The following is a 144,179-nucleotide window of genomic DNA, read 5'->3' as shown; positions in this document are numbered from 1 at the left end:
TGTAGTATTTTGTCACTTATGATGAATCTGTCATACGATTCTGCTCTTCTATTTATTTTAATTTTCATTCCTCCTCCTTGTATCATAAAATCCTTTGGTGGCATCTGTTGGGTGTAGCTGGAAAACTAGTTGAATAATTATTATGCTGTGCTTTATCTAATTTTTTATAATGTATTTTCTCCATAAACTTGTGGTTCTTTTTTATCATGAATTAAAAGCTATTTGATATGGTATCACAACGCTTAGAAATAATGTCTTGTTCTTCATTTGTTGAAGCTGTTTGTGACTGAGAACACTTTCTTAATGGAGCTCAAAATATACTTTGCGTGCCACTTCTTGCTTGAACGCAGATGAGCACTAACTTCTGAAGTTATATCCATATCACTGTTCCATTTCTTGCGTTGCGGTTACAGTGATATATGTCTTGTCTTTTAGGTGTTAATTACTGAAATGGGCACATTTGATGGAATGGTGGGGCAACAGTTTTAGGCAGTCGTGGACTTACTTGAAAGAAGAAGTTTAATATTTACTTCTTGGTTAGATGCCAATAAATGGCTTCATCTTATATCTTTTGCAGTAGGAATCTCAGTTCTTGCGCAAAGAGTGGTTATAATGAATTGTTGAGGGGCCAATAACAAGCTTTAATACCTCAATGCATGCCCTTTGAGGCTGGTGAGACCATGAGTAATGGACTGTAGTGTCATGATCTCTATGCTATGATATGTTAATATCTAATTTTATTTAGAATATCCTATCATTAAGGTTATAGAACCCTTCACTAACAAATGTATATTGATGGTTTGAGGCATCCACAACTACGATAGATGGACCAGTATTTTGCTGGAATCAAGGCAAAAGGCAGAAGCTACTCTATAATATTTCCTGTACACCTGAGTAACAGCTGTTGAATTCCATGAGTTCTTAATTTCTAAGCCAGCCATAACAAATGGCAAACAAAAACTAAGGGCATGTTTGATTTTGCTTCCAGTTTTAATGTGTTTGGCTTCATTTGTTTTGTGTTTGTTTTTGTTTTCTCTTAAAAAATAGAAATTAAACCTAGTGTTTGACTCTGTTGTCCTTATCCTTTTGCTGTCTACATGAATAAGCATTTCAAGTTCTCCAGGGAGAGAACAAACAACTTAACCATTTGTGCCACTGATCTCTTTTGTGGCGTCTTTTTCGTGAGGCGTTAATAAATTTGTCTGAAAGATACAACAAAATGGAACAAGAATACACAAAATTCACTACCGGGGTGATTTACTGTCAAAATCAATAGTGGAGTTTATTCTTTAGGAAAAGAGACTCTGCGTGTGTATATATGTCTTCAGTGGCATATAGTCTTAAACATTGGAAGATATTGGCTATTTTAAGAATAGGCTACTGAAACCACACGTCTCCCCTTTATTTTGTAGGTTCTGCTTGGATGGCTCTTTCTCGGCCTTTTATTGACTTTTGCATTTGGGGGTGGGACAACTTACCTCGAAGAATTCTCATGTACTATACAAATTTTCTCTCCTCCCCTGAAGGTTATTTCCACACTGTCATCTGTAATGCTCAAGATTTCCGCAATACCATTGTGAATAGTGATCTGCATTTCATATCTTGGGACAATCCTCCCAAGCAGCACCCTCACTACCTCACGCTCGATGACATGTCAATGATGGTCAGCAGTAATGCCCCATTTGCTAGAAAGTTCCACCGGGACGATCCAGTGCTTGACAAGATTGATTCCGAACTCTTATTTCGCGGTCAAGACATGGCAGTTCCTGGTGGCTGGTGTGTTGGAAGCACGGAAAATGGGAAAGATCCATGCTCTGTTGTGGGAAATACCACAGTCCTCCGTCCCACTGCTGGTGCAAAAAGGCTGGAAAATCTGATCAAGTCCCTGTTATCAAGTAACAGTTTCCGACCAAGGCAGTGCACGTAGGTGGAGTTTTCACTTCAGGAAGGCTCTTCTGACGCCAATAGACTGGAAAGAGGGAAGAAGGAAGATGGCACCACAAAAAGTATGTTCCGAACTTGTGCCGATAGTAAAAATAGGACAGTGCCAGGAGCATATATGCGATCACTTGTGGGCTCGAGGCACTGAAGTAACTTGGTGGGTAGAAATCAACTGGAGAACTGACTACTAAGGCAATATTTTGATGCAATAACACCTGTATAGCTGATATTTACATGCCCTCGTCCTTTTCTGTCCATTGGCCGGATCCTGGCATTCCCTTGGAGGAGCTGGTGAAGGAGTCAAGGGAACTTGCTCGAGAAAGGATGAAAAATGTTTTAGGAAGGAGACACTGCCATGAAACTGAACTGACTTTTTGATAGTTACGTTGGTGTAACATAGACCAACTCACAGTCCGTCAATTATAATTTTTAGTTCGGATTAAATTATAATTATTTATAATAATATATATAAAAAATCAAGAGAACAGAAAAGTCAACTGGGGTCAAGCGCTAGGTGGCCATAACATGGCTCCGCCACCGCCGACTCACGCGAAAGGAACGAAATGTTAAAGTCACTCTGCAGTTGATTATGATGTCATCTGTTCATATCAATGGATGGTTGGTTTGCCAAAATGACTGATTTATCACAACAATAAACAATTAGATTCAATAAGCAGGAGGATGGGATAATGACTTTGGCCAAGTGGGCGCAATCTCCTGTGATTGGGAACAGGAGAGTAACCGTACGCCCCTTTCTCTGTTTCTTGGACCGCAGCTGGCTGGCTGGCTGGCTGGCTTGCTTCTTTCACCGTAACATGTGCACGTCATCTTTTACTGCAGAAACCATAAAAGATTACGTTCATAAATCTTTAGGTCTAATTAAAAACGACTTTTGCTGGAAACATAAGAAACAATATTTTACATACAAATGTAAAATTAGTATTTATATGTATTTTAGAGCAAACTATGTGTGTATATATATATCCACATAATTAAAATGGTGTATTTTTTTCCTTCAACAACAATTTAAGGCTCAATTTAAAGAATAAATAACAATTAATTAGCAAGAAGCAAATAAAAAGAACAAATTACAATTATAAAAATATCACGACACTCTTCAATTTTCACAGAGAGAGAGAGAGAGAGGTTTCTCGTCACATATGAAGATGAAGGGCATGCAACTAATGAAAAAAGTTGAAGAGGTCTCCCGTCACAAGAGAGATGGCGTTTGCTGCACCTTACACCGTCGCAGCCAACGAATGGCAGGCGCCATGCGCCATCTCTCCTGCGACGATAGGCCCCCAACTCCTATATATATATATATAAATTCTCAGTGATGCTGGCCCTCTTCAGTCTGTGCGGCTTTCATGCCAATCTTCATGCACCCTACTCCCTAGCTACTACATCTCTCTCTCTCTCTCTCTCTCTCTCTCTCTCTCTATATATATATATATATATTCTCATCACTTTTTCTTGCTCTCCAAACAGTAACTAGTTCTAAAAAGAAAAGAGGTAGTGAAAACAAATAAGAAGCTGAGAGAGCTTTAGCCGCAGGAGGATGGCGCTTTGACGCCACTTACAATGGCTGCCACCGCCAGGTAGCGCCATCTCTCCTGCGACTAGAGACCTCTAACTTCTTCTTCTATCCGTGCCTCTTCATTGCTCACCTCCGATGAGTTTATATATATAGACGTGGTGATGAGGCCATGCACATTTCTTTCTTCTAATTTGACAGTGAGTGTGAAAATATTTACGGTCTTAATTGGAATCTTCATCCACGTGTTCAACGAAAGCAACTTGAGAACTATGAATTCCACAGACGTTAGATTTTTTGCGGGCCAACAGGCCGAGTAGTTGGTCATTGGTCTTCGTCAAGATATAATAAACATGGAAAAACACAGCCACAATGCAAACAGTTCATTGACTCCATTTCTAGGAGATCATTTATAAAAAAAAAAAAAATCAAAAGAAATATATAATATATATATATATGGAGGCATTATTAACTTTTGAAGAGCTTACTAAGACATATATTAATAATGCATGGATGATCATCACCCTTATCTTGGACCAAGTACTTGCGAAAAGAATCGGGGATTTGCTCTTCGTGATCACTCCGATGCTCAAGTTAGTTTTCAAAATTATCAAAACAAGAGTATTTAGAAGTAGTAGAAGAAAATTAATCATTCTTACCTGTGTGGATTCACTCATATTTATGCAGAGCGGGGTCATTCTCTGAATATAGAAATTTCTTTCTTTTCCATTAGAGAAAATTTTCCTGATATTATGAAGGGATTTGTTGCTGAGTTTATTTCCACCAGTGGAGGAGAAGTTATTTTTTAAGTCTTTTGGGATAATGATCTTCTTAATTTAGAAACCATGATCTTGGGAGAAACGAATATGCCCATCATCTTCAAGGATCGCGATACAATAACTGTCTTTAGAGGTTTCGAAAAAACTATTAGGATCGAAGATATCGAGATACACTCGTCGGGTTTGGATTTGAACTTCTGGGTATCTTCTAGTCTGGATACGTGTTCTCCCTAATTTAAATCAGGTGATAACTCTTAATTGTTCCTTAGCAAACACATGTCTTTTGCTCGTTGGTTGATTCGTGATGATATCAAAGTTAATACGATCTTTCAAACTTTTTCCTCACAATATATATATATATATATAGTTAATAATTTCGAGGGGAACCATCGAAGTTGGATTGTTGTTGCGGTGCTAAAGCTAAAATCAAATTCCGAGGGGTAGCAGCTATTAAGGTTTTGATCCGTCACATGTACGGCAGAGATCAAGAAGAGTAGGAAATAGACTTCTCCCGCCGGCTGATTTAATTTGCTTCCTCGAAATTCCCAAACAGAATTCTCTGCTGCACATACATAATTAACATTAGGTCTGGCCCAGCTCATTACTTTTAACATAAAATGACTGACTGATTTAGAAAATGAGACGATGAGGAAACTTACTAATAATTAATTAATTAGGGAACTGTCTTTAATATATATAAATATAAAACACACAGTAAGTCAGGGACTGGGTGGGTCGGGCTGGCTCCCAATATTGCAGAGAGATCGAGCTGAATTATGATCATAAAATCCACTTGTTCTAGGAGTACGATGGTGACTTTGATTTCTTGTTTGATTTTTTCAAAGGCTAAGAGGGACTTTTCCTTTCTCCAGAGTAGAAGGGCATCTTAGCTGGGCACTTAATCAACCTCGTCGGTTCTGTTCAGCATATAGCCAGCCGCAATAGGCTTGGCTGGACTGTGACATTTCCAACCAATCAGTTAAATAAATGCAAATATATATATATATATATAGAATTGTGAAGCAGCTAGCGTCATCTTCTATTCTATATATATGCAAATAGAATCGTGGCATACAATTTCATTCATCCCAGTTGGTCTGTTGAACCTGTTTGCTTGGTCACAACACACACAACTATACAGTATCAAAAGAAAAAATAATGGGTCCTATTCATGACAGAGTGTTCAACCCCTATTCAATTCACTAAATCAAAAGAACATGAGATTTACAGTAATCAATTATAGAGAATACACTACAGAAAAATTACAAAAATTTATAGTATCAATACTGATAATTAAATTAGAGTACATGCTCAATAGCCACAACGATCCTACTCTCAACAAACATTTGAATCTCTCCCATATAGTTTAAAACAAAATCGAAAAAGAACGATATAAGGTTTAGGGTTTTTTAATATCTCTCTAAGGCTTCTTCCCAACGAAAGAGGTAAAAAAACAAATTGCCCCTTACCCTTCTTCTTTGCTTTATATATAGGAAGATTACACGACAAAATAGATCAACGGACACAAATAAAAGAGAATGCCCAATCTATTCTCTACGTAAGTTAGTGATAAAAAAAATAAAGCAAAAATATATATAAAGATACTTTAATAAATCAACTAATTCAATCACAATATAACATGGTCAGAATGACTACCATGCATGATGTGACCATGGGGTCTTGGTCTTCTTATGGTCTCCGTTCACAGTCGATGATCGTTCAATCAAGAACCAACCAGCCATGCCATCTCTTTCCCTGGTTTTTTCTTTGGGTCTTGTGGGTCTGGGATATTGATGTTTCTTAATATTATTTTGGTGTACATTTAGGAATTGATCAAAAAATTATTTTGGTTCATATTTAAATATTGTTTGTTAAAAAATTAGTCAATATTTTACAAAGATCGTGATTAAACTGATGAGATTAAATATTTTTTAATATTTAATCTTGAATTTTATTTTACTTTTACCATAAATTTGTATTAGCATAGTTGTATAAATTTTTCCAATTGTAGGATAATTAATGTCATTTAATAAATTTTTAAATTTATTAAGCATCGTGTGATAAATTTAATATTTTTCCCTAATTTTTGTATTATAAAATTTTAATTAATATATACTTATTTTATTTTATAAAAATACATTCTAATTCAATTACAGTCTAACCAATGAATCATAAATCTCTCCCCTTCTAATTTTCAAAACCTTGATATAAATAGATATTCTAATAAAATGTTTACAATAAAATAACAAGATATTATTCTTTTATTGTTAGATAAAAAACACTGGGCAACTCTAAAATTCCATATATCTATCTTTATATATCCACAACCTGTCGAGTAGATTTAGATTATTTTTATATAAATTCCTAAATGCCCATGGGCTTCCAGGAAAGCCCATGGACAGCTTCTTCTATCGGCATTTGTTTAAGGCCCGTTTGGCTTGCTGCCGTTTTTATACTTTAAAATGCATAAAAGGTAATATTTCGTGCATAATTTACATTTTTTTAAAAATAAATGGATTTTTTGTAAAACAAATGGGTGCTTTTATATTTGAAAGAGTAAATTCCTTTTGCTGAGGTTGAGGCGTTCGACTTAGGTTAAGTTTGATGGGGATGAACAAATAAGAATAGAATTTCGATTAAAAACTATTTAATTATTTCATACCAAACATAGCCACCCAACGAAATAGTCATTCCCATTCAATTCTCATTCTTTTTTTACTTTTTATTTAAATTCATTTAATCAATCAAACATAACTTTAGCCTATAAAGAGTGTAGACACCAAAGTGTTGGCAAAGATATGGTGGCTCTTTATTTTTAGTGGATAGATGGGAAGCAAAAATTTGTCAGTACTTCAAAGACGTCAATATTTTGTATTACACAAATTAGGTTGATTTAAGAATACTAGTGGATCACCCATGCGATGTATGGATATCGTAAAAAAAAAAAAAAAATCATTAAAAGTGAAAGTTGTATAATTTAGTAGTTACAATAAATAAAAATCATAATAAAGAAGTAAAAAATAAACAAAATAATCATGTTACAATCATGAGAATACAACAAAAGGATTACAAATTTTGAAAGATTTCCTTATATACATTCAAGGGTAGACGAACAATAAAAAACACATAATTCTATCCCAAAATCATGTAAAAAATAAACCTAAATTAACATGTAATACAATAAGCAATGCTTAAAAAAAATACAAAAATTACACAATAATAGGAAAAAAAAAAAAGAATAAACGATAACCAACCTCTTTATTCTAAAATATGTATTCAAGGGTAGACATTTTTTTTTTTAATTTTCACGTGTATTTGTCTCATATGTGCATACCACAGGAACCCTCAAGGTCTAATTTTTCCTAGTTGCATTCATATTACTCACTTGACATAATAGTGGTGCTATGTTACACCAGAAGACTAAAATGGATAAAAAAATACGTTAAAATTTACTAAATAAAAGTAAAAAATAAGAGAAAATTTAAGAAGAAGAATTGAGAAAAGAGAAGAGAGGAAATGAAAGTGTTGAACGGGAATGAAGAGGAAGAAGAGAGAGAGATATTTGTTTTCTTTTATTAATTTTTCTTCCCTTAAATTCTTCAATTTCTCTCAATTTATTAAATCACATGTCACCATTAAGTTTCCCCTTTTTTCCCCACGCTTTGCCACACAATCCGAATCTTACTTAACATAATTTTCAAAACACAAATTTAATTTGTATTTAATTTCCCCAAGTCCAACATATAACACATTTTCGGAGTAGACCAATGGGAAAAAGGAGAATTAAATAAATGACAATAATCAATTAAGTTGAAAATAAAATTATGACATTTAAAATTATAAAAAATAAATTTAAATTAATTAAATTGTATGTAAAATAAAGATAATTTAAATAATTAATTAATTATATAAATAATAATAATCAAATTTTCAAAATTGATTATCCATACATGACTTTATATATTTCTCCTAATAATTAATTACCACATTTAAGATAGGTCAAATTTTTAATGAAGTAAAAAAAAAAGTTAAAAAATAAAATTATAACATTTAAGTTATATTTAAAATTATAAGAAAATAAATTTAAATTAATTAAACTATATATAAAATAAAGATAATTTAAATAATCAATTAATTATATAAATGATAATAATCAAATTTTCAAAATTGATTATCCATGACTTTACATGTTTTTCCTACGATCAATTACCACATTTAAGACAGGTCAAATTTTAAAAAAGTAATAAAAAAAATAAAGTTAAAAAGTAAAATTATAATATTTAAATTATATATAAAATTATAATATTTAAAAATATAAAAAAAATTAAATTAATTAAACTATATATAAAATAAGAATAATTTAAATAATCAATTAATTATATAAATAATAATAATCAAAATTTCAAAATTGATTATCCATATATGACTTTACATATTTCTCCTCACAATCAATTACCACATTTAAGATACATCAAATTTTTAAGAAAGCAACAAAAAAAATTAAAGTTAAAAAATAAAATTATAATATTTAAGTTATATATAAAGTTATAACATTTAAAATTATAAAAAATAAATTTAAATTAATTAAACTATATAAAATAAAGATAATTTAAATAATTAATTAATTATATAAATGATAATAATCAAATTTTCAAAATTAATTATACATACATGACTTTACATATTTCTCCTAGCAATCAATTACCGCATTTAAGACATGTCACATTTTTAAGAAAACAACAAATAAAAATAAAGTTAAAAAATAAAATTATAACATTTAAGTTATATATAAAATTATAACATTTAAAAATATAAAAAAAATAAATTTAAAATGATTAAACTATATATAAAATAAGAATAATTTAAATAATCAATTAATTATATAAATGATAATAATCAAATTTTTAAAATTGATTATCCATATATGATTTTACATATTTCTCCTCACAATCAATTACCACATTTAATGTAAGCACCCCCGCCCGGATATCCCAGCCGCCCGGACTACCCGAACGGGAGCGCCTTCGGGAGGAGAAAAGAATGAGACACCAGACAAAGACCTCCCCGGCATGCATACACAAAAAATTAAGAACAGAGGAAGCAAAGCTCAAGACATGCATGCACTATGGGTACCCCGCTAACACAGCGGTCACAAGATAAATAAATAAACACAAACTCCTGTGCCGACATACACAAGACTCGAGAAAACACCTGGCACAGTACGAAATAATAGAGTAAATTCTACTTAGACATCAGAGTAGATAGGGATTGACGAGACTGCCTGTACACCACACCGACTCTGCCGTTAAAGCTGACTCCATTGCTATGGCCCACGCCGCCACTACCTGGAATGATGGAAAGCAAGGTGAGTCGAGAGACTCAGCAAGCATAAGGAAAGAAAGGCTGAAGGCTGAACATAATCAGAAAACTCTCCCCAAAATAAACCCCCAGGTACACACAAGCCATGAGACACTACAACACAACAGCTCAATAGCATAACAAAATAAAAGCACATACCGGTCCTTGGGGCCCACATAAGACACTTGGCACCCAAGTCCCATACTAACCTGTCGTTGCCCTGAAAGGCAACAAATATCTGCAACAAACCTGCGCGCGCTGTCCCAGGCCGGTACTCCCGTCACCTGTATCCGTCGGTACTCCCGACAACCGAGCCAAAGGCTCCCTCGGAACGGTACTCCCGTCCGAGAACTAAATACTACCAGTATCCATGCAATGCACATAAGAATGCAATGGCGTAATGAGCATCAACGTGATACAAGGCGCCCATACATCCAGGCATCAGGCCATGCTCCGCCCACATAGTAAACCACACGCCATGCATATGCCGCGCTGGATGCAACCTAACCAAGCTAGAATGCCCGTGTTCAAGCATACTCAATAAATGAATAACCCAACATGCATCCCGTACCCATGTGCATATCAAATCATGAACAGTAATACAAGGTATCTAATCATGCAGTAATTCACATACCGGCAGAGTTAGTCAGCAGTGCCCGGCACCGGTCAACGGCCAGTGACTAGGGGTGTCCACCCGACGGTCCACATCAGGGCCGTATCATAGTCTACCCCAACGTCACCAACAACCGACCCCTGCCCCACTGCTCAATAGCTCTAACCGAACCATAAACAAATCCGAGAAAAATTGTAAATAAGCCCGATAAAATCATAAATAAACTCGCCCGTCTAGGAACCTAGTTCCCAAGCTGGGTCCGGCATCATTCCCAAAAGGAGTGGGGGCGGTACAAACCCCCATAGGCTCACAACAAATAAAATGCTAGAAGTCTCGGATTTAATTTAATTAAAACAAATGAATAATAATTCAATAGATAAGGCTAAGTGCCAAAACAAAGTAAGGGAGAAAACTAAATACGAGAAACTACGGGGTCTTTCACGGGAATTGAAAAGCACGAGGAGAGGGTTAGGAGCTTGCCTTTACACGGTCGTTCCTTGCTTTTTTTACGCACCCGCTGCGAAGTAAAACGTTCACTGGTAATAAATAAAATCGTAGCTTTAATTAAATAAATCTACCGTGTAATATAATTAATTTAGCAATCTAAAATCCCACGTAAGCGCACCACAATTAATATCTCAACGAGTCTCATATTTATTTTAAATTAAATCACACTAATAAAATCCTCAAAGCCAGCTTAATAAACTAAATTTAACTCAAATGTCCATAATTAATAAACGAATTGAAACAGACGAAGGGAGGGTATAAAATATGAGAAATCACAGGGTTTCTCCCGGGAATTAAAGAATACGAGGAAAGGATTAGGATCTTGCCTGAAATCGGCTGATTCTGACCTCACTCGAGCTCCCGATACAAATTAAATCATTTCCTAACAAATAATACAACCGAGACCCAAATTAATTAATTTTAATCGCGAAAAATTTATAATTTAAACATAACATGCTTCTACTAATTTTTACCCACGTACTTGATCACTTTCCACGCCAAAATAATTCCAAAATTCATTTATTTTTCATTTATTTTTCTTTTCTTCCCTTTCTTCTTTTTCTTCTCCTTTTCTTCTTCTTCTTCTTCTCCTCCTCCGCGCCCACTGCTCCAGCACGCCTTTTCCTTCTTCTTCTTCTCTTCTTCTTTCCTTTCTTCTTCTTCTTCTTCCTCTTCTTCTTCTTCTCTTCTTTTTCCTTTCTCCTTCTTTTCTTCCAGTGGCCACTGCTGTTCATCATCTTCCCCACGCGCACACTGCAATCGGCCATGGCCGCCGCTGGTCGCTGCTGCTTCGCTCGGCCAGCTTCTCTCCCTCTCGAGCTCTCTCTCTCATGCTGCTCTCCTTCTCTCTCAAGCTCGATCTCTTCCTCTCGTGGCTTTTTCTTCACTCGGCCGCACCCCCTCCCCAATCTCCCAGCTCTCTCTCTCTCCTCTGTTTAATTTTTCAGAGAGTGGTACTGTGCAAAGCTTGGCCTCCAAGCTTACACGCACAGCCACTCGTTTAATCAAATTAATTGATTTAATTAATTAATTTAATTTAATTTAATTTAATCTTTTATTGATATTATTGTTATCATTATTATTATTTTTTTTTTTCAAAATTTTGGAATATTACATTTAATACACATCAAATTTTCAAGAAAGCAACAAAAAAAATAAAGTTAAAAAATAAAATTATAATATTTAAGTTATATATAAAATTATAACATTTAAAATTATAAGAAAATAAATTTAAATTAATTAAACTACATAAAATAAAGATAATTTAAATAATTAATTAATTATATAAATGATAATAATCAAATTTTCAAAATTAATTATACATACATAACTTTGCATATTTCTCCTAATTATGAATTACCACATTTAAGACATGTCACATTTTTAAGAAAACAACATATAAAAATAAAGTTAAAAAATAAAATTATAACATTTAAGTTATATATAAAATTATAACATTTAAAATTATAAAAAAAATAAATTTAAAATAATTAAACTATATATAAAATAAAGATAATTTAAATAATCAATTAATTATATAAATAATAATAATCAAAATTTTAAAATTGATTATCCATACATGACTTTACATATTTCCTCTAGCAATCAATTATCACATTTAAGACATGTCACATTTTTAAGAAAGTAATAAAAAAAAATAAAGTTAAAAAATAAAATTATAACATTTAAGTTATATATAAAATTATAACATTCAAAATTATAAAAAAATAAATTTAAATTAATTAAATTATATATAAAATTAAAATAAAATAAAAAATTTACTTGGCAGTCGGTATTCGACGGTATTACCTGATATCTCAAGATTTCTCTCGATTTAAAAAAGTCTCATTTTTCAGTAATTTATTTCAATTAAATTTTATGTTAATATTTAAAAATTAATAATATGGATTAGATCTTGTCTCTTCATATACCAACATGTTTACATATTCTTCAAATACTATTCAACTATAAAAAAAACAATTTACGTGTTCCAAGAACTACACGTTTTTCACAAATTTAGACTTAATTAATGACCTATAAAATTTCATTTCGAGTAAGCAAAAAAAATTAAAAATATAATAAAATATCAAAATAGTAATTGGAAATGGGCGGGAAAAATTTTGACGGCTGTTTTATTATAATATATATATAGATTTATAGACAGTCACTTTGGTGACTCTTTAATAATATAAATAAATATTAAACTTATTTAATTTTTATTTTGCTTACTTTTTGAGATATAAAATCAATAATTAAATTTTTGTATTCAAATTCAAAAAGTATTTTTTTTAATAAACAATATAGATAAGAGAAAAATACTTGAAAATGTAAGAGTTAAATAAGTAAAAAATGTAGAAAGTCTATAGTCATGTCTTGTAAATTAAAACGTCGCTGATTTATTTATTTTTATTTCTTTAATGCAAAGTCAATGCGGATTCTTTAGACAAAATTTCGACCATCCAAATAATTACTTTATCAAATTATTCTCCTAAAATAACGTTACTTGTTGCTTTTTTTTTTTTTTCTATTACATTACTAATTTATATCTCACTATTTATTATCTAACATCGATAAATGATTCGTAGACTTAGAGAATTGGATAGTTTCCTCGTTTAAATGAAATTTTACTATTCATTACTCAATATTAAAAAAAACCCATAAACTTGGGGAGTGGGGGTCTCCTCGTTCAAATAAAATAACAAAATAAATAGATTATAAATTTAAATAAAAATTAATATAAAATATAATTAATTTTACATATAAAAAAAATAATAAAAATATATTTTAATTAATAAGTATTTCAGGGCCTCCTATTTGGGGGCCTAAACATAGCATAGGTCTTAATGGCATATGCCTAAGGCAAGGTTAATGCAAATGATGTGATATGCAATATGGATAATGTACAACACATAAGATATAAATATAAAAAAAAAAATCATACTAATTATATAATAAGATTTTCTCATATCTATATATATATATATATAATATACGATGATGTGTGTTATCTAGATTGCACAAAAATGAAATCGAAAATAAAAAATAGATATAATATGAAACGAAAATAGGGAAACTATATTTTTAAAAAAGTAAAAAATAAAAATATAAGAAAATATGTAAATAAAAAAAATCAGCGGCATTTTGTAAATATACTTTTTAATATAGAAAATTATAAAAAATAATTATTCAATTAAAAATAAATATAAATTTCATAATGCATTCAAACAAACATAAATACAAGTTCTATTACCCATGAATCATGAAATACTAACTAAAAATAACTAATAACTTTTTAAAAAAAATCCATCCCTAACCTTTTCATTCACGAAAACATATTTTTTATTTAAAAATATTTTTTTATTTTTTTCTAATATTACAAAATAGTCCTAAAATATTTCTAAAATTACATAAATGATCTAGAAATGTTTTTTTGATGTTACATAATTTTGGTAAAAAAAACATTTTAAAAAGGCTAAAATGACATTGTCAAAACGTTTATGTGCATCATAATGTATTGTGGATAAGCTCATAACGTCGCAGGATCCTTTTGAAAACATTTGGGAAGGTCACTTGCTAGACAATTCATTAATGAATGAAAGGAACAACCCTAGTTTCCAATTCTTTTTGTTATTTTTCAAATTCGTGCACCTTTAATGTAGACGATGGGCACACTTTGGGTTTATTGGCAACATGTTGTGAAAAAATATACACTTCATCAACTGACTCAAGTATTCACGAAAATGAAAAAAAGCAATAGTTTATAACTGATATATTTTTGTTAATGTAACACAAAATATAATTTATTAATATACAAACAACAATGTTCTCTTCTTTTCAATGAAATCTTAATATCATGTTATTTGTGTATATAATCATACCTCAAAAAGTGTATATAATTAAGAACCAAAGTCCTATATTTATAGGTAAAAATTAGGACTCTAGAGATATAATAGTCATTCACTAATAATTAATAATTTACAACACTCCTCCTTGAATGACTATTCTATACAACAACTATCTTATTAAAAATATTGCTTAGGAAAACCTCAAAAGAAAAAAAAACTATCAAACTAAGAAAAAGAATACAGATAAGTTGTAAAATAACTTCGAGGTCAATGTGCTACCTCATTAAAACCTTGCTAAAAAAATCCAGTGGAACAAAACCTGAGCGAAAGAAAAAGAGTGCAACTACTCCCCCTCATGTTGATGACTGAAGATCTTTGAGTCGACACATTCTAATTTCATGTACCAATTTCTTGAATGTAGATGATAAATCAACCACATTGTCACTTTAGCGAATCTGTTAAACATCGATATCGCCATTCTTTTGAAACTTGTGTGTATAGAAGAACTTTGGAGATATGTGCTTTGTCCTGTACCCTTTGATATATATAGCCTTCTTTGAGCTGTGTAATACAAGCTTCATTATCTTCATACAATATTGTTGGGCTATTTTTTGTTATTGTTAATCTGTAGGACACTTGGATATGATGGGTCATGTTCCTCAACTATACACATTCTCAACTTGCTTAATGGATTGCAATAATTTCAGAATGATTTGAAGATGTTGTCAAGGTTTGTTTCACATATTTACAAGATATGGTTATTCCTCTATGCATAAACACATATTTTGTTTGTGATTTAGCTTTATATGGATCTAAAAGATAACCTGCATCTGCATATTCCACTAAAGAAGATCTAGATTTTTCTAAATAAAATAATCCCATATCATTGGTACCTTTCAAATATTGAAGAATGTGTTTAACACCATTCCAATGTCTTTTAATTGGTGTAGAGCTATCTTTTGCAAGGACATTTATAGAAAAAACTATGTCTGTTCAAGTGCAATTTACTAGATAAGTCAAAACTTCAATTGCAGTAAGATATGGTACTTCAAGACCAATAAAATCTTCCCTATCTTCAAATGGCCGAAATGGATCTTTTTTCACATCGACTAATAGAATGACCATAGGTGATGCCAATGGATGTGCTTTATCCATATAAAAGCGTTTTAAAACTTTTTCTATATATGAAGATTAATGTTTAATTTGTAAACCAAGAAAGAATTTAGTTTTCTCCAAATCTTTCATCTTAAATTCATTTTTCAAATAATCTGCAGTTTTGTTGAGCTTTCCAAGAATTCCAATTAACTTTAAATCATCAACATAAGTTGCTACAATTGCAAATCCAATATTTATTTTCTTTATGAAAACAAAACAGCAGACATTGTCATTTTTATAGCCTTCTTTCAACATATATTCATTAAGGCAATTATACGACATACATCTAAATTGTTTTAATTCGTGTAGTGACATTTGCAATTTAATTGAAAACATATTCTTGGGATATGTATTATTTGATTTTGGTACTTTAAATCCTTAAGAGATTTTCATGTATATGTCACTATCAAGTGAATCATATAGATAAGCAGTTACTAGCTACATCCATAAGGCACATGTCAAGCCTTTGTGACATAGCCAAACATATTAAAAATCTAAACATGATAGTGTCCATTATAAGAGAATATGTTTCCTCATAATCTATCACATGTCTTTGTGAGAAGTCTTAGACTATGAGTCGTGTTTTGTATCTTATAATTTCATTATTTTTATTATTTTTTTTAAAAAGACCTATTTCTATCCTACAGAGATAACATTTTCAGGTGTTCGGATTACAAGTCCAGACACTTTATGTTTTTTTAAGGAAACCAATTCTACTTGTATGACTTCTTTCCATTTTGATCAATCATTTCTATTTTAACATTCAGTTCAGGATCCTCATTTTGCATGACATCAAGAGCCACATTAAAGGCGAAAATATTGTCTATGACAATATTATTTTATTTCCATAATTTGTGAGATAACAAATAATTTATTAAAATTTCATTATTTTCGGACACTTGTAGTTTTTCAAGAACTATAATATTTTTATTTAATCGATCAATCTTGTTTATCATTTTGTTCTGACATTTTTAGTTGATTTTTCTCCTGTACCTTTCTCTTTCGAGGCACAAAGTCTTTTGCATCAAGTGGTCGACTACGCTTCTATCATACTTTAGATTCATTTGCTACAACATATTGTTCTATAGGAACATCAATCTTTGGTGGAATATTTTATGATGTTATGTATGACTTTGTCACTTTCTTGGTATCAACAATGCATTAGGGAGTTGATTTGCAACACTTTAGAGGTGAATTGTAAGCACCCCCGCCCGGATATCCCCAACCACCCGGACTACCCGAACGGGAGCACCTACGGGAGGAGAAAAGTAATAAACACGAGACAGAGACCACCCCGGCATGCATACACAAAAAAATAAGAATAGCGGAAGCAAAGCTCAAGACATGCATGCACTACGGGTACCCCGCTAACACAGCGGTCACAAGATAAATAAATAAACTCAAACTCCTGTGCCGGCATACACGAGACTCGAGGAAAGACCTGGCACAGTACGAAATGACAGAGTAAACCTTACTCAGACATCAGAGTTAACAGGGATTGACAGGACTGCCTGTACACCACACCGACTCTGCCGCTAAAGCTGACTCCCTTGCCATGGCCCATGCCGCCACTACCTGGAATGATGGAAAGCAAGGTGAGTCGAGAGACTCAGCAAGCGTAAGGAAAGAAAGGCTGCAGGCTACACAAAACCAGAAATCTCTCCCCCGCATAAACCCCCCAGGTACACACAAGCCATGAGACGCTACAACACAACAGCTCAAAAGCATAACAAAATAAAAGCACATACCGGTCCTTGGGGCCCACATAAGACACTTGGCACCCAAGTCCCATACCAACATGTCGCTGCCTTGGACGGTAACAAATACCTCCAGCATCCTGTGTGCGCCATCCCGGGTTGGTACTCCCACCACCCGTATCCCTGTTGGTACTCCCGACAGCCGAGCCATAAGCTCCCTCTGAACGGTACTCCCGTCCGAGAACTAAATACTACCAGTAGCCATGCAATGCACATAAAATGCAATGGCGTAGTGAGCATCAACGTGATACAAGACGCCCATACATCCAGGCATCAGGCCATGCTCCGCCCACATAGTAAACCACACGCGATGCATATGCCTTGCTGGATGCAACCTAACCAAGCTAGAATGTCTGTGTCCAAGCATACTCAATAAATGAATATCCCAACATGCAACCCGTACCCATGTGCATATCAAATCATGAACAGTAATATAATGAATCTAAACGTGCAGTAAATCACATACTGACAGAGCTAGTCAGCAGTGTCTGGCACCGGTCAACGGCCAGTGACTAGGAGTGTCCACCCGACGGTCCACATCAGGGCTGTACAATAGTCTACCTCAACGTCACCAACAACCGACCCCTGCCCTACTGCTCGATAGCTCTAATCTAACTGTAAATAAACACGATAAAATCGTAAATAAACCCACACGTCTAGGACCCTAGTCCCAAGATGGTCCGGCATCATTCCCAAAAGGAGTGGGGGCGGTACAAACCCCCATAGGCTCACAACGGATAAAATTCTAAAAGTCTCGGATTTAATTTAAATTAAATCAGATGAATAATAATTCAACAAATAAGGCTAAGTACCAAATTAAAGTAAGGGATGTGATAAAATACAGGAAATCACAGGATCTTCCACGGGAATTAAAGATCAGGAAAATAGGGTTAAGAGCTTGCCTTTACACGGCCGTTCCTTGCTTTTCTTACACACCCGCTACGAAGTAAAACGTTCGCTAGCAATAAATAAAATCGCAGCTTTAATTACATAACTCTACCGTGTAATATAATTAATTTAGCCGTCTAAAATCCCACGTAAGCACACCGTAAACAAAATCCCAACAAATCTTATATTTAATTTAAATTATATCACTTCAATAATATCCTCAAATCATATAATTAATATATATCACTATTAACTTAATGCATCCTACTATACAAACATCATGCACGTCTCCACCAATATGCATACACGGCTAGGCATCCCTTTTCTTTTCTTTTATCCTAATTTTATTGCAGTCACACACTGAAACATTCACACTCACACATTGTGTTCACACACACACACACACACATATATATATTATATATATATAAATTGACACACGACACACTCACTGCAACACAAACCCTCACAATCGAAATAATATACACACGGTAAGCTCACCCCCTTGCACACAATGCACTCGTGTAGATATATATATATATACTTACGCAACAAATTATTATACTTAACATCGCATAATCATCCACAATTACTAGAATCAAACTTTTAAATAAATTCTAACCGAACAAAATTATTAATATATAATTATTTACTCACTCGAGTAATTAATCCGCAATTAAACTTGACTTAATCCTCAAATTCTCCCAATTTTTCTCAAGATTTCCAGCCTCTATGCGCCATTTTCTTCTTATCTCGAGCTCTCTGCTTCGCTCCCAATTTAATCTAAATTTTTTTGTTCAATTGAAGCCTTAATAACAGTAGAAATCGGCTAAAAATGCATGGCCAATTTGGCATTGAAATTAGCAAAATCAGAGGCACGTGGGAGCTGCAGCGGGGCGCACCAGCGCGCGCCACGTGGCCGCGCAAGTAGGCTGCCCACTGCCTTGCTGAAACGACGCCGTTTTGGGCGCCCCTTTGCTGGAAAAATCAACAAAATCCTCCCTCGCGCGCGGCTGACTCGAACCCCAGAACTCCCTCTCCTGTGCGCGCGCGTGAGCTGGCTGCATCTTCAGTGTAAATGTACACATTAATAAACTTAAAGGAATCATTTGCCACTTCCACAAATCTCATTTAAACCCCCTACAGCTTTCATGAATTGCACGCTCGCCCGAACTTTAAGTCCTCTTATTACACTTATACCCCGAATTTTCAGAAAATTCACTAAATTAATTTATTTTCTTATTTCCATAAATATTTTCAATTAAATAATTATTTTCTCTAAACAACATAAATAAATATTATATTATCTTAAAACACCAAATACCCAAATATATTAATATTTCCTTTTAAACCCACAAATATTCAATAATCACCACAAACACATTAATTAATAATTATCAATCCAATAATTTAATTAATTAACTTTAATTCCTTATTTTTCTCAAACCTCATAAATAAATACCTCATCTTAAACCCAAAAATATTTAACAATTATTAATTACTCCCGACCAAATTAATAATCATTTATTTATTTTTCAATTTTTGGGATATTACATGAATAATTTTTTCAACCTCTTGCTCACATTGATTGCTACGGGAATCAAAGTGAGATAGAGTTATCTCATTCCAAAAAATTTCATGTTGTTTTTCAGGATGTAGTCCCTGCTAAAGTTGGGAAAGTCATCTCATCAAAATGACAATATGCAAAACGTGCAGTAAATAAGTCACTTATTAAAGGTTTGAGGTATCGAATAATAGACGGTGAATAAAACCCAACATAAATTTCAAGTCTTCATTGACGACTCATTTTAGTACGTCATACGGGTGAAATTGATACTTGAATAGCATAACCAAAAACTCGTAAATAAGAAATATTATGTTATTGACCAAATGCTAATTGTAAATGTGAGTATTGATGATAAACAGTTGGTTTTATACAAACTAATGTCACAACATATAATATGGCATCACCCCAAACAAAAGTTGGGAGTTTTGATTTCATAAGTAATGGTCTAGAAATTAATTAATAACGTTTAATAAACGACTCTACTAAACCATTTTGTGTATGGATATGAGCAATTAAATGTTCAACTTCAATTCCAATTGATGTATAATACTCGTTGAATGTTTGAGATCTAAATTCAACAGCATTATCAAGACGAATTGTCTTGATTGAGTAATATGGGAATTGAGTTTGTAATTTTATTATTTGAACAAATAGTCTAGCAAATGTTGCATTTCTCGTTGAAAGCATGCAAACATGGGACCATCTACTAGAAGCATCAATCAAAACCATAAAATAACAAAATGGTCAACATGGTGGGTGTATCGGCCCACATATATCTTCATGAATTCTTTCAAAGAAAGTTAGAGATTCAATATTAACCTTTATAGTAAAAGGTTTAATGACTAACTTGCATTGTGAACAAGCAACACATGGAACATCATTAGTTAAAAGAATCTTCTGGTCCTTTAAAGGATGTCCATGTGAATTATTAATTATTCAACGCATCATTATTGCGCCTAGATATCCAAGTCGAACATGCCAAAGTATAAAGTTTTTTGAGTCAACGAACTTCGAGTCCGTGATATTATTTGACTCAATTGTTTTTATGAATGTATAATACATTTCAGATAAAAGTGCTGGGAGTTTTTCTTGTATCAACTTTTGGCCAGATACAAAGGAATTAATGCAAAGATAATCAATATTATTTTCTTGCATCATTTCAATGTGATATCCATTGCAGCCACTACAAAAAATCCATTAATTAGTGACGGATTTAGTGACGGAATTTTTCCGTCACTATTTAGAGACGGATTTGCGACGAAAATTCCGTCGCTAAATTTTAGTGACGGATTTGTGACGAAAATTTCGTGACCAAATTTTTATTTTTTTTTAATTCTTAGCGACAGAATTAGCGACGCAAAATTCCGTCACTAAATATTTTTAATATTTTTCATTAAAATGTTTAAATTAGCGACGGGACAAATTGTTGCTAAATAATTAACTAAAATAAAAATAAAATAAAATTTATTTAGCGACGGGTAAAACCGTCACTAAATAATTTATAAAATAAAAAATAAAATAACATTTATTTAGCGATAATTAAAAAAATTAAAAAAATAGAATGAAATTTATTTAGTGACGGAAAATCCGTCACTAAATAATTTAAAAAATAAAAAATAAAATAACATTTATTTAGCGATAATTAAAAAAATTAAAAAAATAGAATGAAATTTATTTAGTGACGGAAAATCCGTCACTAAATAATTTAAAAAATAAAAAATAAAATAAAATTATTTAGCGACAGGAGTGCGCGTCGCTAAATAATTAAATTAAATAAAAAATAAAATAAAATTTATTTAGCAATAATTAAAAAAATTCAAAAATAAAATGAAATTTATTTAGTGATGGAAGAACTCGTCACTAAATAATTTAAAAAATAAAAAGTAAAATGAAATTTATGTAGTGATGGAAAAACTCGTCACTAAATAATTTAAAAATAAAAAGTAAAATAAAATTATTTAGCGACGGAAAACCCATCACTAAATAATTAAACAAAATAAAAAATAAAATAAATCAAAATTTAATGATAATTAAAAAAATTAAAAAATAAAATAAAATTTATTTAGTGTCGGGAGAACCCGTCACTAAATAATTTAAAAAAAAAAAGTAAAATGAAATTTATGTAGTGACAGGAAAACCCGTCACGAAATGAATTTAAAATAAAAAATAAAATGAAATTATTTAGTAACGAAAATACCCGTTGTTAAATAATTAAAAAAATAAAAATAAAATAAAATTTATTTAGTGACGGAACAACCCGTCACTAAATAATTTAAAAAATAAAAAAAATTATTTAGTGACGGGAGTGCTCGTTGCTAAATAATTAAATTAAATAAAAAATAAAATAAAATTTATTTAGCGATAATTAAAAAAATTCAAAAATAAAATGAAATTTATTTAGTGATGGAAGAACCCGTCCCTAAATAATTTAAAAAATAAAAATTAAAATAAAATTTATGTAGTGACAGAAAAACTCGTCACTAAATAATTTAAAATAAAAAATAAAATAAAATTATTTAGCGACGGGAAAATTCGTCACTAAATAATTAAACAAAATAAAAAATAAAATAAATGAAAATTTAATGATAATTAAAAAAATTAAAAAATAAAATAAAATTTATTTAGTGATGTGAGAACCCGTCACTAAATAATTTAAAAAATAAAAAGTAAAATGAAATTTATGTAGTGACTGGAAAACACGTCACTAAATAATTTAAAAATAAAAAATAAAATAAAATTATTTAGCGACGAGACACCCCGTCGCTCAATAATTAAACAAAATAAAAAATAAAATAAAGTTTATTTAGCGATAATTAAAAAAATTTAAAAATAAAATGAAATTTATTTAGTGACGGGCGAACCCGTCACTAAATAATTTAAAAAATAAAAAATAAAATAAAATTATTTAGTGACGGGAATATTCATCGCTAAATAATTAAAAAAATTAAAAATAAAATGAAATTTATTTAGTGACGGAACAGCCCATCACTAAATAATTTAAAAAATAAAAAATAAAATAAAATTCTTTAATGACGGGAGCGCACGTCCCTAAATAATTAAATTAAATAAAAAATAAAATAAAATTTATTTAGTAATTGAAGAACCCGTCACTAAATAATTTAAAAAATAAAAACTAAAATGAAATTTATGTAATGACGGTTTTCCATCACTAAATAATTTAAAAATAAAAAATAAAAAAACTTTATTTAGCAATAATTAAAAAAATTAAAAAATAAAAATAAATTTATTTAGTGACGGGAAAACCGTCACTAAATAATTTAAAAAATAAAAAGTAAAATAAAATTTATGTAGTGACGGAAAAACCTGTCACTAAATAACTTAAAATAAAAAATAAAATAAAATTATTTAGCGATGGGACACTCCGTCGCTAAATAATTAAACAAAATAAAATATAAAATAAAGTTTATTTAGCGATAATTAAAAAAATTAAAAAATAAAATAAAATTTATTTAGTGACGGGAGAACTCGTCACTAAATAATTTAAAAAATAAAAAGTATAATGAAATTTTTGTTGTGACTGGTTTTCCGCCACTAAATAATTTAAAATTAAAAAATAAAATAAAATTATTTAGTGACGGGACACCCGTCGCTAAATAATTAAACTAAATAAAAAATAAAATAAACTTTATTTAGGGATAATTAAAAAAATTAAAAAATAAAATGAAATTTATTTAGTGATGGGACAACCCGTCACTAAATAATTGAAAAAAATAAAAATAAATTAAAATTATTTAGTGACGGGAATGCCTGTCGTTAAATTATTGAACAAAATAAGAAATAAAATTATTTAGCGACTGGACAACCAGTCGCTAAATAATTAAATAAAATAAAAAATAAAATAAATTTTATTTATCAATAATTAAAAAAATTAATTAAAAAGTAAAATAAAATTATTTAACGACGGTGTAACCCATCGCCAAATAATTAAACAAAATAAAAGATAAAATAAAATTATCGCTAAATATTTAAAATATTAGAAATAAAATAAAACTTATTTAGCGACTGAGCAAACCTGTCACTAAATAATCTAAAAAAAATAAAATAAAATTATTTAGCAATAGTATTTTTCGTATCTAAATAATTAAAAAAATAAAAAATAAAATAAAATTTATTTAGCGATCAGTAGAGCCATTGCTAAATTATTTAAAAAATTAAAATTAAAATTAAATTTATTTAGAGACGGGTTAATCCATTGCTAAGTAATTTAAAAAATAAAATTAAAATAATATTAATTTAGTGACGGATATTTCACCACTAAATAATTAAATAATAAAAATTAATTAAAATTATTTAGCAATGAAATATTTCTCTGCTAAATAATTATAGAAAATTAAATTATTTAAGAAATTTAAGAAATGTTATAAGGCTACAACTTTACTCTCCACACTTTTTTTTTTTTTTATATGTTACAAGGCTACAAATTCTTTAGCGAGAAAATATTTTCGTATCTAAAAAATAAAAAATTAAATAAAATTACAAATTTTATTAAATTTTTTACTAAATATATATAAATCTTTCCACTATGTTAAGTTGAATATATATAAATCCTGAATATATATAAATCAAAGCCACTTAGCAAATTGGTATAAAATAATGCATTAGAAAATAAAAACTAATTTGTCAATTCAATGAGTTATATGATTCAAAATCTTATCCACTCTAGATAAAACAAGTGTAGAATGAGATATAAACAACTCACAACGTGAAGAAAAATTTCACTATATTATTTATGTGGATTGGGTTCACCATCTAATCAAAATATTATTACGTAATAAAAAGATTATATATAATTGAATACAAGTTTTCATATAACAATTTTTTATTGAATGGTTTTATGGTCCAAATGAAACCATGCATCTTATAGAAAATTTTCACTCATCTGTTGATGTATCATTAATTTTTTTGATAATAAATTAATATTTGATAATACCAATTTTCTCACTCATCTGGTGATTAATAGCTTATGACACTTTTTTAATTTGATATGAGCATGCATGCTACACACTATATATCTTATGTAAGTTCTTTTTCTTATTGATTTTATTGCCATCTATTTTGTTGGTTCAGGTAAATTCAATCATAGATCCAACAAGCATTACAAGTAAATATTTTTTTTGAAATAAGAATAAATTCTCTTTCACCTAAACAATAAACATTACAATAATTTTATAGATAGAGATTTAATACAAAAAATTTATCATAAAACATTTGGATCATATCATTATCTGAAAATATTTCTTTTATTATTTTGAAATTTAAATGAGATTGGAGAGATCAATGGGATCATTCACATCCTAGAGGAAAAATATATACACAAACATGAAAAAAAATTAAATTAATATATTGGTCAATGATCATATATAGACAAATGCATCCAAAATGACATAATATTATTTAAGTAATTCTGATATATGCTCTCCATACAAATCAAGAAGCACTTCTCAAAAAATATATAAAAATTCTTAGAAGAAATTTATTTTATCATTAGAATTGATGTACCTATTTTTTGAGTAATGCCCATATTAAGATTATTTTTATTTGTAATATTCTATAATTCTATATGTATGAATCAATCGATCAAAATTTGTGAAGAACCCTAATATCAGCACAACCAGAGATTGTACAATTGATAATACTTGACATGTCGTATCAAGTAAAAATAAAATAAAAAATTTAACAATTAATATTAAGTGCATTCAACATTTGTAGTGCAAATTCAAAAACATAAATAAAGAGGTACTATATATCTTAATCAATGAGAGTATGATTTTTAATTTTTTATTTGATTTATTTGTGTATTTATATTTTATTATTTTTTAAAATTAATTTATATTTTATGATTTTTTATATTTATATTTTATGAATAAAATATCTATTTTTATTAGTATTTATATTATTTTATGTTTGAATTTTTAAAAATAAAATAGTATATTTTAATATTTTAAAATTAAATATTAAAATAAATACTCCACCCCCTCCCCACGTGTCCCCCTTCCCCATCCCTCCCCCTCTTGGCCTGCCCCCACCCCCCCACGTGTCCCCCTTCCTCCTCCCTCCCCCTCCTGGCCCGCCCCACGTGTCCCCTTTCCCCCTCCCTCCCCCTCTTGGCCCGCCCCCACAACACCCCCCCCCCACGTGTCCCCCTTCCCCCTCCCTCCCCCACCTTGGCCCCCCACGTGTCCCCCCGCGCTAAATTAAAATTCCCCTTCCGTCGCGCTAAATTCAAATTCCCCTCCTCTCTTTAAATTCCCACCTCTCTATCCCCTCCCCGTTCTTTGCACTCGCTATGTAGTGGCCCACTACCGGATAGTCCCGCTAGCATAGGATATCCGAAAGGAGGTCATCACAAGTGTGATATAGAACAATAACATACAACACCATAATACTATCCTTAGATAAACTCAGCGGAAGCTAACATAAAGGTTTACAACATCTTAGACCATAGTCTAAACAAAATGAAATACAAGGGCACTAACAAATTTTACAACATAAAATTTCCTCACACTTGCCCTCATCACAAATGCTAACATAGACCATCTAATTTGGAAGGTCTCTGTACACTTCTAACCCTGGGCTTTAGCCCCACTGGGCTCGCCCTCAACCACTGCTCTACTTGTACCTGGAATGACATGAGAGTAAACAAGGTGAGCCACAAGGCTCAGCAAGTGTATTTATAAAGCATGGAGATATAGAATCAAAGGCAGGGATAATCAAGATAGAATAAACAACTCTATGAGGAGATATTAGTATAACGCGACTCATAAGTTCTCGGTTTACATTAATTTCCCATGCCGTGATTATTACATATATTATGCACTCGTTCCCATGCTCATGCATATGCACCAATAGTAGGGAATTTTTTCTGCATAATTCTTAAGGCTCTCACGGCCTATATATATATATATCCATTCATGAATATATATGCATCATGAAAATACATCAACAAATGATAACAATTTGAGCCACGCCTTCTGGGTTGATGGCCACCTCACCCGCGTCAAGCGCTCATAGGATATCCTTTCTCATCCACGGACTTAGCCGTCGCGCAAAATAATAGGTGCGCAAATCAGTATAATCATGCATCACATATGCATATCCCCATTTCATGTCAATCCTCAATGATTAAGAAAAATCTCAAATCATGCTTAACATGCACAATTACATAAATTAAAGTGTGCACTATCTTATGATCACAGGGTAAATTTTAATACATTTATTGACTCATACTTATAGAAATGTCCAAACCAATATTTACGGTATATTTTTACCCCAATAATAATCGCAAGGAATCAAAATTTATACATGCAAGAAACACTAAATCTTGCATGACACTAGACCCTAATGAATAAATGTCATTCCTTAAGAAATGTAGGGTGACACAAAACCCTATTTAGATTTTTGCAATGTTCAACAAGAAAACGAATTAATATTGCAAGATTTATCGAAATAAGGAAAATAAAACCCTTTTATCCAACAATGAGGGTTATCAAGAATAATTCAAAAAAAACAATGGAAGAACTATACAAAAATCATAATTTTAAACGTAGGAAGGATAGACTACATAGGAAGAGTTGAATAACAACATATTTCAGAAATTTCCAGATTTCAAGCATATTTTCAAAAATCCAATCTGGGCTCAATATTTGGTAAAATACCACAAACGATATACCAAATCAAAGCCTAATGAGTCTAGTTTCTGGAACATCAACTGGATTTGAAATCGGAAATAACCACAAGGAGATATTCCACAAAAACCGAAACAAGGCAGAATTTGTAACAGTAATTTACAGAATTCTACATAGAATTCAACAAGGTTGTTATGGGTACAAATCATAACCAAAAATTTCAAATCTTATACCGAATCAAAGCCCATGAAGTCTATTTTATAGAAAAATAAATGGATCACAATTTGGATATAACCACAGAGCATTATACCCCAAAAACCGAAGCAAGAACAGATTATTCAAAAACAGAGCAGAAAATTTCCAGATTCTGGGCAAGAATTTACAAGGATACTGTAGGCTCAAAACACAGCCAAAAATTCTAAAAAATTTACCAAATGAAGATTATCAAGTCTAGTTTATACAGAAACAAACGGATCTTGAATCGGATATAACCACAGAGAGTTATACCCTAAAGAGTACAACAAGGTCAGTTTACTCGAAAGCAGTAAAATTTCCAGATCTTAGCAGGGATTTACAAGGCTATAACATGATCAAATCTTAGTCAAAAAATTCGATTCTTGTGTCTAAAATGAAGCTTAAGATGTCTAGTTTACAACCCAATAAACAGATCTCAATTTGGATATAAACACAAGGAGTTATAGACCAAAGAACATAACATGGTCAGTGAATCCGAGAATAAGAATTTAAGAGCAACAACTTAAAAATGAAGGAAACAAGCCTTCTAAGATGGAAACAAGGTTGAAGAACTTGCATTAAAATATAATCAAGAGAAGAAGAACTTACACAATCATAAGGAGAAGAAGAAGAAGAAGAAGATCTTGAATTTGAAACAAGAAGGAAGGGAACTTGCCTTAGATGGTTGCAATCCAAAGAGATGAAGACACCCCTTGAAATTGAAAATTCCATAGTCTCCACTTAAAGCTTCAATGAAGAAGAACAATGGAGGAAGAAGAGACAATCGGGAGAGGGAGAAGAAGAAGGGAACAAGAAAGTAAGAAGAAAGAAAAGGAGGAAAAAAAATGTGGGAGACTTGTCTCCCAACTCCTTTCAATCCATCTCCCTTTTAATTTTCTCTAATTTACCCTTCATACTAACACACACAATTCACATATCTCTTACCCATTTTGGTCATTTTACCATTTTCTTAATCTTTTTTTCTTTTTAATTAAGATACCATTCTCTATGCCCATAGCCCAAGCCCAAGTCAAAATATATAGCCCAAGCCCAAGTCAAAATATATGGCCCAATCCAATTAAGGCCCAATGGACTTTTCTTGAGATTTGGGTTCAACCCAATTCATTTACACTTAAGATTTAATTATTTATCAATGGTCTAATTCAAATAAGGCCCAAACCCATTTAGCCCACAACTTTGAGACTTTTTCACACCAAATATTATTTTCATTAATTTACCCCCATTACCAACTCATATAATATTTTTAACAATTAATTAATAAATGCAACAACTCTAATGTGCAAACTAAAATACCCATAACACCTAGACCCACTAACGGGTCGTTACACGCTAGCTTTCTACATCCCTCCCTCCCTCTCTCGCTCTCATGATAAAGCAGAATAGTTTAGCTCTTCCAGTAAGGTATTTTTTCTTTTTCTTTTTTTTTATTTTTATGTTTTATTTATATCATTTTAATTATTAAGTGTATTTGGAATATTTCTAGGATAAAAAATATTTATGTTAGTTATAGATTGTTTCCTTTTAACTAATATGTCAATTTCATTATCTTAATTATAGATTGTTTCCTTTTAATTGATATGTCAATTTTATTTTAATGTCTTTGTTATTTATATTTATTGCATGTATGTTATTATTTATTTTATATTTATATAATTGTATATTTTGTATATATTATTGTGTATATATTATTGATAATTTATATAAAAAAATATTAAAAAACGTGTAAAAAAATTATTATGTCAATTTGTAAATGAAATATTAAGTAATTATAAAAAATAAAATAAATATACAATTTTTTTAAAACATGTTGTACGTAGTTATTTATTAAATATATTATAATAATTTTAAATAAAAATATTAATATTTAAATTTTAATTAGTTTTTATATATATTTTAATATTAAAAATACAAATATGATGTTATAAATATTGTTAGTTAGTTAGGTATTTATTAAATACAAACTTTAAAATTGGAAATAAAAATATAATGTTATGTTTAAAAAATTTAAATAATATTTTTTGTCAAATAAATATTAATTATATATAAAATTTTAATAAATATATAATTTTTTTTGTAAAAACAGTGTTTTAAGTTGTTATTTATTGAATATATTATAATGATTTTAAATAAAAACCTCAATATTTGTAATTTAATTAGTTTTTATTTGTATTATAAAATTAAAAATACAAATATAATGTTACAAATATTGTTAGTCATGTATTTATTAAATACAACTTTTAAAATTGAAAATACAAATATAATGTTATAAAATTTAATTCAAATGTAAAATATATTTTTTTTGTAAAAAAATTATTAATTATATATAAAAATATATATTTTTTGTAAAAACGGTGTTTTAAGTAGTTATTTATTAAATATATTATAATAATTTTAAATAAAAACCATAATATTTGTATTTTAATTAGTTCTTATTTGTATTTTAAAATTAAAAATAAAAATATAATGTTATAAATATTGTTGGTTAGTTAGGTATTTATTAAATATAAATTTTAAAATTGAAAATACAAATATAATGTTATAAAATTTAATAAAAATTTAAAATATATATTTTTAAAAAATTTATTAATTATATATACAAAATTTAATAAATATACAATTTATTTGTAAAAACAGTGTTTTAAATAGTTATTTATTAAATATATTAGAATAATTTTAAAGAAAAAGTTAAATTTTTTTATTAAAATTTAGTTCTTATTTGTATTTAAATTTAAAAATACAAAAATAATGTTATAAATATCATTGGTTAGTTAGGTATTTATTAAATTTAAGTTTTAAAATTAGAAATATAAATATAATGTTATAAAAATTTAATAAAAAATTTAAAATAAACATTTTTTTGTAAAAGAAGTATTAAATATATTTAAAAATTGTAATAAATATACAATTTTTGTTGGTAAAAGCAGTGTTTTAATTAGTAGTTATTTATTAAATATATTATAATAATTTTAAATAAAAAAGCTTAATATTTGTATTTTAATTAGTTCTTATTTGTATTTTAAAATTAAATTTACAAAATAATGTTATAAATATTGTTGATTAGTTAGGTATTTATTAAATACAAGCTTTAAAACTAGAAATAAAAATATAATATTATAAAATATAATAAAAATTTAAAATTACTTTGTAAATGAAATATGAAATATAAAATATTGATTATATAAATTTTTTTTAGTAAATATATGAATTTAAAAATGTTAAAATAATAATTAAATTAATGTTATTAAAATAATCATATTTAATGTTTTAAAAATGTAATGTTTTAGAAATATTTAGATTTAATGTAATAAAAATCTAAATTTATTAAAATATTTCTATAACATTAAATAGAATTGGTGTTATAAAAACATTTAGATTTAATGTTTATAATTAAGAACATTAATTTTTTTTAAAGTAATATTACAATAATTATATTTAATGTTATGAAAATAATTAGATGGATCTAATATTGTTAAAAAATTTGAATTAATGTTATAACAATTTCATTTAATGTCATAATTATTTAGTGTTATAGATTTAATATTAGTGGCTAATGATCTAGATAGTAACGATGTAATAAATGATTGTGGTCTACAATACTCAAAAGATCCAAATTGATTAACGATCAAATATTAATGACTTTGTAGGTTTTGAGGATACTTTTATATTGGTCATATTATTATTAAATTTAAAATCGAAATTCCGCCGCATCATAATTAGATTGATAATAAGTGTAATCCAAGAAGGGGTGGGATTACTCGAGAATTTTATAATGGTGTTGATGAGTTTATTTAATTTGCATCTACCCAAGAAAGTTTTATAAGATTAGAAGAAAAGTTAAGGTGTCCGTGTATGAAATGCGAGTGTTTGAGGTTTAAATCAGTCAATGAGATCAAAAGGGATCTTTGTAAACATAGGTTCATGAAGAATTATTATTACTGGACTCATCATGGTGAAAATGTGCCTGTAGTACCTCCACCAGTTGTTGAAAATGAATATTATAGAGAGGATAATTTTAGAGATCGATTCAATCCATATGAACAAATGGTAATGGATGCGGCATGGCCATCGAGTGGGCCATATATAATGCAAGATATTGGAAGTGGAAGTGGGAGTGGTTATCAAACTTACACTGTAGATGAAGCACCGAATGAAAGTGCACAAGCATTTTATGACATGTTAACTGCTGCACAAGCTCCATTGTATCCGAATTGTGAAGTAGAAAGAGAACTTTCTGCTGCAGTTAGAATGCTAAGTATTAAATCTGATTATAACATGCCTGAAGGTTGTTATAATGAAGTCATGCAGTTTATGCATGAAACAATGCCAACTGATAATCGTGTGCCAACTGACCTTTATCATACCAAGAAATTGGTTTCCCAACTGGGGCTTGGTTGTAAGAAGATTGATTGCTGTCCAAATAGGTGTACATTATATTATAAGGATGATGAATCCGAGATAAGTTGTAAGTTTTACGGTTATCCTTGTTTTAAACCTCCAAGAAGTGGGAAGGGTAAATTTAAACAAATTTCTTATAAGAAAATGTGGTATTTGCCTCTAATTCCAAGATTACAAAGAATATATGCTTCCACAATTATAGCTGCAAGCATGAGATGGCATCATGAAAGTCGAAGGGAGCCCGGCGTATTGTCCCACCCGTCCGACGGGGAAGTATGGAAATATTTTGATCAGAAATATCCTAATTTCTCCGTTGATTCTAGAAATGTGAGGCTTGGTCTTTGTGCAGATGGGTTCACTCCATATAGTCAATCGGGTCGCCCGTATTCTTGTTGGCCAATCATTTTGACCCCATATAACTTACCTCCTGGAATGTGTTTGAAAAGAGAGTTTCTTTTTTTAACTGCTATTATTCCAGGTCCATCAAATCCAAAAAATAAGATAGATGTGTTTTTACAACCTCTAATTGATGAACTTAAATTATTGTGGTATGAAGGAGTTTTGACTTATGATATATCAACAAAAACCAATTTCATGATGAAGGCTACTCTATTGTGGACTATCAATGATTTTCCTGCATATGGAATATTATCTGGTTGGATGACATCTAGTAGATTAGCGTGTCCAATTTGTATGGAAAAAACTAAAGCTTTTACTCTCAAGTATGGTGGAAAGACGTCATATTTTGATTGTCACAGGCAATTTTTACCAATAGATCATGTATTTCGACGAAATACAAGTGCATTTTGAAAAAATAGAGTTGATAATTCTCCTCCACCACCTCGATTAACTGGAGATAGTATTTTTCAAAGAGTATGTAATTTTCCATCTATTTTGGAAATGCAAGACTGTGCTTTGCCTGGATATGGTGTGGAACATAATTGGACCAAACGAAGTATTTTTTGGGAATTACCGTATTGGAAAGATAATATGATTCGACATAACTTAGACGTGATGCACATTGAAAAAAATAATTTTGACAATTTTTTCAATGCAATAATGGATTTCAAGGGTAAAAGTAAAGATAATGCAAAAGCTAGAATGGATTTGAAAGAATATTGTCGGCGGAAGGAGTTTGAGTTAATAGACCGTGGTGGAGGTAAGTATTGGAAACCAAATGCCCAATACACGTTCACAAGGGAGTAGAAATTAAGTGTTTTGAAATGGATAAAAGAACTGAAACTCCCTGATGGATATGCTTCCAGATTAGGTAGATGTGTTGATATGAGAAACGCGAGGGTATTTGGGTTGAAAAGTCATGACTGTCATGTTCTCATAGAGCGATTACTTCCAATAGCATTTGTAGCATTATCGGATCGAATTTGGAATCCAGTTACTGAGTTATGTCAGTTTTTTGAAGATATTTGCTCAACAGTGTTGAGGATTGAACACTTAGATGTCGGAAATCATATCTCATAGAATTATAAATTTCAAATTTTTGTTCATGTATAATCATACAAGTGCATACATCATAAGTATAAGTCCCATAGGCTCATAAGCCACGATGCAAAATATACGTTAATCATCATATCAGTAAATCAACACATAATGTATTGAGCACAACCTGCCGGGCTATGGTCACCTCGTCCCGCGTCAGGCGCTCCTAGAGTACCCTTTATTTCCGCGCAAAATAATAAGTGCGCTAAGAACATATATATATATATGAGCATCATGTACATGTATGCATCATGTATGCATTTACCAGCAATGTAAAATTTAAATTCTCGTTCTCAATATACATTTAATACCATTGAAGAATGTTATGGCAAAAATTGTTATTTTTCCACCATACAATCGCTCTAATACATTAAGTAAATGTTTAATTAATATTAATAAAAATTTTCGGATGGGTACTGTAGCGGGGTACTATACGGATACGGTATGGTACTGTAGCAAGATACTGTATGTATACTGTACGAATACGGTATTATACTATAGCGAGGTACTATATGGTATTGTATCGAGATACTGTATAGGTACTGTATGGTACTGTATCGAGATACTATATGGTACTGTATCGAGATACTATATAGGTACTGTATTGAGATATTGTATAGGTACTGTATGGTACTGTATTGAGATACTGTATAGGTACTGTATCAAGATACTGTATGTATACTGTACGAATACGGTATTATACTATAGCGAGATACTATATGGTATTGTATCGAGATACTGTATAGGTACTGTATGGTACTGTATCGAGATACTGTATTGAGATACTGTATAGGTACTGTATCGAGATACTGTATAGGTACTGTATGGTACTATAACATCCGAATTTTTCACACATTAACTTGATATTTTTCCACAATTTCATGGGACATTCGGGTATAGACATTAATTATCCAGACATCATTCACATATAAGATATACCAATAAATATACTACAATGAGCAATGAAGGTGAACAAACTCCCATCATAATGGAGGCGAAAAATGCCATTCACAGAATAATATTGGGGTGAATCAAACCCCTTTTGAGACATCAAATAGACTCACAATATTTAGGAATTTTTTATACTATGTAGATAATAAAAAAAAAATTAATAGAAATGCTATACATGGAAGGGGAGAAAAATAAAAGAAGAAGAAGAAGGGATACTTGCCTGAGGATGAATAAATCAAGATGAAGCACCCGCACAGAAGCTCCAATTGCCACAGAAAATTTAACAGAATAGAAGCAGTAGAGGAGAAAAAGAATGCGTATCAGATGAGGAAGAAGAAGAGGAAGGAGAAGAAGAAGAAGAATAGAATAAGAAGAAGAAGAAGAAGAAGTCGGGAGGGAGAAGAAGAAAAGGAAATAAAGATGAAGAAAAAGAAGGTGTAAAAGAAGAAGTGAAAGAAGAAAGTAGGAGTAAAGGAAAAAGAAGAAGTAAAAGGAGGAGTGAAAGAAGAAAGGAGAAGTAAAAGAGGGAGTGAAAAAAAATAAAGAAGAAGTGAAAGAAAAGGTGAAAGAAGAAAAAGAAAGGGGGGTTGGGAAATAATGATGCGTAGATGGTTTTGTTTTTTCTTTTTTTTTTTTTTTTTTTTTTTTTTGTATTGGGCTTAAGCCCAATAAATGGCCCATCTTCTATTTCCTTAAAGGCCCAAGCCCAACTCTTAGCCCACTTGCCTTAAATAAATTGAAGCCCAACTCATTATCCCATCCATTTAATTTAAACTCATACATACAAGCCCATAGATCTATTTCAACATTAAGAATCAAATTTGCTCAACTTATATAAAATAACTAAAATAAGTTAATATATCATTCTAAAATTCTAAACCCAATAATGGGTCGTTACAGTTTCTCCCCCCCTTCAAAGAAATTGGTCCCCAAATTCCTGTCTGGTCACTCGAATAGCTGGGGGAAAAGACACCTCATCTCCTCCTCGCGCTCCCAGGTAGCCTCATCTAAAGAGTGACGCTGCCACTGAATTTTAACAAATGGAATCGATCGATTTCGTAGCACTTTCTCTTTCCGCTCCAAAATACTAACAGGTTTCTCCTCGTATGTGACATCCTCCTTGACTTCTATAGTCTGATAGTCGATGATATGCTGGGGATCCGGCACGTACTTCCTTAACATGGACACATAGAAGACATTATGAACGCCAGCTAACTGTGGTGGCAAGGCCAACCTATAGGCCAAAGGGCCAACTCGTTCCAAGATTTCAAACGGTCCAATATAGCGAGGACTAAGTTTCCCCGACACCCCAAATCTGCGTACGCCCTTTATGGGCATCACTCTCAGCCATACGTGGTCCCCAGCTGAGAACTCCAAGTCTCGACGTCTTTTATCCGCATAGCTCTTTTGTCGGTCCTGTGCGACCTTCATTCTAGCCCTGATAATGCGAATCTTTTCTGATGTCTGCTCAACAATCTCTGGCCCCAATAATGCTCTGTCTCCAATCTCCTCCCAACAAATGGGTGATCTACACGGTCTGCCGTAAAGTGCCTCATAAGGCGGCATACCAATACTAGAGTGGTGACTGTTGTTGTAAGCGAATTCTACTAGTGGCAGATGATCATCCCAACTACCATGGAAATCCAACACACATGCCCTCAACATGTCCTCTAATGTCTGGATGGTCCTCTCTGACTGTCCATCTGTCTGAGGGTGGAACGCGGTACTAAACTTTAGCTTCGTCCCCAAAGCATCTTGCAACGCTCCCCAAAAGTGTGAAGTAAATCGAGGGTCCCGATCCGACACGATACTAGAGGGAACTCCATGTAATCTCACCACTTCCTCCACATATAACTTCGCAAGGTGGTTCAAACGGTAAGTCTTCTTAATCGGTAGGAAATGGGCTGATTTCGTCAAACGGTCTACTATCACCCAAATAGCATCGCACCCCTTCGCTGTTCTTGGTAGCCCTGACACGAAGTCCATGGATATGTTATCCCACTTCCACTCTGGAATGGGCAACGACCGTAGGAGACCTGCTGGTTTTTGATGTTCTGCCTTAACCTGCTGGCACACTGCACACTGGGATACATATCTTGCCACATCTCTCTTCAAACCATCCCACCAAAACTGCCTCCGTAGATTCTGATACATCTTCGTCGTGCCGGGGTGAATCGTATAGCGGGACTTATGAGCCTCTGCCAAAATCTCGTTCCTGATCTCCGCATCATCTGGTACACAAATCCGATCTTGGAATAGTAGCATCCCATCGCCCCTTTGGCTGAAACCCACTGGGGAAAACTTCCCCACATCTGCCAAGATCTGGGCCAACTTCACATCGTGTGATTGTTGCACCCTAATCTGTTCCATCACATCAGGTTGTACCCTTAGGTACGAACAATACCCCGTAGGTCTCTCTTCGGGTCCAGAGATAGATAACTCCCCCATCTGACTCAAAAGCATCCATTCCTGGGTCTTCATAGCCGCCATATAAGCCCCTCGGCGACTCAATGCGTCGGCCACCACGTTGGCCTTCCCCGGATGGTACAAGATCTCACAATCATAGTCCTTCAAAGGCTCCATCCACCTACGTTGCCTCATGTTCAACTCCTTCTGGGAGAAAAGGTACTTTAAACTTTTATGGTCAGTATAAATCTCCACCTTCTCTCCATAAAGGTAATGCCTCCAAATCTTGAGAGCAAACACTACTGCCGCTAACTCCAAGTCATGGGTAGGGTAGTTCACCTCATGTTTCTTCAATTGTCTCGAGGCATAGGCATTCACTCGTCTATCCTGCATCAATACACATCCGAGACCTGAGTGTGACGCATCACTGAAGATGGAAAATGTCTCTCCACTCCTAGGAATAGCCAATACTGGTGCTGAGGTTAGCCTCTTCTTCAACTCCTCAAAGCTACGCTCACAAGCCTCGTTCCATTCGTACTTGACTCCCTTCCGAGTCAACTTTGTCATGGGAGAGGAAAGCCTAGAGAAACCCTCAATGAATCTTCTGTAGTAACCTGCTAGCCCCAAAAAGCTCCTGATGCCGGTCACTATAGTCGGTTGTGGCCACTCAATCACTGCCTTCACTTTTTCAGGGTCTACTGAAATACCCTCACCAGATACTACGTGTCCCAAGAAGTCAACCTGTCGCTGCCAAAAATCACACTTACTGAACTTGGCATACAACTGCCTCTTCCTCAGCCTCTGCAATGCCAGCCTAAGGTGGGTCTTATGGTCCTCCAAACTCGGCGAGTAGATGAGTATGTCATCAATGAACACTATAACAAAGCTATCCAAATACTCTCTAAACACCCTGTTCATCAAATCCATGAAGACTGCCGGGGCATTAGTCAACCCAAATGGCATGACCACAAACTCGTAATGGCCGTACCTAGTGCGAAAAGCAGTCTTCTTTACATCTTCTTCTCTGACCCTCACCTGATGGTATCCAGACCTCAAGTCAATCTTCGAAAAGACGGATGCTCCACGTAACTGGTCCAACAAGTCATCAACACGGGGGAGGGGATACTTGTTCTTCAACGTCACCTGATTCAACTGCCGGTAGTCAATGCATAATCTCATGGATCCATCCTTCTTCCTCACGAATAAAACTGGAGCACCCCAAGATGAGGCACTCGGGCGGATGAATCCCTTCTCAATCAATTCCTCCAACTGCACCTTTAGCTCTTTCAATTCATTTGGAGCCATCCTGTAAGGAGCCCTAGAAACTGGCTGCGTACCTGGTACTAAGTCAATAGAGAATTCAACCTCCCTCGATGGCGGCAATCCTGGCAACTCTTCAGGAAATACATCGGGAAATTCACAGACCACCGGAATATCTGGCAATTCCATCTTGTCCTCATTACCAGTCGTCACTAAAGCCAAATATGCTTCGCAACCATGTCGCATTAATTTCTCCGCCTTCATCACCGAAATCAAGGGTGTGGAGCTCATTGGTTTAATGCCTCTATACACAACAATTGGCTGATGAGGCAACTCAAAATGAATTACCTTGTGCCGACAATCAACCTTAGCATAGTGTTGGGATAGCCAGTCCATGCCCAAAATAAGATCAAAATCTTTTATGTCTAGCACCACCAAATTCCCCGGAAACTCCTTATCGTGCACCATGATTTTACAATCCCTATACACCTCACTACCCACCATTTTCGTATCTCCCGGAGTAGTCACAATCAAATAATATGGTAACAATGTACTGGAAATTGGAATATGACATACCACCCGAGGTGCAACAAAAGAGTGTGTGGATCCCGTATCAAATAAAACACAAACATCAATATCATATAAGGATAAGATACCTTGCACTGTGTCTTTCCCTTGCTCTGCTTCAGCTGTAGTCAAGGCGAACACTCGCCCCTGGATGTGGGGTCTATCAGCATCTGCGGTGCTCTGTCCTGATGGTAGTGCCAATGATGGTGCCATCCCCTGAAGTCTAGGCACTGACTGCCTCTGCCCAGATCTATCACTCTGATACCCCGGCCTTTGGCCTCCTCGCTGAGGTGGCACTGAACAAACGTTGGCCTTATGGCCCTTGCGCCCGCATTTAAAACATGTCACCTCCTGGCTACCTGCTCTACCTGACCCTCGAGGGCAGTCCCTCTGTATGTGCCCCGCCTGACCACAAGTGTAACATGTCACCCCTCTGTCGTAGCGGCATGGGTCACGATGCCTCTTTCCACATGTCTTGCATGGGGGGATGTCTGGCGTGCCTCTCGAAGGCCCTGGTGCACCCTTCCTCTTCCTGTCATTGCCCTGGCCCTCGGCTGAGCCTGACCCCCTAGAAGCTGTCAGGGCTGCTCTCAGCTCGCTCCTCTCCCTCTCAATGATGTATGCCCGATGTACCAGTGTAGAATAGTCAGTGAACTGCGCACCTGCCAGCTGAAATCGAATCTCTACTCGTAACCCTCTCAAGAACTTGGTCGCTTTCTTCTCATCAGTGTCTACTAACTCGGGGGCAAAGCGTGCTAGGGAGGTGAACTCCTCCTCATACTGAGCCACTGACATGTTGCCCTGGGTCAACTCGATGAACTCGTATGTCTTCTGGCTACGAACCCAGGCGGGAAAATAATTGGCGTTGAAGAGCTCCCTAAATTCAGCCCAAGATGGCTCCCTGTTCCTGAATCGCAATCTGGCCGTCTCCCACCACCTCTCAGCTGCTCCCCGAAATAGGTATGTGGCCAGCTGTACCTTCTGTGCATCAGTGCATCCTATGGTCCGCAGATGTTTCTCTATTGCCATCAGCCACTCTTCTGCAACCAGAACGTCGTTTCCCCCTCTGAATTCTGATGGCCTGAGTGCTATGAAGTTCCTCACCAACTGACTGCCAGCATTACCGTCCATACCCTGAGGCTCGACCTCCTGCTGCACTGGGTTCGACGTCTGACCACTAACATTTTCTTGTAAGACTGGCTCATTCCCTGCTACCGGCGGTGCCTGTCCTGTCCTGCCCTGATGGGCCATGAATTCCTCGAAATGCCTCAACATGGAAGCCATCGTGCCCCTCAACTCAATAACCTCTTGGCGCAACTCTGCCACTGAATCTGTAGGAGTAGGCGATGCAGGGGGTGGTGTAGGGTTAGGTACAGGTGCAGGCTCCGGAATGGGATCATGACCTGGAGCAAGAATTGCCCGGTTGCCTCGGGCTCGTGTCGGCGGCCTTCCTCGACGTCCACTCATTTCCTGTACAACCAAAAGACCTTTTAGTACTCCATCTTAACTTAGTCTCACTAGACTACTAAACACACATCTACTCTACCCACCAATCCTAAGTGTACAGAGACTCTCCTCACTCCTATACCTAATCGCTCTGATACCAAAACTGTAAGGGCCCACTCCCGAATGTGCCTGCTAGCATAGGACATTCGAAAGGAGGTCATCACAAGGATGATATAGAACAATACCTCATAATAAACACACACATTTATCTATTTTCACGCAGCGGAATATCAATAACTTTCGTTACAAACCAATGTTGATACATCTAGGCTCTTAGGCCATACAAACCGAATATGAGGCTCTAATGTAAAACAACAATTTAAAATCTCATCAATCTTCCTCACCAAAACGCAACTAGGATCTCCGAGTTGAGTGCCTCTGTACACCACTACCCTTGGGTTGTAGTCCCACTGGACTCGCCCTTAATGACTGCTTTACCTTTACCTGGAATGGCATAAGAAGATCAAGTGAGCCACAAGGCTCAGCAAGTTCTAGTACAAAGGAGCAGTATGAAGAAAGAGAAATCATGATGATACCGAGAGGAGTGTACAACGACTTCATATCAATATTCAATTATAGAAGTCGGAAATCATATCTCATAGAATTATAAATTTCAAATTTTTGTTCATGTATAATCATACAAGTGCATACATCATAAGTATAAGTCCCATAGGCTCATAAGCCACGATGCAAAATATGCGTTAATCATCATATCAGTAAATCAACACATAATGTATTGAGCACAACCTGCCGGGCTATGGCCACCTCGTCCCGCGTCAGGCGCTCCTAGGGTACCCTTTATTTCCGCGCAAAATAATAAGTGCACTAAGAACATATATATATATGAGCATCATGTACATGTATGCATCATGTATGCATTTACCAGCAATGTAAAATTTAAATTCTCGTTCTCAATATACATTTAATACCATTGAAGAATGTTATGGCAAAAATTGTTATTTTTCCACCATACAATCGCTCTAATACATTAAGTAAATGTTTAATTAATATTAATAAAAATTTTCGGATGGGTACTGTAGCGGGGTACTATACGGATACGGTATGGTACTGTAGCAAGATACTGTATGTATACTGTACGAATACGGTATTATACTATAGCGAGGTACTATATGGTATTGTATCGAGATACTGTATAGGTACTGTATGGTACTGTATCGAGATACTATATGGTACTGTATCGAGATACTATATAGGTACTGTATTGAGATATTGTATAGGTACTGTATGGTACTGTATTGAGATACTGTATAGGTACTGTATCAAGATACTGTATGTATACTGTACGAATACGGTATTATACTATAGCGAGATACTATATGGTATTGTATCGAGATACTGTATAGGTACTGTATGGTACTGTATCGAGATACTGTATTGAGATACTGTATAGGTACTGTATCGAGATACTGTATAGGTACTGTATGGTACTATAACATCCGAATTTTTCACACATTAACTTGATATTTTTCCACAATTTCATGGGACATTCGGGTATAGACATTAATTATCCAGACATCATTCACATATAAGATATACCAATAAATATACTACAATGAGCAATGAAGGTGAACAAACTCCCATCATAATGGAGGCGAAAAATGCCATTCACAGAATAATATTGGGGTGAATCAAACCCCTTTTGAGACATCAAATAGACTCACAATATTTAGGAATTTTTTATACTATGTAGATAATAAAAAAAAAATTAATAGAAATGCTATACATGGAAGGGGAGAAAAATAAAAGAAGAAGAAGAAGGGATACTTGCCTGAGGATGAATAAATCAAGATGAAGCACCCGCACAGAAGCTCCAATTGCCACAGAAAATTTAACAGAATAGAAGCAGTAGAGGAGAAAAAGAATGCGTATCAGATGAGGAAGAAGAAGAGGAAGGAGAAGAAGAAGAAGAATAGAATAAGAAGAAGAAGAAGAAGAAGTCGGGAGGGAGAAGAAGAAAAGGAAATAAAGATGAAGAAAAAGAAGGTGTAAAAGAAGAAGTGAAAGAAGAAAGTAGGAGTAAAGGAAAAAGAAGAAGTAAAAGGAGGAGTGAAAGAAGAAAGGAGAAGTAAAAGAGGGAGTGAAAAAAAATAAAGAAGAAGTGAAAGAAAAGGTGAAAGAAGAAAAAGAAAGGGGGGTTGGGAAATAATGATGCGTAGATGGTTTTGTTTTTTTTTTTTTCTTTTTTTTTTTTTTTTTGTATTGGGCTTAAGCCCAATAAATGGCCCATCTTCTATTTCCTTAAAGGCCCAAGCCCAACTCTTAGCCCACTTGCCTTAAATAAATTGAAGCCCAACTCATTATCCCATCCATTTAATTTAAACTCATACATACAAGCCTATAGATCTATTTCAACATTAAGAATCAAATTTGCTCAACTTATATAAAATAACTAAAATAAGTTAATATATCATTCTAAAATTCTAAACCCAATAATGGGTCGTTACACTTCATATCCATAAATTTCCATCTTCAATTTTCCAGGCCGTGCTGCTGGTTCAATGAAAACTAGGTGGATGGATGTGAAAGAGTTTGAAGCTGCCAAATTATATGTCTTGCTGAATACTCCAGAGGTTGAACCTTATATCAAGTAAGAATTAGACAAATAAATGCTTTTATTTATAAGGTTATATGTGGTTCGTATTATTTGGTTGATATATAACTTGAATTTTTCAGCATGTATACCAACATTCTGCGTCAGCTATCTTCAAATATCACTGACGAAGAAATCGACAAAGAAATCGAGAAACATTTTCCTACGTGGTTCCATCATTATGTATGTTATTTCATATTAAATTATTTTAAATTGAATTTTAGTATATATATTATATAATTCAAATATTTTCTCAGGTGAATTCGAGTACTCAAGTTGTTAGAAATCCATTAATTCAGAATATAGGATGGGGACCAACTCCAAACGTGCGATACTAGCCAATGTATTTAGTAAATGGATATAAATTTCATAGTGTTGAGTGGAGTAATAGTAGGTCCACCGAAAATTTTGGTATTTGCGTGTCTGGTACAGGAGTTGGATCATCAGAGATCTACTATTATGGAAAAATTATAGATATTATTGAATTGGAATATGCAGGCCTACCAATTAAGAGAGTAGTTCTATTCAAATATGAATGGTACGATCCAAGTCCTCGGGGAATCAAAATTCATGAAAAGTATGGTATTGTGGAGGTTCGATCGTCAAGAAGGTATAAAAAATATGATCCATTCATATTTGCCCAACAAGTTGAACAATTGTATTACGCGTCATATCCCGACACATGTCGTGATAAATATGATTGGCTAGTTGTTATTAAAACAAAGGCACGAGGTACAATAACTGCTCTTGAGGCTGAGATGGAAGAACCTTTCCAAGAGTACTAGATACCAGAATTGCCTCAAGTAGATCTAACTGATGACCTAACAGGTACATTACAAGATTTCGATGGAATAGTTGAAGAAATAGATGTCTCCAATGTCGCTCAACAGGAAAAAGATGATACTGAGGAAGAATTCATATCAGAAGACGACAAACAAGAGTTATTGTCTGATGACATAGATAGTGATAATGAGGGCAATCAGGGTGAAGATGAAGAAAATGAGAATGATGAAAATGATGATGATGATGATTGTTAATTCTATTGTGGACCATTTATGATTGTAGTAATGGAATTTATGGATTTGAATTTTGTGTCCATATTTGTTATCTCACATTTTTTTTCTATTCAATTAAATAATTAAATTTTTAATTAACAAATTTTGTATAAAAATTAAAATTTTAATTTATATTTTTAATTAAAATATTTGTTAATATAATTATATAAATTATAAAAATATATAAATTAAAAAATCGAACTTTGAACATTCGTAAATAGTAATATGAAAATATTTATTTTTATATATAAATTTATTTATATTTTAGTTGTATTTAATTTAATTATGCAAATTATTTTTTTAATTTTTACATTCTTCCATGATTTAAAATAATTTAATTTTAATTTTATTATTATTATTATTATTATTTTAATTTAATTTTAATATATAATTTTTATTTTGTAATTATTATTTTTTCAATTTTTAAATTCTTAAACCATTTAAAATAATTTAATTTTATTTAAATTTAATATATATTTTTATTTTTTTAATTTAAAAAATAATTTAGCAACGAGTAGCGCCCGTCATAGATTTTTGGAAAAATAATTTAATTTTAATTAAATTTTAATATATTTTTTTAATTTTTTTAATTTAATTAATAATTTTGTGACTGAACCGTCGCTGATTATTTAATAAAATAATTTTATTTTATTTAAATTTTGATATATATATTTTTTAAAATAATTTTGTGATGGGTATTGCCCGTCACAGTTTTTGAAAAAAATGATTTAATTTTAATTTAATTTTATTTAAATTTTAATATATATTTTAATTTTTTTAAAATAATTTAGTGACAGGCTTACCCGTCACAGATTTTTTTAAAATAATTTAATTTTTATTTAATTTTATTTAAATTTTAATATATTTTTTTATTTTAAAAAATTATTTAGTGGCGGGAATTCCCGTCGCTAATCAGCGACGGATAATGCCCGTCACAGTTTTTGAAAAATAATTTAATTTTTATTTAAATTTTAATATATATTTTAATATATCTATTTTTTATTTTTTATTTTAAAAATAATTTAGTGACGGGAATACTCGTCGCTGATCAGCAACGGGTAGCGCCCGTCACAAATTTTGGAAAAAATAATTTAATTTTAATTTAATTTTATTTGAATTTTAATATATATTTTGATTTTTTAAAATAATTTAGTGACCGGCATACCGTCATAGATTTTTTAAAAATAATTTAATTTTTATTTAATTTTATTTAAATTTTAATATATATTTTTATTTTTTAATTTTAAAAAATTATTTAGTGACGGGAATCCCGTCGCTGATCAGCGACGGATAATGCCCGTCACAGATTTTTGAAAAAATATTTTAATTTTTATTTAAATTTTAATATATATTTTAATATCTATATTTTTTTATTTTTTATTCTAAAAATAATTCAATGACGGGAATACCCGTCGCTGATCAGCGACGGGTAGCGCCCGTCACAGTGAAAAAATAATTTAATTTAATTTTTATTTTATTAAAATTTTAATATATATATTTTTATTTTTATTTTAAAAATAATTTAGTGACGGGAGCCCTGTCGCTGATTTTCCGTCGCTAATCTGTGACTGGATTGCCCGTCACAAATTAGCGACGGAAAACCCGTCACAGATCAGTGACACGGCTTTTCGTCATTAATTCCGTCACTAAAACTTCAACGACGCCAGTTTAAATCTGTCACTAAATTTTTTAGTGACGGATTTTCTTATTTTAGTGACGAATTCTCCCGTCACTAAATTTGATTTTTCTTGTAGTGAGCTAATATCCTTTTGTGAATTTGCTAGAGTAAAATACATCATTTATATGTAATTTTGTATTATTTGACAAAATAATACAAACTCTTCTGGAGCCTTCAATAATGTTTGATGCACCTGGTATTGTATTAATATTATTTTTTACTAATTTTAATTCAAAAAATATATTTTTTGTTTCAAAAAATGGTATGTGTAGTTGTACTATCAACTAGATAGATATTACGACAATTCATCATGAATCTCAATATCAAGGGTCTATGACAAATAGTTCTTACAGAATATGTCAAGTGCAATAAACTCAAGTTTGGTGATATTTCCCATTTGTATAATTCTACAATGAACAAATAAGATCCAATTAATATTTGGAAAATACAATTAAATATTGTATGATCAATTAAATAAAATAATTAATGTTAACAAGATATAAGTTATATGCTTTCCATCAGGGATAATTATATATTAGATCATACATCACATATAAAAAACAAATATTCTTCGAGATCTGTGTTATTTCAAGAGTATAATATGATTTGGAAATAATGACATTTTGAACTATTACTATTTCAGAAGCAATAGTTTAATATTTTTCAAGAATATTGAAATTGTAATGTCATATAATATTAGATCTGATAAAAGTTTGCTTTTTAGGAATATGTAATATTCTTCTAGAATGTTAGAATAAGTTGTGCTACTTCAAGAGCAAAAACATATTCAATTTAATAAATTATGTTTTTTAGGAACAAACAACATATTAAAATGTAAAAAAAAAAAGTATGCTTCTTCGGGAGCAACACCAAGATATTCTTCTAAAATATTTAAAATAAGATGAAATTGTGATTATTCAAGAATCACAATGGTATAATAATCTTTTGGATTATTAATAACATCATGAAATTGTGTTTCTTTCAAGAAACACAATTAAAGATAGATGGCTAATTAATTATTCAATAATAATGTCATTTCAAGTATATCATACGTATTAACATCATAAATTAAGCAATACTTATAAACTCTGTTCATAAAAAAAAATATTTAAAAGACGAGAAGAAAATAATATACATACGAAAGAAGGGTATATACACGTGTCAAACTTAAATAATTTGAACCAATCAATTTTTGAATTTGAAACATCCCATCCGTGCATTATTACACCCAATTTCACGTTTCTCGAAATACAAAAAAGATGGTGTCTTTTATGTTTGTTGCTTATTTGTTAAAAAGAGAGTGTTAGTTATTTTATGGATAAATTGTAAATATCACAAAGATAAAATACATGGTTAATAGCGAAAAAATCGAATCTCCAAAATTTGTCGTGCCACGAGCCTCCTCAGACTTTCAGATCAAGTGCACACTCATAATACGAAAAGTGCACTCTAGTTATAGATAAAAAAAAAAATTATCTGATAAGGTTTAGAAGATGGAGAATAACCAAAATTCTAATTTCGAAATTATCTCACTTAGAGATATTATATTTTAGGATGATGACTTATCTCATCTAATCAGATTGATTCATCTTGAACGCATTTAAATATTAATTAATAATTATCAATTATCTACAGAAAGATTAGGCATAATCAGAAAGAAAAGTCCAATTGTTGATGTTGGTCCCTTAGGGTATGACCACTCAAGAGGGGGGTGAATTGAGTGATTAATTTATTTTAAATTTTAATAAATATTATTGATTAAAGATTTTATTGAAAAATATATTTGATAAATATAATAAATTATGTTTAAGATTAATAATAAATGTAAGCCATAAGATATAAGAAAAATAAATAATATGAAGGACAACCCAATTTATAATGGTTCGGTATTTTCATACACACCTAATCCACTCTCCTAATGTCTAACCACCCTTGGGGTTCCACTAAATCTAAATGACCAAGGTTTCCACGCTAACTCACATTGAAAACTAGATACACACCTAGATTACAATGAGTTTTAGGCAACCACTATACAAAGGTTTTCTCTCTAACTTACATTGGAAACTAGATTCACCTAAATTTTAACGGATCTAGGAAACCTATACAATCCTCAATAATAATTTAAATGTTTACAAATAATTTGTCTACACTTGGACACAAATAAATAATTAAGAACAAATTATACAAGGAAAAATATTTAAATAAATAAATAAATTTGTAATCTCAAATGGAGAAGTCTAGATTTGTCGTAGAAAACTTGAAAAACTTTTTCCCTTTTGTCTTGTGGCTCTTTGGTGGATATGCAATAATGCTTCGAGAGCCTCAGATTGCTTGGATGTTTTGCTTGAGAGCGTTAAAGAGCTTTCAGATGCTTTGGATATGCAATGAAAGTACTTGGATACTTAAAAAAATGAGTTTGGGGGTATTTATAAGTATTTTAGCCACTAAAAAATGGTTAATATGAAGTTTGAAATTGAAAAAATGTTTAGACTTTCTCAAACAATAAGAAAACATGTCTCACATTTAATTCAAAATAAATTTACTTTTTGTATGAAAAATCAAGATTTGAAAATTCAAATATAAGTTTTTGAGACATAAATGATTAAAACAAGAAAACATGTCTAAAATCAATCTCCTTTAATTCAAAATAAATTTAATTTTTTATGAATAAGAGAAAACATGTTTAAAAATAATTCTCCCTTAATTCAAAATTTAAAAATTCAAATATAAGCTTTTGAGGCATAAATGATTAAAATAAGAAAACATATCTAAAAGAAATTCTCTTTTAATTCAAAATAAATTTACTTTTTGCATGAGTAAAAGAAAATATTTATATCATAAAAATATTTTTGTTAATCATCAAAACTTAATTAATATGAGCAAGTTGGCTCAACAGTTGCCTCTCACCATACATAATTATGAAACAGTTGAGAATAAAACCCATGATAAGAGAAAGAGATCAGTAGATGGACAAAGTTGAAGAAAATAAATTTGAGATCGTGGTTTCAAAAATTTGAGATAGTACTGATAAAGTGTTGTGACATAGAGAAAAAAGAGAAGAGATGAATATAATTATATCTCAAAAAGTGTATATCATTAAGAACCAAAGCCCTATATTTATAAGTAAAAATTTGGGCTGCAGGCGTACAATAGTCATTCACCAATAATTAATAATTTACAATACTATTGTTATTATTTGATTTCTAATAAGTGTCTTTTATACACTTATTTATGTATATAAATTTAGCATTTATTCATTTAATAGGCATGATTGCTACCTAATTTGGTTTAATATTTGATTATATAGGTACAAATCTCATGTTAAATGAACTTGGAGCAAAGATAATGATTTTAGTGCATGATTGGAGTTGAACCGAGTGTTAAAAGCATGGGTGGATACCTTCGAGGGCCAATGTTAGTGATTTCATAAAGCGCCGAGAGTAAAATGTAGAAGTTAAAAAATTGGGAGTCAAGGAAAAATGGATTGCGGCTTACCACGGCGTGCAAACCGCGGTAGGACCACTGTGAGAGAAGTTTATTAGAGCTCACGGTCTTACCGTAGTATGCATTCCACGGTAGGACCGCAGTTAAAGTTTCTCATTGAAGCTCATGGTCTTACTGCATATCGCGATTGAAAATATTTGCTGGAGCTCACAGTCCTATCGCGAGAATGTATTCGGCGATAGGACCACAGTAGGGCACAGAGCTTTGTCTGAAAGTGAATTTTGGGCCTGTTTTCTTTCAAATTGATGGGTGATAGATGTCTTTCTGGTGCATGATTGCATTCTGCGGTAGGGCATGGAGCTTTGTTTGGAAGTGAGTTTCGGGCCTGTTTTCTTCCAAATTGATTAGTGATGAATGTCTTTATAGTGCACTACTTTAAAACCCTAAAAAATACTATATAAAGACCCATTCTTCACAACTCAAGGAAGAACGGAGGGAATGAGACAGAATCAATTTGAAGAAAGAAAAAGATGTTTTTGAAGAAAACTCAAGAGTTGTGTTATATTTCTTTGTTCTTTCTCATATCCCAGATCATGATTTCCATCTTTGTTATTCTTTTATCTGTTAGAATCATGTTTGGTTAAGTGTTTTGCAACTAGGGTGAATGATGAAACCTCGTTTTTTATTGGTTTAGTTTGATGTTGTTCGTTTTTGCTCTAATCTTGTTTTTTAGGTGAATTGTTTATTATACTTTAATTTTGTTTTGATGTTTGATCACCATTAAAATGTGTTTGTGATTTATATTATTTTCAAGAGATTCAATATAAATTTAACACATGGTAATAAATAACATAAGGTCTTATAATAGATAGAGATACTATTATGCATTGTGAAATTATATTAGGATGATCATTGAGAGTGAATGCATGTTTATATATTCGTAGATTGATTAGAGATAATTACTTTCATATATATGCATAGAATTGAATGAGCATTGAGAGGCGTTTTCGATTGATATAAAATCATTGATTTTCAACTGAGGACAAAAAGTAGCAAATTTAAATAATGAAGGATTAAGTTATATTAAGAACAATGGATATGTTTAGTTCATTAAGAATGCCAGTGCAAATACAGGCCACAACTGGTGCCGGTGGGTGCCGAGGAAGGCTAATTGATTAATCTGTGGAAGAAGTCTTCGAACCCTCCACGTCTGGCAGATGACGTCATAAATAGTATCATAATTCCTAAGTTTAAACTCCAATACCTATTTGCAAAAAGATTAAACACGAGATTAATTACAAAACGACCGTTAATCATCTTGAGTGGAGATCCTCGTGGAGGGGAACGGCACAAATTCATCAAAATTTTTAAAATAAAATTTCACTAATTTTGTTTAATAAATAAAATCTCTTTAAATTGTAAGAATTTGTGAGAAAGCTAAATATATAAATAACCATCTAAACAAATTAAAACCAATCACACATGAGACATAAAATTTTTATTTAAAAAATTTCTTTAAATTGAAGAGTAAAAATTAAGAGACTAAAGGTTTATCAAAGAAGTTTCACTATAATCAATCAATTATCTATAAATATTCCTCTTAGACTTTTATAACACCAATAGCTTCACTTCACTGAAAAAGGGATCCAATAGTAACAATTAACAAAATAATAAAATGAATGGAAGAAGAAATTATCAAAAGCATAGTTTATATTCCGACAATGTATATTATTATTTCAAGTCAAGTCTCCAAATTCAAATTCCACCGTCGAGATTGAAGAACGCCGAGTTTGAAAGTTTTTGTTCAAAAATCAAATAACTCGAACTATTAATCACTTCAAATCATCAAAATAATCACAATAATGTGAAATTGGAAACACCTACAAAATAGCTTCTTCCTAAAAATAAAGTACTATTCCAAGTAAAAATATTATAATTATAGAATTCAAAAACAATCTCTTTATTATAAGAATTCCTGTCAATCCTCTTGCCACTCGGGACTTTGTAGAAATATCACAAATTTAAATTCGAAAGATAAAATTTTAGACCGGTCACTGTACATATGTCACACCCAACAATGTTATCTCATTTTCTATGAAATTTAGTATCATGCTAATGTTATTATTTGATTTCAATAGTCCTTTTCTTTACATAAACGTACATATTTAGATGTATATTGAAAAGCATTAATTTTGAGCTTAACTTAGGAAATTCTAAATAAATAAGTTTAGGATATATTATACTCGGCTCGGCTTCTTTGGACCGCTAGTTTTTTAATTTCTCCCATTTTTTTATTTCTGAATAGGCCTAGCGGCCAGCCTGCAGCCAGGACTTGGCCCGCTAAGGCTCATCCGACCTCATTCTATGTTTCAGGCTGAAGTATAATATATCCAACCCAATGGAATTTAAAGCTGGCCCGTAACTTTGGACCAGAGTTTAAGAGTTGGGCTTGGGCCTCAGCAACCTGATTGACAATGGTTGTCACCTGGAAGCTGACTTGTCAATTTTTACCAAACATTCTCATCTACGAAACAGACTAATCAAATACATACTACATTCTCATCTACCAAACAGACTATCAAGCACTGGCTTGAATCCCCTGTCGTCCCCATCTCCATGAATTTACTTTCCGGGAAAGCAGTGCGGCAAGGGAAAATTTATTCAACGTACAAGTAACACGAAGCACGAAGCACTAGGACAAACTGATTAAACCGAAAATTACAACTAAATATGCAAAGACCTGCGGACTCAAGAGTGAGTCAGTGATATCTGTTCTCTCGCACCGACTTTATTATTTGGGGCGGGTCATTATTGTCCTCCTGATCTCTTTCTCTTCAGTCGCCTCCGCCTGCAACTGCGTCTCTAAAACTTTGATCAAGTTTTTTAAGCATGAATCGGCGGAATCCACGTCAACAGCACCGCCGGCTGTCGGACTGCCGTCTAGGGCCCCACCAACCCTTGAGCCGGTCCTGGCTGTAGAACGACAAGTCCATATGCTTATCCATTCGGCCCTGCCGAAAAAGCGCGCAATCAAGATTCTCGCCGTGGTTCGTCGTGGACACCATCAACCGGCCACCCTCGTTCGCCGAGGAGAGCCCGTCGAGGCAATTCAAGAGTCCAGAGAGCGTCACTCTCTCTATTATCTTTTCCTTTTCGTCGCCTTTCAGCTTCTCGATCTCCCTCTGAACTGTAATTTTGCTCGAGCAATCTACGTCTTCGATCACGACGATAGAATTGCCGGGCGTTCTGTTCAACAGCCTCTTTAAATCGGCATCGCTTGAAATTGCTGTTAATTCGAGATCATACACATCGTAATTCAACAAATTCGCCATGGCTGCAATCATCGTGGAATTGCCTGTTCCGGGATCGCCGTTCAGGAGATATTCCCTCTTTCATGGCTTTCCAATCCTCCGATAGAACTCTCTTGAATTCGAAAAAGTGATCAGGTCGTCTTTGATGTCTTGCTTCTTGTCCATTCCTATCGCAATCGTGTCGAATGTGGCTTGGTGTTCGAAATCCCTTATGTAGTTCCAGCGAGCTCCACGGTCGCTCGAACTGTTCGAGTAGAGTTTCAGCTGCCGGTCTTTGGCCACCTCCGTCTTTCCCTCATCCATCACGTGCTTCAAGTACTCTTCGACCATGGTTTTTCTGTGCTTTTTGCGAAAAGTAATACCTCTTAACGGAGTGTCCGTACCGATTAGAGCCTTGGTCTTTCTCTTTACTGAGATGCCACGAAACTCTAATCCCGTGTTGTTTGTGATATCAAACATCTCAAGGTCATGATGATCAGGTGGGCCACACTATCATAGGCTAAGGCTTAGGACCTAGGATTGATAGTGTGTGGATACAACCCAAATGTGCAGTCATCAAATGGAGAAGAAAACCCAAAGGGCCTTTGAGGAGGTAGGGCCAATTTTGGCCCAGCAGTTCAGGCCCAATTTTAGAGCCCAGCTCGGCTAAACCAGCCCTTGCTCATCCCAGGTATATAATGCTTCTTTCCCCATGTTTTGACATAGTTCTACCCTGGTCGTTTGTGACTTCGTCCAAAAACCTAGCTTATCCTCTCCTCCTATCTCGCCATCCCTATCTCTTCCGAAAGCTTGGTTCCTTTATCCTTCTTGACGGATTTTTTGTTGGCTTTCGATTTTACCTCTTGATGGCTATAAAACCTTTGTGGGTTTGATGGGACGAAAGCGTGAAAAAGAAGAGAAACCGAGTGGAAATTGTTGGGTCTCTGAGTGAACCATTTCTGTGTGATCTCCTATGCTGTGTGCTGGTACCGAGCTGGGCCATTGGGGTTTCGGATTGGGAGAGCTTCTCGACGGTTCACTGTAGGTGATGATTTTCTGATCTGAGCATTGAATAGTTGAAACCTTCATTGGTGTTCACAGGGAAGTTCTATTTTTCTGTTCTTGTGTTTGTTGCTATTACTTTGTGATTTGGTTTTCAGACTAACAGAAAATTGTTTGGCTTTGTGTGAGAGTTTTTTTCCCAACAAACTGGTATCAGAGCTGAGTTTGGAGACTAAGAGATCATCGATCTCTTGGTTGCGTTCGAGTCTGGGGAAGGTTCGTGAAACCCTAACCTGATTCGAAAATCCTACTCGATCTCTCCACTCCAGTTGTTCTAAGGAGCGTGAGACCCTCCGTCGGCTTCCCGACGTTGAGGTGAGTCTCGACGACCGGCTTGTGTAGCTTGGGCCAACCGACAGCCGACGGCGCGTGGCAGCACCAACGGCCGTGTGAGGCTTTTCGACTATCAGTCCAACCTCAGTGGTTTGTCTCTCTTAATTTACTGACTGTTAATCCGGTCAGTTTGGTAAGACCCTTCTAACCCTAATTTCGTTTCAGCAAGTAACAGGCCATCGTGTGGGGGTGGTCATTACGTTTGGGGGTTACCCTATGGTGGTAACCATTACGTGCTGCTAGATATACTAGGATTATCTACTTTGCTGATTTTTTTTTTGTGAACTTGCTGATTTTGAAATTGTGTAATTTCTATTTCCTGACTGTTTAGTTGCTGATTGCATTCTGAAAAATCTATCTGTTGCACTTTTTTTTTTGCTTTGTGCATCTAATGGCAACACAACATTTTGAACTAGGTGTTTTTAATGGTAAAGGTGATTTTTCAATATGGCAACAAAAAATGAGAGGAATTTTAGTACAATAGAAAGTTTCAAAAGCTATAATCGGTTTTGCTAAACCTAGTACATCTAAAGAAGGAAAAGAAACTGAAATTTCTGATATAACTGAAGAACAAAAAGAAATGGATGAATTAGCATACACTTCCATAATTTTACATCTCTCGGATTCTGTTTTGAGAAAGGTAGGGAAATTAAACACAACTAAAGAATTGTGAGAAAATCTTGAGTCTCTATACCTTGTGAAGTCTACTCCTAACAAACTCTACTTACTTGAACGATTTTTTAGTTTCAAAATTGAATCCTCTAAGGACTTAGATGAAAATCTAGATGGTTTCAATAAATTGGTTCAAGATATAACAAATTGTGATGAAACAGTGTCTGAAGAGTACAAAGCCATTATTTTATTGAATTCCATACCTGAAACTTATAGAGAAGTTAAAAGTGCAATAAAATATGGTAGAGATACATTGTCACCTGAAATTGTTATTGATTCTCTTAGAAGTAGAGAAATGGAACTAAAAAATGAGAAAAGAAATGGTGAAGTTCATATGGTAAAAGGTAGGGGTAGATCACAATTTAAGAATTTCGAGAAGAATGGTAAGCATAAGAGTAGAAGTAGGTCTAAGTCCTAAGGAAAAGTAAAAGGGAGAAAATGTTATGGCTGTGGAAAGCCTGGGCACTATATAAAAGATTGTTATATAGAAAAGAATAAACAAAAGGAGAAGGAAAATAATGAGGCTAATGTAGTGTCTTCAAAATGTGAATCTGGTGAGGTTTTTATGTTGGTAAACTCTGATTCACCTTAAATTAATTTGTCTGTGAACACCCATTTGCATGAATGGATTTTAGACTCTGGTGCTTCATTTCATGTTACATCTCGAAAACACTGCTTTGCACATTTACATGATTCTGATAATGGGCATGTTGTTACTTGTGATAATGTGGCATACAAAGTAGCTGGTGTAGGAGATATAACTGTTAAATTTGAAAATGGCTATGTGCTAGTATTGACTGGAGTAAGATATATCCCTCAAATGAGTAGGAATTTAATTTCTGTTGGGGAACTAGAAAAATCGGGGTTCACAGGTGAGATTAAAAATGGGATGATCCAAATATTTAAGGGTGCACTTAGGGCTTTTAAAGCTGTAAGAAAAAATGGAATTTTTTTAACCAATGTACGAGTGTTAAGTAATATAATTTCCACTGTTGCCTCTCTTAACACGGATCACACACAAAAATGGCACAATAGGTTAGCACACATTAGCTTAAAGGGTCTCAAATATCTAAGTGATAAGGGTGTTTTTGGCAAGGATCAAGTGTCAGACCTGTCATTTTGTGACTTTTGTGTCCTAGGTAAACACCATAGACTCTCCTTCTCCTCTAGCAATCATAAAATGTCTAGAATCCTAGAGTATGTTCATGCAGATTTGTGAGGACCAGGGTCTAATCCTACTTTTGGAGGAAATAGATATTTCCTATCTATAATTGATGACTACTCTAGGCGTGTATGGGTATATCTTTTAAAAGAAAAATCAGATACATTTTCAAAATTTAAAAAATAGAAAATACAATTTGAAAATCAAACAGGGAGAAAACTGAAATATTTAAGAACCGATAATGGCCTAGAATTCTGTAATTCTGATTTTGAAAACTTTTGTGCCTGAAAGTGGCATAACCAGACATAGGACTGTCCCCTACACTCCACAACAAAATGGAGTGGCCGAAAGAATGAATAGGACTTTGTTAGATAAAGTTAGGTGCATGATGCTAGGGTTAGGTGTGCCAAAATCATTTTGGGGAGAAGCTATAGTGACTGCTTATTATTTAACTAATTTGACACCTTCAGTGGCTTTAAGTGGTGATACCCCCTATGAGAAATGGTATGAAAAATGTGCAGATTATTTTGTTTTAAAAACTTTTGGTTGTGCTTCCTTTATACATCAAAATGAGGGCAAATTAGAACCTAGAGCTAGAAAGTGTGTCTTTCTAGGGTATCCCGAAAGAGTAAAGAGATATAAGTTATGGGATAGAAGCCAAAAGGGTGTAAAGATCATAATCAGTAGGGATGTCACCTTTAATGAATTAGAAATGCCATGCCTTAAGGAAGACTCAAACTTAGAGAATGAAAACAAGCTAGAAAACACTAGGAGTAAGGTGGAGAAAGTTAGTACTTTTATCCATAATACCCCAAATGAGGTGGAGAGTAATGCACAAAATCAAGTTAATGAAAATGAGAGTAATCTAGAAGAAGAAACAGAAAATTCAGATTCCCTAAATGACTATCAACTAGCAAGAGATAGGGAAAGAATTAAGGCCACAAAGACTCCCTAAAAGATTGAAAACTGATTTTAGCATTGGGTATGCTAGCTACCAAGACCTAGTAGATAAAGAGCCAAATATTTATGAAGAAGCTATTAAAAGTGAAAATGCTAAAGAATGGATTGGTGTAATGAAAGAAGAAATGAATTCACTTCATAAAAATCAAACGTGGGAATTAGTCCCTAGGCCTAAAGACAAATCCTTAGTGGGTTGCAAATGGGTCTTCAAAGTAAAAGAAGGGGCAAATGGGGCTGAACCGGTAAAGTTTAAGGCTAGGTTAGTAGCCAAGGGTTTCACACAGAAAGAAGGAGTAGATTACCATGAAATTTTTTCCCCGGTTGTTAAGTATACCACAATAAGGGTTATGTTAGCATTGGTTGTTTACTTTAATTGGGAACTTGAACAATTGGATGTCAAAACAGCTTTTTTGCATGGTGATCTAGAAGAAAACATATACATGACTCAACCTAAGGGGTTTGAAGATAAAAATAATCCTAATTATGTGTGTTACCTGAAAAAATCTTTATATGGATTGAAACAGTTTCCCAGGCAATGGTATAAACGTTTCGATAATTTTGCACATTCCATTGGTTTTAAAAGAAGTGCTTTTGATTACTGTCTTTATCTTCAACATCATGACAATTGTTGTGTGTTCTTGCTGCTATATGTTGATGATATGCTTTTAATAGGTCTAGATTTAAAAATGATTGATGAGATCAAAACAACTTTAAACACAGAATTTGAAATGAAAGACCTAGGACATGCTAAGAAAATTTTAGGCATGGAAATCAAAAGAAACAGGTCTATTTCCATTTTGTTTCTGCATCAATCATTTTATATCCAAAAAATTTTAAAGAAATTTGGCATGCATGAGTGTAAACCAGTCTCCTTACCCTTAGCGAGCTACTTTATTTTGTCTAGAGATCAATCACCTGCTAATGAAGAGGAAAAAGAGTATATGAGTAAAGTGCCATACTCTAATGTCATAGGGTCAATTATGTACTTAATGGTGTGTACTAGACTTAACCTAGCTCATGTAGTTAGCACACTTAGCAAGTTTATGTCAAACTCAGGTCCTAAGCATTGGGAAGCATTAAAGTGGTTATTAAGATATCTGAAGGGATCTTATGATATAGGTTTAGTGTATAAAAGCACAAATGAAGAAGTTAAATTAAAAGAATTCACAGATTCTGATTATGCTGGTGATAGAGATAATAGGAAATCAACTTCCTCTTATGTGTTTACCTTAAGTAAATCCTATGTTAGTTGGAAATCCCAAATTCAGCATATTGTTGCATTATCCACCACTAAATCAGAATATATAGGTGCAACTGAAGCAATTAAAGAATCCTTATGGCTTAAAGGTTTACTCACAGAACTGGGTGTTTTAAAGAATAATGTAGTAGTTTATTCAGATAGCCAGTCAACTATTCATTTGTGCAAAAATTCCATGTTTCATGAACGCACTAAACACATAGATATCAGACTCCATTTTATACGTGACATAGTGTCTCAAAATACTATTAATTTGGAGAAAATTATGACTGATTATAACCCCTCAGATATGGGTACTAAGGTTCTCACATTAGCAAAATTTAGGAGCTGCCTATCACTCTTAAATATTGGTAAAATTACATAATCAGTTCTGTGTGAACTACTATTTTTTCTAAGTGCTGATATGCTATGTGTTGTTGCTGTGTGCTATTTTTTATGCTGAGTGCTATTATATTGCTGTGTGCTATTTATTTATTTATTTTTGCTTAGTGCATTATGCGTGTTTTTGTGCATTCTCTATGGGTCCCGATTTGCTGGATGGTTTTGGTATCAAAGTGGAGATTTGTTGTTTGTGATACCAAACATCCCAAGGCCATGATGATCAGGTGGGCCACACTATCATAGGCTAAGGCCCAGGATTGATAGTGTGTGGATACAACCCAAATGTGCAGTCACCAAATGTAGAAGAAAGCCCAAAGGGCCTTTGAGGAGGTAGGGCCAATTTTGCCCAGCAGCTCAGGCCCAATTTTAGAGCCCAGCTCGGCCAAACCAACCCTTGCTCATCCCAGGTATATAATGCTTCTTTCCCCCATGTTTTGACCTAGTTCTACCCTGGCCGTTTGTGACTCCGTCCAAAAACCTAGCTTATCCTCTCCTCCTATCTCGCCATCCCTATCTCTTCCGAAAGCTTGGTTCTTTTATCCTTCTTGACGGATTTTTTGCTGGCTTTCGGTTTTACCTCTTGATGGCTATAAAACCTTTGTGGGTTCGATGGGACGAAAGCGTGAAAAAGAAGAGAAATCGAGTGGAAATCGTTGGGTTTCTGAGTGAACCATTTCTGTGTGATCTCCTATGCTGTGTGCTGGTACCGAGCTGGGCCATTGGGGTTTCGGATTAGGAGAGCTTCTCGACGGTTCACTGTAGGTGATGATGAGCTTTGAATAGTTGAAACCTTCATTGGTGTTCACAGGGAAGTTCTATTTTTATGTTCTTGTGTTTGTTGCTATTACTTTGTGATTTGATTTTTAGACTAACAGAAAATTGTTTGGCTTTGTGCGAGAGTTTTTTTCCCAACATCCCGTTGAACTCGTCGAAGACATTGCCGTCGTCGACAGAGAGGACCGGAGGCGGGAGTCTTGGAGGGAGCATTTAGCGCTGAGGTAGTGAAACCCTGAAACCTTATCCGCGCCGTGACAAAGGAACTCTAAATTCACATTCATTGAACCGCCCATTCTACGGCATTGCAGGCGGAAAGTTGAAAGAACTCGGCCCGAGCATAAAAAACCAAACAGTATTTGAAAGCGGCCCAAAACTTTGGACCAGAAAACCCAGAGGGCCAGTTGGATTGGGCCTCATCAGCCCAATATACGACTGGAAGCCGCTCCTCTATTCATCAGCGTTGGGTTTATTATTTTTATAGGTTATCGACATATTTTCTATTTGATTTACTTTCTTATTTTCCTAATTCTAGTGGGAAGCATTTATGGTTGATTTTGTACCTGGAAATGTGTAGGTCTCGGCGACCAACACCAGCGATCATTGATCCCGGGTTGTACATGTCCGAGAAAGGTGATGTTTTCTGGATTACACAGCGAAGAAGTGTGCCAACAGCCTTCAAGCTCGTTACAGGTGCAATTTACCATATCTTTTATAACTTCATAAACTTGTGGTTCTTTTTTTATTATAAATTAAAAGCTATTGGATATGGTATCACAACGCTTAGAAATAATGTCTTGTTCTACATTTGTTGAAGCTGTTTGTGACTGAGAACACTTTCTTAATGGAGCTCGAAATACACTTTGCGTTCACTTCTTGCTTGAACGCAGATGATGATCACGAACTTCTGAAGTTATGTCCATATCACTGTTCCATTTCTTGCGCTGCGGTTACAGTGATATATATGTCTTGTCTTTTAGGTGTTAAATCACTGAAATGGGCATGTTTGATGGAATGGTGGGGCAACAGTTTTAGGCAGTCATGGACTTGCTTGAAAGAAGAAGTTTAATATTTACTTCTTGGTTAGATGCCAATAAATGGCTTCATCTTATATCTTTTGCAGTAGGAATCTCAGTTCTTGCTCAAAGAGTGGTTATAATGAATTGTTGAGGGGCCAATAACAAGCTTTAGTACCTCAGTGCATGCCCTTCGAGCCTGGTGAGACCATGAGTAATGGACTGTAGTGTCATGATCTCTATGCTATGATATGTTAATATCTAATTTTATTTAGAATATCCTATCATTAAGGTTATAGAACCCTTCACTAACAAATGCATTGATGGTTTGAGGCATCCACAACTACGATAGATGGACCAGTATTTTGCTGGGATCAAGGCAAAAGGCAGAAGCTACTCAAAACCAACATTTATAATATTTCCTGTACACCTGAGTAACAGCTGTTGAATTCCATGATATGGATTTGTGTGATTCAAAATTGCTTAAATGATTTCTCATTTATATTTTAGTTTATCAAATTTGATTGCATAATTTTTATATGAAATTGTTGAGCTGCATTTGTTATTCACTTGATTTGAATTTAAATACTGTTTAAATATATTCTGTTGATATATAAATCATGTGGGTCATTATTGGTTTTGTGTGGGCTGATATTAGATTTGGGCCAAGCCCAGTCCATATTCATTTTTGTGTTGCATTTGCTATTGGTCCAGCCCATTCATCGATCCATTTTGGCGCTACTATAAAAGGGCAATCCAATGCCCTAATCTCCAGAATGTTCTCATTATCTCTCTTGCTATCTCTTTGAAACCCTAATCGATGTCTCTTGAAACGACACACATCCTGTGAATTCTTCTTTCTCGTTCGATCGATACGTTGTTTCTATGGTAAGATTTTTGGGTAAGTAAAGCGTTGCTTGTAATCTCTATGTTATTTTAAGCGCCTGAGGCGTGAGAGATTGGTATACTGAAAAGAACAGATCCTACACCTTGATATCGGCCTGCACAAATCTATGCTTGTTCTTGTTTTAGATTCTATTTTTAGTTGTTATTTTTGCAATATTGTTTTATTTTCTTTTGAGATCTTGTAATCGGTTGTAACTTTGAGAAATTAATAGATTGACTATTAGAGGCGGAACCTCTGACGTGAGTAAGATCTATTGATCCGAACACGTATCTCGCTGTATCGCTGATTTGTATGTGTGAGTTGTGGTTGTATTTTTTATTTCTGTATTTTGTTTATTGCGCTTGATCTGTGTTAGGCCGAGAAATAGGTTGGTTCTAAAACCTACACATGAGTTTTTAATTTCTAAACCAGCCATAACAAATGGCAAACAAAAAACTAAGGGCATGTTTGATTTTTCTTCGAGTTTTCATGTGTTTGGCTTCATTTGTTTTGTGTTTGTTTTTGTTCTCTTAAAAAATAGAAATTAAACTTTGTGTTTGACTCTTTCCTTATCCTTTTGTTGTCTACATGAATAAGCATTTCAAGTTCTCCAGGAGAGAACAAACAACTTAACCATTTGTGCCACTGATCTCTTTTGTGACGTTTTTCTCGTGAGGCGTTAATAAATTTGTCTGAAAGATACAACAAAAGGGAACAAGAATACACAAAATTCACTACCGGGGTGATTTGCTGTCAAAATCAATATTGGAGTTGATTCTTTAGGAAAAGAGTGTGTGTGTGTGTGTGTGTGTGTATAATGTCTTCAGTGGCATATAGTCTTAAACATTGGAAGATATTGGCTATTTTAAGAATAGGCTACTTTGCCACACGTCTGCCCTTTATTTTGTAGTTTGTGCTTGGATGGCTCTTTCTCGGCCTTTTATTGATTTTTGCATTTGGGGATGGGACAACTTAGCTCGAACGGTTCTCATGTACTATACAAATTTTCTCTCCTCCCCTCAAGGTTATTTCCACACTGTCATCTTTAATGCTCAAGATTTCCGCAATACCATTGTGAATAGTGATCTGCATTTCATATCGTGGGACAATCCTCCCAAGCAGCACCCACACTACCTCACGCTCCATGACATCAATGATGGTCAGTAGTAATCCCCCATTTGCTAGGAAGTTCCACCGGGACGATCCAGTGCTTGACAAGATTGATTACGGACTCTTATTTCGCGGTCAAGACATGGCAGTTCCTGGTGGCTGGTGTGTTGGAAGCGCGGAAAATAGGAAAGATCCATGCTCTGTTGTGGGAAATACCACAGTCATCCGTCCCACTGCTGGTGCAAAAAGGCTGGAAAATCTGATCAAGTCCCTGTTATCAAGTAACAGTTTCCGACCAAGGCAGTAGTGCACGTAGGTGGAGTTTTCACTTCAGGAAGGCTCTTCTGATGCCAATATATAGACTGGAAAGAGGGAAAGAAGGAAGATGGCACCACAAAAAGTATGTTCCGAACTTGTGCCGATAGTAAAAATAGGACAGTGCCAGGAGCATATATGCGATCGCTCGTGGGCTAGAGGCACTGAAGTGACTTGGTGGATAGAAATCAACTGGAGAACTGACTACTAAGGCAATATTTTGATGTAATAACACCTATATAGCTGATATTTACATGCCCTCGTCCTTTTCTGTCCATTCGCCGGATCTTGGCATTCCCTTGGAGGAGCTGGTGAGGGAGTCAGGGAACTTGGTCGAGAAAAAGGATGGAAAATGTTTGTTAGGAAGGAGACACTACCATGAAACTGAGCTGGCTTTTTGATAGTTATGTTGGTGTAACATAGACCAACTCACACGAAAGGAAGGAAATGTTAAGCACTCTTCACTTGATTCTGATGTCATCTGTTCATATCAATGGATGGTTGGTTTGCCAAAATGACTGATTTATCACAACAATAAACAATTAGATTCAATAAGGAGGAGGATGGGATAACGATTTTGGCCAAGTGGGCGCAATCTCCTGTGGTTGGGAACAGGACAGTAACCGTACGCCCCTTTCTCTGTTTCTTGGATCCCTGCTGGCTGACTGACTTGTTTCTTTCACCGTAACATGTGCATGTCACCTTTTATTACAGAAACCAGAAAAGATTACGTTCATAAATCTTTAGGTCTAATTAAAGACGACTTTTGCTAGTAACACAAGAAACAATATTTTACATACAAATGCAAAATTAGTATTTATATGCATTTTAGAGCAAACTACTCGTGTGTGTGTGCATATATATATCCACATAATTAAAATGGTATATTTTTTTAATTCAACGGCAATTTAAGGCTCAATTTAAAGAATAAATAACAATTAACTAGTAAGAAGCCAACAAGAAGAACAAATTACAATTATAGAAATATCACGACACTCTTTAATCTTCACAGAGAGAGAGAGAGAGAGAGAGAGAGAGGTTTCTCGTCACATATGAAGATGAAGGGCACGCAGCTAATTAAAGAAGTTGAAGGGTCTCTCGTCACAAGAGAGATGGCGTTTGTTGCACCTTACACCGCCGCAGCCAGCGGACGGCAGGTTCCATGTGCCAAGCGCCATCTCTCCTGCGACGATAGGCCCCCAACTCCTATATATATAAATTCTCAGTGATGCCGGCCGTCTCCAGTCTCCGTGGCTTTCATGCCAATTTTCATGCGCCCTAGCTAGCTCATACGTCTCTCTCTCTCTCTCTCTCTCTATATATATATATATATATATTCTCATCACTTTTTCTTATTTTGTTTCACAAATAAGAAGCTGAGAGAGCTTTAGCCGCATGAGGATGGCGCTTTGACGCCACTTACAATGGCTGCCACTGCCAGGTAACGCCATCTCTCCTGCGACTAGAGACCTCTTAACTTCTTGTTCTATCCATGCCTCTTCATGGCTCACCTCCTATGAGTTTATATAGACGTGGTGATGAGGCCATGCACATTTCTTTCTTCTAATTTGACAGTGAGTGTGAAAATATTTATGGTCTTAATTGGAATCTCCATCCACGTTTTCCATGAAAGCAACTATAGAACTATGAATTCCACGGACGTTAGAATTTTTGCGGGCCAACAGGCCGAGTAGTTGGTGCAAGTATAGGAGACATGATTGGTCTAGGCAGTCTAGCTAGTTCTGAGCATATTTGAACGGTCTTCGTCAAAATATAATAAATATGGAAAAACACAGCCACAATACAAACAGTTCATGACTCCATTTCTAGAAGATCATTTATAAAAAAAAAAAAAAAATTCAAAACAAATATAATATATATATATATGGAGGCATTATTAACTTTTGAAGAGTTTATAATTAGTTAATATATATATATATATATATCCTATTCCGATCGAGGGGTAGAAGCTATTAAGGTTTTGATGCGTCACATGCACGGCAGAGATGAAGAAGACTGGGATATATAGACTTCGACAACCGGCCGGTTTAATTTGCTTCCTCGAAATTTCCAAACAGAATTCTCCTCTGAACATTAACATTAGGAAATGACTGACTGATTTAGAAAATGAGACGACGGGGAAACTTACTAATTAATTAGGGAACTGTCTTTAATATAAATATATAAATATAAAACACACAGTAAGTCAGGGACTGGGTGGGTCGGGCTGGCTCCCAATATTGCAGAGAGATCGAGCTGAATTATGATCATAAAATCCACTTGTTCTAAGGGTACCGTATGATGGAGACTTGATTTCTTGTTTGATTTTTTCAAAGGCTAAGTAAGAGGGACTTTTCCTTTTCTCCAAAGTAGATTTACATTTAAGGGAAATTCTATTCGCAACTACTATTTTTGCTCGTCCATCCAACACACACTTCAGAAGCTTTTCTATCGGCATTTGTTTAAGGCCCGTTTGGCTTGCTGCCGTTTTTATATGTATAATGTTGATATGCATGTGTGTATATATATATATGTATGTATGTATGTTAAATAATATAATTTTTTTAGTTTTATTTATTTATTATGAAAAATCAGGTTGTCGAACTCTGAGTCTGTAATTTTATTTTATTATTTTAATTTTTAAATTATGTTTATTTTTGGCATTTGTATTGAAAAATTTGTAATTATATCTCACTTAATATTGACCTGTTTGATGCAATATTATCCTATGCAATTATTACTATGTAATTAATTTTATGTTTTTCTTTAATTTTTATTTTTATGCTTTTTGTTTCAAGTTAATTTATTTATTTATTCATATTTTATTCTTATAATAGGAAAAAATATTACAAAATTAATTAACTTTAAAATGTATAATTTTTTAATAATATATTAATATTAAATATTTTTAATTTATTGAATAATTAAATTCATTAAATTAAATGTCATTAAAAAATTATTCTCAAAATTTCAAATAAAATACTTTTTTAATTTTTTAAAAACAAACTATTAAAATAAAAAATTCAAAATAAATTAAAAATTAAAAATTAAAAATTAAAAAAAAAACTCAGTTTTAGATTTATATATTGAAACGATACCTCTACCAAATTTTTGAGCATGATAATATATATTGTGAATAAGCTGATAAGGTCGCAAAATCCTCTTGAAAACATTTGGGAGGGAGGGTTAGTCTTAGTAGACGACGATTCATTCATTATTGAAAGAAAAGGACGGCTCCAGTTTCCAATTCCTTTGATTCCATTAGCGAAATGAATGAAAGGGACGACACCAGTTTCCACATCCTTTTGATATTTTTCAAATTTGTGCACCTTCGATGGAGACATGTTGGGTTATTGATTGGCAGCATGCTGTGGAAAAAAAGTATACAATTCATCAACTGAGTCAATTATTCCACGAAAATGAAAGAAGGTAATAGTTTATAACTTATATATTTTTATCAATTAATTAATGTAACACAAAATGTAATATAGTAATATACAAATATTAAAATTGGCCCTACAGACTGACTGACTGACTGATACATCATTGATTAGTCTATATATGTTTAGTTTAGTCCATTAAGAATGCCAACGCAAATACAGGCTACAACTGGTGCCGGTGGGCGCCGAGCCGACGAAGGCTAATTAATTAATCCGAGGAAGAAGTCTTACGTCTACCAGATGACGTCATAAATAGTATCATAATACCTAATTTTAAACACCATTACCTATTTGCAAAAAAGATTAAACATGAGATTAATTATAAGACGACCATTAATCACCTTGATACCACGATCAAATTACGAGGAGAAAGCAAATCAAATCAATTATCGGCTAGAACGGAGATCTTTGTGTGAGGGGGAACCGAATAAATTCATCAAAATTTTTAAAATAAAATTTTATTAATTTTATTTAATATATAAAATCTCTTTAATTTGTAAGAATTCGTGTGGAAGCTAAATGTACAAATAATCGTCCAAACAGATTAAAATCAATCACACACGTGGCATAAAATTTTTATTTAAAAAATTTCTTTAAATTGAAGAGTAAAAATTATAAGACCAAAGATCCATCAAAGATGTCACTATAATCAATCAGTTGTCTACAACTAATCGTCTTAGACTTTTACAAATCGGCACCAATAGCTTCAATGAAAAAGGGATCCAATAGCAACAACCAACAAAATAATAGAATAAATGAGAGAAAAAAATATAGTTTATATTCGGACAAAGTATACTATATTTTCAACTCTCCAAATTTAAATCGCACGGTCGAGATTGAAGAACGACGACTTTGAAAGCTCTTGTCCAAAAATCAAATCAATCGGACTATGGATCACTTTAAATCGTCAAAATAATCACAATAAGGTGAAGTTGAAAACACTTACAAAATAATTTTCTACTATAAATAAAATACTATTCTAAGTAAAAATAATATAATTATAGCATTCAAAAACAAGCTCTTTATTATAAGAATCCCTGTCAATCCCCTTGTCACTCAGGATTTAATGCATTTGTAGAAATACCACGAATTTAAATTCAAACTCAAAAGGTGAAGTTTTGAATTGTCACTTATGAGTATGTACATATGTCACACCCAACAATGTTCTCTCATTTTCTATGAAATCTTAATATTATGCTAATGTTATTATTTTATTTCAATGATCATTTTTTTTACATAAACACGTCTATTTAGATGTGATATGCCCTGCAAACTTAGAGAGAGAAAAAGTTACAAAAGAGTCACGAGACTTAAAAAGACGACGAGAGTCATAAGATTTAAAAAAGTCGCAAGACATGGACATGGAGCCCAAAGGGCAAATGGGTTGCAAGAGATCAATGAAACAAGCTGAAAGATTATGAGGTTGAGCCGAGCCCAAGTGAGGAACACTTACTCGGTCATAAAACTTGAGTGGGTCACACTCACTCGGTCATAAAATCGAATGGGTGTGGCTTCGGTGCTATTTTGGTGTTTCTCTCTCATTCGAGCTTCGATTGAGGTGATTCAAAATTCTATGAAAAGCCAATAAAGAGATCTACAACTTTCATATTTTGAGTTTTGAGATATACTGGCCATATCAAGAGTGAAAATCAACCAAGACAAAGTGGGGAGGGCTCACTTGGTCACATAACTGAGTGAGTGTGGCACTATTTTGGTTTTTTTGTGTATAATTTTCTTGTTCGAGCTCCAATTGAGGTGATTCAAAATTTTATGAAAATCTAAGAAAATTATCTACAATTTTCATGTTTTTAGTTTTAAGATATACTATCTTTATCATGGCTAAAATCAAGATTAAAGTTGAAGTGCTTACGCTGCTAACATTCAAGACAACACCAAGACCAAATAGCATGAGAGTTACTCAAGACCAAGCAAGGGAAGACCCAAGATTTAATACATTTGTAGAAATACCACGAATTAAAATTCAAACTCAAAAATGGTGAAGTTCTGAATATTTATCACTTATCAGCATGTACATATATCACACCCAACAATGTTGTCTCATTTTCTATGAAATCTTAATATCATGCTAATGTTATTATTTGATTTCAATGATCCTTTTCTTTACATAAACGTGTCTATTTAGATGTGTATTGAAAAACATTAATTTTGAGCTTAACTTAGGAAATTATAAATAAATAAGTTTGGGATATATTATACTCGGCTCGGCTTGTTTGGACAGCTAGTTTTTTAATTTCTCTCATTTTTCATTTCTGAACAGGCCTAGCGGCCAGCCTGCCACGACTTGGCCCGCTAAGGCTCATCCCATCTCATTCTATGTTTCATGCTGAAGTATAATATATCCTTCCCAATGGAATTTGAAGCTGGCCCATAAATTTGGACCAGAATTTAAGAGTTGGGCTTGGGCCTCGGCAGCCCGATTAACAATCTGGAAAATGATATTCAGCCTTTTGAATTGAGATTCATTTTTTACCAAACATTCTCATCTACCAAACAGACTAATCAAATACTACATTCTCATCTACCAAACAGATTTACTTTCCGAGAAAGCAGAGCGCGGCAAGGGAAAATTTATTCAACGTACAAGTAACTCAAAGCAGAAGTAGAAGAGGGGCATCAAACAGAACTACCACTCCGTTCGGTAAACTAAACTAATTAGGCACTAGAACAAACTTATTAAACTGAAAATTACAACTAAATATGCAAAGACCAAGACACTGCCGACTCAGAGGGTGTTCGGCTTACCCCTTTTAAGATGGCTTTTAAGCTTTTTTTTATTTAAAGTTGTGTAAAGCTTTTTTTTTTTTTTTTTTTATATTTAAGTTGATAAAATTTAGATTTAATTTATAAAAATGTTAAAAATATTAATATAATAGATGTTAAAATTTATACGTTAAGCCAATTAATGTGTTATATAGATATATATATACTATGAAGCGACCAGAAGAAGAGATAAGCAACAACGATGGACTAGAGGAGGCTGCCAATCTAAAAGCAAAAGGAGACGAAAGACATGACGGATGAGGAGATCGAGGTGATGGCGACGACACTAGACTGGAGGTGGTGGCCAATCTATCGAATGTGGCGATAATGAAAGTTGGCAATGGAAAGTGCGACTAGAGAAAGAGATAAGAGAGTGTAATATTTTAAAGAATAAAAAGTTGTAAATATTTGAATTGTGTAAGAGTAAATTTGTAATTGAATTAGTCAATAAAATAAACTATTTGGAAAAGCTAGGAATAGTTTATTCAAAAAACTATTAAAATAACTTATAAGTTTAACACTATTTAATTTTTTAATTTTTAATAAATATATAACAAAATAAATTATACAACGTTTAATTTCCAACAAAGGCTTGCTTGATTGGTCATATTTAGTTCTAGTTTTTAAGGTGTTTGATTGACAATATTTTTCAAAAAATACAAGTTTTAATTTTTGATCACGTGATGAGTTTTTTTATTTTGTTGGAAAATGAATTCTCAGGGAGGGGAGAGAATTCATTTTCTAGGCAATTCACTGACTCCCTCATCACTCTTGAGGCTCCTTCAACCTCGACTTTCTCTTGAAATCGACACCAAATCTTCCCCTTGTTCGTCGCCATCTTCATCAGAGACTATTGCTCCTGAATCTCAGTGAGCAAGATGGTTACATGAGGCGGCGAAGAACCATATGTTTTTCTTCAAGAAGTTATGCTTCAGCTCCGACAACTTCAACTTGCGCACGACCTCGTCGATCGCCTGAATGGAATCGGCGTTGTAAGGGAACTGGCCCATCTATAACTCGGCATGGGCCGCTTTGGCAGCAGAGATGGCGACGAAGAGCTTGGCCACAAACGCTTCCAAGGCGTCGGCCTTGTTCCTCGATGGCTTGTGTTTATGAGAAATGAAGAGACAGAGCTCGGAGTTGGAGAGGGTTTTGGTGGCTATGGCCGCTACAACCGATGATGGCAGCGATTGGGAGAGGTAGGGAAAAGAAGTGGGTTTGAGAGAAAAAGAGAGAGATGGACAGTGAAGATGGCAGCGGCGGCGATGGTTGCTACAACCAACACTAGGGGGAGGAAGGGAAGAGCAGTGAGTTTAGGAGGAACGAATGAGAGAGAGATAGGGGGAGATAGGGAGGAGACGGATGGATTTGGAGAGAAAATTCTTTAAAAAATAAAATCATAATCAAACACTCTTAATTAATAATTTTTATGTAAATAATTCGCTACATAATATCTAAGCAATTGAATTGCCTAAATTTACTTTCTTCTCAATTACCTAAAATTTACTTTCTTTTCAGGTAAGTTTTATCCTTGCAATCAAACGCAACTTGAGAGTTTATAAAAAGAGTGACAAACCCTGACTCTGCCTCTAGAGTTGGTGATATCCGTTCTCTAGCACCGACTTTGTCTGGGGCGGGTCATTGTGCTCCCAATCTTCTTTCTATTTAGCCGCCTCCGCCAGCAGCTGCGCCTCTAAAACTTTGATCAAGTTATCTAAGCATAAATCGCCGGTGTCCGTGTCATCATCGGCACTCTTTCTGATCAAATACTCCGCCACATCCGCCGGAGTAATGTTGACTTTTTCCAGAAGTCCTTGAATTCTGGGGAACAGATCATGGTTTTGGAAAATTCCCAAATAGTTCTCTGCGAAGACTTTGAAAGCTTCGAAGCTGCAGAACGACATCTCGATATGCCTATCCATTCGGCCCCGCCGAATAAGCGCGCTATCGAGATTCTCGATGTGGTTCGTCGTGAACACCATCAACCGGCCACCCTCGTTCGCCGAGAAGAGCCCGTCGAGGCAATTCAAGAGTCCAGAGAGCGTCACTCTCTCTATTACCTTTTCCTTTTCGTCGCCATCCTGCTTCTTGATCTCCCTCTGAACTGTAATTTTGCTCGAGCAATCTACGTCTTCGATCACGAGGATAGAATTGCCGGGCGTTCTGTTCAGCAGCCTCTTTAAATCGGCATTGCTCGAAACTGCCGTTAATTCGAGATCATACACATCGTAATTCAACAAATTCGCCATGGCTGCGATCATCGTGGATTTGCCTGTTCCGGGAGGTCCGTACAGGAGATAGCCCCTCTTCCATGGCTTTCCAATCCTCCGATAGTAATCTCTTGATTTCGAAAAAGTGATCAGATCGTCTATGATGTCTTGCTTCTTGTCCATTCCCATCGCAATCGTGTCGAATCTGGCTCGGTGATCGAAATCCATTATGTAGTTCCAGCGAGCTCGACGGTCGCTCGAACTATTCGAGAAGAGTTTCAGCTGCCGGCTTTTGGCCATCGCCGCCTCTCCCTCATCCATCACGTGCTTCAAGTATTCTTCGACCACCGTTTTCCTATGCTTTTTGCGAAAAGTAAGAACGAAGTACCTCTTAACGGAGACGATGTACCTCTTAACGGAGTTTCCGTAGCGATTGGAGCCTTGCTCTTCCTCTTTACTGAGATGCCATGAAACTCTGATCCCGTTGAAATCGTCGGAGACCACGCCGTCGTCGACGCAGAGGACCGGAGTTCGAATGTCTTTGACTGCGTTGGCCTTGAGGCGCGAGGCTTGGACGGAGCATTTAACGCTGAGGTAGGTCTCGATGGCGGAGTAAGCTTCGTGGTTTTTGGGGCCGCCTTTGGCGAAATCGTTGGGGAACTTGACTTGGACGTAAGGGTCCATGGAACTAACCAGCTTGCGCATCAACCTTTGCAGGTAGCCGCCGAAGTGGCTGATCAGAAATTGTTGGAACATGGTGATAACCACCATGGAGGCGGCGATGGCCATGGCGAAGACCACCTGGCTCGTTTCCCGTTGAGCCAATTGGGGCCCCAAGAATGCCATGGCGTCCGCCATTTTCGATCGAATTTCTAAGTTCAAAGGGAGCGGTAGGGCTTGATTTCTACTAATTTGTTCAGCGAAGCGGAGCCTCACTCTTGAATATTTGGGTAAATAATAATAATAATAAAATATTAGCTCATATACTATTAATAGTCACTCACGCTCTATTTAATTAATTCTTCAAAGTCACCCCCACCCAGGACAGGAGGACGTGGTTGGAATACTTATGAGGAAGAGGCAAGCGTCAGCAGGGACGTCGGTAGACATCTTGTCCCATGGACTAAGCAGACAACGCCTTCGCGTGGCTAAGCGTTTTTCACTCTCAATTACTGTTTGGGATAAGCTCCGACAGACAGACAGACAGACAGACACACAGAGTATCTATCACACCAACTATAGAAAGAGACTATTTTAATTTAAGGTATGATGAGGGTCATAACTACCAACAGTGGAACTTATCACGGAGATTAGAAGATTTGAGATTTTTTCTTCTTTTTTTTTTTGTGATTTGTCTAAATTAACAAATATTTTTATGAATGTTTATTGAGACTTGATCTGGATATTATGGTTTAAGACCTAAGTGGTGTTTCCAACTACTTATTGTGTGTGTTATCGATGGTTAGATGAGTACTTTGATTGGGTTTATTTTATCACTTTTTATTTAAGATTTCATTTGATAGTTGGCGAACAAAATTTATAAATTCAATGAAGTTTTTGTTTATTTTTTCATTTGAATTCTTGTTATCACAGTTTTCAATTATTTTTGTTTTATGAAATTTGGTCTTTTTTGAGTATTTTTAGATCTTTTTTTTTTTGAATTTTTATAATTTTTAATGAAATATAGGTCTTTTTAAGAATATTTTTAAGTTTTTTTTAAATTTATTAGTTTTTTTTCTTGAAATTTATGTCTTTTTAGAATATTTTAGGTCTTTTTAATGACATTTTTAGTTTTTTTTTTATGAATTTTAGGTCTTTTATAATATTTTAAATTCTTTTTTATGAAATTTAGTTAATATTTTTGGTCTTTTTTTAATATTAGATTTTTTTAATTGGTAGCTTTTTTTTGTAAAATTTGGGTTTTTTTAATCAAATTTGATTTTTTTTTTTATATCTCAGAAAATTACAATCTTTTTTAATTATTCATGAACTAAATGTCATATTTATATATTAACCTAATTTAATGCGTCTTGCTAATTTAATAATTTTTATGATGTGTCATTCGAAATTTAGGTAACATAGATAACGGATCATTTGACTCTCAATTATAATAAGAATTTAAAATAAAAAAAATTAATAATTAAGATATCAAATTTTGATATTTTACACGTTAGAGACCAAATGTTATATTTTTTAATTGTTAAGAGATTGTTGTTCGCATGAAGCCAATAATATAACATATGTTTAAAATGATTATATTATTAATATAAAATAATATATAATTATTAATGATCAGTAATGAAATCTATTTTCAAGTTTTCAGTTAAAAAGAGGAAAATTGGGCACAAAAATCTCAAAATAGACAATGAAACAAAATCAAAGGGGCTGCCCTGCCCTGCCCTCTCTGTTCATTTACTCTCCCCGCTTACCGATCCAAAAGGCAAGGTTTAGAAGAAAACGAATACCACAGTGTTTCCATTTCGTCCATTTCCTCTCCCAAATTCTTGGTATTTGGATCGGGTCGGGCGCCATGACTGTTTGACCCAGTCCAGATCCATTTTATTTAAAATAAAAAATATATATATAACATATTCAACAAAATGCAAGTGATGAAAAGGGTTACAACCCTGAAACCTTGCGGCGAGTACCTTCTCCTTGTGCGCGCCAAGAGAAGGGAACTCTAAATTCACATTCATATTCATTGAACCGCCCATTCTACAGCATTGCAGGCGGAAAGTTGAAAGAACTCGGCCCGAGCATGAATAACCAAACAGTATTTGAAAGCGGCCCAAAACATTGGACCAGAAAACCCAGAGGGATTGGGCCTCATCAGCCCAATATACGACTGGAAGCCGCTCCTCAATTCATCGGCGTTGGGTTTATTATTTTTATAGGTTATCGACATATTTTCTATTTAATTTACTTTCTTATTTTCCTAATTCTAGTGGGAAGAATTTAAGGTTGATTTTGTACCTGGAAATGTGTAGGTCTCAAGCGAGCAAAACCAGCGATCATTGATCCCGGGTTGTACATGTCCAAGAAAGGTGGTGTTTTCTGGATTACGCAGCGAAGAAGTGTGCCAATAGCCTTCAAGCTCTTTACAGGTGCAATTTACCATATCTTTTATCATTTTATTATTGATTTCAGCTTCTAATCTTAATTTGCTCTTGATTGTGTCTGGTAGTATTTGCTTTCTCTATTAAGTTCTGTAGTATAATTTTGTCACCTATATATGATGAATCTGTCATATGCTTCTGCTTTTCAATTTATTTTAAGTTTCCTTAATTTCTCCTCCTTGTATCATAAAATCCTTTGGTGGCATCTGTTGGGTGGAGCTGGAAAACTAATTGAATAATTATTATGTTGTGCTTTATCCAGTTTTTTATAATGTATTTTCTCTATAAAATTACTTGTGATTCTTTTTTATCATGAATTAAAAGCAAATTATATGAAACCCCCTACATTTAAGGTCATATACAACTTATCTTTTGTATTTTCGATTACATCAAAAAATCTCCTTACACTTTCAAAATGTTCAATCAGTCACAATTTATTATTATTTTATATAATTTTATGTAATTTATTAATTAATTAATATAAAATTAAAAAAAATTGCTGTTAGTACAGAATAAATTGTACAGAAACTTTACAGAATGAGGCGAAATGACCAATTTGGCCCTCTAATTAATGACCCAATGAACACTGTTGGCCTCTGTCTCTCTTTCACTCCCTCTCGCTGACGAGTGTCGGCTCCATCCGCCCCCATCCACCCGCCCAATGAAACATTGTATACAACTCTCTCTGTCTCTCTTTCACTCTCCCTCTCGCAGACAGTGTCGGACCCAACCACCGCCATCTCTCTTTCTGTGTCGTGCTCACGACCGTCGGCCCACCCACCGGAGACGACTGGTGACACAATCGACTCTCTCTCTCTCTTCCTCTCACAGACATCATCGCTCTTCTCTCACAACCATCGGCCCCACCATCTACTGAAAAATATAACTTGGCCTCTTACCAGTAAGAAGAGAGATAATAGTGCTCTTCAGCACAATTTCCAGCACCTAAAGACAGTCAGCATCCAGAACAAAAATAACTGTAAATCCAATTGCCTACAGAGAACTAAAGAACTCAACAGAACTAAAAATTGTAAATGATTCCCTGGTATACAGCATGAGCCTCAGGTCTACCTTCTTATCAAGACAAGCAACATAAAAAATTAGATGGTTCATGAGGTGATGTAAACGGTAATAACAGCCAAATGAAGAGATCGTCTTCTGGAGCTTTGTCACTTATCAAAGCACCAGACCTTTTCCCTAATATGATTTTAGCATTGTAGGAAGCTCGATACCAACAATATACCAGAAGACACAAAATAAATCCAAGCTCCAGTCAATCACTTTCTGTGTCGCCAATGGAGAATGGTGGCTTTGCTGGTGGTCGGTTGATTTGGGTGGTTTGGGAAAAAGGGTTTCACTAGTGTTCCTTCTCTCTTCTCTCTCTTTTAATTTAATTCAATTTATCAGTAATTTATCGCGATAAATTGTTTCAATTTATATCTTACGTACTGTCAAAATATCACGATATATTAGTTCTGTACAGCTCCCTATAAAACTCTTCCGTACGAATAGCGGGACTCAACAAAACATTATAGGTAAATTACATGAAACTCCCTGCACTATGATTATGTGCAACTTATTTTTTGTATTTTTGATAATATTAAAAAACTCTTTTATATTTTTAAAATGTTGTAATCAGTCATAATTTGTTTTTATTTTACATAATTTTATATAATAATTTACATATAAAATATATAATTCTACATATATAATTTTAATATATCAAAAAAATATAAAATTTTAGAGTTCCGCCACTTACAATGGCTGCCACCGCCAGGTAGCGCCATCTCTCCCGCGACTAGAGACCTCTAACTTCTTGTTCTATCCATGCCTCTTCATTGCTCACCTCCGATGAGTTTCTATATATAGACGTGGTGATGAGGCCATGCACATTTCTTTCTTCTAATTTGACAGTGAGTGTGAAAATATTTACGGTCTTAATTGGAATCTTCATCCACGTGTTCAACGAAAGCAACTTGAGAACTATGAATTCCACAGACGTAAGATTTTTTGCGGGCCAACAGGCCGAGTAGTTGGTCATTGGTCTTCGTCAAGATATAATAAACATGGAAAAACACAGCCACAATGCAAACAGTTCATTGACTCCATTTCTAGGAGATCATTTATAAAAAAAAAAAAAAAAAATCAAAAGAAATATATAATATATATATATATGGAGGCATTATTAACTTTTGAAGAGCTTACTAGAAAATATATTAATGATGCAGGGACGATCACCACCCTTATCTTGGACCAAGTGCTTGCGAAAAAAATCGAAGACTTACTTTTCCGTGATCTCTGATACTCAAGTTAGTTTTTAAAATTATCAAAACTAATCATTCTTATTTATGTGGTGATGCTCAAGTTAGTTTTTAAAACTATCAAAACTAATTATTCTTATCCATGTGGATTAACTCATATTTATGAGGAACATGGATCGTTCCTTGAATATAGGAATTTCTTCCTTTTCTATTGAAGAAAATTTTCTCAATATTACGAAGGGATTTGTTGTTGCTAAGTTTATTTCCACTAGTGGAAGGGAAGTTATTCTCTAAGCATTTTGGGCTAATAATCCTCTTAATTTGGAAACCATGATCTTGGGAAAAACGAATATGCCCGTCGTCTTCAAGGATCTCGGCACAACAATTGTCTTTGGAGGTTTCAGGGGAACCACTAGGATCGAAGATATTGGAATACACTCGTCGGGCTTGGATTTGGACTGTCAAGTATCCTTTAGCCCAGACATGTGTTCTCCCCAGCTTAAATTAAGTGGTAACTCTCAATTATTCCTTATCAAATACGTGTTCTTTGCCCATTAATTGATTCGCGATGATATCAAAGTCATTATGTTATTCAAAACTTTTCCCTCACCATATATATATATATATATGTGGTTAATAATTTCGAGGGGAACCATCGAAGTTGGATTGTTGTTACTGTGCTAAAGCTAAAATCAAATTCCGAGGGGTAGCAGCCATTAAGGTTTTGATCCGTCACATGTACGGCAGAGATCAAGAAGAGTAGGAAATAGACTTCTCCCGCCGGCTGGTTTAATTTTCTTCCTCGAAATTTCCAAACAGAATTCTCCGCTGCACATACATAATTAACATTTAGGTCTGGCCCAGCTCATTACTTTTCACATAAAATGACTGACTGACTGACTGACTGATTTAGAAAATGAGACGATGAGGAAACTTACTAATAATTAATTAGGGAACTGTCCGATCGCTTTAATATAAAATATAAATATAAAACACAATTAGTCAGGGACTGGGTAGGTCGGGCTCCCATATATAGCACACACACAGCTGAATTATGATCATAAAATCCACTTGTTCTAGGAGTACGATGGTGACTTTGATTTCTTGTTTGATTTTTTCAAAGGCTAAGTAAGAGGGACTTTTCCTTTTCTCCAGAGTAGAAGGGCATCTTAGCTGGGCACTTAATCAACCTCGTCGGTTCTGTTCAGCATATAGCCAGCCGCAATAGGCTTGGCTGGACTGTGACATTTCCAAGCAATCAGTTAAATAAATGCAAATATATATATATAGAATTGTGAAGCAGCTAGCGTCATCTTCTATTCTATATATATGCAAATAGAATCGTGGCATACAATTTCATTCATCCCAGTTGGTCTGTTGAACCCTGTTTGCTTGGTCACAACACACACAACTATACAGTATCAAAAGAAAAAATAATGGGTCCTATTCATGACAGAGTGTTCAACCCCTATTCAATTCACTAAATCAAAAGAACATGAGATTTACAGTAATCAATTATAGAGAATACACTACAGAAAAATTACAAAAATTTATAGTATCAATACTGATAATTAAATTAGAGTACATGCTCAATAGCCACAACGATCCTACTCTCAACAAACATTTGAATCTCTCCCATATAGTTTAAAACAAAATCCAAAAAGAATGATAAGGTTTAGGGTTTCTCAATATCTCTAGGACTTCTTCCCAACGAAAGTGGCAAAAAATCAAATTGCCCCTTACCCTTCTTCTTTGCTTTATATATGAAAGATTACATGGTAAAATAGATCAACAGACACAAAAATAAAGAGAATGCCCAACCAATCTCATTCTACACGTGTCCATCATCAAGTTAGTGATAAAAAAAAATAAAGCAAAAATATATATAAAGATACTTTAATAAATCAACTAATTCAATCACAATGTAACATGGTCAAAATGACTACCATGCATGATGTGACCATGGTGTCTTGGTCTTCTTTTGATCTCTGTTCACAGTCGTCGATCGTTCAACCAAGAACCAACCAGCCCTGCCATCTCTTTCCCTGGTTTTTTCTTTGGGTCTGGGATATTGATGTTTCCAGGAAAGCCCATGGGCAAGTGAACTCCGTTCTCATCCATCCAACTAACACTTCGGAAGCTTCTTCTATCGGCCTTTGTTTAAGGCCCGTTTGTCTTGCTGCCGTTTTCATACTTTAAAAAAGCAAAAAGTATATTTCCTGCATAATTTACATTTTATAAAAATGAATGGATTTTTTTTTTCAAAAAAAAACAAATGGGTGCTTTTATATTTGAAAGAATAAATTTCTTTTACTTAGATCGAGGTGCTCGACTTAGGTTAAATTTGATGGGACAGAATATAAGCCGAATAAATAAGAATGAAATTTTGATTAAAGGTTATTTAGTTGTTACAAAATTAGAATAACTCATTCTCTAATAGATACTTATCTTCTCAAAATAATAAGAAGATTTTTTATCACAAAATAAGTGAGAAGTCTTTTTAAAATGCACATTTAATTTGAAAATGTATTTTTGATATTTTTAATATTAAAAAACAGTCCTAAAATGTTTTTAAAATTGTAGAAAAGGTCTAGAATTTTTTTTTTCTTTTATCTATATTTCAGTACAAAAAACGTTTCAGAAAAAAAACAACACCTCTAAGAAGTTTTGGTGCATTATAATAAATTATGGATAAGCTGATAAGGTCGCAAAATCCTCTTGAAAACATTTGGGAGGGTTACTCTTATTAGACTATTCATGAATGAAAGAAAAGGACGACTCCAGTTCCAATTCCTTTTATTCATTAATGAATAAAAGGGTTGAGGCCAGTTTCCACTTTCTTTTGAAAATTTTCAAATTTGTGTACCTTTAATTAGTGGGATAAAGATTGAATATGTTGTTGTTGTTATTGTTGTTGTGTACCTTTAATATAGATGATGGAGACATGTTGGGTTATTGATTGGTAGCATGCTGTGGAAAAATATACAATTCATCAACTGAATCAAATATTCCATGAAAATGAAAGAAGGCAACAGTTTATAAATAACTGATATATTTTTATTAATTAATTAATGTAACACGAAATGTAATATATTAATATACAAATATTAAAATTGGCCCTAGAGACTGACTGACTGATACATCATTGATTAGTCTATATATGTTTAGTTTAGTCCATTAAGAATGCCAATGCAAATACAGGCTACAACTGGTGCCGGTGGGCGCCGAGCCGACGAAGGCTAATTAAACTTCTGGACTGATGGCTTCTGTTCTGTTCTGACTTTTTATTTGTTTTAATGGGTTTAGGTAATTAATCCATGGAAAGCCTCTCATAAGTCTATATATAATACAAAATATAAATACAGAGTGTTATATATATAATTTAAAAAGAAAAGATTAAAAGGGGCCTTTCTCTTGTTTTTGTTCGAACAATCCATTTCTTTTCTAATCTGTGTGTTTCATGGAATCCAAACCGTCACACTATCAGTTAGCATTTTTCTTTCAGCAGAACATGGAATCAAACGTGTCCATTCCAATTAGCAATTTAGCATTATATGGCTTTCAAGGTTTGTGCCCTTTGTTTAAACTCGTAAAGAATTTATGCGTTTCCTAACTTTCTTGCTTATCCCTGTCTTTGCTGTTGTTCTTCCATTTGACTGCCTTTGTTCTACCATTTGATTGTAAGGATTGCGTTTCCCCTGATTTATATATCATGGTTGTTTGTTCTATCTATGCTTGGGTGCATTTCTGAATCAATGTTTCAAAAGTAGCGGACTGTGTTAATAGCGCAATGAAAGGTTAAATTGAATGCCTTAAAGTAGGGTCTTTGGCAATGAACATAAAGAGCCCAAACTTTTTATCTTCCCTTTCCTCGTCTGCTCAAAAGAATAGGTGGTAGATCAGATGGAAGGAATCCTCCTCTAACAGAGTTTAACATTTAGAAATGTAACCCTAGCTCGCAAGTTCCCTAGCATAAATCTACTGTTTTTTTTTTTGGCTAAGATAATTAGGTGCGTGTACAGAGGTAAGGCTATATTTTGGATAAATGATAAGATTATGTACTTTGTTGCCCTCATGATTGGAATACAAGAGGGTTCATTTGGTTCAGCATGCAATAGAAGGCTTTCAAGTTGTATACGAATATTATTTTGTCTGTTTTCATTTTTCGGTTATTTTGGTAAGAAAAAAGGATGGAGAGCTAGAATAATTCATGTGGCGACCCGGCATAGTGGTATGAAGATTTTATATATTGTTGTTGTTGGTTTGGTAAGAAAAAAGCAAACTTCAGTCATCCGTTTTGAGTATAAATATCTTTAGCCTTTGTGTGTTAAATTAGCTGAGGCATAGAGTAGTTCGAGTAGATTTGTTGATGAAATTTTTGGAATTGCTTATGATAAATTTCTTATATTCCAAACTCATAGTCAAATGCCAAGCAAGACCTGCTATAACAGTGTTCTGCATCTAACTGTGCGAAGTTTGCACAGGAGATAAGGTAAACTCTGTTTTGAACGGGTACCTAACAAAACAGCCTCAGGAAATGGCAGAGGCAGAGGCGTTCAAAACCAATTTAGGGTGATGGTAGGCATCATTCTCTTCAGAAAACGTTCAAGAGTAAGAAATACTTGGTCACAACATCAGTGTCGAACTGCTCAAAGATTGGATTGCATACATTATTTCATGGTACAAGGAGAGAAAAGCTTAACCATTATTTTTGTCTATCATGAATCTTGTAATCTTGATTGGTAGGGCATTCAAATTCTCACCTATCATAGTCTCATATGCTTTCACATGTATAGACTTATTTCCTGCCAAATATTCCTTGGATGATCACATGTCCTCAGTTGCTTCATTAGTTACTGGTTTGCTTGTTCCAGTTTCCTTTGTAGTTGAACTTTCCTTTTCTTTCTCTTCCTCTCCTTTGCCTAATGATTCTTTCTCTTTTGCTTCTTCCTCTGCCTTCATCCTGTTTGCCCTTTTTGCTTCCCCGAGAGCTTCAATCAGACTGAGCAAGTAAGTTTCAGCATTCACATGAACACTTTTAGGCATTAAATTTTCTGCAACATCTGCAGGAGTCATATTAATTTCCTCCAACAACCCATGAATTTTTTCAAACAAATGATGTGAATCAATCTTAAGATAGTTTCTGGCAAGAACCTTGAATGCCTCAAAGCTACAGTATGGCATTTCAACATGCTTGTCCATCCTTCCTTTCCGAATGAGGGCAGGATCCAGTTTCTCCACATGATTGGTGGTGAAGACGATGAGTTTTTCTCCGCCACAGGCAGACCAGAGCCCATCAACAAAATTTAGAAGCCCAGAGAGGGTGACCTTACTGTTATTGGAATCTGTTTCTTCTTTTGCTAGTTTCTGCATTGGATCCTTCTCCTCGTTGTCTTCTTTCTTCTTTGTATTCCTTCGCTGTGCTGTGAGGTCTACTGAGCAATCTATGTCTTCAATAACAATAATTGACTTGCCTGTCGTCTCAATCAAAAGTTTCCTCAGCTCTGTGTTGTCTTTGACAGCTGTTAATTCTAGATCATAAAGATCGTAACCTAGAAGATTTGCCATGGCTGCGATCATCGTGGACTTACCCGTGCCTGGAGGACCATAGAGGAGATAGCCACGCTTCCACGCCCTTCCAACTTCTGCATAAAAATTTTCTGCTTTGCTAAAAGCAACTAGATCATCAATAATTTCCTTTTTCTTTTCTGGATCCATAGCGAGTGTCTGAAAAGTTGCAGGGTGCTCGAATAATACATTCCTCCAGTGGGATCCACTGTTAGTATAAAGCTTACGCTGGCGATTCGTTAGTTTGATTGCTTTTCCCTCTCTAATAACATGCTTCAGATATTGCCCGAGGATGAGGTCCCTGTGCCTTTTATGGAAGGTGAGCGTGTAGAATCTCTTCTCATCAGTGACCGGAAAGAAAGAAAGGGACTGCATCTTTGAAATATTTTTTCCAGAAGCCCACCACAGCTTCACCCCCTCAAATTCATCGGCAACCTCCTCATGATCGTCCATGCTAAGAGCTAGTGATTGGCTGTTCCTGACTATATCTGCTTTCAGGCGCTTCGCTTGCATTGAAGTATTGGAGCTAAGGTAATCCTCAATGTGTGAATATGCTTCACTACGCATGAGACGCTCTCCTGTAAATTCATTGAACTTGATCTGCATGTAAGGATAAACCAGGCTGAGTAATCTTTGAGAGTATTTCTCTATAGATCTCCGAAGCTCGTACGGAAAATACTGCTGAAATATTGCCCATACGAACATAACACTGGCAATTACGGATCCTAGTTGAGTAAAAGCGTCTTTCATCATATTTGATGGTTTGCTTCACCTCCCCTTTCTTCTTCCGCTTCCTTAGATGCTTCTTGTGATCTTACTGTGGTGGCTATAACTTTGGTAATTCTTATCTTACATATTGATGAGATTGTAGAATTGTTCTTCTCTGACTACTTGTTGGTTATCTTGTGTCCATCTATTCAAGTCAAGTCAAATAAATGGCTCTTCGCTTTCTTTGTCATTGGTGAGTTTTCTAGCTGCCCTTCGCCCACTTGTTTATTACGAACGGGACTGGTAGGTTTGACTTAATTTGATGGCCTCCAGGTGAAGATTAGCTAGCCTTACGTTTTTGGTTCCTTATTCTCTGGGCTGGGCTGGGCTGGGCTGGGCTAGGACCATATAGCAAATAATACGGCAATCGGGTTAGTTGTAGCTTTCCTTTTTCTTTTTCTTTTTTCTTTCTTTGAGGTTCACTGTACACTTGAGACTAATTTCCCACACACATAGACTGGGGTGACGGATAAAGATGATTAATTAGTTAGAATTCATATAGATAAATCCACCTAGTGGATTAAGACCGTGTGTGTTTTACACTATTGTCTGGGCCTTTCCAATTGGGTTAGGTAAAGGGCATATTATTCTGTCATCTCCTAAAAAGAAAATAACGAGAATGATCGTGCAGCTGTAATGACATGTAAAGTGAGAGTTATGCTGGAAAACCCTTCTAGATTTGAATTACCATGTTTCATAAGATTGATCTTGTGGATCTGCGCTTTTTGTCTTTTACATTCGTTTGTAGTACTGTAGGAATAATCTATCATGGATTCCAATTTTGGGTACCTCATCTTAAAGAAATGCCTCAGTGGATTGTGATGCTCAGCCAGTCATTTTATATGCCTACTAGGTCCTATAAAATTATTTTCTCAGAAGGCTTGTCTCAACCCATATATGTCTTGATGAACCAATGGTCCTGAACTCCTATACTATAATAATTCCACTAAGTGACAATGGTTATATAGTCTGATTGACAATGGTTGTCACCTGGAAGCCGACGTTCAGCCTTTTGTATTGAGATTGTAGGGACGTGGTTGGTGATTCTTCTAACACGACTTGTCAATTTTTACCACACATTCTCATCTACCAATTACAGACTAATCAAATACTACATTCTCATCTACCAAACAGACTATCAAGCGCTGGCTTGAATCCCCTGTCGTCCCCATCTCCATGAATTTACTTTCCGGGAAAGCAGAGCGGCAAGGGAAACAAGTAACACAAAGCAAAGACCAAGACACTGCGGACCCAAGAGTCGGTGATATCCGTTCTCTCGCACCGACTTTCTTATTTGGGGCGGGTCAGTGTCCTCCTGATCTTCTTTCTCTTCAAGCTGCCTCCGCCTGCAGCTTCGTCTCTAGAACTTTGATCAAGTTATTTAAGCATGAACAGCTGGAGTCCACGTCAACGACACTCTTTCTGATCAATAGTATATGAAAAAAAATGTTAAAATTGAGACTTGTGTAATACAAAGTTTTCCTAAAACAGATTTCTCCTCTCATCAAAAATGTTAAAGGTTAAAGCTAATTAATGTCTATTTTCTAAGATACAACGATTTATAAATTAAGAAATTAGCATAAACTTTAGAGCTTAATAACAAATCAAAACACTAATTGAACATTATTAAAATTGAAAGAGTGAGAATTTTATACAATAATTCTATTGAGAATTCTATCTTTTTTTTTTTTTCCAAAAGAAAAACCCTCCATTCATTGGGGGAGAAAGAAGAAAATAAACAAAGAAAATGAGAAGAAAAAAGAAGAAGGGGGAGGGGTGGCTCCTTCTCTTTCAAAATATAATAGAAAATTATATCTTTATATATAATATAATATTTTATATTATATTAATCAAATAGTAATTGCATAATGTCTCATAATTGAAATCAGATACACATAGTACATGTATAGTGTATTCTCATAATTCACATAGTGCACTTGTTATATTTTTTCTTTTTTTTTTACTTATAATATAATATAAATTATATACATATATTTCAAATAAATTTTTAATTAATTTTTTATTCACTTATTTATCAATTTAGAGATGTGAATATACTAAATATATCAAATTTTCCAACAATAATATGTCTTGATGAACCAATGGTCCTAAGGGCATCTTCAACTCTTCACCCTAAATTTGGGGTAAGACCTAATTCCTCTTCAACCCTTAACTCTAAATTTGGGGTAAAGGAATAGTTTTTTTTTTCTTTATTTTTATGATTCTAAATATTTTTTTATAATGTAAATTATTTACTTATTTATTATATATCAATTTAAATTATTATCTAAAAATTATATAATTAACTAAAAAAATTTAATTATCAATAATATTAAAAAATAAAAACATTACATTTACTATCTCAATTAATAAAATATTATATTGAATACTACAAAATTTATTAATTATTATTTATTAATTGATTATAATTTATTAATATTATTTAAATATTATTAATACTAATAATAAGTAAATAAAAATATATATAGATGGGATACAAAAGAAATTAAATTTTGTTATAGTTAAAATGAGGGAGACAAAATAGGAATAAAAATATATTACCTCAAATTTGGGGTCAAGGAATAGTGCAACCCTAAATTTGGGGTAATACTATTCATAACCCCAAATTTAAGGTAGGATTTGAAGGTGGGTTGGAGAGGATTTTACTCAAAATTATTTGAAGTGGGTTGGAGATGGACTAAACTCATATACTATAATTCCACTAAGTGAAATGGTTATAATACAGTTTCATTGTTGAATTCTGTAGGTTGAAGGACCCAATTGATGTAGACTTGCAATTCAGAAATTTGCTATTATTGATATGGAGCTAGAATCTTTATTATAGTAGTCACTGTCGATCCTCGTCACTGAGGACTCAATGCATTAGTAGGAATACCACGAATTCGGATTCAAATTCAAAGGGTGATGTTTGTGGGTGGTTGTCAATTGTCAATCACTTGTCAACGTGTAAGTATGTCACACCCAACAATCTTTTTTTCTTTTTTATGAAATTTTAATATCATACTTGTTATAGATAATATATTTCTCGCATCATTTTTTATGAGCTAGACTCAATTTAATACGTCAACTCAATCGCCTAAAACCCAGTAGGCCCAACTGAGCTCTTCAAGACAAACTCATACATTGCTAAAATTTGAGTTCAAATCGCGGAACCAAGCGAACTCCCAGCAAGCTCATAGCACAATTTCTAGCGAGCTCTCAGCGATATACCCAACGAGTTCTCAGCGATGCTTCTAGCTCTTTGGTCTAATCATTTGACTCGCCTGTCAAACTATTCAGCTCGCATAACAATATTGCTACTGAATAACCGGAGACAAAGACCTACCTCCTTTATTTAATGCAAATTGGATCCCTGATAATATGAAGCTCACTCCCGATTTTATGGAATTGATAAGAACATTTTGTCCCCATAATGTCATTTTTTCACTTTGAGAAATTATATAATTGTGAATATCTCTCGCTATAAATAGGAGTCAAAAATGCCATTATAAAAAGAGAGAACGCTGGTAATATCATATTATTACTCTGTCGGAATAATCAAAGAACAGTTGTGTAGTAAACATCATTCTGATCGAATCACGTAAAAACCCCGTGTGCGTTCTATTCCATTCCCCTTCCTTGCATTTTGGACTTATTTACTCATTACAGGCTTACGAATCACGGTTGGCTAATCTTGACCGTCGACAATGCTAATGTTATTATTTGATTTCAATTGTCCTTTTCTTTACATAAACGTGTATATTTAGATGTCTATTAATTTTAGGCTTAACTTGGGAAATTCTAAATAAATAAGTTTAGGATATATTATACTCAGCTCGGCTTGTTTGGACAGCCAATTTTTAATTTCTTTCATTTTTCATTTCTGAACAGGCCTAACGGCTGGCCTGCCAGGACTTAGCCTGCTAAGGCCCATCCAACCTCATTCTATGTTTCAGGCTAAAGTATATAATATATCCTACTCCTACCTAATGGAATTTGAAGCTAGCCCGTAACTTTGGACCAGAATTTAAGAGTTGGGCTTGGGCCTCGGTAGCCCGATTGACAATCAGCATTTTAGCCCGGCCGATGCTTCTATTCTAATAGCAATCTCGCATCCATAAAGGTGGTTTCTTTAACCACATAGTCTTATCCCTAGTAAAATAATAAGTCAATTGAGCCAAAAGTCAACCTATGAGTGTTAAGGGAGGATTCCTCACTTAGGGCAACCAAGCACGTTCCTTTTTTTAGTACTAAACGATGGATGGAACGAAGAAGAGAGACTGACTAAAGAAAAAAAGACAGACCAACTACAAGATCAAGCACCTAAGACTTGAGCCTTCCTTCTCCCAAGTCTAATCGAACGAGCCGAGAGCCAAGTATATAAGAAGGGTTGTATTTATTAAACATGTGCAGATATATCTATTTATAGATATCTGTCTTTCTTTTTATTGCCGTTTTATTTGGGGCAGCGCAAGTCGTGCTCTATCAAAATTTTTATTTTTTATTAAATCCATTAAACAAAAAAAAAATTGAAGCACGATAATTTCCCGATAATTCTCTATAAACAGCATATAGAAAAAAAAAATACCCCCATTAGATATCTGTGGAAAATTTTCAGAATGGCTGTCACCTGAAACCGACTTGTCAATTTATCCCAAACATTCTCATCTACCAAACAGACTATCAAGCATTGGCTTGAATCCCCTGTCGTCCCCATCTCCATGAATTTACTTTCCGGGAAAGCAGAGCGGCAAGGGAAAATTTATTCAACGTACAAGTAACACAAAGCAGAAGTGGGGGGGGCATCAAACAGAACAGGGAGTCTGTTTGGTAAGCTAAACTAATTAAGCCCAAGAACAAACAGATTAAACCGAAAATTACAACTAAATAATATGCAAAGACCAAGACACTGCGGACTCAAGAGTGAGTCAGTGATATCCGTTCTCTCGCACCGACTTTATTATTTGGGGCGGGTCATTATTGTCCTCCTGATCTTCTTTCTCTTCAGCCGCCTCCGCCTGCAGCTGCGTCTCTAAAACTTTGATCAAGTTTTTTAAGCATGAATCGGCGGAATCCACACTCTTTCTGATCAAATTCTCTGCCACATCCGCTGGTGTTATGTTGACTCTTTCCAGAAGTCCTTGAATTCTGGGGAACAGATCATGGTTTTCGTTTTTAATTTCAAGATAGTTCTCTGCGAAAACCTTGAAAGCTTCGAAGCTGCAGAACGACATCTCGATATGCTTATCCATTCGGCCCCGCCGAATAAGCGCGCTATCGAGATTCTCGATGTGGTTCGTCGTGAACACCATCAACCGGCCACCCTCGTTCGCCGAGAAGAGCCCGTCGAGGCAATTCAAGAGTCCAGAGAGCGTCACTTTCTCTATTACCTTTTCCTTTTCGTCGCCATTCTGCTTCTTGATCTCCCTCTGAACTGTAATTTTGCTCGAGCAATCTACGTCTTCGATCACGAGGATAGAATCGCCGGGCGTTCTGTTCAGCAGCCTCTTTAAATCGGCATTGCTCGAAACTGCCGTTAATTCGAGATCATACACATCGTATTTCAACAAATTCGCCATGGCTGCGATCATCGTGGATTTGCCTGTTCCGGGAGGGCCGTACAGGAGATAGCCCCTCTTCCATGGCTTTCCAATCCTCCGATAGTACTCTTTTGAATCCTTAAAAGTCTCCAGGTCGTTTATGATGTCTTGCTTCTTGTCCATTCCCATCGCAATCGTTTCGAATCTGGCTTGGTGATCGAAATCCATTATGTAGTTCCAGCGAGCTCCACGGTCGCTCGAACTATTCGAGTAGAGTTTCAGCTGCCGGTTATTGGCCACCACCTTCTTTCCCTCATTCATCACGTGCTTCAAGTACTCTTCGACCACGGTTTTCCTGTGCTTTTTGCGAAAAGTAAGAACGAAGTACCTCTTAACGGAGTGTCCGTAGCGATCGGAGCCTTGGTCTTTCTCTTTGTTGAGATGCCACGAAACTCTGATCCCGTTGAACTCGTCGGAAACGTCTCCGTCGTCGACGCAGAGGACCGGAGTTCGGATGTCTTTGACGGAGTTGGCCTTGAGGCGGGAGGCTTGGAGGGAGCATTTAACGCTGAGGTAGGTCTCGATGGCGGAGTAAGCTTCGTAGTTTTTGGGGCCTCCTTCGGCGGAATCCTCGGGGAACTTGATTTGGACGTAAGGGTCCATGGAACTAATTAGCTTGCGCATCAATCTTTGAAGGTAGCCGCCGAAGTGGTGGGTGAGATATTGTTGGAACATGGTCATAATCACCATGGAGGCGCCGATGGCCATGGCAAAGGCCATCTGGTTCGTTTCCCCTTGAGCCCATTGCGGTCCAATGAATGCCATGGCGTTCACCATTTTCGATCGATCGAATGTCTTAACTTCAAAGGGAGCGGGAGCCGCGGAGCCTGTCTTTCTCTTTAATGGATGGAATGAAAGATGAGTGATACTTCAACTACTGCTCTAATCTAATTGTGACTCTCCTCTAGCATTCTCTCTTAGTCATATATATACACTACTTTCGTCTCCTTCCTTCCTTCCTTCGTCTTTATCTGAGCATGTCAAGCAAGCATCAAGATGCATGGACGCAAAAGGCATGGATGCCAATTAAATTTTCATTATATAAAGATATTTTATTATGATGATGTATGTATGCAATGTATATATATATATATATATATAGTTTTACAGTGACCTGTAACGAGAAACATCACTGTGTTATGCCAGTCCTTTCGTGTAAAACTTTATTGTAAACTATTTTTAAAATAGTAATTAATTAAAGGGTACATACATTGCATCGAGATGGAGGATGGGGTGGTCCAGACTATTATTGCTGTATGTATGTAATAGTGGCTGGCTGGCTGGCATTCTTGAATCAGTTTCCGTGCGTGACGAAAGGAGATATCTTTTGGTGTTCATACAATAAAAATATCACACATTGTTTGTTTTAATCCTTTGGCAAGACTTTCTAGGCCTCCGTATTGACTCCTTTTTCCCCCACTTTGCCCTTTGCCGATCAAAATAAAGTTGCTTTTTTCGTAGGCTTTTATGTATCTTTGTGTCTAAAAATGTTAAAAATTAATTTGTAAAATTCATAAGGAATCCAATCCTTTTTTTGTTTTTTTTTTATATCCCCTCTAGTTATAATAATAACTTTAACTCCTTCTATGTATGAGAACACAAAAGACAAAACAACATGTTTCTATATATCTTTCCCCTCTCAACAGAAAACATGAATATTATCCAACTGTGCAAATTATACAAATATGTATATAATAATAATAATAATATATTTGTTACATAAATAACAAAAACAATAATTAGATTGAGAAAAAATTATAGAGAAAATAATTGGGATGGAGATGTGACCTTTGGAGGGGCTGCAGGTTTTTGTGGGGGGCATTGAAAAAGAGTGAAAGAAAGATTCTTTTTCTCAATGGTGGGCCAATAGCCCAAAGTCGGTAAGGGAAAGGGAAAGCAATATAGGCAATGGAAAAGGAGTTTCCCTGCCGCTGTTGCTGCTGCTGCAATTTTCTGGCTGGCTGGCTTACAAATGCCTTGAAATGTCATTCGATTGATGTCATTCATATGACTCGCAGTCTGGTTAGGCCCGGCCCGGCCCCCTCTCTTATTTTTGCACACTCATTGCCGTCTGGACTTCATGACCTTTCTTTATGTTTTATTATAAAATAATTGTTGTAGAAAATATTGTCCAAATTGCTTGCATAAATAAATAATAATATTTTAAAATCATAACTTGTAGTAGCAGCAGCAGCAGCAGTAGTACTTTTTAACATACGACAGTCAGTCAGTCAGTCAGCTATATAATACAGAAAATTGAGTGGGTGGCTTTTTGTTTTGCTAGTGGAAATCTGATCACGTGTTGGTCCCACCCGGCCTCGTTTTTCCACGCAGCAAAGAGACATTGATTTCACACCACACCAATGTAATGTTGGCAAAAATTAATAAATCTTTTCGTGATTCTATTTACTGGTTGAATTTATTGATCATTGCTCCCATATGATGGATGGATGGATGGATGGTGGGGGATAAAAAAGATAAGGTGAATAGGTCTCATTTTATCATTCCTTTTAAAACTACTAGAGCAAAATGTTTATTCTTTCTTCTTGTCCTTTAAATTCCCACCACCAACACCATGAGATGAGATGAGATGAGATGAGACCACCAATCCTTGTCCTTCCAAGACAGACAGACTTACAATTTGGAAACGCAACTCAGTTCAGTTCAGTTCAGTTCAGCCCTCCGTTTTCCTTCCAAAAACAAACAAACTCACACACACACACGCTCTATTTCTTCATTTTTAATACTGATGGGAGGTAGGTAGGTAGGTAGGTATCTCTGTGCAAGGGTTTGCAATAAACAATATTTGGATTTTGTTCTTCAGCATAGACACAGAGCTTTGGATTGCCACTCCAACAGAACGTGGCTGGACTGCAGGAGCCTGTAATATAAGACTTACTTTTGAGGAGGAAAAGGCAATTAAGCAAGCGGAAACACGGAATCCAATCCGTCCACATGATGACGAATGGACTCTGAATTTGTGCTGACACAGCAGACTTCGCTCCGATTGGCCAACTCAAAAAAAGACCAACTTTTGGTAAACATCTCATCCCGTCAGTCACTAAATAAGACAACGACTTAGACGTGGCTTCCAAGCGTTCGTTTCAAACCCAAACTATTATTTTAGTGTTTTGTTTGGGAAAAGCAATTGCGTTTTATATATATATATATATATATATGCTGCCCCCCTCCCTCAATTCCCATTTCATTTCACGGCCAACCCCCCCCCCCCCCCCCCAAAAAAAAAAAAAATTTGAATCCAAACTTGCCAAATGTGTCAAATTTTAATTGATCTATTAACTGCTAAATTAATTTAACCAATGACGTGTTAACCCTTAAATAATAAAATTTGTAGCCGTAGTAGTGATCTACTTTCACCCAACACCCTTTTTAAAAAGCTTTTAAAATAATATATAACACATGTTTAACATGATAATTACAATATAACCAGAGAGTTTGTAGAGGTTTCTGGTCAAGTCTACTATTAATCCATTCTTGAATCAAAGTAGAATTTGTTAATATTTTAGGTGATTCAAAATGTATTTGATTATTGCATGTGTATTTTAATTTTGCAATATTGGGTTTCATTTTATATTTGTATTTCAGTTGCATTCTATTATTTTATATATATTCTATTTTAGGCTGTGCATTTCAAGCAGTCCAACAAGCAGCCCATCAGCCCATGCTTTTTTGCCCCAGCCCAGTTGCCTGCTACAGCTATTTAAGGGTAGCTTCTTGCCCTAATCTTATTAGATCTGCTATTACTCTCTCATTTGAAACCCTAAGATCGGCGCTCTTGAAGTGAGACTCTATCTCGCTTGTAAATCCCTCTCTCATTCGATTAGCTTCGGTTTGTTGGTAAGATCACTCGGTAAGGTTGTATTACTTTAATCTTTGTTGTTGAATCGCCTGAGGCGTGAGAGATTTGGTGTAACTGATAGATCAGATTCTTTACACGATTTTGAGATCGGTAGAACAGATCCTATACTTGTTTTTGTATTTTGTTTCTGATTTCAGTTAATGTATTTGCAATACATTTTTATTCTTGTTGTGATCTTGTAATCCGGTTGTAATCGAAAGCTATTAGTAGATTGACTAAAGGCGGAGCCTCTACCGTGAGTAGGATCTATTGATCCGAACACGTAAAAGTTTTGTGTTCTTGTGTTCTTTACTTTTCTCGATTTATGCTTGTTCTTAGTTGGTTTGGCCGATTCAAACAGGGTTAATACATTAACAAGTGGTACCAAAGCCCTAGGGATTAAAGATCCGGGCCCAACCGTGTTAGATCCAGAAAGGTAAACACGAAGATCTTTTTCGGATCTTCGATTGGGTAAGAAATTTCGCATTTGCCCTAATTTTGCGATCTGTTTTGTATTGCCCTAATTTCATAATCATTACTGTTTTTTCAGTAATTATGTATGTGTGATTTCTGATTTGCTTAAATTCCTTGTCTCGAGTTATTTAAAGCATGCTCAAATCTGCTTGATTCATGTATCTTTTCTTTCCCTAACTCTTTCTGAAGTTCTTGATTCTGTTTATCATCTAATAAGTCTTTCGTTCTGTTTTGGCTAATATTGTATTGAATTCTTGATTTTGTTTTAAATCCAAAATTATTTTCTTTAAAATCGGTGTTTAAAATCTGATTTGTCTAAAAGGTTTAGAGCTTGTCTGTTTGGACTGCTTATCTTGTTTGATTCTTGATTAACCTATTTTTAGCCTGCTTATATTTTTTCTATATGGCTCCATCTAAATTGGAAGTAGATAAATTTGATGGCCATGGTGATTTTAGCATGTGGCAGAAAAAAATGAAAGCAGTGCTTGTCCAACATCGGTGTGCGAAGGCTCTGTTGGAAATAAAGGAGGAGAAGGATAAGCAACTCTCCATGACCGCCCAAGAAAGGCAAGACATGGATGAGATGGCTTTTTTCTTGATCATCCTCAACCTAGCAGACAATGTCCTGTGCCAGGTAAATGAAGAAAAATCAACTGCAAAGGTATGGTCTAAGTTGGAATCCTTGTATATGGCCAAGTCTCTAACTAATAAAATATTTTTGAAAGAACAGTTGTTTGGATTTAAAATGAACCCTACAAAAACCTTAGAGGAAAATCTAGATGAATTTAAAGTGATTACAATAGAATTAGCCAATGTTGATGAAAAAATTTCTGATAAGAATCAAGTTATTATTTTGTTAAACTCTTTGCTAGAAGCTTGTAAAGATCTTAAAATAGCAATTAAATATGGTAAATCTTCTTTGACCTTAGAATATGTGTTGTCAACTCTTAGATCTAGGGATCTTAAGGTTAAGAGGGATAATAAGTCAAGTTCTGCAAAGGGTCTGTAGGTTAGTGGTCAAGTGGATAGAAATGCCACTAGGGATAAACCTATGACTGGGGGGGGGGGGGTGTCAAGAAAGGGATACTCAACAACCAAGATTTGCTGGTACTATAAGAAAGAAGGTCACTTAAGAAAAAAGTGTTTCAAAAGAAAAAAGGATCTTGAGAAAAATAAAGCTAGAGAAGAATCAGCAAACCTGATTGATGGTTATGAGAGTATAGAAGCTCTGTAGGCTTGGAGTCTAGGCATTAAAAGGTTAGGGCACATTGGTCATAAGAGAGCTTTTAGAGTTAAGCATGTTAAGCATGAATGGATTTGTTTAGGTTTGCAACCTAGAGAGCTGTATAAATCCTGTTTTATGGTATGGGGTAGAGTTTCCCATAGATGCCTGTGTTTTTTATTTTCATGAGTTGTAAGTTACTTTCTCTATCTCTTTATTGGGAGCTGTTATGAGTTCCTGGTTTCTGTTTAGGATCTGTTTCTAGATGTTGATATACGCCTGGTCTTGTTGTATTTGATGGCCTTGTAGAATTAGACTTACCTGAACAAACTGATAATATACAGTTTGAGGTGGAAATTTATCAGTCTTAAGGTGGAACCTTAGGAAATTTCTGTGTCTAATGGAAGGCTGAGTGTTAGCCCTGATGTCTTGTTTATAGAAGTCTTGATAGAGGTTTCTGTTGTTTTAAATGAGGTATGTATTAGTCGAGTTGGTCTCAGTTTTTAAGTTTGAGCAAGTTGTGTTGTTGCTTAATGTGCTCCTATTGTAGGTGGGAGAGTTTGTAGAGGTCTCTGGTCAAGTCCACTATTATTCCATTCTTGAATCAAGGTGGAATTTGTTAATATTTTAGGTGATTCAAAATGTATTTGATTATTGCATGTGTATTTTAATTTTGCAATATTGGGTTTCATTTATATTTGCATTTCAGCTGCATTCCATTATTTTATATATATTTTGTTTTGGGCTGTGCATTTAAAGCCCAGCAAACAGTCCAACAAGCAGCCCATGCCCATGTCCTCTCAGCCCATGCTTTTTTGCCCCAGCCCGGTTGCCTGCTACAGCTATTTAAGGGCAGCTTCTTGCCCTAATCTTATTAGATCTATTATTACTCTCTCATTTGAAACCCTAAGATCGACGCTCTTGAAGTGAGACTCTCTCTTGCTTGTAAATCCCTCTCTCGTTCGATTGGTTTCGGTTTGTTGGTAAGATCACTCAGTGAGGTTGTATTGCTTTAATCTCTGTTGTTGAATCGCCTGAGGCGTGAGAGATTTGGTGTAACTGATAGATCAGATTCTTTACACGATTTTGAGATCGGTAGAACATATCCTATACTTGTTCTTGTATTTGTTTTTTATTTCAGTTGATGTATTTGTAATACGTTTTTATTCCTGTTGTGATCTTGTAATCCGGTTGTAATCGAAAGCTATTAGTGGATTGACTAAAGGCGGAGCCTCTACCGTGAGTAGGATCTATTGATCCGAACACGTAAAAACTTTGTGTTCTTGTGTTCTTTACTTTTCTCGATTTATACTTGTTGTTGGTTGGTTTGGCCGATTCAAACAGGTTAATACATTAACAATATATATATATATATATAATATTGAATAAAAGCACCTGTTGAAAATGCACCATTTTGAATTATAATGTTCAACCGTTGGTCAACTCCCAAAAGAAGAAAGATAAAAGAATTTTACATCTAAAACCAAAAAGAGATCCAAAGTTTGGTAAAGGTTCGTCGGTTACGATTAAATCAGAAACACGAAACAATAAAGAAATTCATCATCTCTATTCTCCCTCCACTTAACCCACATTCAACAACATTACTGAGCATGCATGCCAAGCAAAAATAGCAGAAGACAATGCAAATAAATAACTCAAAGCAAGGTATGAGTGTGTGAGTGTGTATAAAGCAATATCACTAGAGACTTGCATACATCAAATCATGGAATTTTATCCGTCATTTTGCTGCAGTTTCTCACGTCATTTGATCTCAATCCAAAAAGAAAAAAAAAAATCAATACAAGGCCTAAATGAGAGAGAGCGAAGAGATTTGGGGAAGGAAATAGAGGAGGCTTACGTATCTACTCCACATTTAGCTCCATTAAAATGGGACATACACCACTGCACTGCTTTTATACAGAACCAGAAAGCGAAACCCTGAAGCCTTGAGGCCGGCGACTACCTCCTCATGCGCGCTAAGAGAAAGGACCTCAAAATTCACATTCTTTGAACCGCCCATTGTATAGAATTGCAGGATAAAAGTTGAAAGAAGTCGGTCCGAGCAAGAATAACCCAACAGCTTTTGAAAGAAGCCCAAAACTTTGGACCAGAAAACCCAGAGAGACAGTTGGATTGGGCCTCATCAGCCCAATTTACGACTGGCCTCCTCCACTCCATGCGTCCAACGAAAGTAGCTAAGATAATTAGCACCCAATTTAGCAAGCGAAAATGCCAAAATTGCACTCTTTTAAGCTTAATAACAATACCCACCCACCTGCTCGGGTCACAAGGGATGATCAATCTCAATCGTTCACCTTCTTGGAAATCTCAGCTAACCTGCTTGCTATCGTAATCGTATGCAAAAATTTGTCCCACAGTACCTATATACTTCACATCATGAATCCTCTCTACATATATTTATTTATTTAGAACAAGCTTAGCTAGCTAGCAACATCCGAAAGTAAAATAAGGTGGTATTATATTATATAATAATAATAATAATAATAATAATAATAATAATAACAATAATAATATTATTATAGTTAAAATCACCTACATCGTTAAATTGTAGCTTAAACAGTTTTAAATATATAGTGATTTGACTATAATTTAGAATAGAATCAAAGGTGTGAATTTAATTTAAAAATATATTGAAAATTATCTAAAAAGATTATTGTACAACCTTAATTGTCATCAACAAAATGCAAATATTCCATAGGCATCCAGCCAGGACCAGCCTATAGGATAAGTAGTGATTGGACGAAATGAAAATGCACGATAAATAAGGCAATATAAGAAAAGGCCCATTTCCATTTGAAGTTTTCAATTCTAGATATCATCGGCAAGCTCCCCGCCGCCCCATCTGGCAGAACAGAAGGTGATCAGATACTCATCCGATGGGCAATTGACGAGCGGCGGCGGCGAATCAAAGGCGTAACTGTAGTAGGAAGGACAAGCGTCCTTAAAGATCTTAGAATACACGCTTGGCTTGCACTTCTCCGGGCTGCCGTATTGATTCCGGCAACAGAATTTGTCTTCGTCAAATGCCAAGCAAGCACTGCTGCAAGCCACAACTTCGCCTCTTCCGTTCAGCACCTGAAGCTCCGACGGACACGACTTCTTCAAGTTCTTCAGGCAGCCTCTAATCTGGCATTTGCCGTCCGACGGGATTGTGGAGACGGAAACGGGGAGATTGTAGCCGTCGACTAAGCTCACGTCGTAGAAACTGGGCTTCTTCTTGTCAACCTGGAGTGAAATTTGCACTAGCGTTACCGGGGGGAGGCCTATTTTTCCGTTGCATTGGAGCTGGCCGTCGCAGTCGCCTGTTTCACAGGCGGGCTCCCAGTTGGAGTCGGGGCTGAAATTGCAGCCGGTTCTGGCCCAAATCCTGCCGCTCCAAGTCCCCGGGGCTTGGAAGCTTTTGGTTTGGCCTGGTGGAAGATAGAAGCCGCCGTTGGCCAGCACCGGCTGGCCGTAGTTTGGGGCGGTTGCCGGCCATATTGGGAAGGGGCACTTGTTGCTGACATAAATGGTGCACGCTTGTGCGGCTGAATTCTCTGCAAAACCGCTTATTGATTAGTTAAAAAGACATATGCGACTTGTGTTCATAACGTAGTCAAGTTCTCCAATCTCTTTGTTATTTTTTCATTCATGGGCTGTAGATGGTATAATCTTATTTATTAGAACAAGAACTAAAAAAGTAACTACTTAAAGACAGAACAATTAGTGCAATTTATAAAGAAATTTGAGGAAGAGTAAAAAAGGAAGTGAAGGATTCAGTGAATGAAGATAATTACCAGAAGATATTAGATGCCAAATCAAGAAGAGAACAAGGCTAGTGAAGGACTTGGGCATCTTCATTCTGAGGATTGCGTTCGGGTTCAAGACAGATTAGAAGCTGGTTTTATAGTTGATAACTTTTAAGAACTTTGCTTCTTCTTTGATTCTACTTCAAGTTTTGAAATCTACAAACTCTAGACTAAAGAAAGAGGTTAAGCAACTCGCATTAACCTCTCTTGGAAGGAAACAAATTTACATTAGGTGGGAAGGCAGTCGGAAATTGAAAGGAATTCGTCCTTACAAGCGTCAAGCAGTCTTAATTTGCTTAAGGTGATGGAAATCACATATGTAATGCTGTTGCTTTCTTTGCAAGATCATGAAGGTGATTAAATGTGCAGAATTTCTTTCTTCTTCATTGCTCAAAATATTTTACAATATATCTTCTTTGGTCCGTCCGACAAAATTGACGGTGATTATTGGCTTAAAAACTCCATAATTTTTTAAACCCTTCTAACCAAAAGACTCGAGAGTCATTGGCTCTTTCACCAGCCCCCTAAATATCAAATTTGAACCTAATTTCGAGTGCCTGTCTTTCATTCAAGCCCTCTCCTTTTCACCATGGCGGCGGCACAACAGCATTTGACCGCACCCATCATTTTTTGCACTTCTTTTAAACTGAACTCACTTCAGTCGGGCATTTTAACAAACACCTCTCCCTAGTCATGAACAACCAACCAAAAATTATGATGGTACAGGTGATGCAAAACCTCTCAAGGGCAGTTCACAAGAAGTTAGATTAATGGAAGTATAGGTGTGGTGTTTGTACCTGTTTAATTGAAGGGCCGATAATTGTACAATTGGTAAAGTTAGTGGTGGTGGTATCGTGCAAGTTTGGTACACAATCGTTCCCAATAATATGCTCAAACACAAATCATTGCTTCATAATATTTTCCAATGTAGGCCAAATGGATTAATATGTGGGGTCAATTTTTAATTTTATTTAGTTTTAACTTTTACTTCAATTTAGTCATCAAATTTTAACTTTTATTTTAATTTTATTCTCCATCGAGCAAACATCTATCCCATCTTACATGGCGGCTGATGTGTCTAATAACAAACACATTAACAAAAACAGAACTTTTTCTGATTAATGGGTGACAATGGGCTAACAAATCTAAAGTGGTATGGAGCAAGCCAATGGGTTAAACTAGATCTAGGTGAGCTAAAACTAAGAAGCTTGGCTGCTTCAATGGTTGATCGTTGATAGAGGCTGGGAGGCTCGTCAACTGTAGCAACAGGGGATGGCAAGGCGATTGAATGTGTCAACGACAAGAGAAGAAGAAGCCCGATGAAGGTAGATCGACGGCGAGGTGGACGAAGGCAACGATCATCAACAAATGCGGCCGCTGTAACAATGTCGATTAAAGAAGACGACTGAAGCAAGTCGATGGTGGGCCCCACCGCCATTATCCCCACGAGTCATTGTCAGCTAACCCTAGGTTGTTTTCTATCGTCGTTCGCGCTTTCTTTTTCACATTCATGGTCGACCCACAATCGCCGACTGTAACCTTGCCATCGCTGTCGATTGAGTGGGCTTCCTGGATCTTCCTTTATTGACGACGACCACGACTGTTCGTCTTCGTTGGACATCGCCCACTATCAACTTGCTCCGGTCATCTTCTTCTATCAACACTGTTAACAACAAGCTTCAACCAAGATTTGAGATCTGAATTGACCTAACCCGCCATATTTTGTGTTTTTGGGTTTGTGTATTGGTTATTAATTATAGGTCTATGATTTTGGTTATTGATTAGTATATTTGATTATTGATTATGTGTATGTGTGTATTTGATTATTGATTTTGTGTACATGTATATGATTATTTTGTATATTTGATTATTAATTTGTGTATTTAGTTATTAATTTTGTGTATTTAATTATTAATTATTGGATTTGTGCATTTGATTATTAATTTTAACAAAACGACATCATTTTACCTTGTGCATTGTAACAAGAGTAAGGCAAAACGACATCATTTTGCTAGTGTGTCCATTATTGGACACATCAGCACGCCATATCAGCCACCATATAAGTTGTGGTACACACCTGACCAATTGAGAATAAAATTGAAATAAAAGTTAAAGTTCGATGAGCAAATTAAAGTAAATGTCAAAACTTGATAAAATTAAAATTTGACTCAAAGTTCAAGATATATTAATTTATTTGGCCTTCCAATGTATTTCAAAATGATCGAGTAAATCCTAACCATAACAATTGTAGTTCACACAAGACAATGATTTGATACCATTTAGTAGGTAAAAATAAAAGATATCACATATATGTAGAAAATTATATGAATTTTGATGGTCAATCACTAGCATCGAATAATTTGTTTCATGGTGTTGAAACCTACCCTCTAGAAGGAATCTTAATTCTAAAGAGTCTACAGAAGAATTCTCTAAAGAAACCCACCATAATCACGTTGGAGCCTAAGAGAGTTCCCTCTCCCAAAAAGGTTTTCGAGGGCCTAGCCACTCGAAAACTTGGACCTTCCACTCAAGGACTCTTTGGGGATACCTACCTTGAAGACTTAGCTCAGTTCTCTCCAAAGCCATTTTGGGAGACACATCTCCCACAACTTAACTCATGTTCCTCTGCAAAACATGATCTACCATCCTTTGAGCCTTCTTTTTCCCATGGAGAGGTCTCTTACCTAAGTCCTTCCAAAGCCTAACCTAGGGTCATATGGGCACTTTCCCAAAAGGTCGTTGCACATGTTTTTCATGCATGTATGTCATGTGTCTTATATAGGTGTCAAAAGGGCCGGCCTGACCCAGCCCGAGTCGGTCCACGGGCTTTTTAAAAGGGCCGACCCTTTTGCCATGGATAAGGCCCAGCCCACGGCCCCCTACAAAGGGGCCGGGCCGGGCCAGCCCGTGGGTTAGAGGGCCAGGCCGGGCCCTTAGCCTTGTGGGCCGGGCCCGGTGGGCCCGACCATTTTTTTTCTTTATTTTTAAATAATTTTTTTAAAAATAATACATATAATATATACATATATAAATATCAAAATAATACATATATAAAAATTAATTTTATTCTTTTTAAAATATTTTCTATCTTAATTCTTAAGTTTTAAATATTATTTTATTATTTTATATTTCAAAATTCTATATGCCTTATAATTTTTCTTGTGAATTGATATGAAAAATAATGTACATATAAAAAGGATAATGTTTATTTATAATTTAAATATATAAAAAATTTAACTTAAAAATTTTAAATAAATTAATGATTATTATTTATATATATTGCGAAATTAAATTTTTTAGTATCTAATATCAATAATTACTAAAAAATAATAAAATTAAAAAAAATGAATAAGGGCCTTATTGGCCCATAAGGGCCCAACGGGCCACGGGGCCAGGCAGGGCCGTGGGCCTAATTTCTTTGACCTAACCCGGCCCGTTTGAACAGTAACAGGCCGGGCCAAAGCCCGGCCCGTCACTGGTTGGGCCGGGCGGCCCACGGGCCGCCCGGCCCTTTTGACACCTCTAGTGTCCTAGTCTCTCAAGGGGTATAAGTATCCCATGACTTATTTTTTGGGATCTTTTTCTTAACTCTTCAGATTATTTCTTAACTCTTCAAAAACCACATACACAACCATTTTGAGGACTTCTTACTCTTCGGAGAACACCATTCGCATGCTCATCCGCATTGCACTTGCATCATTTGACATCATGACTACCTGATTTAGGCATTGGAGGGTCCATGTAGGAGAGATCCCCGCTTGCCTTCAAACTGTTTATTGTCTTACAAATCCAAAGCTCTTCTGGATCACATCAGCTATTCTGAATAGTGGAGACTCACCCGAAGCCTCCAACTCATTTGGAACATTCAGCTCACCCAAAGCCTCCATTGTTGAAGATCCTCGCCCGATGCTAAAGACCCATCTGCATACCTCTTCCACGAACTCCTAGAAGACCCTTCAAGTAAAATGCTCTCTCGAACAACAAATTAAGGTTTGTCCTTGGATTATTTTCACTCTCCTAGATAGTGAATTGAGCCAATCCTCGACCCATTATTGTAATTTTCTCTAGACAAGCCTTGTTCTTTCATTTTATCTAATTCTATAGACTTCTTCTTAAGTTTTTTTTAATATATAAATTTTAATTATTATATTCTAACAACGACACATCATGATATTGCAGTTGCACTCCAATTGTAGGCTGAAGCTATATGGAGGAGAGTCTGAACCCAGGATTCATCGGACCTTCCTTTGTCTTTGTAACTAACGGCGCAAACAACACTTGCAATTAATACACCTTATCGATTCTGAGACCATTGTTTAATTAACATTTGTTCATGGCTTTGGCTGCTTCCATCAATAGTAACATCTCTTTGGAATTGGCTCCAGCAGATCTTATCTTAGCTCTCTCTGTCAGCGTAAAGAATAATTTTGTAGACGAGAATTTAATTAAGCTAAATCAATTTCAAAATTTCCAAGGCATTTGACCCCGCGATTATAACCTTAGGCTTTGTCGAGCTAGAAAACGTATGTATAAACGTTTTGATGGTAAAACAAGCAATTAATATATAGATCACTCAAGGTTGCTTATATATATCCTTTATATATTGATCATTTTATATTAGGTCCAAATACAGTGGTTAATGGTCTCTTATCACATAATCTCAACTGTTTGAAGACAATGGATCGATCAAATCACAAAAGTTCTCTTTGTTCATTCAATGCCACTGGTCTGGTCTCCACGCGTCCAACGAAAGTATTAGCACCCAATTTAGCAAGCGAAAATGCCAACATTGCACTCTTTTAAGCCTAATAACAACACGACCCTGCTCGATCGGCAATTACAAGGGAAGATTAATCTCAATAATTCACCATCTTGGAAATCTCGGCAAACCTAATTGCTATCGTATGCAAAAATTTGTCCCACACTACCTATCTACTTTAATCCTCTATATATAATTAGAACAAGTTCAGCCAGCTAGCAGCGTCCAACAGTAAGACAACCTCAATTGTCTCGGTTGCCATGGCCAAATCCGACGTACATTCTCCCAGCCCTTTCCCCACCATCGAGCAATGTTCTTCCATCGGGCGTGAGAACGACACGGTGGTCGCCGACATGGACGGAACCTTGCTCCGGGGGAACAGCTCCTTCCCTTACTTCGCACTCGTAGCCTTTGAAGTTGGCGGCATTCTGAGGCTTCTTTTCTTGCTCCTGGCCTCTCCGGTCGCCGGACTTCTCTACTACTTCATCTCGGAGTCCGCCGGCATTCGAGTTCTCATCTTTTCGACCTTCGTGGGGATGAAGGTATCGGATATCGAATCGGTGGCGCGAGCCGTTTTGCCGAAATTCTATGCCGGCGACTTGCACCCGGAAACGTGGCGAGTGTTCTCGTCGTGCGGGAAGAGGTGTGTGCTTTCGGCGAATCCTAGGATTATGGTGGAGGCGTTCTTGAAGGATTACTTGGGCGCAGATATGGTGTTGGGAACCGAGATAGGTAGCTATAGAGGAAGAGCCACCGGGCTTGTGCTCAGTCCCGGGATTCTGGTCGGCCGGAACAAGGCTCAGGCTCTCCGGAAGGCCTTCGCCGATGCCTCACCCCCGGATGTGGGTATCGGTGATCGGAGGACAGATTTCCCGTTCATGAAGCTCTGCAAGGTTTGTCAACCAAATTAAACTTGATTTATTTGCGAAATCTTGGGCCTTTTTTGTTGATAAAAAAAAAAAAGATAACATTCAAAATAAATAAATAAAATTTATAGGAAAATAAAGATTCATTCAGAAATTTTGTTAAAATTTGTAATTCTATGGGCGATTCCAATGCAGGAGGGTTACGTGGTTCCATCAAAGCCAGAGGTGGAAGCTGTGAGCCACGACAAGTTGCCGAAGCCCATCGTCTTCCACGACGGTCGCCTCGTCCAGAAACCAGGCCCTCTCATGGCGCTCCTCACCATCCTCTGGATCCCAGCCGGCTTTGTCCTTGCCTGTCTGCGCATCGCCGCCGGCGCCCTCCTCCCGATGCCGCTCGTTTACTACGCCTTCTGGGCCCTTGGCGTCCGCGTCTACATCAAAGGAACCCCGCCTCCTCCGGCCAAGAAATCCACCGGCCAAACCGGCGTCCTCTTCGTCTGCTCCCACCGCACCCTGCTCGACCCAATCTTTCTCTCCACGGCCCTCGGCCGTCCCATCCCCGCCGTCACGTACTCCCTCTCCCGCCTCTCCGAGATCATCTCCCCCATCAAGACCGTCCGTCTCAGCCGCGACCGCCTCACCGACGCCAACATGATCAAGAAGCTTTTACAAGAAGGGGATCTGGTCATATGCCCCGAAGGGACAACTTGCAGGGAACCATTTTTGCTGAGATTTTCGGCTTTGTTCGCCGAGCTGACCGACGACCTGGTGCCGGTGGCGATGTCGAACCGGATGAGCATGTTTCACGGCACGACGGCGAGAGGGTGGAAAGGGATGGATCCGTTCTACTTCTTCATGAACCCTAGTCCGGCGTATGAAGTGACGTTCCTGAACAAGTTGCCCCCGGAGCTGACTTGCGGTGCCGGAAAATCGAGCCACGAAGTTGCGAATTATATACAGAGGACGATTGCGGCGACTCTGTCTTACGAGTGCACCACGTTCACCAGGAAGGACAAGTACAGGGCCTTGGCAGGAAACGATGGCACCGTCGTGGAAAAACCTAGGCTCGCCGCTAACAAAGTTATGGGCTGCTAATTAAACACTGCCAATAACGTTTGTCAACTTTGCCATATATATCTATCTGTTTTTCAGAGGACTTGTTAGTTAGTGCCCAGTTGGCCATTCTACGTACTCTTTGCCATTTTCGGGTGTCCTCATTCTAATTTGGGAAAATGCTAGCTTCTTCCTTAATCAATATGGAGTGGCTAGAAAATTACAAATCATCAATTAGCTAGGTAACATGCATATAATATCGTAGTCCTCAATCTTTGATTTGCTAATAATAATAATAATAATAATATTCTTATAACAGATCATTTTTAATTATATGATTACTTTTTAATGTATACATACTTATTAACAATTAATTATATTATTTTTTTATGTGTGAATAATAATAATAATAATAATAATAATATATATAGAAATACAATCACAACCATAAAGGGCAATAAAGATAATTTATTTATGGGTCATGGTCAATTTATCTTTTCTTAATTATTTCAAAAAAAATATTAATGAATATTAAAGTAACTCAACAACTTTTTTTACCCAATATATATATATATATATATATATACTTTAGAACATAATAACAATTTCTCAAATGACTTAAGTAGTGCCTTTTGTTGCTTTTTTATTAATTAAATTAATCCCATCGTGGAGAGGTTTTATACATAACATGGATTTAAGATTTATTAACCTAAAATAAATTAAATTTTATAATAATCATATTATTATATTGTTCTTCCTTATAACAAAAAAAAAATTGACTTTATGGGAAGTGGTTTGAATGTATAAAAGAATCTTCGAGAAATAAAGGAGTTAGACTACTAGCTAGCTTACCAACCCGATTCAATTCAGTGGGCGACCCCCGCTTTAGGGGCTGGTCCGAACCCAGAAAGAAAGTGGAGAGAAACTCATCGAAGAAGAGGACCGATTCCAAGACCCGTTCTCTGTTTTCTCCCTTCAAAAACGTTGTCTTTTAACACTTTCTTTCTCGCCAAACAAACCAACGTACATACAACAAGAAACCCAGCTGTTTCTCCCTCGGTTGCAGGAGCCCACATTTCCTTTTCTTTCTCTCATGGATTCTCGCGTTTTGCTCTCGCTTTGTCTCTGTTTCATCTCTCTGCTCCCCCATGTCGCAGTTTCTTCTCTTCGTACCCGTGGATTTCTCCGAGACAAGAGAACGTAATACTTGCACATCTCTCTCTCTCTCTCTCTCTCTCTCTCTCTCTGTATCTGTACAAATACCATTCTAGGAAATTGATCGTTTTTGTTTTCGTGGTGTTTCCTCAGTCAAGAATCGGTGCTTAAACTGACGAACGGTGTTTCGTCGGCTCCTTTTGATCCTACTCGGGTCACCCAAATCTCTTGGCGTCCCAGGTCCCATTTCCTCCACTATGAAGTTGCAAGGTTTCGTTTGTTGGTTTTTATAGGAATTTTGCGATGATTGATTTAGGTTTTATGGTTCATTGGCATGTACAGGGCTTTCATTTACAAGGGGTTTTTGACTGATGAGGAGTGTGATCATCTCATTCAACTGGTCAGATTTTCACTTTTTTCTTTTTCTTCTGAAACCCGTGAAAGTAAATAAGTTTCCGCAAAGATTTGCATGTGTTTTAATTTGCTTTTCCTTTTGTCTACCCTTCTATTTCTCTGCAAAAGATAGATATATACGCGTTCTAATTTTTTATTTGGGTTTGATTGATTTGGGCTCTAGGCCAAGGATAATCTACAGAAGTCCATGGTGGCGGACAATGAATCGGGTGGAAGTATAGAGAGTGAAGTTCGAACGAGCACTGGGATGTTTCTTCAGAAAGCCCAGGTTGGTGAAACTTGTTATTCCTTTCTGAATTATCAATTTACTGTTTGTTTAAGTTGCATAATTTTTTATATCGGGCTAATTCCTTAGTGGAAGAGTCAGAAAAGTTGGCTGCTGTTACAGAAATAAAAAGCTTGCTTGGTTGTTCCACTAATGCTAATGGAATTACGTGTTTAACATTTATGTTGGATTAGACTATGAGAAAGTTGCCATCGATTCCAATATATACCAGCTCGGGCCTTTCTTATTTTTAGCACCATTTGTTTTGAGAAAATTTCCAATATTTTGCTGGATTGGGCTCTAAATCCATTTTTAATTTGTTTCTGGAAGGGTCTTTGTTGGGTTGGGCTCTAAATCCATTTTTAATTTGCTTCTTTTTTCTGATCAACTAGTTTGTACATCTAAATCAAGTTCTGCCAGATAGAAAGAGTCAATTTCATTAGGGTCTGATCCACTATTGGACAATAGCAGTCAAATTATACTTTTGCCCTTGTTAGAATTTGAAGCCAATACAGGGAGTGGTAGAAATGCTTCTCTTTCTTCTTAACATTTCAACAGTATAACAATTTTCCAGTGGTGCTGATTCTATCATTCATCCAGCAATCAATTTATAGCCCGTCTCTCTCTGTCTCTCTCTCTCTCTCTACCCCCCACCCCACCCCCCACCCCCCACTTTTCCCCTTCTTCTTCTTCTTCTTCTTGTGGGGTGAAGGATGTGTGAATATTAACTGTTCTCTTCTCATGCCCTTGAGTGTGCTGCTTTTGGCTCATGATACAATTAGTGTGAGGAGATCATGGAGTTGGAATGACTTATTGGGCAGTTTGCCTTTAAGAATCAAAGAAAACTGTGATCATAGATTATGAATGGAGGATCATCAATTCGGGGTGAAAAAACCAGAGTCTGGGTGGGTTTTTTGCTTGGTAGAAGTTACGCTATTGTCATCCCGGGTAAGTTTTGCCAAATACCAAAATACTAGAGTATTTTGAATAGCTCAAAGCTTGGAATGAGGCAGAACTGAGATAGAAAATGGATCAAAACCACAAACAAAATGGTGAAAATAAAATTTACTAGGGAGAAAAAATAAAATAGAGCACAGTCCTTGTAATACAAATTACGAAAGGTAAGCTTGGCTCTTCTTGTTCATTCAAAAATTCAAATGGTTTTGAACTTGTGATTATCTTTGACGTCCCAGATGTAAATGTGTTATTGTTGCTCTCTTCCCATATGGATTGGTAGTGGTTTATGACTTATGAGAAAACCGTCTTCTCTATTTTGACACTTTTTCGTGAAAAGCATTTCATATTTCTGAAACTACCATGAGAGTTTACATGAATTATCACTTGGCTCAAACTTTTCTAAAATGCAAAACCTTTGTTTCACCTTTCAAGGATGAAATTGTTTCCCATATTGAGGCTAGGATCGCCGCTTGGACCTTCCTCCCTGCAGGTAACTATTAACCATGCTTAGTGCTGTTGGACTTTTCTCATCTCACCATTAAGTGTTCTTGTAGTTCACACTGACCTGAATTTGTGTTAAGAAAATGGGGAGGCTATTCAAATATTGCGTTACGAGCTTGGCCAGAAGTATGAGCCACACTTTGACTATTTTTACGACAAGTTCAATCAAGAACTAGGCGGGCACAGGGATGCAACTGTACTGATGTACTTGTCCAATGTTAAGAGGGGTGGAGAAACAGTTTTTCCTGCTTCAGAGGTGTAATATGATTCCATGTTTCTTTCATGTCCTCCTGTCTCTCAAGAACTAACTTCTAGTTTTATTTTTAACTTTCTACAGGCTAAATATACTCAACCAAATGACCATAGCTTTTCTGATTGTGCTAAAAGGGGTTATGCCGGTACAATTGTCTTTGCAAATAAATTGTTTCTCTCTCTTATAGATCATTGCCTGACCGTGCAAGTTCTTTATTTGAGAATGAATATTGCAAAACCAGGAAAAAATTTACTGCATTTTCGACGAGTTTTCATGTTTGTGTTTTTCTTTCCCTGCAGTGAAACCTGTTAAAGGGGATGCTCTGCTTTTCTTTAGTCTTCATCCTAACGCGACAACCGACCCATTGAGTTTGCACGGGAGCTGCCCTGTCATCGAGGGTGAAAAATGGTCGGCGACCAAGTGGATCCATGTACGGTCTTTCCAGGAAATATCAGTGCAAGTAAATGACATAGGATGCATAGACAAGAATGAGAATTGTGCCGGTTGGGCTGCTGCTGGGGAATGTATAAAGAATCCAATCTATATGGTGGGTTCTAAAAATGTCATTGGACATTGCCGGAAGAGCTGCAAGGTTTGCTCGGCATAGGAATGCTTTCGGGGATAATAAATGCTTCTTGATTTTACAGTGAAGAGTTTTTTAGACTGCTGTATATAACTTCAATCAAAGGAGGGTTCCTTTTGCAACAAGAAAGAAAGCAATCATAAAGTTAATAAATCCTAGCTGGTACTTTTGCGGTTTGCCTCTTTTTGAAGATCATAAATCATGCTCTGTGGCCGTGAGTAACCCATCTACAAGTTGATTCAGAAGGAAGGATCCATTTTGTTAGGAACTTATTATTCACACAACAAAAGAGAAAGAACACAGAAATTATTCATTTACAATCCCCCAATAATGGGAAAATTTTACTCAAATCAATCAAGATGCGGTTTCTCATTCTTACAATCCCAAATAGGTGGGCCGTCTCAAACCATGCTGGGGTTGCTTATTTATAAGCATGTAATGTAAAGGCATGGGATTGGTCTATTTCATGTATTAGATTAAGTTTATCAGATGAGATTGTATCTATTTTTACTTAGTTTGAATTTGAGAAGTTACCTAACACATTTGTTATATATTTTCCTTGTATTATCTTTGCTTTCTTTCCCACCTCATCTTTCTGGTATTGAGGACTTAAACTTGAACCTTCTGATCTGTAGTGACTGTAAGAATTTTGTCCAGCCCCAACTTCTGGGTTTATGTTTCTAGAACGCCAACGTTGTTACCAATTTCATCCCGTAAAACCAAACCCATAATCTCTCATCCTCGAAGCCTGCTGGCTGCTGGCTGGCACCACTAGTACTCAATCAAAAATGGGCTAGTATTAAATGCTTAATTCTAAATAAAGAGGAGTCACCCAATTTGGACCCGAGTAAGAGCTACACAGCGCCATTGGAGACCATGTACATTCATTTCATGAGATGAAGACAGAAAAAGAGGGCATTCTTATTATTTTTGAGATCATGCTAAAGAGCCACTTTGTTCATTTTGATGATAAAATCATGCGATTGTCGTTAGAGGGGGAGCCTAATTACATGCATTTCTTGCCTCCCCACTTGTTAAATGCTCTCTCTCTCTCTCTCTCTCTCTCTCTCTCTCTCACTCGCAACCCCATCCCACCACCATTGATGCCCCTTTCTATCTCTCTCTGAATTAAAGCAGACTTGTAGCTGGTGGCTTTAATCGTCATTGAATCAAATGGGGAGGCCTCCCTGTTGTGATAAATCAAACGTGAAGAAGGGGCCTTGGACTCCAGAGGAAGATGCCAAGATACTTGCCTACGTTGCCACCCATGGCATTGGCAACTGGACTTTGGTTCCCCAGAAAGCAGGTCTCTTTAAACAACTTGTTAAGGCTTATCTAATCTTCATTCTTCATTCTTCATTCTAGTTAATTGGGTGCTATGTTTCGATGAGTTCCTGTGTACAGGACTGAACAGATGCGGCAAGAGCTGCCGGCTCCGGTGGACGAACTATCTGAGGCCCGACCTCAAGCACGACAACTTCACTCCTGAGGAAGAACAGCTTATTATCACCTACCATCAAGCTGTTGGCAGCAGGTCTCCATCTATCTTCCTAATACTTGCTTCCAGAAGTCATTAGGCAAAAATGATTGAAGAACTAGAATGATTTTGTTGGCCAGGTGGTCTCTGATAGCAAAAGGGCTACCGGGGAGAACGGACAATGATGTCAAAAACTATTGGAACACCAAGCTGAAGAAGAAGCTCCCGGATATGGGAATTGATCCGGTAACCCACAAGCCCTTGTTTCAGGTCCTCTCCGACTACCGCAAAATCAGTGGAGGTACCCTCCCAAACGCAGCAAAAACGAACAACATGCCAGTGTTCACCTCAGAGCAATCTGTGCTCTCCACGGAACTTCCTAGCTTGAAGAAACCGTCTCCACAGGATAAGTACTCCTTTAATGACATAATCAGCCAAGCTTTCTTGCCTGAAGTTTCTTCTTCAGCTTCATCCCCATCTTCTTGCAGCGTCGTCACAGAGTTGAACTCTCCACAGCCCTTTTCCTGCCCGCCATGCCAGGTTCCAGTGGCACCCTCTTCTCCATTGAGTTGGAACGCCGAGTTCCTTCTTGGAGACCCCATTGACATGGATGTGGCAAGTTCAGTGAAGCCAGTGTCGATGGAGCTTGGCAGTGGAGAGGAACGCAAGCTGAATGAAGCTGCAGAATACGTGGCTCATGAATCAGCGTCCTGTTCCGAAGCTGCTTCATGTTCCTCAAAGTCATTTGTGGACGCCATCTTGTGCAGAGACAGCGAGATGCAGTTGGAGTTTCCTGATTTGCCGAATGAATATTTCAATTACTGACTCCATTTCAAGTTGAATTAATGTATGGAAGATCTGTGATGATGATGATGATGATTTACGGACGTTTAGCTTCTTAGGCGCTTAAATTAAATCTGAATAAACAATGTCAGTCCGAGTGATCTTAGTCAAACCTAATTGTTAAAAAGACATTGTACTAGAAGAGGTGAATAAATCGGGGCAATGTCTGTTTTCAGAGGTCAATTAATTGGTCGTTTAATGATTAATTAATCATCTACGGCTACGTCTTAATTTTTTTAAAGTTATTTTAGTAAATTTCTTTTACTAAAACAAAGGGGTATAAAAACATGAGTATCACACAATTAGTAAACTCTGCGAAAATATCAACTGAAACGGCTCTCTCTCTCTCTCTCTCTCTGTCACGCGCACTCATCATGCACGAAAGGATACCGATACTGGATACAGCCACAAACAGCCTAATCTCAAAAGCGATTTTAGATGAATTAAATCCCAAGGAAGCAAAGAAGATAGAGAGAATGACGAAATTACAACAATCAATCCATGGCCTCTATTATATTGCAGAGATCATCAGTTTCGTTCCGGAGACGTGGTGGCTCTTCTGGCCGGATTTGGGACGATCAGCTTCTGCTACGAGAGATGAAGCCTTGTGAGAATAACTTCGAAGACCAGCACATTATCAGTCCTCCACCTCCAATCTCTCAATCCGAGGAGCAACCCTCGGTCCCATCCTCGCCGTCAGAATCCGAAAGAGAGGACCAAAAGCCTGGTTTCGCAGCCATTATGTCTGGGCTGAGCTCCCCCATCCCTTTCGATCCATGTGTTGATTTGTCTGAAGCAATTCATGGCTGTTGTTTGTGATGCAAAGGTTAAGGTACTCTTGGAAATGTATCTAGTCTTCTATTATTCAATCGTCCACGAGGACACAAATTGTGCGAATTATACAATCACCACCGCTCGTGAATGAATCCATGAAACATGTGAGAAATTTCTTCTTGTTATTGAGAATCTTCCGGGAGTAGTCGTCATGTAAGCATTTCTGTACAATTGAATCCTGATGCTTAAGAGGAACTTCCAGATACAAAAAATGGTGATCGAAGAGCCAAGGGAACAACTGGTGCAATATTTTGATTAGGCGGCAAAACAGTTGAGAGGCTCTTGATTAGTTCTCAAAACACCAGCTGGTGGTAGTTAGCATGGTCAATTTCCTTCAACCTTAGACAACATAAGATGTTCTCTGGCAAGTCTTCTGCTTTGTTTCCCTGTTTCATATTCAAATAAAAAAAAAAAAAATTAACATAACAATCAATGCATTTCAGTAATGGATCTGGAAGTGAACTTAGATTTTCTTGATCTTGTTAAACGCCGTACCTGAATTGTTAGTCCAAAATCCAAAATGCAAAGCTTCAATCTGTCCTGAAAAGCTTCGAAACCCTTTCTAGGGATATAGCTGAACCTGTGCATATCCAAATCAATCTCGAAATAGTTTTCTCCCTGCAATGGTATCCAAAGAGAAGTACATTTCAGCAATGTGAAAAGCAAATGTAAAGTTTTCTTTAATAACATTGCACCGGGATCCAGATAAATCAGAGTAAACAAGAACAAGCGACTCATTGATCATACGATGCAATAAGCACGGGTCCATGCAACACAACCAGTATAGTACAACCCTTTTTAAGGAAGAATCTCCTTTCTACCAGGTGAAATACTAACAAGGATGAGGAATTCAATTCTGAAATGGCAAACTACCAGGTAAGCTAACTTACAAATCATGAAATGCCCGAGATACATATATCTTATAATGGAACATATTTAACCGAATCAAAGGTATTTGACAAGTCTTTAACAAAGAAAATTACCAGGTAAAATTCATGTTGAGGGCGTGAGAGAACGGGCTTTTCATTGTAAGCATTCATCAGCTTCCTCTCAGCTGCACTTAAATGAAGATTCTCCATGTTTGCCACTCGACCCAATATCTTCAACCTCTCTCTGAAAGGAGCAACTGTATCAACGGGGAAACCTCTGACCCTCTCTACTTCATCATCAATTAGCCTCTGTCACAAAGAAGCATAGACAGAGACTGATCAGAACAAATTGTTAACTGATAATCAGCATAACTAAAATGAACAACCAAAGAGTCCATGCGGACAAGATATTAATTGTAATTATTTTTCTGTTTACATCTTACCCTGATATTTTCTTGAAAATGGAGAGGAAGCTCTTTTGCATAATTTTCTGATAGCTTGAAGTAAAAAACAAAACTTATTCCTTCTCCATCATATTCATTTTGAAAGATTGTGGCAGGATACAGAGGTATCTGCAAGAGAAAGATGGACAGAGAAAATAGCCAAATCAGTAATTAAAATCCCATAATAACTTGAAATTGGTACATCAGCTATGTTTCTGCATGCCAACTTAAAGATGTTTTCTCTTTCCTAAAGGATCAATATCCATTTAAAACACTCCAGAATGTGCAAATTTTTTGTAGACCACAAATAATTGAGAATGCCAAACAAGAGTGCAGAGTCTTTCCAGAAGCAATAATTGAGCAGAAAAGACCAAGCAGGATACATGCATTGGACGAGTAACTGCAAAGACAGACTTGACCTATTATTAGCGTCTAGTACCATCAAAAGAGGCTGATAAAGCAAGCACGATAGATTTATTTGATGACATAATTAGACAGACAAATTTGGCCTGTTGTGCCATCAACTACAGTGAGGAGTCAATTTCACCCAAGCTTGAAGCTAATGTAGGTTACCCACAAGTAAACAAGAAGGAAGAATACCTGAAGATTAACAACAAGAATTGAAGGGAATTCTCCATATGAACTAACGGCAGGAAGTTCCACAAATCGAGCAACATGGTCAATTTTACGCGGAGACAAGAATACATCAACACCAAAGGGATAATATGCGGCATACTTTGGAGCAAAATCCTTCTTCTTATCCCTGTGAAACAAATAAGAAAAAATCAGTTTGACAGAAATAAACCTACATATGTGAACTCTCAAAATCTACCTAGTGGGATTAAAGTTTGCGATTCCTTGTTGCATGTAACTTTCGTAAAATTAATTTAGATCCCATTTCCGAGACCAGCTGCTACTTTAGAGCAAATTTGACAGCTTGAGGAAAAAATGAAATTTAAAAGAGTGCAAGCATAAGAATACTGCAGTACATGCAGAAAATGACGGTGTGCCATCAATATAGTTTCTCACTTGCTATATCTCATGGAGGCATAAATCAAACTAAAGTTGTTCATACCTTAAATAGTTTGGTCCCCGGACTTTGAAAGTACTAGGATCTACTGGGGACCAACAATCGGACAGGATCTTTTCTAACGGACAAGATGGAACTTGGGAACCAGCTTTTGGTCTTTGCAGAAGTGCCTTAGGAGATGCTGAGACAAATAAAACATTCAAGTAAGCAGCTTGACTTATTATGTATAATTTACATATCACCAATATAACTCATGAAACAAAAAAAAAAAGCATAAGAGACCTGCATAAATTTAGGGAATTATCATGTTGAAGTATTTCCGCATCTTATATCAAATTGATTTTTCTGCAATTTTTATCCTTGAATAGTCCTTATTCTCCCAACCTTTTCCAAATGACATTATACTGAGAAAGGGGCACAGAAAATATAAAGTCCAGCCCTATACAAATTTTTCTATATCATATATCTTTCAGTAACTTCTACAACACCAAGTGACCAAGTGTTATGTTAGTTTCCGACAGCCGATGGATCTTATTATCATGAGAAGAAAATGCAAAAAGTAGTCCTCAAAATTAATAAAAAAAAAATGGATCCCTAATGCACGAGACTACTCAATTTGCGGGGGTTAGGGGAGGGTCATATTTGTGTACAGCCTTCCTCTTGCTTCTTCTGCAAGGAGGCTGTTTCCACAATTAGAATCCATGACCTGCTGCTCAAAAAGGACAAGGTCCCCGTTGCTACCAATGCTCACCCTCCCCGCAAGAATTAATAATTAATAACTTTCATGAAAACAAGAATTTAATGTAGGTACTTGCAGATATTACAAATTCAATACAACTATTTGACTGCCACTGGAGTTAAACTCCCTGAAAGATTAAGAAAGCATGGCAGATGGCCAACATCTGGAATAAATCATAGCACATATGGAAATGCAGGAAAAGGCAAACAGAAACTGGCTGCTAAAAATGGGAAGAAATTGTTGACACTTACATAATGTAGGATTAGCCAGCTCATCCTTCCATTTAAAGGAAAATTTTAAAGCTGCTTTTTTTCTTGTATTTGGTGGGCTGCAGCTCAGACATTTTTTCTTTTCATCTGAGGAAGCTGCAGAAGCAAGACAAGGTAAACAAGCGTTGGGAAGAAGTCCACAATGGTCTAACACTCCTGTCTCCTTGTCTCTTTCACTTCCATCCCTACATTGGGTAGAAATTTCACCCAACGAACCAGGGGTTTTCACCTCATCTTGAGGACCATCTGATTTCAATTGAGGATCAGCATCATCTGGATGCAGATTAACGGTTTTTAGATTTTTGGAATAATTGATGTGGCTTGAAAATCTTGGCGTTGACATAGTTGATATGGATTCGGCGTCGGAGGCACGATGAGATACAACATCTGCAAATGCTGAAATCATGCATGAAAAAGATTAGCAAGTCTGGTTGCTTGAAATGTCAACAAAATTAAACTCTGGTTCTCGTTCGAAGCCCAAACCACATACCATCCTGAACACTGTGGTACTCATCATCGCAGTCGGACTCAATTGCCGTTGCAGGGTCGAACCATGACTCTGTATTTGCTGCAAATTAACAAATATCAGATCAACCTACTGAATAAAAAACTCAACCAAACTCCAACTCTAGTTCGTGGTGTTGCTCAAAATGTAGAACCGTGAAGGTAACACCAGTGTCTTTTCTGTGCGGAATAGCTTATTTTATACAATTAGCAACCGAACAGACAAAAACACAAACAGTTCATAGGCAACAAAGTGTAATGAAATTGGGCAGGACCTTGGAATGTAGGATTGGAGTATGAACGGTCGACGGCGGTGGACGGATCGACCGGGCCGAGGGCTTTCGAAGAAAGATGGCCCTTCTTCAGCGTTCCTCTTCTTCTTCTTCTCCCTGGCTGGCGATTCTTCTTCCCAAATTCACCCATGCAACTCTTCGGCTTAGACCCGCACAACCCCATCTCTCTCCCTCTCTCTTCCAATTGCTCAGCTGGTTTTCAGATCTGAGCTTTTGTCCAGGTTCAGATCCTCTCCCGGATGCACCCACTTCACTGATTGGTGCGCATATACAGGGGAAAAAAAAATAAATGTATACGTCTACAGTCTGTACACAAACATCAATGGCGATGTGATTTCCACTTTTCTCCACTCCAACGCCAACTACGGAAAAAGCTATTTAACACGAGCATTGAATGCACTGTCTCCGGCTTAAATCTGGCGGCCAATCTTATGGCGCTCTGTGTGTGTATATATATATATATATTCATAAACATTAATCAGTGAGAACAAAAAAAAAAAAAGCAATTTACAGAGAGGGATACGAATGTGCAATGTAAGTCAAGAAAAGCGTATTTCGAGTTTGACTGGAGTTCGAATTCGGCGACGCAGGCTGCTTCTCCACCTGACGTTCATGGACGCGCAGTGAAAAAGCCACGTGGTGGGATCAGGGAAGTGCAAGCGTGCGGAGGGATGAATCCCACGCGCTTTATCGGGGTAGGGCCAATAGGAAGCGCGCGTTTGGTTTAACGTCGCTGTTCGAGATGTCATTTGGTATCGCTGTCTCTCGGAGCACGTGAACGTATGTGTCTGACGACGAAGTTGTTGCTTCCACGATGCCGAGCCTCTGTATCCGTATCGAAGTGAGTGCGGACGCACCGAGTGGGGTACGCGTTCCGAAGGGACTGTGAACCGACTGAGCGGGACGAAGATGACGATTTTACGGGTGCAAGTGCGAGCAGATTGGGCTCGTCACGACGTCGTTTAGTCATCGCATTATCCATGATGAGCTGTTGTGCTGATAGGGTTTTACTTTTACCAAAATATCTATCCGGAAACAGCTGACGTTCTGATGCTCCGCGATAACAGATCGGCACCCGTTGCCCCCCTTCATATTTTATGAATATATACTTAATTAACAGTGGATAAAATTAATAATAATAAATTAAAATAACAATAATAATATAATTAAATAATAATCTTATTCAAAAATGATTTCTGATTATTAAGTAATGTAATGCTGCACGATGCAGGTGAGGTGGCAATGGGCGACGTAAGTTGACGATGATTTTACTTTGTTTCTTTTTTTATTTATTTATTTATTTATTTTTAATTGCAATTTATTTGACAGCTGTGGGACTTTGACAGGTGTAACTCATCCAGAAAACCAGGTCACAAGGTGACAGCTGATGGCCCAAATCAGAGACATTGATTGATCGACGACTGTGACGTAAATTTAACTCATTGGAGATTATAATTCACTGTCCTACCGAACGTTAGAACCTCGCAAAATTTATCTTAGTAGTCACTGGCGTAATAAGTGTCCCATAATTATAATATCTTCGGGCAGAAGTAAAATAATCTAAAAAATGCAATATTCATGTATTATTCTATAATAATTATATTAATTAATGCATTATCTGATATAATTACCTTTGGAATTTTGAGGGAGTGCGTTTAATTGGATATATATATAACTCCATTACTGGTTGTCTGGCATCTTTTGCAGAGTAATGATGGCTTCATAAGAAAGAAAGAAATAATGAGCCACTATTATAAAATTCTAAAACGAAGGAAGTGACCATTTCTATTTGTTGCCCCAATTGTTGGTAAGCAAGTCGGCTGCACGTGTTTATTGCTCCAAAGTAGTCCTCGTTCATCATTCATCAACAGGAAAAGCAAAAGTTTACTTTGATTCAATGAGTTTAATAAATCATCTCTTAGAGTTAAGAAGCATGAATACCAATTGGGCCGGCCCAATCAGGCCTTTAAACAGATCATGAATTGGGCTCGGAACCTGGTATGCAAGCCGGGCCTTGTTTAATTAGAGTCCAACTCGTGGTAAATGGGCCCCAAGATGGACGGCCCGCCTCAACCCAAGCAGACTTAAAAAATTCCAGAATGTGTCAGCGCCATTCATTCAGATCCTCGAGTTATCTAGCCCCAGCCTAAAAGATTTGTGTGAAATAATATTTTACATATATTAATTTACGAATTAATATTATTTTAAAATAATAATAATTAAACAATCCTATCACTCATTAATAAGATAAGGATTCATTTAATCACCACTTTTGCGCAAATACTGATAAAACACCCTATCAGTCACCGCGGATTGAATTTGAAGGTCTACGAATGGCTGCTCTCTCAGCCTTCGATTATCTCCTGTCTGGTTCGTCTGACGGACACCAATGCCAATTTGCCAATGAAACCTCAATCTACTGATCACCAACGACGATGTGTCACTAATCGTCTTTGTTTACAGTAGTAGCAGGCCATAATTCCTAGGTTTACTCCTTGGAACCTCATCGTTTTCATTAGATCTTAGGAAATGTTTCTTCTTTTGAACTGAAAATCTACCGGCATCAAATAATGGATCGCCCGACGACCAGAAGAAAGATTGCGGTATCAACCCCGACGTACGGCTTCCGATCACTAGAAATTCTTCAAAGGTCTCTCTCTCTCTCTCTCTCTCTCTCTCTCTCTCTCACACACACACACACTTAAGATCTGCCTGATTTTCAGTAGCAAAAGAGCTGAAATATAAGCCTTCACCTACATGTTAGTTTATGCAGTGTATATGTTTACTTCCTGTAGAGAAAATATATCATAAGCTCTTCCTTGCTGCTTTGGTGCTTAGGAGTGGTGCTTGGTTATGATCTTGTTTGCCTAAACACTTCGAGCACTTCAAATTGAGGCAATTAGCAATTTTACATAAATTTCAGCCCTTTGTTTAGAATGAGTGTAAATGACCGATGCACCATTAAGAATTTTCATGTCGAAATGTTATCACAACAACAAATGACTAATTTAAAAAACAAGAAGATACCTATAATCTTGAATTGCTGATTGGATGGATGAACCTAGAACCAGGTTTCTCAGTGGTTCAATTTCTGATTCGACTTTAGGTATAACTATGCGATTATCTGTGATGGGCAAGGACATGGGCGCGGCTCCATGTCACGGTCTTGAGTGATTGTTGGTCCAGTTGCTAGTTTCTTTGTAGGCTTATCCTGTATGGAAATTCGGAAAATGATTAAAGTACTTGGAGAAAGATGCAACATTCTTCTGCACGTTTATTTGGCGAAAAGTACGCCTAGCCACTGTCAGGCAAGAAAGCCGTAGGTTTGGCCACAATCACTGGATTAGTAAATGTGTTTTCGCTCTGTAATTTCCCCCACATTTGGTTGCAAAATTCCAATGCCTGCCCTGCTCACTATAGTCATTCATTCACCTTCCCATTTTGTTAATGCCTACCCTTTTTGAAAACGAAAGCTTCCGTCTGTTAGATGTTGGTGGCCATCTCCTGCACTAAATAAGTTTCAAAGAACATGTTTGATGAATGAATGGACAGTGTTATTTGATCTAACGAGAGAGGCCAGGGGGGCTGAAATCCCCTTTTTATCCCTCCTTTCTGATGGTGAATTGATTTTGCAATTTGTTTCTATATATATATATATATATTTATAGAGAGAGAGAGAGAGAGAGAGAGAGAAGGTGTTTTTAGTTTTCATTATGTGTCTGTTTTGAGAATAACGAGAATGAAAATACGAAATGGGCCTCAGGTTCTAATTTTTTTACGGTATATACAGTAGGGAGCACTAGAAGACATCAAGGAGCTATGAAGAAACATAGTGAGGTCCCCTTTGGATGGTAGCTGCATGAAAATGCACAAACCCAAAACAAAAGGAGTTTTCTCGTGGACCCAATCAAATTTAAAGCAACAAGGTTAACCAACTTTTCTTCTTTTGCCAATTTCATCTCTCTCTCTCTCTCTCTCTCTCTCTCAAATGCAACAGAATCACAGCTAGCCTTTCATCTATAAAGCAAGAAATCACTCCTCACACGCGAACTCCAAATAAAGCCACCTTGATAAACTACTTGCTTTCCCTTGCTCTCCCCTGCCTTCATTCCATCCATTCCTTTCTCCTTGCACATAGCTCTGAGTACATTATTGTCATCCTGCTATTAACACGATTTTCACCTCATATTCAACCTTTTGTTGAGAATTTTTAGGGAGCAGAAGAAAAAAAGAAATATATTTATGGGTGCCAGAGGGAGGGTTTCAATGATCGCTTCAGTAGCAATTGTATTGTTCATGGGCTTTGTCTGGTTCTTGTTTGTTGCAGTTGCAGCCAGTCGCATGACCACCAGAACAGCTTTAACAGCTCAATCAACCAAGAAGGCTGAGCTTCTCAAGTTGATAGAAACAGAGAAGGAAGCTGTTCGTGACTGGGACTTGGATCCATATTCTGCGAGCAACAGAAAGGTGCCCAATGGACCTGACCCTATTCACAACAGGTAAATTTTATGCCCTTAAACCTCTATTATATGTGCATAAACATGACCTAAAACAATAATTACAAAAAAGAATTCATTGCATAAACACATGCAGGCACGTCTATGATTGTTTCATCCACTAAACCTGTTAAAAAAAATAGTATTTCATATGCAAAAAAAAAATTCCAAAATGATTTGTTCGATAATGGTAACTTGACAGGTGTAACTTACCACATCAAGTCTTTTTACTTCCAATGGAATGAATTTTTTTGAGTCATTGTGAAATAAAAAAACCTATAATGACTGATCATGTCCTGATGCAATTTTTTCATATTGTGTTTACTGTTAAAACTTATGTTTGTGTATTATTGTGGAATCTGTATTCATTGATGAGCCAGCACAAGCATATTAATGTCCCTTTAATGCACGAATCGACTCCTTTTGAACAATTCTCTGCTTCATGTTCATCCAGATTATCGTTATTTTCATAGAAATTATGTACATATCCACTTCTAGAATAGTCTGTTTCTAGCAAAAAAAAATTCGTTTTCTATAGACGGTAATGCGTTTAGGATTTCTTAAACGTTTTATATGGTAATTGAATAATTAAAAGAAGCATTATGGAGTTACATTTGTAAAGCCCGTAGGGAGCTTAGGTTAATCTAATCTTTATGAAAAGCTTCTTTAACAATCAATCTTTCTCTTATTTTTATGCGAAGACAAGTAGACATTGGGAAAGGCTGGGCCACTTATTTATGGGCCAGACAAAGGCTAGGCCATTCCTCCTTTCTTTATTATTGTTCAAAATCAAATTTTGTTTCCAGATGTTCATAAAAAGGCTCCAAAACTAAGTACAATGGAAAAAGGGGGAAAATAAGTACAATGGATAACTTGTCGTTGAACCCAGTTAGAATACGTGGGGAATAGCCCATATGCATATCTATTTTATGCTTTAAAACGAAAGAAAATTTTGGTTCTGTGCTCAATGAACCTAAAAACATGAATTTGTTTCTATACCAAAAACTCATTAGTTTAATAATTGAACTTTGAATTCAAAGATAAGGCTACTTGAAGGGTTTATGCAGCAATAAAAACTACCAAGTGGTTGGCTACATAAATTTTGGATCTTCAATCATGCTGTTACGCTTTGACGATTATTTTTTATTTTTTTTTAATGGGCTGTGGTAAAGCTCTCTCTTCCTCTCTCATACTTTCACAGTCACCACAGCAAGTAAAACGTTTTTGCAGGAGAGCAGGGAAGTTCAGAGAACCACCTGGTCGAGTTTGAGTAGGAGGATGAACGAGGCTGAAGTTTGGGATAGTTTCAGTAGAAGAGTACTTGTGACCGAGAATTTTGAGTGAATTGGAACTTTTTAACTTACTTGTTTCTGCAATTCTTGTAGTTGTATAACTTTTGCTGTCGTTTCCTGGGAAGGAAAAAACCAAAGAACAAAATTGGTAAAGCATTCTCTGGGTCCTGCCTGCGCATCATATAGCAGCAGAGTTGGCTAAAACACTATAAAGAATTCATGGGATCGGATTCTTGGAAGCTTCTCTTCTCTCGTGCATGGACTTTTGGAGGTATCCCACTGGTATTTGCTTGGTCCCTACTAGGATTCAGAGAGAGAGAGAGAGGATTTCATTCACTTTTTGTAAGGAAGGAAGAGAAAACAGCCACTTGTATGGAATGAGAAAAAAATGGAGACAGCCCAAGAAGAAGATGTGTTTCTAGTCTGCATACCTCTATGCATGTAATATATAAGATATAGATTATTAAAATGAGGAATTTGCTTCTTTTACTAACTCCTATTTGATGTGCTTTTGAGTGGATGGCTTGTGGTTCCACTCCCGCAGACAAAGCAATTCCATCAATTAAAGCCGCTCTCTTTCCAATGATTTCTTTTCTTAATTTTATTTCGTAACTTGAAACTGTGGAGGTCTGGATGCGGCTGCTAAGACTTAAGACAATACAGTGCTTGGAATAATACGCTCAAATTAGCACAAAATTGCTAAATTTAAATCTTCAGACACTGGAAATTTTGTAGCTCATCTGGTTGCCGAAGAACATTCTTCTTTAAAAAAAAATAAAAAATAAAAAACCTTAATCAGATGTGGTAATTAATCATGAAAACAATGATGGTTAAAATCCCATTAGCTTTTGGATGCCTGTCCAAAGTGAAAAACAAAGCAACCCTGTCTCTGTAGTGTGTTGATCGCTTTTCTTTTTCCCTCTTGTCTTGGCTTTCTTTCCTTTGTTCTTTTTCCTGTTTGATTTTGATCGTTTCGAGAAGCAAAGACTAGCGGTCTAAAGTAACCGAGATTCAAATATAAGAGGCCTTTTCCTTATTGCTTGAGGGACATATTCCATTCCCGTGCACTTTCTACGGTTAAAAAGGTGAGACAAAGAAAGGTAACACTGTTATCCGGCCACAAATAATGGCATTAGAATGAAAAGGATCAAAAAATAATACATGGAAAGTATGCAGATTTATTAAGTGGGCTCTTTCCTTAATTGATCCTTTCGTTTTTCTAAGATTTGGGATATTCATACCGTACTCTTTGTCATGTCAATCAGGTTGCTAGCAGCCGGGACGTAGACATAAAGTGGGTGTCAAATGGTACATATTTACACAAATGGAGAATTGGACACCTAAAGCTATATTCTCTTAAAGCTTTATGAATTCTAAATCTCTTCTACTGATGCAATGGCAGTGCAATGTCCTGATAACTACAAGCTTTATGATGCGATTTGGATTGTCTAGGTACTAAGTTTGGGCCTTAGTTTTGTGCCTTGATTCTGGCACGAATAGGTTTTGTTTTTTGAAGCATCATGTGATGACCAATTTGGAGATTCGAATTGGAAGCAACACTCATTTCCTTGGGCCTATTATTCACCTTTCTGACGGTACTCTTCTCCCCCAACAAGATTCCAGACAACAAAAAAAAGGAAACTATGTTCTGTGCAGTAGTTTTTGCTATTCGGTCATAAGTCTGATGACTTCAGTTATTAGCAGAGACTGTCATTCTTCGCTCACAAAGGCAATTACTTAAAAGCGTACGAGTCATTGAAACACGACTGAAAGTCATAATAGTTCAACTGCGTGCCAAAGAGGGAAGACAACTTCATCCTAATCCAAAGTTTGCAGTGAAGGAGGATTACCAGCCCATAAAGAAACTACAAGATTATGGCGCAGCGGGCAAGAAAACTGCACTGCTAGTCTGCTACTGTGCTGTTTCTAAGAACCCCACACCCCCGGGGGGGCAGAGAGTGCACACACAAGTGCACGCTCTATGGTTTGCCTTCCATAAAATCAACCCTCACACACAGCAAACATGTGGATTCAATAATTGATTAGACTCAAAATACTGCAGATTTCGTTTTCATTTAGATGGGTAATTGCGTTTCTCTCAGTTATTTTATCGCAACCAGCCACATAAGGAACATTTTAGTCTCAAGAGAAGTACTCCAAAACCAGGAAGGGCTCTATTAACCATAAGATCAGCACATATTTGCATTAGCTGATCCTTTGGTGACCCATTTGATATTCTGGAACTTTTGGTTCATTGCTGCATATCTTTGCCTCTTTAATTTTTTTGCAAAGTTTTTCACCTAGATAGAAAATTGAAAATTGTGTTTAAAATATTTTTTTTCTAAATTAGAAAACAAAAAACAAATTTTCCATTTTGCAAATTTATACTAGACATCAAAAAACATGTTTAAGGTGTTTTCTACTGTTTCCTTTGCAAATTTTAACCGTGTTTTTCCACTTATTTCTAATGAAAAACACGATTTTCTATGGTATAGCCACTATTTTGAATACTCCAAGCCACATATCCTTCATCGGCCTCTCTTCTTCATCGCACATCCCTTTAGCCCCTGCTTCGAAAGATCACGGATCATTTGGATCCTCTTTTTGCAGATCCTCTGCAAATCATCGGCCTCTCTTTTTCTTAGATGGTTGGCCTCTCCTCTTCTCATAGATCCTTTACAGATCGTTCAGCTCTCCTCTTTTTGCAGATCCTTACTTAATTGTTAGCCTTTTCTCTTCCCAAATCATCAATCTCTCCTTTTCTCACAGATCCTTCGCAGATTGTCTGTCTCTCCTCTTCTTGCAAATCCTTCATAAATTGTTTGCCTCTCATCTTTTCAATTTTTGTTCAAATAGAAAATAACATGATTTTAAACACATTCTCTCAAGTCTAAAACTAGTTTCATATTTGACAAAAACAAACACATTTTCTATTTTTCTCTAAATTTTTGTAGAAATGAAAAAATGAAAATTATAGATGAAAAACTATAACCCCTTAAATTCTGGCTGGAACACTATTTCCATATACCACTGTTCCAAGGGGTAGGCTGGAAAACTATTGCTAAATTCCATTGTTCCCAGAGTGTTTATAGGGCTATGAGCACATGAATAGACTTGTTTGGACTTTGGACAGTCCTAAATAATAGAAGAAGAACCCAAAATCACTATAAAGGACTGCTGACAAGAATTCTTCTGGTAGTTATGGGATGTGAACCAAAATATTAATGAGAAATTTAAACAAAATAAAAGAGTTCCCCGCCTGAGAATCTTCGATCTGGAGAGAAATAATAGTTTCTGCAGGGTCATACTTCTTATATATATATATAAGACTATGGGGTCATATTTGATGGACCAGGCGAGAAAGAGAAGGGGGAAAGAGAAACAGACCATGCACTTGCGCCAAAAAGTTATAATTATGAAGCATTTGGCAGAAGAAAAATGGGGGATAGGGTAGAGTGTACAATACACACACACACAGAGGACTTTGGCGAAGAAAAATCTGGGAAAGGACACAGAGGAGAGGGGGAGAAACAATGAGGAGAAAAATTGGCCGCAAGGAATAATTGAATAATCAAACACCAAAAAGTAAGTCTGCATATTTCATTACAACCAAATGCCTAAACAAATGTGACTGAATGTTGGTAGCTACAATCCTCAATGTCCAATGTGGTTCATACATCACTGTTTCGTCAAAAAATAATGTTAATATAACACACTTACTGTGTGTTATTGGTAAGGATTAATTCAGTTCAAACCAGTAAAATTTATATCATTTCTTTTCTCTAAATATAAATGTGACCTGAAACTATGGTTGTCACTCGAGTACAACAGAGTAAATTCTTCCAATCAGGTAATTACCAAATTCAAGGACCAATAATGTTAACTCCCAGCAAGAAACCGTAACGCAAGACACCATCTATGTAAGGCTCTGTGTAACTAAGAATGTTCTTCCAGACTGTAGTGTATGCCAATGTGCAGAAAATATCATACACTAAAAAATGGATGTGAATGGAGTCTATGAAGATGCAATCATGATTGAAAGAACTATGAATTAAGACAACAGTAAGAGTATTAACGGACAATAAAACCAGATAAATGTTTGACAAATTTGCTAAATGGCAAGAAGCTACAGCTTAGGTTCATTATATATCACACAAATATATCCAGCAAATGTGGAAGGAATTAGGAAAACAAGCTATGATTTAGGCTACACCAATTTACATTGACTGCAACCATGAACTTACCATGTGACGGTTAATTTTGCTACAAGATGCAGGGTGTGAGCCATTTTAGTGCTTGCGCCCCCTCAGCACCAAATTCACACCAGATTCTCATTACCTTGCCTGCCAATAAGCAACGGAAATTCGTCATATTGTTCCACGAATCCGTGCCCTTCTGCAATGCTCTTCAATGATTCATAAGCTTGGTACATTGACCACCTGTCCTTGGGCCGGGAAACCACACAATTACAGGCAATTCTCAGAAATTCCATAATTTCCTCATCATGGCCCCTTCCACAAAGACTCTTATCAATGGCATCTTTTATTTGACCAGAACTGGACAGCTGGTTCACCCAATCCACCAAATTACCTTTAAACTCTTCCCCTGTGTTGCTGACATCCAGCGGTTTCTGACCAGTAGCTAACTCCAGTAATACGACCCCTAAACTATAAGCATCCCCTTTTAATGAAGGAATCATTGTGGTTGAATATTCCCGAGCTATGTAACCAAGTTCACCCAAATCGCCATTGACAAAACTACTCCCATTCACATCACTAGGTGTCATGAGTCTTGCCAACCCAAAGTCCATTATCCTAGCATCAAAATCCTCATCAAGGAGAATCACATTAGAGCTTATATTCTGGTGCAAGATAGGAGGTTGGCAGCCATGGTGAAGCCAAGCAAGCCCCCTCGCTGCACCAAAACCAATCCTAAACCTAGTTGGCCAATCCAATATGCTTGCATTTCCATTCAACAGTGAATATAAAGTTCCAGTTGACATGTGCTTATAAACCAAAAGCTTCTCCTCTTCCACCACACAAAAACCCAACAATGGAGCCAAATTTGGGTGACGAAGCTGCCCTAGTCTATTCATCTCCAACCGAAATTGTTTCTCACTAAGCTTACAAGTGTTAAGCCTCTTGATTGCAAGAGCAGACCCATCAGGAAGAACAGCCTTGTAAGTAGTCCCTGTTCTAGTCGAAATTATGATATTGTCAGCATTAAAATTGTTTGTTGCAGCCATCAAGTCTGCTAACTTCACCTTCACAAGAGGTTTCTGAAAAAGCGTTACTTGGACAAGCTTGTGAGTTCTCAACCTCTCAACCCAACTTGCATCATCTCCTCTCCCAACTGCATAGCCTTTCTTGCTCCTCCTATTGGACTTGTTAAGGTACCACCACCAGAGCCCAAACCCTAACAACAGCGATGCAGCAGCACCAAAAACACCGGCAGCAATAATAATAGCAAGGTTCTTGTTGCTCAGTCCCCCACACTTCCCTAGCGGCCTACCACAGAGTCCGCTATTTCCGGTGAAGTCCGACGAATCATGTTCATTAAGAAATGCCGGAATTGTACCAGAAAGATCATTATTAGCAACAGAAAACTTCTGCAGCCGACCCAAACTAGAGAGTTGGTTGGGTATATTACCAGATAACTTGTTGTCCGAGAGTATCAGCTTATTCAGATACGAACACTTAGCCAGATCGACCGGGATCTGGCCGGTGAAATGGTTGTTGGACAAATCTAGGGTTACTAAATAAGGCAACCAAGTGCAAATTTCAGTAGGGATCGAACCTTTGAGATCGTTACCAGACAGATCCAGAGTTTGCAGACTACTACCGCAGTACTTTAGAGAGTCCGGAACAACACCTCCAAGTTTCATGTCCCGAAGCTCGAGGCTGATCACGCGGTTCTCCCGATCGTTCCAGCACGATACTCCGACGAAGTTGCAGATGAACCCGATCGTATTGTTGGAGAAGTTCCACAAGATTAGCCGTCTATCTGGATCCGCGAGCGACGACTTCACGCCCTGCAAGCACTTCACATCGTCCTCACCCGTCACCGGCGCGACAACACACCATAACACAAGCGCAAGCAACAGAGTAGAGGTCATATCTCTCCAGCGATTCATGATTTATGCTTGTGTGCACGTTGATTTCGTTTGCGACGAGCGAGATTCTGCAGCTAGCGTTTACAGATCGGACATGTGGAGAGTCAAATCTGTAGGTGAAAGGCTTCCTACAGATGGAGGAGGATGTCAAACATGGAGGAGGAACATAAACATTGACCTCGTCTGGTGGTGATGCGTTTCGGTTCGAATCTTGTTTTTTCGTGAACAGTGATGTTATCTTCTCCAATTCAATCCAGTCTTGGGGCTGAGCAGAACATGCCGCGGCGAGTCTTCAGCTTCTTTGACTAAAGATTAGGGTTAAGGGTGTTTGGCTTAGCGGTTTGACCGTTTTTAAGCTATTATAATAGCTTATAAGCTCTAAAGCTTTTTTTCTTTAAACAACCATTATCAAGCTTAAAAGCTATTAGATGAGCATTTTGGAGAAACTTGGACCTCCCCCTCCCCCGGCTTTTTCACAATACCGGTGGGAGATTATATGAGTTGACCAATAAAGTTACCTATTTATTCTCACACAAATTTTATATTTCCCAAGTTACCTATTTATTCTCACACAAATTTTATATTTCCCATCTCTTTTGTCTGTTGTCTTTGCCATTGTCACCTCCTCACCATCGCGGCCTCCCTCCTTTGTCATTGTTGGTTGTCGTCCCCAAATCCATCCCTATCACCATCAATTGTCATCTCTAGCCTCGATTGCCGCCTCTTTCATGTTTGTTACCATCATCCACCTTCCGCACCTCCATTGTCCACCTCCTCCTCCATTGTCAGTGGTGTCCCCCATCACTGTATATATATAACTATAAGTGTGTATATATATTAATCTTATATAATATTTGTTAAGGGAAAAAATAAAAGATGTATTGTTGTACGCATTTCTCGCATCATTCCTCATGGACCAGACTCAATTTAATGGGTCGCCCAAAACCCAGAAAGCTCAGGCGGTCTCGCCAAAGAAAGTCCATACACCATTGAAATTCGAAGCTCGTAAAGTGAGAACCTTGCGAGCTCCCGGCAAATCCCCTAGCAAGATCTTAGCGATCGACTAACGAGCTCCTGACAAATCCCTTAGTTAGCTGGACTATCCAAATCGCTAGCCTAAAACCTCCAGCTCGCATAAGCGGCAAAACTGCTGAGAAGTCTGGGATAGGGTCCATTTACTTTACTTGCAATAACCCATGCTCCTCGTAATGAGGATTCCACTCCCGATTTTGTGTAGATGATAAGGGTTGTTTGTCCCCCCAAAATGTCATCTTTATATTTCTATATGTTATCCAAATTAAAAAGGCCCCTCAATATAAATGGGAGTCAAAGATACCATAAAAGGTACAAGAAGAATAATCAGACACCGCCATTGTGAAAAAATAATCAAAGTACAGTCGTGGAGTAGACATCGTTTTGGCTATACCACGTGAAAATCACTTGTGTGGACTCACATTTGGGATCTTTGTTTTTTCTCCTCTTGACATTTTTTGGATTCACTCACTGCGGCCCAAAACAAATCACGATCGGGTGAAATTGAATGTCGACGTGTATATATTGTATTAATATATTTTTTAATAATTATATATAATTTATCAACATTTAATAGTAAAATTTTATATCATTCAACTATATGTCTATTTTTATCTTTTTAACAAATTTTAATAGCTTATTAATTTTTTCAAACCAAACACATAATTATTAACTAATAACTTAAAAACATATTTATCCAAACACATTATTAACTTAAACATTATCCAACTTTTCATCTTTATACAACTTAAAAGTTCAATAGTGTTTAAGTTGCTAAAAAAAGGGTAAACCAAACACCCTCTTAATTGTAACCGTGAGAAAGCGAGTAAATTTAACATATACTCATTAAATTTTAAAGATGTAATTACTTACTCACCAAACTTTGAATTATTATTACATGCTTACTGAACTTTACTCAACGTCAACCATCTATCACTCATTACATCTTATAAACAAAAAAATACCCACGTAACTAATGGAATTCGAAAAAATTTAACAAATATTCATTAAACTTTAAAAATATAATTATTTACTCACTGAACTTTAGATTGTTATTACCTGTTCACTGAACTGTACTCAACATTAATCATTAATCACCCGTTACATCGCCGTCTGATCTTGCAAATGGAAAATGTCCACGTGGCTAATGAAATCCGAAGTAGTCCAATCAAATCTTTATTTTTGGCCAACTCAACAGCACATTCCTTCCCTCACCCTCTCTCTTCCTTCATTTCTCTCCCCTTCCCTTGCTCTAGCAACGGTAGTTGGTGCATGAAAAGCAAGGTAATGAGGTACCAGTCGATGACTGCGAAAGGGCCAATGACAATCGCTGTTGCTGGAGTTGAGTTAGTTAAAAATAAGGATTTGATTGGCCTATTTCAGATTCCATTAGTCATGTGAGCATTTTATGTTTGTAATATTAGATGGTGATATAATGGGTGATGGATGGTTGACGTTAAACAAAATTCAGTAAATAAGCACTAACAATCTAAAATTTAGTGAGTATCTGGTTATATTTTTAAAGTTATAGTAAATGTTTGTTAAATTTTTTAGATTCCATTAATCATGTGGGCATTTTTCGTTTGCAAAATATAGCAAAAGATAGATGATTGACGTTGAGTAAAGTTTAATAAACAGGTAATATTAATTAAAAGTTTAATGAGTAAGTAATTAAATTTTTAAATTTTAATAAATGTATGTTAAATTTAGCCATGAGAAAGCACCGTACTTTCAGCTTCCCCCCGCCCCCGGGCAGCCCAAAATTGTGTATTTGGGACTGCCCCAACCAGAATTAAACGATTCTCTCTCTTCTTTCACCTGCCCGTGCCTTGCTCGTGCTTTTTGCACCCATTCTCTATAAATATGGAGACAAAAATGTAATAAAATAAATAAATATATATAAATAATCACGAAAAATATTTATATTTTAAAATTAATTCATATTACAAAATATTCATATTTTTCTCTTTTTTACAAAAAATATCACCCATTATCGCAATTAATTAAATAGTATTAATTAATTATTCACTTGATAGATATATTCATACACATTAATATTTTATTACGGTAAAATCATACATCTTTAACTATTAAAGTGGGCCGTATGCAATAATAAATAAAATTTTATCATCAACTTCCCAACATGATTTGTTAAATCAATCTATTTCTCATTTTAATTTCAAAGAGTCAACTCAAATATGGCGGCCCGGGGACTTGACATTGATGCACGTATCTTGTTGAATTTTTAATTTGTTAAGAAGAGTGTTTGTTATTAAAATATGAATTGAAAAAAAAAAGATATAAAAAATATTATAGATAAAAGTATTTTTTATTATATTTATTAAATTTACATGATAATTTTTTTAAAAAATTTACTTAATTTTTTATTTAAAATTTTTCAGATAAATTTATCTCTTCTCTTTTAAATAAATTTTTCATATACTCTTAATGTATTTTAAAATTTTAATAAATATTTTGATAAATATTTTAAAATATTTTTTATTTTTATTTTAAATATTACATATCTTGATTTAAAAAATATTATAAAATTATTTTAATATAATATTATCTTTATTCATTTCAATAAATATTACTTAACTAAAAAAAAACTTAAATTGCATTGATTGTTATGTATCTCTCATTTCAAAGTAGAGTGAATATGACATTTGAGGACGTAGTCACAAGTAGAATTTTGACTATTCTCAGTCACCGCTCTCGAAAGTGGTCAAATTATTATTTTTTTTAGAATAAATTATATGAAACCTCTTATATTTATTGTCACGTGTAACTTACTTTTTATATTTTCAATTATATAAAAAAATTCTCTTACACTTTTAAAATATTGCAATCAATCACAATTAGTTATTATTTTACATAATTTTGTACTATAATCTACATACAAAATACATAATTCTACATATATAATTTCAATATATCAAAAAAATATAAAATTTTACATTAATCAACCAATAGATTGTATAAAATTATGTAAGATAACGACAAATTGTAACTGATTGCAACATTTTGAAAGTATAAGAGAATTTTTTGATGTAATCAAAAGTAGGGTATAAATTGCACATAACCCTAAGTACAGGGAGTTTCATATAATTTATCATTTTTTTTATAAACTTATATAATAACGTGATTGTTTAAGTTATATAAAACTTAAATTAATAATGATTATTATTAACATTCAAACATAATATTCAAATAACACAAAGGAAAATTCTATTTGCAATCACGTTTTTGTTTTTCGTAGCTATTAAAAATTCAAATTTTTTTTCCAGACATGTGATAACTTTCTATAGCTAAATTTTTCCAAAAATACCCTCTTTTATCACACCTCCGAAACACATCAACAAATAAAATAATGACAAATACATATATTCATATATACACACAAACACATGTATATATATATATATAAAGCGACGATCAAAGGTGCCGAGCTTCACAACGCACACATACATACATATATATATAGGAAGCAACGACCATAGGGACAGTCATGGCCGCCGAGCTTCACGACCCCCCGAACCCTAGGGTTCGGAGCGCTTGAAAGGCCCCAAACTCCAGGGTTTCGGCGCCTTAATGGCTCTCGAACCCTAGACTTTGGGCCCCTTCAAGTACCCCAAACCCCAGGGTTCGGGGAGCCGTGAAGCTCGGCAGCCATGGTTGACCCCATGACCGCTGCTTCCTGCTTCCTATATATATATATATATGTATGTGTGCGTATATATCTCTGCGTGTGTATATACATATATTTATGTTTGACTATTAATATATGTGTATGTAGTGTATATGTGACTATTAATGTGTATATATATATGTGTGTGTTTGTGTATATATATGTCTTATTATACTGTTATATTTTTATCTATTTTTTTATTTTTGATTGTATTGAATTTGGTATTTTTTATTATATTATCTTCGTTATGAATAAGTGGGTGGTGGGTAATTGATTGAGGGAAAAAGTGAGCGTGAGAGTAAAAATGAATTTTAAAAAAATATATATTTTAGATATATTAAAATATAGCTACAAAAAGAGCAAAAACGTAACTGCAAATAGAATTCTCTAACACAAAACATGAATCACAAATTAAATATTCAAATTGTATAATGAAATTTCAAATTTACCCTTTGATCTCATATGCGATGTAATATTCTGACAAGACGCTTCGGTGGCTTATTGGCCATTGCATTCTTACTGCCGACTGACTTTGAAAATGTCAAAGTCCACGTTAAGTTGCTGACAAGAATTATTGCATCACGTTCAACCGTTTGAAGGTGACTATAAGGGATTAGTCTTATTTATTTATTAATCAATAATTAATTATATTTAAATATATTATTTGCATTGGCTGATCCTTTGGCGACCCATTTGGGATTCTGGAACATATGGCTGATTGCCGCAGATCTTTGCTTCTTTAGTTTTTTTTTTTTTTTTTGCAAAATTTTAGAAGAGAGAGAAAATTGGAAATTGTGTTCAAAATATTTTTTTAAAATTAGAAAATAGAAAATAAATTTTCTATATTGTAAATTTATATTAGACTTCAAAAAATATGTTTAAGATGTTTTTTACTGTTTTTTTTCTAATTTTAATCATATTTTTTCACTTAATTTCAATAAAAAAAATACAATTTTCTATAAAAGGGCATTAGCTCTGAATCCTCCAAGCCACATATTCTTTTTCGGCCTCTCTCTCTCATTCATTGCACATCATTCAATTTCAGCCTCTGCTTCGAAAGATCACGGATATCATTTGACTCTTTTCTTCTTGCAAATCCTTCGCAAATCATCATCCTCTTTTATATGTGGCTTCCACCAAAAAGTTGTAATTATGAAGCATTTGGCAGAAGAAAAATGGGGGATAGGGTAGAGCGTGCAACACACACACAGGACTTTGGCGAAGAAAAATCTGGGAAAGGACACACGGGATGGGATGGGATGGGATGGGATGGGGAGAAACAATAAGGAGAAAAATTGGCCGTGAGGAATAATTGAATAATCAAATACCAAAAAGTAAGTCTGCATATTTCATTACAACCGAATGCCTAAACAAATGTGCCTGAATGTTGGTAGCTACATTCCTCAGGCCAATGTGATTCATACGTTTATAGTTTAAAATATTCATGATTTTTGTGATATTTTTGTATTAATATGGATAGAGAGTCTAATTTTTTATCTGTCAAAATATCCTAAAAATATTCACGATATTTTCGTAAAATATTATTTTTGTGAACTTGTATAAATTTTACAAAATATTGAGAAAATTTTTGGTATGAATTAAATTTTCATAAATAAAAAGTGAAATTTAAGTTTTTTAAATAAGAATTTATTAAGTTTTTATCAAATAAATAAAATAAACTTTTAACCCGAGCGAGGAATCTCATTCTCATTAAGAATCTCGTTGTTCATATTTTATATTTTAATAGTCAAGCATCTCATTATTCATATTATAATTTAATAGTCAAATATCTCATAATTAAATATTCTAATTTAATAGTCAAACATCTTATGATTGAATATTTCAATATCACTTGAACCGCTTTTTAAAAACAAAAACTTCTTATTATGTTTTCGTTTTTCATTTTTAAGTGTTATTCTCGTTATACCTTTGTTCAAATTACAAACTAATTTGAGAAACTTGTTTACAAGTTACAACCAAAACACAAAACATAATTTGAAGGTTCCCCCTCCTAATTCCTCAAAAGTTACCTTGTTTATTGAAATTATATTGAGTAATTAATTTTTTAATGATTTGATTATTGTTATGTTTTTGTTAAAGATAATTTAGAGGATTTTGTTTCTACCCACCTAGCAACTTGTTACAATCAAACGCAAAATCTGCTCTTGAGATAATTTGATTGTTGTTTTTTTTTTTTTTTCATTTATACAAAAGTTACATTATTGTTGGTAATATATTTGAGTAATTAATCTTTTAATGATTATTATATTATTGTTAAGCACTTGTATACTTTTTATCCTATGTATACATCCTTGAAACCACATAATTTTTTATTTTTAAATTTATTAAATTAATGTTTATAACTTTATATATATATATATCATTATGTAGATTGTAAAATAATATAATGAAGGATACATTAATTATAATGAAGGATCCATTTTCAAGTGCTATTATTGTTATCCCTTTGTTCAACTAATATTAATTATTTACTATTTCAAAAATAAGAGAAAACAAAAATTTATGTATTTCATTTAGATGTCTGATTTACAAATGAATTCATTTGAGGCCTCACAAATGTATTTAATTTAATTTAGAGAATTTTTGTTTATTGATTTCACGTGGGGCCTTGAAATTTTTTATATTTTGTTATTAATATTTGGTTTGTCTATATATGTATGTATTGATTTCATTTGATGATTCATGTGTGGAGTATATGTGTATTGCTATTTTTTATTATTATTATTAGGGCTATTGTCACCAAAAAATCAAACGTTCTCGATTTTGTCAATTTTATCCAATACTTTCAATTTTGACAAAAAGAGTCCAATTTCTAAAATTAGTTGCAATTTTATCCTATGTTGAAATCAATTTTGACTGGCGTGTGGCTTTGCCCAGGTGGCATGCCACTTGGCATTTAATTTATTTTTTAATTTTTTTTCTTTATTTTTTGAAAAAAAATGATCTCTCTAACATACACACCAACATATATACACACACACACAAAGCAACATACACACACAGAAACAAATACATACACAACAACATATATACACAGGAAAAATTTGATCGAAAAAGCCCGATCGCAAAAGTTCGATCGGAGAAGTCTGATAATGAAGGCTAGAAAAGTCCGATTGGAAAAGTCCGATCAAAGAAATTTGATAATGAAGGCTGGAAAAGCCCGATCGGAAAAGCCCGATAATGAAGGCTGGAAAAGTCTGATTGAAAAAACTCGATCAAAAAAGTCCAATTGACGAAGTCTGATAATAAAGGCTGAAAAAACCCGATCAAAAAAGCCTGATAGGAGAAGTCTGATAATGAAGGTTAGAAAAGTCCGATCGAAAAAGTCTAATTGGAAAAGTTTGATAATAAAGGCTATAGAAGTCCGATTAGAGAAGTTCAATCGGAGAATTTCGATCCGATTAGAGAAGTCCGATTAGAGAAGTTCAATCGGAGAATTCCGATCGGATTTCTCTGATGAAGGCCACCGAACTTCATCATCAATCTCTCTCTTTCACCCTCTCTTTTCCTCCCGTTAGCGTCACCGTCACCCCCCACCATTGCTCAATCAGCAGTCCGTCGCCCTCCCCGTCGTCGGCCACTATATATATATTGTTGTGTGTGTGTATATATATATGTTGTTGTGTGTGTATATGTTTATATATATAAATGTTGTTGTGTGTAAACATTTATGTATGTGTGCATATATATATGTTGCTGTGTGTGTATATATGTGTAGAGAAAAGAAGAGAGAGCATTTTTTTTTTTCAAAAAATAATAAAAATAAATTAAATGTCAAGTGGCATGCCACCTGGGCAAAGCCATACGCCAGTCAAAATTGATTTCAGCATTGACTAAAATTGCAACTAATTTCAGAAATTGGCCTATTTTTGTCAAAATTGAAAGTATTGGATAAAATTGCCAAAATCCGAAAGCATTTGACTTTTTGGTGCTAATAGCCCTTATTATTATTGTAGTTTTTTTTAAACTTTGTTTTTAATTCTTTATTTACTTATAATTTTGCATTATACTTTATTTACTTTCAATTGATTTATTGATATATAATTTCTTTAATTCATTTTCTTCTTAGTTACTTCCTTATATTCATATATACCTTTTTAAATTTTAGCTATGGATGGTAGAAGTGTTGATAGAGATGCTAGCGGTAACCCGAAAGATCCTATATGGAAGTATTGTTTTTCGATGAAAGAAAACAAAAATGGAACTTAATGCAACTTTTATGGTTTAGTCATGAAAAGTGAAGGTTGCGTTCTCTTTGCTGTTTTCAAGTCATTTTCAGTTTTCAATTTTCTAAAATAATGAAAACGCGTTCTCTTTGCTGTTTTTAAAAATGTATTTTTGAAAACAAAAAAAAAATTATAAAGAAAACTCAAAACAACAAAAAGTTGTTTTGAGTGTTTTCATTCAAAACAAACTCTAAACTCAAAATACATCTATTTATTTATTTATTTATTCATATTTTATTATTGTAATGGAAAAAAATATTACAAAATTTATTAACTTTAAAATGTATATATTTTTTTAATAATATATTAACATTAAATATTTATAATTTACTTAATAATCAAATTTATTGAATAAAATATCATTAAAAAAATATTTTCAAAATTTCAAAGAGAACGCGTTTTCTAATTTTCTGTTTTGAAAAATAGTTTTTCAAAATGACAAAGAGAACGCGTTTTCAATTTTCTAAAAACAGATTATCAAAACAGAAAACTGAAAATGAATTCAAAACTCAAAACTAAAAATTGAAAAGTAAAGAGAACGCAGCCGAAGGTATCGCATACTTTAAATTTCATTTATCACATACAAAACTAGGGAAAAATTCAAGAAAATATCCAAATGTTCCACTGGAAGTAAAAGCTGAGATATTGGAATGGATACAAAGGAAAGATGTAGCCAAGAAAAAAAAAATCGATTGCGGTGAAAAATATTAGAACTGAATTACAAGAACAGTCAGGTGGAAATTGATGACTGTCTGATGGTATTGATGACAATGATGAGGATGATCCATATATGTATCTAGCAAACATGAATATTGAAGAGAATGAAGCTTATCAAGATAATGTAAGAGTTTCAAAAGAAGTGAGTGGCAACAACAACAAAAAACATCATTTTTTGGAAGCAATAAAAGAAGTGGTAGTACATCAGAAGATGGAATAGGTGAACAATCAGCACAGCTACGCCAAACACAAAGTGTGAGGCCATCAATTCCAAAAGCTCCGATTGCAACTTCATTATACAAATCCCATGATCAAAGTAACGAAGTACCAAAAGTATGCATGTTCAAAAGGGAGTAATATAAAGGAAACATGGGCCGATTGGTTAGCAAGTTCTTTATTTATGACAATGTGGCTCCTAACAAAGCATTATCACATCATTTTACGAATATGATGCTCAGTGCACAATCAATAAGAAATGAAATTGAATTGCCATCACCATATGAGATCAAGAACAAGTACTTGGAAATAAAACACAATGATATGAAAGAATATGTGGCTGCTTGGAAAGAAAAATAGTGTACTTATGGGTGCACTATAATGGCAGATGGTTGGACTGGACCAACAAGGCTAAGTATTATCAATTTCATAGTGTACTCAAAGGGTTCCATGGTGTTTCTTAAATCTGTTGGTGCATCAAACAAGATCAAGGATCACAAATATATTTATGATTTGTTGAAGAAAGTTGTAAATGAGATGGGCAAACAAAATTTGGTTCAAATTGTCACCGATAATGGCGTTGCATTTGTTAAAGCTGAAAAAAAGAATTATGGAGAAGTTCAATATTTATTGAACTCCTTGTACTGCACATTATATTGACTTGATGTTTGAGGATATTGGGAAGAAATATAATTTGACAAACATTATTACACAAACTAGAACGCTTACCAATAACATCTACAATCATGGGTGGTTGCTAGCTCAAATGAGAGAATTTTGTGAAGGTGAAATAATACGCCTTGGAGCAACTCGATTTGCCACAAATTATTTGTAATATCCCAAATTTTTTAAAGGGCTCAAAAGTAATTTTAACTTGGGCTATAGATGAAATTATCAAAAGATTATGGGTTTAAGTATAATTTCTTATAGTTATAAGTGCCGAATCGACTACAGAGAATGTCGAAGTGTAAATGTCTATGGAAAATGATATGCTTTCGATAAGCGTTCTGAGATAAAATTTATGGTATTAAAAGAAATTAGAATCGATACAGTTTTGGGTACAATTTCGAAGCAGGCTGAAAAACTGAATCATCATAGGGGACTCCCGAAAAATCAACAGAATTTTAAAAGGGCTTCGATTTTGCGTAAGAATCAACCCTAAAGTGGTTTTAGGACAAAAAAATGGTCTGACGAGGGAGCAGGGACGAAATCGTCCTTATCGACTAAGTCTTAAATTATTAATTTGGAATTTTCGGTATCATGATACAAATTAATTTGATGTTTGAGGATATAAATGCAAGTTAGAGAATCACTAAGTGAATTAAGGAAGAATTTTGAGATTTAAATATATATATTTTTATTATTATGAATAATATATAGTGATATATATATATATATAAAGCTATGCACGAGTGTCGGCCGACATTTGCGCCGAATTTGAGGAAGAAATTTGTCATCTAGATTTGAGGAGAGAAATCCGTAATAATTGATTGCCAAGGCTAGATTGGGGGCCAAGTTTGCAATAGTGAAGTTGCAATTAAAAATTAAAATTTTCTTCTCTGATTTGAAGCCATGGTCGAGAGAGTAGAGAGTGAGAAGCAGAGAAAGAGCTTATGCGAGATATAGAGATTGAGAGAGAGAAAGGATATGCTCGCAGGTGATCGACTGGGGAAGGTCGGTGGCGGCCGCATTAGTGGCTGTTTCTAGCAACCTAAGTCGGCCATGATAGACATAAGAAGTTGTTGTGTGCGGACAATGGTGATGGAAGAAGGCAAGCAGCAAACCGACGCGAAGCAAGAGCTTCTAAGGCAGCTCGGTGAAGGCCGATGCTATAGTCGGGAAGGTCGAAAGCAACCAAGTTGGCAAGAGCAGTAGTGGCAACCATGGCTGATGCGAAACGGAGTTGGTTGGCAGCGCGCGAGTATGCGCACAGGGATGCCGGCTGAGGTGGTGATGGCCAATGGTGGCAACGTGAGCAGTAGCGACAGTCAGCGAACTAGGCGGCGGTGGCCAGTGGTCGGCGACCATGCGTAGGAGCCCCTGTGCGCACGCGATGAAGATGAAGTGAAGAAGAAGAATGGAAGAAAAAATAAAGAAAAAAATAAAGAAAATAAAAGAAAAAAGAAAAGAAAGGAAAATAGGATGAAGCTTCTGAAATTTTTTTAGAATTAATTTGGGTTTTGAGAAGCATGTCCGAAATCAAGAAATTGATCGAGCACGCATTTCGAGATCAAGGCACATGCATCGAGGAGGCTTTAAAAGTTAAGCCTAGGTTAGCTTGGAATTTTTAATATTTTATGAATTTTTATGAAAAAATATTTTGTGAAATATTTAGGTAGATATTTATGTTAGAATATTAGTGAGGAAAATGAGAGAAAAATAGAGAAAAATGTAAAGAAATTATGAAAAAATAAGTTTTGATATTTATTTGGATAATATGATGATTATGGTGCTTTGAGACTTGAGGTGAAGCGACTTTGTGCAAATTTTGAGGTTGGCATGAAAATCGAGGTTGTGCACGTATATCGAGAAATATTGAAGAAAAATTCAGGTAAGTAAAATTCCCTAAAATTTTTCACAAAGTCAGGAAAGTTATTTTATAAATTGTTATAGAGAAATATTGAAGAAAATACTTGATAAATGTTTAGTTTGAATTTATTGAGAAAAAAATATAGGAAAATTACGAGGAAATTAGGAAAGAAATAGAATGTTGAATTCTTTAATAAATATGATGGTCAGGGTATGTTGAGGATTCAAATTGAGTACGTTAAAAGTCTGGCACGAGAATCAAATATTATAAGATACGTTCAAGATAAGTAGTTTAACCCAAAACTCAATTTCATGTAAGCGTTTTGTTATCATGTTGTCATGTCTTGGTATGTTATGCATCATGTAGAGTGCATTTATATTTTTCGATGATGAAATATGCATATGAGTACTATGAGATTCATGGTCATACGTTATATAGGTTTGGAATTAGGGACTAACGTTGTTACTTTGCCAATGGTGCATCCATACACCTTGGTCTGGCAATGAAATTGTAAATATGACGAATAACAGTTGAGTGCAGTCGACCCAAACACAAAGTAATAATGAAAGTGCATTACATACATACATATTTATTAAATGATACACCCTTACTTAAACGATTCATCATCTAATTTGGGTTTTGACCATGGAATATTCAAACGTTCAAGATAAAGATTGTAGCAGAAATGAGGATGAAAGAGCATGAAATGATATTTAGCAAAATGCATGATGAATTGAAAGTATGTTATGTAGTTCATGTATTTATGTTATGCTATTTGAATTTTGAACGTTTTGAGAAATGATAATATATAACTTTATTTATGGTTAATGTTAAAGTTAAGATTCGATTCTAGTTTTCGCATTTGATGTATATGATGATTCTCTTTCGAGATAGATGTATGAAAATTTTGGGATAAATATGAAGAATGATATGATTTAACATTAGTATTGAAGGGAAAAAAATTATTATTCTAGAATTATTTTAAGTTATAACACGCCAGAAAAAATATTAATTTTAAGTATTAATTTTATGATATTCTTTTTTTAAAATTCATCATACTAATAATTGTATTTATATATTTTTTTTCTCTTAAAGCCTACTACAAAAATTTGAGGGTTTTACCCACACTTAAATGTAGGTAAAAATTATCTTATGTGTCAACTATAATTTTTCTTTACACATAATACAAATGTCAAGGTGTGTGGTCAAATGGGGGTTAGAAAATAACTTTTACCCACACATATATTTATGTGTGGGTAAAGCTTAATATATTACCCACACATATATGTAGGTAAATATTTCTGTATGTGTACGTATTTTTATGTCAGGAAGTTGTAATTGTGACGTAATTGATGACGTTAGTTAATTAGATGATGATGTGGCATGACACGTGTATTTGTTTATGTGTAGGTAAAGTTAAGATTATGTGTGGGTAATAACATAAAAAATAATTTTTATATGTGTGGATAAAAAATGTTATGTGTAGATAAAAAAAATATTATGTGAGGATAATGATTTAAAAAAAAATTGAATATGTATGGGTAAAAAAAATATAATGTGGATAACAAACATATTATATGTGGATAATAATATAAAAAATAATTTTTATATGAGAGAATAATTTCCATATGTGTGGTTAAAAAACATATTATGTGTGGACAAAACTAAAATTTTATATTTAAAATTTCAATTGTTGCAACATCTATTACAATAAAATTCAAACATATACACACCAAAAAAGTTATAAAGTCACAAAATAAACATAAAATCATAGTCACCTAAAAAGTTCAAGCATATATGAAAAAAAACATAAAATAAATTATTAAATCTTCTTGTCAAACTCTTGTTAAGTAGAATGGAAGGCAGGGCTGAAGCTGGATGGGTCGAGGCGGGAAGGCCTGAGGCGAGATTGTCCTAAACTATAATCCGATGGTACATCTGGAGTAGACGAATGAGGCATAATATTCTTCTCAATCAACACTTGTCGTAGCATATTTACGTCTCCATGAAACTCTCGAAAAAGAGATTTGTACTGGTTCAAATCTTCAACCAATTGATTGTAGGTTGGATGACTAGACTCCTTACTAGTATATGTTGTCCCGGAAGTACTAGGAGATCGCCTCCAACCAAACAAGCAGACGGATTGTCGTCCAAGGACCTTCTCTAAGATATCCTTATCAGTCATTTTATCTGAAAATTTATCTCACCTCAACTGTATCATTTGTTCCTGTAAAAAGATGCAACATATTCTTAATTAACTGTTTTTAAATTAAAAATATAGTCTCAATTATGCCAATGTAAAGCAGTTGAATCATCAAAATCAACCATGATTTTCCACGAGCAGTGTTCCAATAATCACCAAAAGAAAGGTAGATGATATTATTCTACTATATCTAATTGTGGGAAGAAAAGAAAAAGAAGAAATAGAGACAATCTGTAACTGAAAATAAGAGTTTACTACTTGACTCGTGATATATTACAGGAATACCTAAGATTAGAGCACGGTACCATTTGGGGAAAATAGAGGAAAATTCATTGTCACAATGTAACTATAATAGAATATCAATTTAATTTTTAAGGCAGTAAAATTTGCACAATAGAAAATCATAAAAAGCAATAAGATCCAACTATAGGTGACAACTTGAATCAATTTTTAAGGAATTTGAATAATCATGAACAGCAAGCATAATAATATTGAGAACATCCAATTTTATTTCCAAAACTCAACTTCTTTTCCAGAATCTACTGCTACTGCTTAATTATTGGAGAGTAGCTACAAAAGTAAAAGGGTTAAGAATAAATAAGTAAAATGTTTTAGTGCAAACCAAAATAAAGGTGAAGAAGCAATCAGTATTGAAGGCATGAAGAGATTGGTGTTAGTGAAATGGTTCAGACATTATGCAACATGTTTAGCAGTAAGACTCAAAGAAAAATCTAATAAATTGGGTAACATATTAAAAAAATACAAATAAATAATAAATTAAAATTAAAAAATAGTTTATTAAAAAATTATTTTAGCTAATTAAAAAATTATATTTTTAGTGGCGTCACTAAAATATACATATTTTTATTTTTTTAATATAATTATTTATGTAATGCCAGTTTTTCAAGGCCACATTATCTCCATCATTATTTTTTTTATAAATGCATTAAAATCTCTATTCATATATTTTTTCTTAAGTGAATTTATTAGACAACACCAAATCACGTGCATTTACGTGTAAAATGACATAATTCATGATATTAAGCATGAATCATATGTATCATGGAAAATTCTCCAAAAGAAATTGTCTACCACAACTGAATTTGGCATGTGAGACTTTGAGCAGTGTTAAGCATATTCTGTCTGAATATGTGATCCAATAAAATGTTTTAACTTCCGTAGTTCTGCCTAATTATTAATTTTTTTTATCACAAAAAGTTGTTTCGTTTTGTATTTTAGACCAAGCTACCAAAGAACTTCTATTTCAGCTAACTTTTGCACCGTAAGAAATAATAAAATCCAGTGGATACCAAATGAGACTTTCCTAGTCCAGCTCAAGTTTAGTAGAGGTGATTTGTGGTACCAGCAAGGTAAATTACTTTTGACAACAAGTTGGCATTCAACAAATAGATGCAACAGGCATAACTTAAATAACACCATTTTTTATTTCAACCTTATGGAAAAATTGAGTTTATAAATCTATAAGGAACTAATAAATTTCTAAGCGCAGTATCTTCAAATCCAAAACCTTCTCAGATGAGACAAATAAATAAGTCTTACTTGTATCAGACGATTGCGGACACTCTCTATTGTTGCATAGAATGCTTGCTCTGGCTCAAATTTGAAAGGGGAAAAATGAGGATTGTATTGGGCATGCTAATTGATGTTGGATGCATTCTCGGCTGGTTCTTTGGCCAGTGGATGCACAACAGCTAGAATTTTGGCTAGTACACCAGATTTAACAGAAACTCCAGACTTAGTATTGCCACTGAATTCTTCTACAGTCCCATGCCTAGCAATTTTTAGTATAGCTTCTACAAGTAGTCCACAAATGACAAAATCAATCCGAAGCAACAAGAGTAATTAATTAAATCTTACGAAAGCCATAACATCAACACAGGATCACAATCATAAAACCAAATGGAATGAAATTAAACTAAGCGTCCAAACTGTTCTACAAATTGTCAGATTTTTGCTAAAACTTAATCAAATAAGGC

General features: G+C 35.1%; 12 protein-coding genes and 1 pseudogene across 15 annotated transcripts in view; 7 read left to right on the top strand and 6 right to left on the bottom strand.

Annotated features, from left to right (window-relative positions):
- Positions 1 to 2,518, top strand: part of LOC127803912 (beta-glucuronosyltransferase GlcAT14B-like) — a 3,682-nt gene extending 1,164 nt beyond the window's left edge. Inside the window, exon 4 of the mRNA XM_052340534.1 lies at positions 1,413 to 2,518. Coding sequence (XP_052196494.1) covers positions 1,413 to 1,927 — 515 coding nt within the window. The 3' untranslated portion in view covers positions 1,928 to 2,518. The remainder of the gene's footprint in view (positions 1 to 1,412) is intronic.
- A 49,194-nt stretch (positions 2,519 to 51,712) lies between these two features.
- Positions 51,713 to 52,932, bottom strand: LOC127803913 (AAA-ATPase At3g28570, mitochondrial-like). The gene has a single exon (XM_052340535.1). It carries the CDS (start codon positions 52,557 to 52,559, stop codon positions 52,125 to 52,127), a length of 435 nt encoding a protein of 144 aa, XP_052196495.1. The 5' UTR covers positions 52,560 to 52,932; the 3' UTR covers positions 51,713 to 52,124.
- A 6,644-nt stretch (positions 52,933 to 59,576) lies between these two features.
- On the top strand, positions 59,577 to 62,426 carry LOC127803653 (beta-glucuronosyltransferase GlcAT14A-like; annotated as a pseudogene).
- Positions 62,427 to 70,072: 7,646 nt separating this feature from the next.
- Positions 70,073 to 89,188, bottom strand: LOC127803657 (AAA-ATPase At3g28510-like). 2 transcript variants are annotated; one of them, XM_052340061.1, is made up of 2 exons: positions 87,969 to 89,188; positions 70,073 to 70,715 (listed from the first exon to the last, which is right to left on the bottom strand). In XM_052340061.1, exons 1-2 carry the CDS (start codon positions 88,953 to 88,955, stop codon positions 70,317 to 70,319), a joined length of 1,386 nt encoding a protein of 461 aa, XP_052196021.1. In that variant the 5' UTR covers positions 88,956 to 89,188; the 3' UTR covers positions 70,073 to 70,316. The 2 variants fall into 2 exon arrangements, with proteins under 2 accessions (XP_052196021.1, XP_052196020.1); XM_052340060.1 differs by lacking the exon at positions 70,073 to 70,715 and having other exon boundaries at positions 87,239 to 89,181.
- LOC127803658 (uncharacterized) lies at positions 79,650 to 84,141 on the top strand. Its single transcript, XM_052340062.1, has 2 exons — positions 79,650 to 79,808; positions 83,713 to 84,141. The coding sequence occupies exons 1-2, from the start codon at positions 79,797 to 79,799 to the stop codon at positions 84,016 to 84,018; spliced, it is 318 nt and encodes a 105-aa protein (XP_052196022.1). The 5' UTR covers positions 79,650 to 79,796; the 3' UTR covers positions 84,019 to 84,141.
- On the bottom strand, positions 80,865 to 82,752 carry LOC127803656 (AAA-ATPase ASD, mitochondrial-like). The gene has a single exon (XM_052340059.1). The coding sequence runs from the start codon at positions 82,561 to 82,563 to the stop codon at positions 81,070 to 81,072; it is 1,494 nt and encodes a 497-aa protein (XP_052196019.1). The 5' UTR covers positions 82,564 to 82,752; the 3' UTR covers positions 80,865 to 81,069.
- A 7,179-nt stretch (positions 89,189 to 96,367) lies between the features above and the next one.
- Positions 96,368 to 97,747, bottom strand: LOC127804147 (thaumatin-like protein). Its single transcript, XM_052340931.1, has 2 exons — positions 97,531 to 97,747; positions 96,368 to 97,290 (listed from the first exon to the last, which is right to left on the bottom strand). The coding sequence occupies exons 1-2, from the start codon at positions 97,592 to 97,594 to the stop codon at positions 96,563 to 96,565; spliced, it is 792 nt and encodes a 263-aa protein (XP_052196891.1). The 5' UTR covers positions 97,595 to 97,747; the 3' UTR covers positions 96,368 to 96,562.
- A 4,814-nt stretch (positions 97,748 to 102,561) lies between these two features.
- LOC127803652 (glycerol-3-phosphate acyltransferase RAM2) lies at positions 102,562 to 104,302 on the top strand. Its single transcript, XM_052340054.1, has 2 exons — positions 102,562 to 103,194; positions 103,363 to 104,302. The coding sequence occupies exons 1-2, from the start codon at positions 102,562 to 102,564 to the stop codon at positions 104,260 to 104,262; spliced, it is 1,533 nt and encodes a 510-aa protein (XP_052196014.1). The 3' UTR covers positions 104,263 to 104,302.
- Positions 104,303 to 105,081: 779 nt separating this feature from the next.
- LOC127804191 (probable prolyl 4-hydroxylase 7) lies at positions 105,082 to 108,899 on the top strand. The gene is made up of 8 exons (XM_052340990.1): positions 105,082 to 105,420; positions 105,529 to 105,615; positions 105,718 to 105,775; positions 105,953 to 106,057; positions 107,444 to 107,501; positions 107,593 to 107,768; positions 107,850 to 107,910; positions 108,065 to 108,899. Exons 1-8 carry the CDS (start codon positions 105,314 to 105,316, stop codon positions 108,370 to 108,372), a joined length of 960 nt encoding a protein of 319 aa, XP_052196950.1. The 5' UTR covers positions 105,082 to 105,313; the 3' UTR covers positions 108,373 to 108,899.
- Positions 108,900 to 109,512: 613 nt separating this feature from the next.
- On the top strand, positions 109,513 to 110,838 carry LOC127804192 (transcription factor MYB35). Its single transcript, XM_052340991.1, has 3 exons — positions 109,513 to 109,654; positions 109,753 to 109,882; positions 109,966 to 110,838. The coding sequence occupies exons 1-3, from the start codon at positions 109,522 to 109,524 to the stop codon at positions 110,648 to 110,650; spliced, it is 948 nt and encodes a 315-aa protein (XP_052196951.1). The 5' UTR covers positions 109,513 to 109,521; the 3' UTR covers positions 110,651 to 110,838.
- LOC127804190 (uncharacterized) lies at positions 110,481 to 116,132 on the bottom strand. Of its 2 annotated transcripts, XR_008023666.1 has the most exons (10): positions 115,632 to 116,132; positions 115,343 to 115,420; positions 114,835 to 115,248; positions 113,890 to 114,025; positions 113,415 to 113,577; positions 112,815 to 112,943; positions 112,486 to 112,680; positions 111,998 to 112,120; positions 111,158 to 111,888; positions 110,481 to 110,618 (listed from the first exon to the last, which is right to left on the bottom strand). XR_008023666.1 is itself a non-coding variant. In XM_052340989.1 (9 exons), exons 1-9 carry the CDS (start codon positions 115,810 to 115,812, stop codon positions 111,796 to 111,798), a joined length of 1,512 nt encoding a protein of 503 aa, XP_052196949.1. In that variant the 5' UTR covers positions 115,813 to 116,132; the 3' UTR covers positions 111,086 to 111,795. The 2 variants fall into 2 exon arrangements, 1 of the variants encoding a protein (XP_052196949.1); XM_052340989.1 differs by lacking the exon at positions 110,481 to 110,618 and having other exon boundaries at positions 111,086 to 111,888.
- Positions 116,133 to 117,932: 1,800 nt separating this feature from the next.
- Positions 117,933 to 122,039, top strand: LOC127803030 (CLAVATA3/ESR (CLE)-related protein 25). 2 transcript variants are annotated; one of them, XM_052339030.1, is made up of 4 exons: positions 117,933 to 118,299; positions 119,440 to 119,575; positions 119,977 to 120,148; positions 121,376 to 122,039. In XM_052339030.1, exons 2-4 carry the CDS (start codon positions 119,509 to 119,511, stop codon positions 121,413 to 121,415), a joined length of 279 nt encoding a protein of 92 aa, XP_052194990.1. In that variant the 5' UTR covers positions 117,933 to 118,299; positions 119,440 to 119,508; the 3' UTR covers positions 121,416 to 122,039. The 2 variants fall into 2 exon arrangements, with proteins under 2 accessions (XP_052194990.1, XP_052194989.1); XM_052339029.1 differs by lacking the exons at positions 117,933 to 118,299; positions 119,440 to 119,575 and having other exon boundaries at positions 119,582 to 120,148.
- A 3,475-nt stretch (positions 122,040 to 125,514) lies between these two features.
- On the bottom strand, positions 125,515 to 127,872 carry LOC127804763 (inactive LRR receptor-like serine/threonine-protein kinase BIR2). Its single transcript, XM_052341750.1, has one exon. The coding sequence runs from the start codon at positions 127,568 to 127,570 to the stop codon at positions 125,756 to 125,758; it is 1,815 nt and encodes a 604-aa protein (XP_052197710.1). The 5' UTR covers positions 127,571 to 127,872; the 3' UTR covers positions 125,515 to 125,755.
- Positions 127,873 to 144,179: the final 16,307 nt, after the last annotated feature.

Source organism: Diospyros lotus, chromosome 6 (genome assembly GCF_014633365.1).
Source record: "Diospyros lotus cultivar Yz01 chromosome 6, ASM1463336v1, whole genome shotgun sequence".
NCBI lineage: Eukaryota > Viridiplantae > Streptophyta > Magnoliopsida > Ericales > Ebenaceae > Diospyros > Diospyros lotus.
This window is presented reverse-complemented; position numbering and strand designations above follow the sequence as displayed.

Bases quoted from the DNA above. Each gene is read 5' to 3' on its own strand.
- LOC127804763 (XM_052341750.1), bottom strand. From the start codon at position 127,570: ATGAATCGCTGGAGAGATATGACCTCTACTCTGTTGCTTGCGCTTGTG.
- LOC127804190 (XM_052340989.1), bottom strand. From the start codon at position 115,812: ATGGGGTTGTGCGGGTCTAAGCCGAAGAGTTGCATGGGTGAATTTGGG. The intron at 114,026-114,834 runs GTAAGTGTCAAC...TATTTGTCTCAG, and splicing joins GCTGGCTAATCCTACATTAT to CATCTCCTAAGGCACTTCTG. The intron at 113,578-113,889 runs GTATGAACAACT...TTTGTTTCACAG, and splicing joins CGGGGACCAAACTATTTAAG to GGATAAGAAGAAGGATTTTG.
- LOC127804147 (XM_052340931.1), bottom strand. From the start codon at position 97,594: ATGAAGATGCCCAAGTCCTTCACTAGCCTTGTTCTCTTCTTGATTTGG. The intron at 97,291-97,530 runs GTAATTATCTTC...GCGGTTTTGCAG, and splicing joins TTGGCATCTAATATCTTCTG to AGAATTCAGCCGCACAAGCG.
- LOC127804191 (XM_052340990.1), top strand. From the start codon at position 105,314: ATGGATTCTCGCGTTTTGCTCTCGCTTTGTCTCTGTTTCATCTCTCTG. The intron at 105,421-105,528 runs GTAATACTTGCA...GTGTTTCCTCAG, and splicing joins TTTCTCCGAGACAAGAGAAC to TCAAGAATCGGTGCTTAAAC. The intron at 107,911-108,064 runs GTACAATTGTCT...CTTTCCCTGCAG, and splicing joins TGCTAAAAGGGGTTATGCCG to TGAAACCTGTTAAAGGGGAT.
- LOC127803030 (XM_052339029.1), top strand. From the start codon at position 119,892: ATGGGTGCCAGAGGGAGGGTTTCAATGATCGCTTCAGTAGCAATTGTA. The intron at 120,149-121,375 runs GTAAATTTTATG...ACGTTTTTGCAG, and splicing joins CCTGACCCTATTCACAACAG to GAGAGCAGGGAAGTTCAGAG.
- LOC127803656 (XM_052340059.1), bottom strand. From the start codon at position 82,563: ATGATGAAAGACGCTTTTACTCAACTAGGATCCGTAATTGCCAGTGTT.
- LOC127803913 (XM_052340535.1), bottom strand. From the start codon at position 52,559: ATGATTGCAGCCATGGCGAATTTGTTGAATTACGATGTGTATGATCTC.
- LOC127803652 (XM_052340054.1), top strand. From the start codon at position 102,562: ATGGCCAAATCCGACGTACATTCTCCCAGCCCTTTCCCCACCATCGAG. The intron at 103,195-103,362 runs GTTTGTCAACCA...ATTCCAATGCAG, and splicing joins CGTTCATGAAGCTCTGCAAG to GAGGGTTACGTGGTTCCATC.
- LOC127804192 (XM_052340991.1), top strand. From the start codon at position 109,522: ATGGGGAGGCCTCCCTGTTGTGATAAATCAAACGTGAAGAAGGGGCCT. The intron at 109,655-109,752 runs GTCTCTTTAAAC...TCCTGTGTACAG, and splicing joins TTTGGTTCCCCAGAAAGCAG to GACTGAACAGATGCGGCAAG. The intron at 109,883-109,965 runs GTCTCCATCTAT...TTTGTTGGCCAG, and splicing joins CATCAAGCTGTTGGCAGCAG to GTGGTCTCTGATAGCAAAAG.
- LOC127803657 (XM_052340060.1), bottom strand. From the start codon at position 88,955: ATGGTGAACGCCATGGCATTCATTGGACCGCAATGGGCTCAAGGGGAA.